A 129,165-nucleotide genomic window follows, 5' to 3' on the forward strand; every position below is an offset into this window, starting at 1 on the left:
TAAATAAATCCTTCATAATTATGTAAGAGAGCTCATTGTCTAGTTATATTTTCTTGAAAATGTTGTAACTGATGGAGTTTTGGAGGTATCGATCACTGATCTTCAGAACTGATCCACGTAAGATATGAGTATTCAAATGCAAGATTGCCGTTATATACATTGATATTAACATTCTACATTGACTGCAACATTGACATTCAATGTAACTTCGGTGGTTACAAGTTTCACAACAAATCTTGGGACAAATGACCTCTGAAATTAGTAAAAAAAATTAGGTTAGAAACGTATACTGCAGATTAATTTTTAGATGTTAGCATTATATAATAATGGAATGAGACTAGCAATCAAAAATATAATATTAGGAACATTCTACTAGTGATATCATATTCAAAGAAAAATTACTCAGAAGTTTTCATATCTCAGACTTTCAAATAATTTATTGCATTATCTGGCATTTTATTAATTGTAATATATGATGCAAATAACCCTGTAATGACAGCTATATAGCCTATAAAGATAGTTATACTAAAAAGAACAACAAGCGTTTTTAAAGTAAAAAATACAAAATACAAAAAAAATTATATAGGTAAATATTTAGTAGATATTAACTCTGAGCGAGATATAAAATTGTGTAAAAAATATTACAGTAGCAAAAAAATACCAATGAAATTAAATTATTTATTTATATCACGATTAACACTTGCTCATTTAAATAATTAATAGAAGTTACAATATGCGAAAATATCTCACATACAGAAAATGTCACATGACAATTTGTTGAAACATTGGAAAGGTAAGACTCTACTAAAATCTTACATGGAAAACTGAAAATGACATTTATACCTTTGATGTTTTTATGTAACAAAAGCCTGTTTATATCTCAAATTATCAATAATTCAAAATTATATAGTACTCAAATCTCTGGAACAAATATTAAACATAGTGAAAGATACAGTATTAAAAAGCCCATTTCAGCTTACATACAACAGCTTATGAATATTCAATTTTCAACATTGGTACATTACAGACTTATCTCTTCTAAAATTGTAATACAATGTGAGCATTATCAGGAAAATTTCTTGTAGGTACATATTTGGCTCTAGGGCATCAAATAAAATATTGTAGGAAATTTTTATCATGAAGGTAAATGTATTTACATAAATCAACAAAAGAATTTGAATAGTTAAACGTTTTAGCAAGTATTTTATAACAGAATACATTAATTCAAAACATGAAAATGCTTAAAAATTCAGGATCTTTTGTCCTCAACTAATCATACAGGATGGAGGGGAGGAATCAAGATAAAATAACACGTTCTTAAGATTTTAGCTTTTGAAGTAACAGGACTCTGTAAAATTTTCTCAAGCTATGAATCATTGGAATTTAATACTATTTGATGCCATCTACATTTCTACTTCGGAACGTAAGTGTGAAACAGCTAACATGGTTTCCAGATAACATGCGATACGATAATACACACTTTACGTATAAATCACTTATATTTTCTGATACCAAACAAGTTTTAACGGGATTTAACATGATTTTGCATGAATGTTTTATTTTCGTCATTTCACATCTAAAAGTCAACTTCATAATAAGAAGTGCACATGCTTTAAAAAAAAAAACATCTTTTATCACTGCTCTGTACCTTTTGAGAAACTTGAAACAAACTTTACATATTGCAGAACTTCATGTAGTAGTAGTAGTGGTGGTAGTAGTAGTAGTAGTAGTGACAAAGTTTGAATGCTGCCAAATGTATGATCTCTCATTAACAAGGTCACACAGTTTCTTCAAATATGAAATTAATTATCTTACTAATGCTTGTTTTGTATAAATCAGATATTCATTTTCAGTCAATCTACAGCCAACAACAAAGAAACATTCGGCAACTAGATGACAATGTACAATCAGAAGAGGATACTTTTGTGCCTATTTCTAACACCGAAACCATCTTATGGAACCAATTTTCACTTGTATTATATAACTGTAATATAAAAGAACAAATCAACTGTTTTAATGAAATATTCTAACTATGCATCACTACTACTTTATTATAATTATAGGAAAGTTTAGAAGTAGAAATCCATGTCCATGTCAAATGTTCTCTACTTCATATCTTAATATTTAAAATTTACAATCATTAAAATGTGGAATGCAACTGAAGACCAAGCGGGAAAAATGCTTTATGTCCACTTTCGATGCAAAAGCAGAGTAACTCAATCGGCCGCCATTGTTATTCCATTTCAACACGCTTGGGTTATGAACATTTAAAGTAAAACTCAATTTAGGCCAGTGTTCATGACTCTTAAAAATAAAAATATTTTATTCTGATATGGGCCACATAAGCTACATTCACTCTCTATACAACTATATACGTCAAATAGCACGCGCTGGAATAACAATGGCTGATTTATTGATATTTCCGGGGCAAAGGATTGCGGTACACTGGATATCCACGGACTCTGTGTAAAAGGAACTAATACTGCCATCTAGTGGCTTAGCATGAACACTAACATGTACCTAATGAAAAAATGATCCGAGTTGTATGAAAAGCTGATTTGAAAGTTGGCTGCCATGGAAGAAGAATGTTTCATGTCGACATCATACTGAGGATTATCTCAATACCACAGTCATGTGACATGTAGCATTCTTTCCGCTTTGTCTTCAACTGGTTAAAAACAAAATCTGAAATATATAAATTCCTAACAGTTACACATGTAACGATGTAATACTTCAGATAGTTTTGATTGGCACATGCACAGTTTTTATTCCATTTATATTTTTAAACTTCAAGTACATAAATTTTCTCCATTAAATAACCGTTTTTCCACAATGTTAGAAGAAATATGCTAAAAATAAACCCAAAGTTTTTGTGAAAAATATGAATTTTCAAAATCCTTTGGCTTTTATTTAATATTTCGAGGTACAATTATTAAAACATTTTTACTCACAAAAATATACTTATGAAAACTGTACAATAACTGTTAATGAAATAGATCCATTCCTTATTGAATATTACCTTATGCAGTCAAGACTGACAACTGGTAAGTACGGACTTTCATTTCTTCTTATACAATGAGTTACCTCCATAACAAGTTGTTTCCTTAACAAGTGTAGTTCTATATTTAACATCAAAAACAAAATGAAATAGCTTAAATTATTTACAAACATAAAAATAGTACAACAGTAATTAAAGTTAAATTTAAAATATGTACTGTAGTATCCTGTACCTGTTCCTTTCAAAAGTGTACTTAAATCTATGCATAAACATGCTTATATAATATAACAAACAACACGAAGGAAATAAGTTTCTTCTATCACAGGAAATGCATGAATTGTTTCTTGAAATGGTATGGCTGCTCGTATGAATGTATCACTATCGAGATGCATACATTTTATTTCCAACAAATGCTTTGTAAAACAATCATTTCAATGGTCTGGTTGCAGAAAAGCCAATCAGATATGATCAACAGTCAAGGTGGGTTTGACTGGCCATCAGTTCTATTTTCGTTGCAGAAAGAATAATCAGTATTTGATTGGAAATCGATCTTCCATCAGATTTGATCAAGAGATTTTTGCTCATTAGTGACTGATAATTGATGAAGTGTATGTTGTTTATAGTGCACTTATAGTAATTTATAATAGAAAATAGTTAAAGTAGATACATTGTTCTAAAATGACCTACTAGATTCTTCTGATAAAGAAATTTTCAAACAACATGAAGTATCTATAAGTGATGTCTGACGTCATGTCATATGGTGAAAGACATGATTTCCGAGACGGGACCGAAAAATTATGTATTTTTTTTTATGCATCATCCAAACACCATCCCTCTTCTTATTTTCTATTACATTCATAAAGCCCTCTACGATATTTTAATAAGAAGGCTCTATTATTATCAGAAAAATGTGGCTCCTAACGTTTTTAGCTATTCATTTCTTTTATTCTGTGAGTCTATATACAGTAAACCCCGATTATCTGTCACCCTATTCACCGATTGTTGGATTATCTGTCTATCTTTCTCTCACTTTCTTTTTTTTTTGCTGCAGAAATATCACTATAAATTGTATTAGCACGTTATTTTTCTAGAGTGTTATTACAAGCCTTTACCTACACACAATATGGTCTACTGTTCGAGTTGTCATACTGTATAACATCTGTATAAAAATTCTTCTACGGGTGTCAAAACAAATCTTGTGCTAAGTATCGAAAAAAAAAGGTGTAGGCCTAAAAAATTGAGTGGTTTGAGGAAAGAGAAACTGTGGCTCATCTCGCATCAGAATACGAGATTGGTGTGTATGAAGTATGTAAATCTACAACACGAGACCTCCATTATTCCTATCTTTCCACAGGCAGACACTTTCCCTTAAAAATCCGTCGTTGACAACCAGACTTACCTAAATTAATAGACTTTTGATCCACTACCTAGCATGTTAAATACAAAACCATGGAGGAACTTACCAAAGTGCATTATTCACTAAATTTACGAAAATTTTTCATGGTACGGATTATCCGATTTTTTCTATTAACAGTTCAGCCCACCCCCTTCATTACGATGGATAATAGAGGTTCTACTGTAGATGGCATCTGCCCGTTTTACTTCTACAAAACAAAACTGCGAAGCATTCATTTGTTTTCTTGATTAGCACCTACTGGTTGAGTGGAAGAGAAGACCTTATGGCCTTAATTCTGCCAGGCAAAATAAAACTACTATTACTACTTTATGCATTCGTTTCTCCACTCTTAAAGAGCATCAAATTGACCGTGATTGCTAAATAGCGCTGATGCCAAATGTATTTCTTTCTTAAATCAGCAATTAGTAAATTGAGACAAGTTGATTGGAGATTCACTTTCGTGCAACGCAATCAACAATCAAATAAATCAGACATTAACTGATTGATGATCAGGGACTGATATGATTTGCATTTCTGCAACTGGGCCTTAATGTGTTTGTTTTTTTTTAATTAACTTACGACTTAAAAAACATAATTTGTGGTCATCCTCACTAGAGGGCTGATGATTTCACAAATATTATTTCTAATTCCATTTACTAATCCCCATTTCAGTTTGGTTGATAGGCTTTCCCCTCTACTCACAATCTTTACCTTCCGTGCAGGGGAAGATGCTACTGGCTATCTTACTAATGTTCGACTAATTGACTTTGAACATAGTGAAAATTCTTATTATTGAAAATGTTTACCGGTAATCTATATTTCGAAAATCTATACTAAGCGTTTGTATTTCATTTTGTTGTTGTTTATATCAACTGGCACATTAAAAAGCTACTGACAGCAGAAGATAAATGTTTTCTTCACCGCTAGTTGCTACTCTAAGCATACACAATGGGACAATCTGCACTGTATCACTCCCCCCTGACTTCATAATACAAACTAGCATCCCTTAACTTAATTAATTATTAGTTAAAAATATTGTAAGAATGACACTAAAATATACTCAAACATATAATATTGTCAAGCATCTGTGTCACTGTATTTTATATCCACTTATGTACTTCATTTAATATTTTATTTTCTTGTGTGGACAACTTGGGGGGTGCAGGTATAAAATGTAACAGCTACCGGTCTGTTACTGACGGACTGAGGGCAAGTAGAAGGGGAAAGAAATGCCTTCGCATCCTCTCAACTTGTATGAAATGTCGTTTAGTAATGCTTTTGGGTTTTTATCATTTGTGCCATCATATCGGTTATCACATGTACAAAATTCTGTACTTAACTTCTGATTTATTGAAGAGTAACTTTTATTACTACAATAAAAGTATTTAAAAAGAAAACTACTGTATCAGAAACATAATTTATCATCATCATCATCATCATCATCATCCTTCACGAATTAGGCCTCTGTAGACCAGTTTCGGCCCCATCTAGCAGTCTTCTTAAAGGTCTTCCTGGTCGACGATGTCCTCTAGGTTTAAACATAATTTATAACATCTCAAATTACAAATGATAAGTCTGCAGGATGCTGTGAAAAATCCATTTAACACTCATGAACTTCGAAGTTTCATTTTCATATGTAATGAAAGCAAAATAATAATCTCTTCAAACTAGTACCACCTACACTTCTGAATTTATGTCGCATATATGAAATTTAAAACACATCAGAACAATAAAATGGGAAGATGGTTTTAGTGACTGTTTCTTTCCAAAGTCCATTGGGTACCATCTGTCAACAGATTCACCAAATACAGTAAACCCTTGGATTACAAGGAACTCGATTTGCGAGTGATTTGCAAAACAAGTGAACAATGAGGAAACATTTTTGTTTGATAAACGAGCGATGTCTTGCAATACGAGCAGCACGATTTGTACATAACTTGCTTCACTTGTGAGCAATAGGAAGACGCAATGGAAGGAATCTCGTCTGAGGAGGAAGAGGAGAAAAGAGCAGACGAATATCTCGCATCAAATGAGATTAAAGACGTATGTAAAAAGTGGGAAGCAGTACAGAATTGTCCAAATTCATCACCTCGATAAGGCTGAAGCAGTGCGTGAGATAAATCTGTTTAACAACAATGCAATGTCACATTTCTGCAAAATCTTCAAAACGAGGCAAAAGCAGGTGTCATTGGATAGGTTCTTAGTCAAAGCAAAAGATCGCAGTCAGTCAAGCAATCAGAAGTGACTCCGTTAGCGATAGTGAAAATATTTTCTTTAGCAGTTCAAGAAGTTTGCTAAGCAGTAAAACAGATGAAAGACACTCAAAAAACAAAATAGAGTAAAGTAATTTGTATTGAATTTTACCTAAATTATACTGTGCTTTATATGAATAAAAGGTTATGAAATGAATTAATCTAAGTTTGCACTATTTTTATAGAGAAAGTCGCTTTGATATGCGAGTGTTTTGGATTAAGAGCACGTTTTCGAAACGAATTATGCTCATAATCCAGGGTTTCACTGTATATTAATGAGAAATGTTCAGTTTTCAAGCAAACTCTTCACACATTTCTTGAATTTCCTGCAAACTCATCAGAGATTTCAAACTAGTCAGCAGTAAAAGCACTGATGAGTTTAAACAATATGTTAATTACTACTGCATTAGAATCTAAGAGAAGAAAATTAATTTCACGATCAATTTGGCACGTAAGGGCTGTTAGCCAGTCTTCGCTTTGCCCCTTTCACAATAATGGCTTAATTTTTTTTTAATATATCACAAAAATCATAAATGCCTATTCTAAAAGGAAATAATTGGCAATCAGTACAAAAATTCTTTGGCACATGTCAACGGTCTGTTGTCAAAAATGTATCGACAGTTGTAATACTACAAGTTCAATCATGAGCAAGGACATGAAGATTCGGATTACAACACAAAGTTTCTTATTCCTGTTTTAGACAAAACACTTTCGTTAGAACAAGTATTTGAATTAACAGTTTTTTCTTCATAAAATTCAACACTTGTAAACAATGTATTGAAGTGATCTGGTAAAAATGTTACAAGCATGTTTTATATCTTAGGACAAAATATGAATATGAAATTGTGTCTTTAAATGGTCAGATTTGGACTCAAAGAACAATTCAAATCTTTGGAATTGTGCCTTAGTGAGACAGTTGCATTGGACATATTATGCAATGTCTCCTATAACAGTGATATGTATTTTCTCACCATTAAGAGATTGACTGTGTATTGTTGACTGGACATTTGTGTATTTTATTCAGATCACAAATTAAATATGGAAGTGTAAAAACACAAGTGATCACTAAAATATATATGTGTTTAATTCTTCTTGAAGGTGATGTGCCAAGTTTAAAACTAAGTAATGAATTAGATTAACAAATAAAATCAGTCAGAATTAAATACAACTTGAAAGTTCAGTCAGTAGCAAATATTGTACTGGAGATATGTGAAATATCTGTAACAAAATCATGGAAAACTCTTCTATTGCAGTCAATGATTATCATAATCTTAACCTGAATTAGACAAATTTGTGTAATTTTAATTAAAATACAGTAACCATGCCTCACTCTCTGACTTGAAACACTTTTACAAGTACAGATATAGTATATAAAAGTTTCTTTTTACACCCAGTGTATAGAGAGTGTATCATTCAGAGGAACCTTCAAATTTTCCACCTTCAGGAACTGCAAACAGAATAAATAATAAAATTAGGATTAAACACGATTTTTTAAACTCACTTTACCTGTGCATAAATGTTCAAACATTTTTGGTTTCCAAATGAAAGAATGATCTGGTTCCATAATTTCTGATGAACTTGTCACATACAATTCCGGTTAAAACATTAAGATAAAAGTAACAGTAATCATATATTCGCAATTTCTCTAATCTATCTGTCGTTTCCAATATATGACCTGATATGTGAACAGATATAAAATATCTCTGCTTCCATTGGTTAAATTAAAAAATTAAAGGTAATTTTTTACGAAACTTGACATTTAGTAATTTTACAATATTTCAACACATGTGGCAAATACTTTCTCATTACACATTTTAAGAGCTTCACAGTAATTCAGTTCCTCTACCACATTGCAAATGACACTGCAGATTATAGTTAATTTTCTTTAATTATTATTCAAAAGCCACAGCTAAATGAAATCACTTATAATGCATAATGTAAATGGATTATACAGCACTATAACCACAAAATTATGACATTTGATTTTGTAATATAACGTAACGTAACGTAACGTAACGTAACGTAACGTAACGTAATGTAACATAACATAACATAACATAACATAACATAACATAACATAACATGCGTAATGTAATATAATACAATATAATAAATATTATATTGGCGGGCCAGGGAAACAACTCAAAATTTAAAGTTTTGATAAACATGCATTTTAAAGCTAATGTTGCTGTGAAAAAGCCAAGGATCATTGAAATTACTCTAAATTCTGTTAATGATGTTTTATATGTACTGTAACTTTCTAATTAGTGTGTGTTAATTGGAGTTTTCACAGCAATATTAAGCTACAAAGTGCAGCTTTCTCGAAACTTTAAATTTTGAGTTATTTCCCTTTTGAACTGGCCCGTCAACACCCCAACTCTGGCTACTAGCAACAGGCATCTATAATGAACACCAATAAAAAATACCCCTCATTTCTCGTGAAAAACAATAACTGAATAGACTACAGTGGACTATAGTGGACTTTATGTTGTCAGCAAACAGCTGGATACATTAAGAAGATTAATTGATTGAACTGATCCGTCAATATTATTGCTGTAGAACTGAAGCCAGATGGTCGATGGCGAGTCCTCAGCCTCACTTCATTTCACCCCATTTGGTCTGATTATCTGGTTGGGTTTTTACCGAGGTTTTCCCCAACGATAAGGCAAATGCCGGGTAATCTTTTGGCGAATCCTCGGGCCTCACATCATCTCACTACATCTCGCCAAAATATTGTAAAAAAATTGTAGAAAATTACAAAATTGTAAAACTGTAAAAATTGAAAATATTGTAAAAATTGTAATAGTAATATTGTAAAATTTTGACTTGTTCCACATCTTAAAGCTTCATTGCTCATGTAAGATCTATGGAATATAATAAATGAAATGAAATTGTCTTTATAAACACAAGTAGCCTAACATGTCATAGAAACGTGGAATATTTATCCTAAATTACATAAAGAATTAATATTTACGTATATGTTATCGATCAAATTCCAGCAGAATTAATACAAGAGGGTGGAAGTGCATTATATAGCGAAATTTATAAATTTGTACTTGCTATTTGGGAAAAGGAAATTGTACCAGAACAATGGAAGGAGTCCATAATTGTACCTATTTTTAAGAAGGGGGACAAAACCAACTGTGGTAACTTTCGAGGAATATCACTTTTGTTGACGTCGTACAAAATTTTGTCCAATATTCTTTTGAGAAGATTAACTCCGTACGTAGATGAAATTATTGGGGATCATCAGTGCGGTTTTCGGCGTAATAGATCGACTATTGATCAGATTTTTTGTATTCGACAGATAATGGAGAAAAAATGGGAGTATAAGGGTACAGTACATCAGTTATTCATAGATTTCAAAAAGGCATATGACTCGGTTAAGAGGGAAGTATTATATGATATTCTTATTGAATTTGGTATTCCCGAGAAACTAGTTCGATTAATTAAAATGTGTCTCAGTGAAACATACAGCAGAGTCCGTATAGGTCAGTTCCTATCTGATGCTTTTCCAATTCACTGCGGGCTAAAGCAGGGAGATGCACTATCACCTTTACTTTTTAACTTCGCTCTAGAATATGCCATTAGGAAAGTTCAGGATAACACAGAGGGTTTGGAATTGAACGGGTTACATCAGCTTCTTGTCTATGCGGATGACGTGAATATGTTAGGAGAAAATACACAAACGATTAGGGAAAACACGGAAATTTTACTTGAAGCAAGTAAAGTGATAGGTTTGGAAGTAAATCCCGAAAAGACAAAGTATATGATTATGTCTCGTGACCACAATATTGTACGAAATGGAAATATAAAAACTGGAGATTTATCCTTCGAAGAGGTGGAAAAATTCAAATATCTTGGAGCAACAGTAACAAATATAAATGACACTCGGGAGGAAATTAAATGCAGAATAAATATGGGAAATGCATGTTATTATTCGGTTGAGAAGCTCTTATCATCCAGTCTGCTGTCCAAAAATCTGAAAGTTGGATTTATAAAACAGTTATATTACCGGTTCTTCTGTATGGTTGTGAAACTTGGACTCTCAATTTGAGAGAGGAACATAGGTTAAGGGTGTTTGAGAATAAGGTGCTTAGGAAAATATTTGGGGCTAAGCGGGATGAAGTTACAGGAGAATGGAGAAAGTTACACAACGCAGAACTGCACGCATTGTATTCTTCACCTGACATAATTAGGAACATTAAATCCAGACGTTTGAGATGGGCAGGGCATGTAGCACGTATGGGCGAATCCAGAAATGCATATAGAGTGTTAGTTGGAAGACTAGAGGGAAAAAGACCTTTAGGGAGGCCGAGACGTAGATGGGAGGATAATATTAAAATGGATTTAAGGGAGATGGGATATGATGATAGGAGTGGATTAATCTTGCTCAGGATAGGGACCGATGGCTTATGTGAGGGCGGCAATGAACCTTCGGGTTCCTTAAAAGCCATTTGTAAGTAATTAAGTTGTTGTTGTTTTCTAATGCCAGGCATTTGACAATAAAGTCATTTGACCTCTTGCACTCCAATATTTTTCAAAGATATTATCATGACCAGCCACTGAAGCACAGATTTTGAGGTGTTCCGAAACCATTTCTTGGTTTGAGTTGCACAATGGACAGTTAGGGGACTGATATATTCCAATTCTATGCAGGTGTTTGGCCAAACAATCATGGCCTGTTGCTAATCTAAATGCAGCTACAGACGATTTTCGTGGTAAATCGGGAATTAACTGTGGATTTTGATGCAGAGAGTTCCATTTTTTCCCTTGGGATTGTGTTATCAAATTTTGTTTGTTGAAGTCTAAGTATGTAGATTTAATAAATCTTTTCACAGAGTAATACATAGATTTAGTAACAGGTCTGTAAGTAGCAGTGCTGCCCTTCTTTGCTAAAGCATCCGCATTCTCGTTTCCCAGGATTCCATAATGGGATGGTATCCATTGGAATACAATTCTTTTATTGAGTGATATTAATTGAGAGAGCATTTTAGTTATTTCTGCTGTTTGAGATGAAGGTGTGTGTTTAGAGACTATTGATAGAATAGCTGCTTTGGAGTCCGACAATATAACTGCATTTTTAAATTTACTGATGTGGCATAGAAGTATGTTTAAACTGTATTATTTATCATCAGTTATTATGACGCAGAATCAAGTACCCGCCATTAAAAAATACGAAACAGTAATACTGGCATTTGTTAGAATCTGTACTAAAAGAAACGTAACTACAGAACTAGCTGCAGTGAAAGTAGAATCAACTGATAACTGTGAAGATGAAGACGACTGTTGTTTTCGAAACTCATTTTAAACATATATGAATGTTAAATCAAACATAACTGTAGATATACAGATAAATGTCTTTCCAGAAACTGGTCATTAATAGGTCTAAAACCTAACATGATGATGAATGATAAATTCGTGATCATGATGAATAAATTAAGTTGTGTACGAAATGAAGCTGTGTTGGGAAGAGTGGGTGAAGAAAGAATGATGCTGAAACTGATGAGGAAGAGGAAAAGGAATTGGTTGGGTCACTGACTGAGAAGAAACTGCCTACTGAAGGATGCACTGGAAGGAATGAATCATATTTGGAGACAAAGAGGAAAGCAGAAAATAGAAAAGATTGGAGAAAGCTGGGTTTGCAGTGAAAGACCTGCCCTTGAATAGAACCGAATGTATGAATAGTGAATAACTAACTCTACAAGACATACTCTTCCTCCTCCTCCTCCTCCTCCTCCTCCACTTCATGGTTTAGGCATCTGCCTGTTCCGATTTCAGAGTTGATCTTGCCAATGCTTTTGGGTCATCCAACTTCTCTCATTCCCATTGGTTTGTATTCCAAATCTAATATGGGGAGTCCTGTATCTGACATTCTACTTACATGTTGTAACCACTTGTCAATGTAATCTTTTATTTTATCTTTTATGGCATAGATGTTTAGTTCGTCCCTTATTTCTTGATTTCTTAGTCTAGTCTTGTGCACCCTTTTGTACTTTTCATAAATCACATTTCTGCACTCTGTATTTTACTTTCGGATTTCTGTGTAAGTACCATGTTTCGGTACCGAAGACCAAAGTGGGTACAGTCATTGTTTTATAAAACTTTAACCTGGTTTCATTTCTTGTTTTATTTTTAAGTGTCTGACGAATGGTACCGCATTTATTTTGAAATTTTGATATTTTTTTGGTTGTATCTTTTTCCACTTCATTATTTACATTTAATTCATATCCTAAGTAGTTAATATTTTTAGTTGTTTACTAGGTTCTCCACCAAGCGTGATTTTTGATCTCACAAGCGATATGCCCCAAAAGACCATTATTTTCGTCTTCTCTATTGATATTTTAAAATTATATAATTTACATACATTATTTACATGGTACAGAGAGACTTGCAGGTCCTCTTCAATTTTTTGCAATATTATATCATCAGTGTATAATAAAATGTTGTTGTTGTTTTCTAATGCCAGCCGTTTGACAATAAAGTCATTTGACCTCTTGCACTCCAATATTTTTCAAAGATATTGTTATCGTCAGCCACTGAAGTACAGATTTTGAGGTGTTCCGAATCCATTACTTGATTTGAATTGCACAATGGGCAGTTAGGAGACTGATATATTCCAATTCTATCCAGGTGCTTGGCCAAACAATCATGGCCTGTTGCCAATCTAAATGCAGCTCCAGACGATTTGCGTGATAAATCGGGAATTAACTGTGGATTATGATGCAGAGAGTTCCATTTTTTCCCTTGAGATTATGTTATCAAATTTTGTTTGTTGAAGTCCAAGTATGTAGATATAATAAATCTTTTCACAGAGTAATACGTAGATTTAGTAACAGGTCTGTAAGTAGTATAATAAAATGTTCATACTTGTATCCCGATTCAATTTTATATCAAAATTAATAACCGTTTCCAATTTTAGATGATGTCATTGATATAAATGTTAAAAATAGTACAGCCTTGTCTAACACCTCTGTTGATTAAAATTTCTTCAGTTATTGCATTTCTCGTATTTATTCTTATTTCTGAGTCGCAATAGATAGCATTGTTCTCTCATAATAGCCCATAATTTATTCTTATTCACTTAGTCAAAAGCCTTTTCTAAATTTATAAAGGTGATACAAGACATACTTTGCAACTATTTTGCACGCCACATGATGAAGGCTGATAGTGCTACTGCAGACTATTAAAGTGCCGCTTAACAGTGTATATCAGTAATACAAAGCTATAATGAGTTACTCATGAACCTATGCACTTTTGTTTAGACATTTCAGAATGTACAGAATGAATGTCTTGGTAGTAGTCCTCTTCTATGTAGGTAACAACTTTCGCAAGACTGTCTACAAGTAGCATACATTTAGGCGCTCTTGTTTACTGCACATGTGCAATGGATTGTATCTGGAACGTAGTAAAATTATGTTGCCCAAATTTTGTTTCTAGGTCTGTACATTTCAGAAAATGCACGTTGATATTATCTAATTTTGGACCACAAAATAAAATGAACGTTGACGCCATTTAGGCACTTCAGCCATATAATGAATACACCATTTCGCGTATTTTGTTATATATCATGTCTCTGATAATCAATGGTGGTAATAATATGATAGAAGATAATTAAAAGATATCCAATAAACCTATGAGGTCGAATAGGAACTAATAGGAGATTATAGGCTTTCATCTCGTTGACATAGTAGGAACTAGGCGGTAAATACTGGGTGTTCATTTCAAAGTGTGTCATGACGTCACTGTTGTTGAGTCGCCGATTTGAAGCGAGTTTCACCTTATATGTCAGAGAAGTTGCCTATTATTCAAAGCGTTCAATCTGAACTTGAGAACGTGTACAATATAACTTGAACGTCGTAGCAACAGATGGTGGTCTGTACGGTCTGTGTGCTACCATAACCTCTTTCGAACTGTGTTTTGCATGAGCAAGTCGTACGCAGAGTATTTGTTATCATTGGTTGCGTATGGCAACATTCGACAACACAAATCAAATGCTCCGTGTCCATGTTGACTGTCGAAGTTAATGTCAACAAATACGTAAGTAATCGTCTTAACCCTATCCCCATATCCCGACTGTACGTGTTTCCAAACAGTTCACATTCCTGCCACTACCGGCGTTACTGTACGTATCGGTACGTACTCTTCAGAATGAACGCCGTACTTACTAGGCAACTTCTCTCTGCGGAAATGTAGGAAGACTGAATTCTCTAGGCTCATCGGCTAGCCACATGACGGCATACAGCAAGCCATGACACACTTTGAACTGAACACCCAGTATATTACTCTAACTAAATCACTTACAGCTAAAAAAAACTGTGTCCAACAGAAAGGAATTTTTGTTATTTTAGTAGATTATTTTATAACGCTTTATCAACATCTTAGGTTATTTAGCGTCTGAATGAGATGAAGGTGATAATGGCAGTGAAATGAGTGAGGGGTCCAGCACCGAAAGTTACCCAGCATTTGCTCATAATGGGTTGAGGGAAAACCCTGGAAAAAACCTCAACCAGGTAAATTTCCCTGACCGGGAATCGAACCCGGGCCGCCTGGTTTCGCGGCCAGACGTGTTAACTGCTACTCCACAGGTGTGGACAACAGAAAGGAACACTAGGACAGTTCTGAAAGTTACAAAGCAGAAATGAAGTCACATCTTCACTGAGAATCAAATTCCGTTTCCTTTCAGTCCAATTGTTTAATCTCTCTCATTAAAAATATTATAAGATTAAACTCACCTTGTTAATAGTGTCATATGAGAAAGGTTTGGAAGCTTGGTTTACAAACACGGACTTCACTGTTGTTTGTATTCCAAGGACAGTGACTTTACCTAAGGGAGGAGCGTCATCATATCCCCACCACATAACAGATCCTGTTACTTTAGACTCAGCCAAGGTGAAGTTCACCAAGTTGTATCGACGATCAGCATATGAATCTGTTACAATGAAAAAGAAAATAATTAGGAACGTTTTAGTTTATAATCCCATTTCGAACATGTAATATGTTTCATAGAATTCAAAGAAAAGACTTTTTAAAGATGGAAACATATTACTATTATTTGTGTATACAGATTTTCATGTAGTTTCTAGATTTCTCAAACACTTTTAACAGATGGCATTGCCAAATTATGTTAGTATTTCATCTTGACCATGATACAGTTAATACTAGGGAACGGATTTTTATGTAAACAACTTTTTTTTTTTTTTTTTGCTTATAGATGAAAAAGAAAAATTCCGAACCAGAACACGGTAATTTGTGTATGAAATTTTATTTCATATAAAAATATATATTTTTGTAATATTTTTATGCAAATCTTCTTCTTCAGTAGGTGCTACAATTTCGTCGAAGTTTTGACCTTCTCAATTAATTTACGCCATTCTTTTCTGTTATGAACAAGATTTGGCCAATTCTTTACATTTTATGTAAACACACATTTTAAATAATTCAGCTATAACTATATTAATATTTAAATTCTTTTCTTTGTTCTAATTTTTTAATTCAATCCAAAAACTTGTACATACTATATATTAATGAAAACACCATGTGAATTTCTTTATTATATATACTGAGTAGTGAACTTAACTACACTTGATTTCTCGCATTTTCGAAGGGGAATCCCTTATCTATGAAATGATAGCTGACGCAATGCATTCGACTCGAATAGTCTCCAGTACATAAGTGAAGAGATTGGGGATATAATGCCAAAAGTGAAGTCAAATGTTCATTCTCACTTGCAGCAATATGTTGCTGAATTTAGTGGAAATTTTACAAGTGGTGTAAAAATTCTGCTCTGTCAAAAATGTGGGAAATCTGTAAATGCGGATCAGCAATCTCAAGTCTTGCAGCATTTAACAGGTAATAAACATAGAATGCCCGCTTCATGTGCAACCTCTAGGCAAGTTCTTTTAGGTGAAGCAGCTTCCTCTTCACATACCCCATTTTCAAAAAATTCTTAATATTACGGAGATTTTTGCAAAGATTGCTTTCATCTGATATTCCTTTATATAATTGAAAATTCCAGAGCTTAATCATTGTTCTCTAGCAGTAAGAAAGTGGGAAATGTTATGGCAGGTGTGATAGAAAATAATGAAATAATTTCCAAGTGGTGTTTTCTATTAGCATGCAGAAAAATCTCTCTCCTTCTCCCTGTATTGTGCATTATTCCAAGACAACTGACATCGATTTGTGATGGATTTTTTTTTTAGTACGTTATTTTATGACGCTTTATCAACAGCTTAGGTTATTTAGCGTCCGAATGAGATGGTGATAATGCCGGTGAAATGAGTCCGGGGTCCAGCACCGAAAGTTACCCAGCATTTGCTCATCTTGGGTTGAGGGAAAACCCCGGAAAAAACCTCAACCAGGTAACTTGCCCCGACCGGGAATCGAACCCCAGCCACCTGGTTTCACGGCCAGACGCGCTGACCGTTTGTGATGGACAGCTTGGAGAAAGTCTTCAATGTTCACTTCAACAGCGAGTTGTTTGAACTCACCACTGTTTCAACATGATTGATGAGTGATTTTTTATAATACATACTTAAAATTTTGTAATATACGTAATACGTAAGAGGAACGACTATAAACAAACACTCATTAAACTGCAGAAAACTAATAAATTATGAATGACAGCAGGTATGAAAGTGCTAAAAATATAAATAAATTTATGTTGAGACAGTTGACACATGCAACTGTGCAGGATGATTCATTATGTTACTTGCACGTATAGTTAGAGAACCAGCATGAAGTGGTGTACAATTTAAAATCTATATAATTAGGTTTAAGACAAACTAATAACTAATTTATACTCACTGAGAGAATCTCCATCATCCCAATACAATGTGCCTTCGGCAAGCCCATCTTTATCAAGAGCAATGAGTAGTTCAAAATAATTTTTCCGGCTGTAAATAGAGCATAACAATTCCACAATTAATATCATAATATGTTCAAGTTTTAATAATAAATGAAATAACAAAGAATAATATATAAATTCCATAATGCAGGACACTTTTTAATGTCAATTTTTATTCATAAAATGTTTTAACTGAACAATTTCAAATATATTTAAATCTTATGGACATATTGATCTATTTAAATGTCACGAAATGCAGTTATATTGTCAGACTCCAAAGCAGCTATTCTATCAATCTTCTCTAAACACACACCTTCATCTCAAACAGCAGAAATAACTAAAATGCTGTCTCAATTAATATCACTCAATAAAAGAATTGTATTCCAATGGATACCATCCCATTGTGGAATCCTGGGAAACGAGAATGCGGATGCTTTAGCAAAGAAGGGCAGCACTGCTACTTACAGACCTGTTACTAAATCTACGTATTACTCTGTGAAAAGATTTATTAAATCTACATACTTAGACTTCAACAAACAAAATTTGATAACACAATCTCAAGGGAAAAAATGGAACTCTCTGCATCAAAATCCACAGTTAATTCCCGATTTACCAGAAAATCGTCTGTAGCTGCATTTAGATTGGCAACAGGCCATGATTATTTGGCTAAACACCTGCATAGAATTGGAATATATCAGTCCCCTAACTGCCCATTGTGTAACTCAGACCAAGAGATGGATTCGGAACACCTCAAAATCTGTGCTTCAGTGGCTGGCCATGATAATATCTTTGAAAAGTATTGGAGTTCAAGAGGTCAAATGACTTTATTTTCAAATGCCTGGCATTAGAAAACAACAACAACAAATGTCACGAAGCCAGTCAAATAATTCCATTCTTGTGAACATAATACACTTTTATTGTTGTATAATTATTGTTAATTGAAGTGTTCCCTGGAATAACATCATCCATTAAGTTATACATACATAAAACTGAATGCAATTACATAATAATCACTGACTCGAACTGTTCTTATATCTGAACCTCTTCACTACCTTTTCTCAAACTGATAAGAGCCACAGTACGTCATATTTGGAAATTCTCCCATGTTAAAAAACTGTATTCTCTTTCCCAAGCTATGAGAAATGTCTCAATCATACCTTTCTGTAGTTGTCATGTTTGGGGCCTGAGTTGGAATGATGCTTCCCCCACGTATCAATAATGGGATGGTATCTAATGGTGCAGGCAATGTGTGCTGTTTACCACTAGCTGGGACTAGAGCCAAAGTGTAGAAATCATACCACAATGCATCTGGAAGGTACGCTGCTACTTCTTTCTTACCCTAGAGAACAGAATGATAACATACAGGTACAAACCTAAAATGAAACAGTGTATCTTTACTTCAAACTAGCAACATTAATTGACGATACGTAAGGTAAACTGCTGAAACTGACAGAGGCCAGAATGAGCAAAATTCATAATAATCAATCAATCAATCAATCAATCAATCAATCAATCAAAGGACATTATGGAGCATCTAGATTCCATATCGATTTCACAAAACGCTTCCACTCTGTTCTGTCTTTTGCTAGTTCCTCCCAGTTAGTAATTCCCATTTCCCTGCATTCCTTCTGAATTTTATCTTTTCATCTATTTCGAGGTCTTCCCAGTCGCCTTCTGTTGTTAAAGGTATTCATATATATTTGTTTCACGCTGCTCCAGTCATCCATACATATAACATGTCCTGCCCAATTTGATCTTCTGGTCCTTATTACATCTAAAACTGTCGGTTGATTATAAAGTATGTGAATATCATTATTATGTCGAATTTTCCACTTGTTTTCAAGTGGGTCAAAAATTGGTACCCAAAAATTTTCCTCAACACTTTGTTTTCAAAAACCATTAATTTGTGTTTTTTTTCTTTTTAGTTAAGCTCCATGTTTCTGATCCATATAATGGTACAGGTTGGATTAGTGTTTTGTACAAAATGATTTTTAAATTTCTGGTTAAAAAACGGGAAGATAATAATTTGTGAACAGCATAAAAAGTTTTGTTTGCATTATGTAGTCTATTAAGTATTTCATGTTTTCTGTCATTAGAATTGTTTATCAAAACACCAAAAGTATAATTTTTTTTATTTTAAGTCTATTGGGAATCCTTTTTATTTTAGTGATTACCATATATTTTGTTTTACTCTCGTTAATATTTAATCCAATGTTTTGTGCTTTTTCCATTAATTCTATAAATCTGTCTTATTTCAACCTCATTTCTTCCTATTAATAATAAATCATCAGCATATGCAAAAATTTTATAATCAACTTAATTAACACATAAAGCTAAACTAGAGAATTAGGTACCACAACTTTCAACCACGCTATTAAGATGATGTCAATATGTGGGCTTGTGTATCTGTGACGTCATTACCAGGAGAAATTTGGCTTTTTCCTCTTTCCCTCCCTTCTTCTCAACATTACTGAGAGGATTGAGTTTGATGAGAAGATTACTATAAATTAGACGCACTAACAGTGATAAGGTTAGGTAAGGTTTGATAATGAGATATATTAGTGTCAATTAGACGCAATGTCAGTGATAAGATTAGGTAGAGTTTGATGAGGAGGCACATGAGTGTCAATAAGACGCATTGTCGATTTCAATAATATTCTCTGCATAACATCATATTTCTCTTTCATTTCACTGCAATAACATGTTATAATAGCTTCGAAAAGGTGCATTCTCTTTTAGGCATTCAGAAAACCCGTAAATCTTGCACTTCACTAATGAAATGATTTGTTAAAGAATATAGACACGAATTTTTACTATCAACATTTCGATTCTCTTTTGTTTCACGTAGCTCAGCACAGACTGGTCACTAGTGGTGAGTATAGTCAGCGCTGCTCCACAGTCCATATGATCCAGTTATTAAAACATTACAATCAGCAAATAAGTGTCATTCAGACCATGTGATAAAATTCTAAACAAAATGTGATATCATTCTCAGTGACCGAGCTTTTGCCCTGTTTGCCATTAGAGCTATGGATCAGGGTTCAAACTTGGCTGTATATGGCTTCTTTCTGAAAAGAAGTAAAATTTAGCTGCCATTTCTTAACTACGTCAAAATTCATCATGAGTATTTCTCATAAATATTTCTGAATAAAAGAAAATGAAACTTTTGGCGAACAAAATCTACGACTAACGAATTTTATTACATCAGATATTTATAAGTAACCACATACACTCTTAAATCTGCGGTGTAGTGATCTCTGATGGAGAGAGGAGGGGGACAAAACACTATACCAGTATCCAAGTTCTTATTTTATGCTGAAAGGAATTATTTTATTTTATTCGAAATGATTTTTTTTTCTTTTTTAAACCTTTATTGTTGTAAATATGTCTGAAAAGCATGACATTTCAAAGGTCAATCTGCTTTCTCCTTATGCAAGAAGGAAACATAATGAGCTGGCTGCTTACAACTGACTATTCCACTTAGCTGACATACTAAACAAATAGCTAGATTTAAAAAAAAAAAAACGAAAGAGGTAGTTGACTAACATACTGAAAAAATAGCCAGATTAAAAAAGAAAAACGAAAGAGATAGATGAGTTTCACTAAATGACAATATAACATTTCCAAAATACAATTAGTATAATCTGTAATTTACATGAAAATTACCCATACATTTAATGCTCATTATTTAAAAACAATGTCATTATCCTTCTTGCTTTTAATAACATAACAACAATATTTAGTTTTTCTTCAAAATTTGACATATGCTAAGGTTTTCCATACCTTTCTTCTCATATTCCGGACGTAACAGAAAATTTGGTGATGACAGCATGATAATTCTAAATGGTGGCTATTAACTTGTCAAAAGTTACTAATCATCTGTTTTATGTCGTAATTCAGAATATTATCTTCTGAATTTTAGGAGAATAATGATATTCTCATATGGATGTTCCTCCCTTAGATTGAATAAAATTAAATTTAAAAAATTGACACTTAGCACAGTTTTTTTTTTTTAATAGACTAGATGACAAAAGCTTTACAACTGAATAACAGCAGGTATTTCCCATATTTATTCTACGTTTAATTTCCTCTTGAGTGTATTTATATTTTTTTACTGTCGCTCCAAGGTATTTGAATTTCTCCATCCTTCTCAAAGGATAAATTTCCAATTTTTATATTTCCATTTCGTATTATATTCTGGTCACGAGACAAAATCATATACTTTGTTTTTTCGGAGTTTACTTCTAAACCTATCTCCTTATTTCTAGAAGTAGTTCTAGGAGCTATAAATATATACTACTTACTCACCTCCTCCAGAACAGGAATAATCATTAATGCTGAACCCCAGAGGAACTGTTCATCAATACTGTATGTTTGTACATCTGATGGAAATCTGTTACAAAGAAATACAATAAATTAAATTATTGTACTTAAGAATTCAAAGTCACTTTTCTTAAAAAAAAAAAAAATTAAAAGTTTACACAAGTCTTGAGAGATTCACAGTTTACCAAGTGTTCCATAATTGAATCAGTCGGAGCTAAAAGGAATTAAGTCACTTTTTACAACTTTTCAGGAGGAGCAAAAAACATTCCACTAATAACACAAATATTATATTTTTATGTTATAGAAGACAAAAGAATATTTAAAAGTCTTAGTTCCTTCTTCCTCTGTTCAATGCGCATGACATCTGTTGTTCAAATTGTTGCATAACCCAAAACTGCATATTTTGACTTACCGTCGAGCGGGGTGACTTTGTGCTATGAGGGTGACTTTGTGCCATTCGCGCATTTAATAAAAAAACGTATGGAAGTAGTCTTTAAAACCGTCACAAGGTTTTAAAGACTACTAAACGTAAGGAAGTAGACTTTAAAACCTTGTCACGGTCTTAAAGAATACTTCCATACGTTTTTCGCGAATGGCACAAAGTCACCCTCATGGCACAAAGTCACCCCTTGCGACGGTACTTCCTTTTAGCTCCGACCGATTCAATTGTATTTTCGTCTTTTCTTTATAACAAGCAATTTGAAAAAAAAAATTATAATAAATCAATTCTATGTTCCATATCTTTCAAAGAATTTTTTTTTCAATGGTAGAGCCCTTGACTTGTTGCTATTTGTTCCCAACTCTACAAGCAAGTTCACAGATGTCACTAGTGTGAAGAAGTGTAAACCACTTAGTTCATCAGAGACTATCCAGAGTGCACCATAGGCAGTGAGTATACATTACACTTGTAATAAATGATCATGGAGAATTGATGGAATGTCACATGGGAACTGGAGTTTATGGAGAAAACCTCTGTGTTGGCTAGACCACAGGCTTGCCCACCACAAGTTATAAATTCAGGGTAGAGCAGGATTTGAACTCAGGCCCCCTTGCTCCAGAGTTCTAGCAGTGAAACACCATGGCAGTTGCTTCAAAGAATACATTCATCTTGAATTTTAATTTTCAGCTTTTAAATCGTGGAGATAGTTGAAACTAATTTTCTCTTCTACAATTCGTTTTATAAACTTGTATGGAAAATTATTTTGTTTTTCTTTTGATTTTGGTTAATTTCTTTGCCGACATATTAGCTGTCATAATCTAAATATATTAATGCTGTGAAGATGTCATGCAACCTTTCTGCAATATGGTCAGTCCCAGGTAGAACATTCAACACAACCCATTGCCACAACCCAGGCTGTGAAGGCTGAAACACCTGGACATGTGTTGGGTTTCTGTTGAAAGACGGAATTACTGCGGAACAACTGCCATCACAGGGTAAGGACAATGCTTGATGACATCCTAAGACAACAAGGATTGGAAGTCCATGAAGAAGTGCATTGTATCTCGGAAGATGATTCAACAAGACGAGCAGATATTGTCACTGATAGAAAAAAGAACACAGGAACAATACTAGACCCGACTATCAGGTTTGAAAGAGATGCACAACAGCCAAAACTTACTGATGATGAAAAGAGAATCATCTATGAATCTTGCATTCCTTATTTTAGCAAGCAGTATAACATCACGGCTAATTGTTCGTCAGTACACGGACTTCTTTTTGGAGTTCGTGATACAATCTTCAAATACACCTATAAACTTTTAAAATCAAAGGAATTCACATTTTAATATGTTGAGAAAATCTTTAGAGAAATTCTAAAGTTTTTAATTCAAATTTTTCAATTTCATCTCTATTTGAAGTAATATGATTTCACCTTCACATTAATTTTCTTTTAAAATGCACTGTATGTATTTTCATTCTTTGATTGTAAACTTTTATATATGCATTTGTTTTCTGGATTCTTGTGGTCACCCTTATTGAAGGGCAGATAGTTTTATTTTATTTTATTTTATACATTCAATATATACATTAATTCATCCCATAGTGGGCTGGGACTGGAATCCATTAAAAAACTTATGTTTTTATTTAATTTTGAATATGTTTTAACATGAAATGGATTTCTTTACTTATTTCAGGGAATGTACTTGAATTTATGGCCTGAATTGGAGCTTTAGAGTCTGATAAGAAAAAAAAAGTTTGTATTTATGTCGAAATTTGTTGTAGATTTTACAAAATTTTTATGGAAAGGAAAGGACAGGCAAGTTGCACCTGCTCCAGTTCCTTCTTCATCATCCAAAAGTGAGCCAACTGTCTGTGTAAATGTTGGTTGGTTGGTATCCAATGCTCTGGATCATGGCAATGAAGACACCAGTCGTCTTGCAGTCCAGTATTTTGTCTGTGTAAATGTACATATAATCATCTTTTTAAATATGTAGATAATGAAAAATAATGCCAGAAAGACTTTGAACTATTTCAATATTTTTTAAAAGTTTGATAAAAAAAAAACAGATATTGATTCTAAAGAAGCTTATAGCGATATTAGACATCCACACACAGATGTTGTACAATTATAATTCTATTATATCCATCTCTGAGAAGAAACGGAGCTAAATAGATATTTAAAGATGCAAAATTTAAAAAATCTATACTATAGTAATTGTACCTATTTTTAAAAAGGGGGACAAAACCAACTCTGGTAACTTTCGAGGAATATCACTTTTGTTGACGTCGTACAAAATTTTGTCCAATATTCTTTTGAGGAGATTAACTCCGTACGTAGATGAAATTATTGGGGATCATCAGTGCGGTTTTCGGCGTAATAGATCGACTATTGATCAGATTTTTTGTATTCGGCAGATAATGGAGAAAAAATGGGAGTATAAGGGTACAGTACATCAGTTATTCATAGATTTCAAAAAGGCATATGACTCGGTTAAGAGGGAAGTATTATATGATATTCTTATTGAATTTGGTATTCCCAAGAAACTAGTTCGATTAATTAAAATGTGTCTCAGTGAAACATACAGCAGAGTCCGTATAGGTCAGTTTCTATCTGATCCTTTTCCAATTCACTGCGGGCTAAAGCAGGGAGATGCACTATCACCTTTACTTTTTAACTAAGCTTTAGAATATGCCATTAGGAAAGTTCAGGATAACAGGCAGGGTTTGGAATTGAACGGGCTACATCAGCTTCTTGTCTATGCAGATGACGTGAATATGTTAGGAGAAAATACACAAACGGTTAGGGAAAACACGGAAATTTTACTTGAAGCAAGTAAAGCGATCGGTTTGGAAGTAAATCCCGAAAAGACAAAGTATATGATTATGTCTCGTGACCAGAATATTGTAGGAAATGGAAATATAAAAATTGGAGATTTATCCTTCGAAGAGGTGGAAAAATTCAAATATCTTGGAGCAACAGTAACAAATATAAATGACACTCGGGAGGAAATTAAATGCAGAATAAATATGGGAAATGCGTGTTATTATTCGGTTGAGAAGCTCTTATCATCCAGTCTGCTGTCCAAAAATCTGAAAGTTAGAATTTATAAAACAGTTATATTACCGGTTCTTCTGTATGGTTGTGAAACTTGGACTCTCACTCTGAGAGAGGAACATAGGTTAAGGGTGTTTGAGAATAAGGTGCTTAGGAAAATATTTGGGGCTAAGCGGGATGAAGTTACAGGAGAATGGAGAAAGTTACACAACACAGAACTGCACACATTGTATTCTTCACCTGACATAATTAGGAACTTGAAATCCAGACGTTTGAGATGGGCAGGGCATGTAGCACGTATGGGCGAATCCAGAAATGCATATAGAGTGTTAGTTGGGAGACCGGAGGGAAAAAGACCTTTCGGGAGGCCGAGACGTAGATGGGAGGATAATATTAAAATGGATTTGAGGGAGGTGGGGTATGATGATAGAGACTGGCTTAATCTTGCACAGGATAGGGACCGATGGCGGGCTTATGTGAGGGCGGCAATGAACCTTCGGGTTCCTTAAAAGCCATTTGTAAGTAAGTATACTATAGTAATCTTTCAAACATTTCAAAATCACAAACATTATTTCCTTAAAAATACAACTTACTCAAAAAATAAAGGTCTTGCAACAGTATCACCATCCATATGAGCTTTCCAGAAGAGTGTATACAGATATGGGAGCAGTGAGTATCGTGTGAGCAGAGATTTGCGGGCTGATTGAACCACAGCAGGTCCTAATGCGACAGGGTCCTGCGGCTGAAAAAATAAAATATATTTAATTATTTATTCCTTACTAATTACCTTGAATACGTTCTAAATTCATTCTTGCATACTTGTATGTATTTTACTTCCTTTTTTGCATTTGATGTTCTACAACGTAAAGTGACAAACTATCATATAATGGGATATATCTGTAAATTATTACTTCAAAAATTTAAAAATCAATGATGTCAAAAAGAAAATATTATACTCCTACTACCAATTCACAGTAGCTGTCATTACATTCAGAAAGTCTGTCATTCATAATTTCCACAATTAATTACCTAAGGCAAATAAAAAATACTTACTATGCCATCATCAGTGTTGTGATTGCGAGAAAACGGATAAAATGCACCCAACTGACTCCAGCGTTGGCACAATGCTGGAGTTGTATTTCCATTGAACCCACATATATCAGCACCCATTAACGGAATTCCAAACATTCCGAAGTTCAGAAGCTCTGTAATAAGTTCATTCTTAATAAATATAAAACATTGACATTCATAATAAATGTAAAACTTAAAACTTTCTCAGTTGAAATGTTGGAAGTATTATAATTAGATCTAGTGATTAGAGGTTGTGCACTGTCATCTCTCCTAGTTCCGAGGTAGAAATTTTACACGAAAATTTCTGACCCCTCCAGGAATCGATCTTATATTATGCATGATGAAGGGTGGGTGCAGCAGAGAAAAATTCTCTCCGGTACCGGGACTCAAACCTGGGTTTTCAGCTCTATGTGCTGACACTTTATCCACTAAGCCACACCAGATTCCAGTTCCGATATCAGATTGAATTCTTTCAGTTTAAGTTCCACCTCTTGGTTTCCCTTTAGTGGCCAACCCTCATGCACTGTGTCACAGATGTGTGACAGTGGCACAATGTCCAACACAGTATGTGCAGAGGTGCACTCATTACGAGTGACTAAGTGGTCAGGATCCATCAGAATGAGTGCCGTCTTAAATCACTAAGTGATTATTTACACATTATTGTGAAGAACCGAAGTACTTCATGATATCATATGATAATGCAGAATTCCTGCGCAGAAATATCATATGTACTTCGGTACTTCACAATAATACTATATTATGCAGTATAATTAATCATAATAAATAACCTAAGAACAGCAAACATTAATATAAAGCAGTACCACTTCAATAATGAGTGCCACTATTATTAAATAATTACTTTTATGCTCGACCATGCCGAAATGTAGTAATTATACACCTGGCAGCAGTCCTTTAATGAAAGTACACCTATTCATTAAAGTTCAGATTTTCGATTATTCTCGGATATGCAATCGAAAGACAACTAGCAAAACGTCATGTCGCAGAAGGTTATGTTCTGTTACTATAATAATTAGCGTTAATTGTAAATAATATTGAAATAAATTCAATTTGTCATCTCGTTTTTCAATGTCGAATTCAATTTCAAGGTTATATCAAGTTTACTCTCTAGGTTATATCAAGGTCGTCGACATTCGTTGCCCGGAAAAAATCAATACTTTCGCGTCTGTGCACATCTCACAATTTACGAGATTGCACAAGGTCAGTTCGCTCCCCAGTCACATAAGAATAAAATGAATACTTATGAATAATTTCAAGTCAGAAATATGGTCGAGCATAAAAAGTCGTATGAAACTTGCCTATATTGGTAATTAAGACACTCGCTTGCGCTCGTTTCATAAACATCCTCGCGTCTTAATTACTATCATTATAGGCTCGTTGCATAATGTACTATTAACTCATAGCTTGAGAGTGACGAAGGGGAGAGAGAGGGATGTGGGGGGAGAAATAGGAAAAGGAAAGTGAACTTATTATATACACACACACACACACACACACAAAGTCACATCAAGCTAATGATGTAACCTGCAAAGATTATGAAACACACATATGCACGCACATACATAAATTCTCACATATATACTGTACATACACACTAATAATAATAATAATAATAATAATAATAATAATAATAATAATAATAATAATCGACATCATCATCATCATCATCACAACACCACCAACATTATTATCTCAAAAATTAGGGAATCTCACATTTTGATCTCACTATGTTATGTTTCATTTGATCTTATTTGTTTTTCTTTGTCCCTTTTCTGCAGACGATTAATATTTGTAAGTTAGTACTGGAATCAGATGCTTTCTATTTCTTGTATAAGATTTTCTAATTCGTTTCTATATATCAAGCAGTATTAAATCACAGTGCCTGAAAGTTGGGCAAACTGCCTTTTGAACTGAAGTTAGGTAAAACGACCACTGTTCAACTTTACTTACATTCATCTTGGAGCACAGTCCCTAGCATACTAACTTTTGCGTGTGTTGTCAACTAGCCACCAATGTACACAGACGCAACATGGTAGTAGCAGTGTACAACAGGTCTTCAAACGTATATATTGAACTAACCACATTTTCGGTTATTCGGGAGATAGATATAACATAGTTGCCATGACTTATGAAATGACCCTCATATAAATTTCAAATTACACCGGGGACAGAACATCTAGAAGCTTGGAGGCCGTTAATTTTAAGTGGTCCGACCACCCCCTCCTTCCGCACTAGCAGGTACGTTACTATTCATCTGCAAAACATTTTCTGAACAGAAGTTATTGTATTGTAGAGCGCAGCTGGATCAGTCAAAGTAAGTGGTCAATGTCTTCAGTTTGTAGTGCAACGAACAATTCTGCTGTGTGTGAATTCTTCTGTAGTGACGTCACTGAAGCCTCTAGTTGTTCTGTCCCCGGTGTAAGGCAAATGGCTAACGTCCAAGTGCCTGGGCATTAGGTACTACTACAAATTTCAAAGTACTGAAAGTAAGTATGTTCACAGTAAATAGTATAAATAATATAACGTACGTGGTATAGTCATCTTCATGTCGTACCAATTTGATACTATGTCTCCACTCCAATGACCAGCATATTGACCATGACCAGCAAATGTTGAACGAGAGATTACAAAAGGTCGCTTCTCTCTGATTTCAGCCATTGCACTGCAAAAATATTTCACATAAATTAAAACAATATTTCATTTAAATTAATTAACTCTAATACATTCCAATTTTCAAGAGAGGCAATTCTCCTCAATATATATGATTGGTTTTCAGCCAATAAATTAATATGAAATTGTAACAAAATTAACACAATCCAATTTAAATCCTGCCAAAATTCAAGCTCGCAAATTTCAAGCTTAATAATTAACAACAGGTCTCTAATAGAAACGACCAAACTTCTTGGCTTACAAATCGATAATACAGTAAAAGCCTGACATAGCGTGGTTGTTGGAGGACATACTTAACAACAGCGTTATAGCTGAACCTCGATATAGTAGAAGAGGGCTGTGTTTGTTTGAGGTAAATAATATTTTGCCAGGGGGAAGATGTGTTATTAAGGATTCAATACATACTGGAAACTGAAAAAAAGAAGTAAAGTATGTTCATTCACTTGTTATTCGAATTAAACTAGTATGGTAAGAAATAATGATGCAAATTCGTGCTGTTTCCATTTCTCTGTAATCTTAAAAACAGAGTTGCAAGAATAATGTGTTCAATGCTAGAGCTCAAGGATAACATTACTGAATATTCATACTGAGAAAATTCACAATATATTTACATACAAACAAACAATAATGTTTGCGTCACTGCAAGCTGCCATTTTGTTCCTTTTTTGGAATTTTAAAATATGTACATGTTTAATGGAAAATCATGAAAGTTTTGTACAGATTATTGACTCACAACTTGTATATTATTTTACAGTTTTCTGCAATTTTTAATGTTACAGTTTGGGTAATTTTATTCTTGTTCCTACGCTAATGGATTATCTTCCTTCAATAGATATTAACACATTCATTTTTTTATAAAATATTAACAGCATTATATGTTTTACAAGTCATCACCTCGCGAGACGTGAAATGCATTGCATTTGAATAATTTTGAGGGAAAAATTGTTCCGGGGCCCGGTACCGAACCCAGGACCTTTGGTTAAACATACCAATGCTCTACCAATGAGCTACCCAGGAACTCTACCAATTTTTCTCTCTATATCCACAGACCTCAAAGTGGGCTGACAACCGTCAAGCAACCAACATTGAGTGCAATTTCCCTCAAAATTATTCAAATCAACTTTACAGGGAGTTATGCCTGAAAGCTTGATTTGCATAATGCATGTCATTGTTCGTTAACAGAAAACCACAATTTAAGTCACACAGAGTTAGTGTGCACTCAATGTTGGTTGCTTGACAGTTGTCAGCCCATTTTGAGGTCTATGGATATAGGGGGAAAAATTGGATCGGTGTCTGGTAGAGTTTCCAGGTAGCTCAGTTGGTAGAGCTTTGGTATGTCTAACCAAAGGACCCAGGTTTGACACCCGGCCCCAGAACAATTTTTCCCTCGAAATTATTCAAATCAACTTTACAGGGAGTTATACCTGAAAGCTTGATTTGTACATTGGACTTACAGACAAATTAAACAAGAAAATAGTACTTACAAGCTTGTTACAATAGCTTCAGTGAAACCATACAGATTGTGTACATCATAATGGTGTCCTGCATACTGTGAGCTTGACATACAGACAGTGTGGTAGTAGAGTTTACCGCCATTAATGCCTGACGGAAAATATGGTGGACGTTCAAGATTGTTATCTGGACAGCCTGTGGCACTGCCTGACCAGAAGTTGGAGGGCTCATTCATATCCTATGAAAAATACGTCATATTATAGCTGGTAAAATGCAGTAACACAATAAAGAAAATAGAAATATTATTACACAATAAGTTTGATAACACTTACAATCCATGCTCCATCAAACTGAAATTCTTTATGCAGTCTCTTTAACTGTTTAAGCCAATAATCAACAGTGCGAGGATGTGTAAAGTCTGGCCACACAGTAGAAACAGGATTCCATACCTAAGAAAATAACAAAGCTGTTATGAGATACTCGTAAGTGTAAGTCTTCATTCTAGCAATTTCTATAAATGTGAACCAGTACTACCAGCAGATTTTCATCTCAATACTGACGAAACACTTGCTCGATACCCATAATATTAATTTTTAAGAGTAACAGTGTCATAAGCCAAATGAGTTTAAAAAAAATACTGAAGAAGTTTTTTTTTTTTAAATATACATCTTGATTACACAACTTTTAACACTATATCAGTTCGGAATATGTATTGTATGTCTTTCTCGTGTTAAATATTACTGTACCTGATTAACATGTTTTGGTCTGTTATTGACCTTCTTCAGAACTGGTTGTTGCTGGTCTTGGCGCCTTTTGTTTTGTTTCCTGTGGGGGTGTGTTTGTGTAGTGTAATGTGGAGTCAAAGAGTGTGTGTGTTCTGAAATTGAGTTATGTGTTGAGAATTTCATTTGGATGTGTTTTTGTGTGTCTGTATATTTCGTATTGTTCTAGTGTGTTTAGTTTCTGGCTTTTTGGTTGGATGTGTAGAATTTCCATGTCTGTGTTCATATCTCTGTAGGTGTGGTTAGCATTTGTGTTGTGTTCTGCATATGTGGAAGTGTTTTGTAATTATGTTATGGCTGTGATGTGTTCTTTGTAACGTGTTTGAAATGATCTGGCTGTCTGTCCTATGTAGAAGTTATTGCAGATGTTACATTTGAGTTTGTATATGCCTGTGTGGTTGTATTTGTTTGTTTGTGTGTTGAGGTGTTTTTGTTGAGTATTATTTGTTCTGTATGCGATGTTGTAATTTAATTTCTTGAATGAGGTTGAATCTTGTGTGTGTTTTTGTTTTCGTATGTTAGTGTGATAAATTTTTATGCCACGCACATTGATGTGTAGTCATTTGCACCTCTCCTTACTTTTTGGCGATTATGGTGAAGAATCCTGTTCTGAGGTTGGGGCACCCATTAGGTTGGATTCTGTTAACTTCATATATTAGGATGATATACGAGTATGAAAGTAGGCAGGATATATGAAGATGGTCATAATGACAACGAAATGAATCCAGGGTCCGGAGCCGAAAGTTAATGGGTTGAGCAAAAACCCTTGGAAAAAACCTCACTCAGGCAACTTGTCCCAACCAGCATTCGATCCAGGTTCATTAGTTTAGCAGTCAGACACATTGACCACCATTCCAAAGTGATGGCCATTAAGCAGAAGTAAAAACAAATAAAGATATTTAATCAATAAACTACACACAGGAAACAAATAAAAAAAAATGAAACTAATTAACAAAAGCAATATGTAAGGATGAGATGAAATAAATGAAATTTCGGGAAGGGGGCACTACGACCCATCACTGCGACCTTTGAAGATCTGATAATGATAAGTTAAAGGGCAAAAGACCTTAAAAGGAAACAAAACTGAAGTCTGTACATGGTTAGATTTAATGCAATGGTGGAGAACTTTTATATTTTAAAGAGCTGTGATATTAATTTCATTCATTGAAAACTATGTACAAAAATTAGACTATGAAAATAAATAAAAGCAAATTCCAAACTGCTCTGCCCTCAACACTACTGTTCATCTGAGTGGTTATGTCGCATCTTGGTTTTCTCCACCCATTTCTGCTGGTCGCTCTCTAAAGGCTAGTGGCTGGAGTGTTAGAGTCTTTCCTGAATATATCTGCTCTACGGAATTGGAAATATGTGTAATATTATAAAATTTTTTTATAATTCAAAGGAAAGATCCCCGTTAATTGTCACATGATTTCCTTCGTTTTGATGAACCTGCAACACAATCACCTGGATGGACAGTACGAAGAAATGACAGATTGGCTAAAAAGAGTAAATTCTAAATATACACATATTCTAGTTTATCTCCTATTTATTTATTTCTCCCTGTAACCACTACAGGTTGCCATTGACAAAGAGTACCATGATACAATAAATATAGAGTAAATGCCTTGAGGCTTGGTGAAACATTGTTTTGGAATATGTATTATATGTCTTTCTCGTGTTAACCAGGTACGATAGAATTTAACATGAGAAAGACATATAATACATATTCCGAAGTGATATAGTGTTAAAAGTTGTGTAATCAAGATGTAGAAACATTTTTGTTAGAGTGAAAAGTAATAATTTTAAATAGATTGAAACACATAATAATATACGAAGTAAAGTCAAGAAGATGCGAATTGAAGTCATGGTCCATATGTATGATGCCTGAAAATAGCTACTGATCCTTTGAGTGTCGCAATTGTTATATCTCTTAAAATATCTTTATCTCTATCTCAGTATAATAATGAATAACAAGAGTTGCAAGGATTAGTGAAGTCTGCTGGCTGGTTGGTTGGTTTGTCTCCAATGTACTGTTTTGACTTTAAGCCATTAACAATCTAGCTCTCCAATATTTAGCAGTAGTGCAGGTTTCAGTCACTACTGCTGGGCGATGCAACCATGGCGACTTTGCTGTAGTGAAGTACATTCCACAACCTCTCCCACTCAAATCCTATCCTCACCTTCCTGTAGTGCATCCTGTTTTTAACAAACAAGCTCTGAGAACCGAGTCACAGCAGCATAATGTTCCATGAAAAATGGAGAAAATGTCATTTCAGCATGTCGAATTGCCATGGCATTCATAAGCATCCCCTAAGTGGTGAAGAGGGGATATGGCTGAAGTTATCTCACAATCCTCCTGGCTAGATCATAGTACAGACCAGCTAACCAATGACAGGCGTGGTCCTCCAAACAGTTTGAGCGTAATGTGTATGTCATATAACCGCCATAACATAAAAATGTGGTGCCTACATTAAAACAATTATACTTTTTGCTACATCACTCTCCTATATTGGAGAGCAAGGGAGTTAATGGCTTTATTGCCAAGAACTCAGATTCAGTTAACAAGATAATGAATAAAAGGAACGATTTTCCTAGTTTAATTGGTTTCCTCAGGAACTTGCCTTTCCGACAAATGGCTGTCCTGTAGAATTTTTTATGAAAATGTCCATCTGAAGTCCGTCATCATAAGGCGGGTACGTTCCTGGCTCCTCACTTGCACTTACACCAGGATCAATGAGCGGAATATAATGCATACCAGCCTGCAATTCAAATATACATAATTATAAAACTTAAGAGACCTCATATGAGGAGCATCGTTTCAAAACGTGTTATGTTCCCGAATTCTAATTTTACAGGAAACAATAAAAACGTTTTTCTCCTAAAGTGTTTTGAATATGTATAAAAATGAACTGGCATCGTGTTAATATAGACATTTATAACTAATACTGATAAAATCTGAAATATGTTTCCTATCACAATGCGGAGCTATTTGACTTTTAATTTGTTACTTAATACGTTTTGAAACAACACAAAAAATTTAATACGTTTTGATCCAACACCTTTTGTTTCTTACACAATGCTGTTTCATTTATTTATGTTTTTTCACGGAGATGTAATTTATTATTTATTATAAAGTAAAAGAAATGGTTATTTGAGATTAAATATTCTGTGTTCCATATTTATTATCAACGAAATAGGCCTATCATAGATTATACTAGGGCACTAATAAAATTGAAGCTACATTGTTTTTTTTAGTATCCTTTAGTCTAAAATGAATACACATATGTAATATAATTATGAAAATACAGTCTTTCAGAGTCTTTCAAAACCTGATTCTTCATGAAGATGTTCACCATGTTCATTATTTTCAGTAGAAGATCCTGTATCATTGTTGAGGCAGAAACATAGAACCCCACGTCCCAACTATCTTCAAATCTCACTTTCAGCAAAGTATCCACATCGTTCTTCTTAGCATCAGTAAGATTTGTGGCACTTATTCTTCTTACTCCTCGTTTTATAATACGAATGCCTACTTTGAAAAGATCATCATATCTAATGTGGGTTCCATTTTCAAAGTAACCTCTGATTTTCCATTTTTATAGATCCTTTTTAACATAACCCTTTTAATATCCTTGATTGCGTCCACCTTTTTGGTACTGTGAAGCTAGAGATTTATAATCTCGAATTGTCCAATTTTCTCCTAGAGTTTTAACAGAACCCACAGTTTCATAAAAAAAACCCTATATTCATTAGGGGTAATTATCTCGGCTTTCTTACTTATTTATTTTACTAGGTTATTTTACGATGCCTTATCAACATCTTAGGTTATTTAGCATCTGAATGAGATGAAGGTGATAATGCCGGTGAAAAGAAAAGAGTCCGGGGTCCAGCACTGAAAATTACCCAGCATTTGCTCATATTAGGTTGAGGGAAAACCCCGGAAAAAACCTCAACCAGGTAACTTGTCCTGACCTGGCCGTCACTCCACAGGTGTGGACTCGACTTTCTTGCGCAACGTTTTCTCTATGACTCCGAATGGCCCCGCACTGGAAAATGCATTACAACTTCGGAAATATGGGGGGGGGGGCCCTTGCTTTGGAGCCAGAAAGGAAGGACGTGTACTATGTGCATGTTTTTGTTCTGCACGCTGCATCTGTCAAAAAAAGCAAGTAACATCCTGCTCAAAGCTGAGAGCTTCGAGAAATGACATTCCTCCTGATGCCACTTCATTTTCCCCTCTTCCAGACTGAGTCTCGTTCCATGTATAGAGTGTAGGGAACTTTGTGGGAATGATGCACAGTGAATTGACAACGATTAGTTGTAGAAAGGTCCAGTTTTCGCCATTGTGTGTATATGGAAATGCATGTAGTTTAGAAGATAATATTATCTCAGAATGAGATATTTAATTCAGTTTATTGTCGTAACACAGCTGATGTATTTATCTTGTTTCCATTTCGCGATTCATTTTTGTTTTTGTTCTCAGCCTTTTCCTGATCCTCTTTGATCTTTCTCCAACTATTGCATGACCATCCATTTTGCACAAAAGTAGTAAGCAACCGTTGTTCATTACATCGTACACATCGCTGACAACTTAGGAAAAAATGCGGAATTTCTTTCAGGTCAACCAACAAAAGGAATACGGTTTGGAATTTAATACGATTTGAACCGATCAGTTTCGCGAACATAACACGGTTTGATCCGACGCATCAGAAAGCGCATACAAAAAACACAGAATATAATACGAAATGATCCAATTTTGTTATGATATATGATAGAAGACATGCTTATAAGTGCGAAATCGCATCAAACTGAATTTCGATGGAGGGGGGACTTAACACGTTTTGAAACGATACTCCTCATATGTGATTATGGAACTGGTACCAAATTATACAATTCATATAAATCTAAAAATATTTTTGATAATATTACATGATAATTTTCCTTAAAAGCTCAGTTTTTTTATTTTAGTTTCTAAGTGACAAATTTTCTATATATTATTTTCAATTATTGTATCACACCTAGTCCATGCTTCTCACTAAACTAGTTTGGTTAGTTCTGTTTCCAGTGCCATCTTTTGATGATAGATGATTATGATCTAGAAGAAAAAAAAAAAAAAGAGCTCTTCCCACCTATCCCAGTCAAGTCATCAACTTTAAATTTATGGACTAATTGATCTATAGCAAACATTTTAAATAAGATCACTAACAAAGAAGAATTATCATTTACTTCAAAATCGTACTATTGCTTATACTTAAATATTCTCTATCTTGACAGATATAGAAGTAATGAACAAAAAATGTGATCTCATTGATCAGTCTTTTTTTTTTAACCCAATGTTTATTTTATTCTTTTTTCTCTCTTCCTAACAAATGAAAAAGACGTTTACATCAGGGAAAAGCCAACAGGTTACATCTGTGAGATTGGCAAAACAGACTTCCTTTTCCATCGCATACTGAATCAAATATATACAACTGCAATCAATAAAATTTACTATTGTTTTCAGCAAATGAAAATTTAGTAACAATACAGTAAATCAAGCAGTAGCAGAAGTAATTTTCTGAAGTCATACAATGTATTATATTTAGTGGTGAGAATTATTTGCACTAAAATGTTAAAAGGCTTATGAACGAACATGTCAATGAACTAATTATTACTACTGGATCATGAAATGAATTGTTTGTGCTCTCTTTTCTCTGAGCAAGATGACAGTATGAAAATTTCGTAAAATCTTACTAGCATTGTGCATACAACTCATACAGCTACCATGATAGCCATTGAATCTTCCAGCAGTTTTGTTCCTTTATTGCTGCTGCGTGATGTCATTGAAGTCCACTAGTCCACGCTGATTATGCGGAAATTGTGGAAGAACATGATGATAATAATAAGGAAGTAAATTTTTCATTATTAAAGAAATAAACTAAAATAAATAACAGCAAGATTACCAAATTTACAGAATATTACAGCACTACAAATCTTTGCTGTATAACCTACCTTAAAATTCATTACAATTAAAAAGACAAACATAATCAAATTCGACAAATGAAATACGAAGATAAACAGCTGTTTACTGTTATGATGTAGTATGTTTATTGATATGAAGTCACTTGTAGTGATTCATTGGTAATATACGAGGCAGTATAATTCTTTTGTGCAACAGAAAGACACAACTTCATTCTTTACAACATCTTTTACCAGTAATTTGTAATATACAACACCATATCTTGGTGGAATAGAGTCCTTGGTTACCTGTCACTTTAACTATTCCCTCACCTAACCTAATCTTTAACTCGCAATGTTTATGGGAATATACTTCAGCGAAGGGTAAAAGACAGTGCAACACTATCCCCATGATCAGATACTACCAATTAATGTGCCAAATATGGTAAACACCTGGTGTCGTTAAAGTAAATAATTACAATAAACTCTGCCAGATGTCAACTATAGTATGTACAGAAACTACATGTTCTCCTCTTCTATCTCCTCACACTAATAAGGTTAATAGTACATACAGTTGCGAAGCTCAATACTTACTAAATATGCAAACAGTTGAAATATGCATCCATAGATAGTTGCTAGCCACCAGGATCGCTACTATCGCCTCATCACAGGCTCTTTCCCTAGCAAACGATAAAATGTATTGTACTTTTGATATCATGTTCTTTTGAAAAATTAACACCTTCCTTCCACTATTGAAATACGAAATACATAAGATTTATTTATTATTTTCATAAAGTATATATTATATTTTATAAACTCACCTTCCTGGATCTTTAGGAAGGATAACTCTGACGTCTTCTTCTTAGAATTTATAGTGCAACAAACGTTTCCTTGTCCCATAGTATTACTCAGATTATTGTATTTTAGCCATTTACAGTTATTACAACTGATAACGAACATTTCACAGTTTAAACAACTTTTCACAACAATGCGAAATACGGCACAGTCAATGCCTTTTCGATCTAGACCAGGCCGTAATATATGTTCGGGTTTTCTATTTCAGTGTATGGAGCTCAGTGAATTATTATAACTTTATTGCGTATCATAGCTAAGTTTTATTTAGTGTAATGTGTCCATAAGTTCCCTTTACTTCTTGTTGCACAATATGTTGCAGAAATAATTACAAAACTGTGTTATTTTAACGTGAAGAGAATTTTACATGTTAACATAATCTTTTTGCATCAACATTTTAGGTTTAGAATGGAAGCTATTTTGAGGTTTAATAAAAAAGAATTTATATTGTGATTTTAATATAGCACATCTACCTTCCTTGATAAAGACAGAAAGTTTATCATACCACTCTCATGAAATTAGTGTACGTACAATTGTTACTTCGTCTCTTAGATAGTAGATAAATACAATAATTCAATACTCAATTGTAAAATACAGACAAATTGAATGTGCGGAGTATCATACATGATATTATGCTTAATTATAATGTATAATTGCGAATTTAGGAATATGTTGTTGTTGTGTTGTTGTTTTCTAATGCCAGGCGTTTGACAATAAAGTCATTTGACCTCTTGCACTCCAATATTTTTCAAAGATATTATCATGACCAACCAATGAAGCACAGATTTTGAGGTGTTCCGAATCCATTTCTTGGTTTGAGTTGCACAATGGGCAGTTAGGGGACTGATATATTCCAATTCTATGCAGGAATTTAGGAATATAAGATATAGTAAACATAACCTATAATATTTCCATATGAATGGCAGGGCATTGGAGACCACTAAAATTAGACAGAAAGGGGCAACTGGGACAGTAAACATAACCTATAATTTGAACATATCTAAATATTCGTGTGGTGCAACTGAAAATTATTGAATCGTGCATAAATGAATGTACAATAATTTCGCAATATTTAATCGAAATAAAGGCAGGTAGGTCTATTACACATACTAACAACGTAATTTTCACACCAAAAATAATATTACACCTTAACTCACAAGGCATTATGTCTGAAGTGTCTCCTAATCATTGTTTTAAATTTTATTAATGCAATTACACAACATTTTAGGGAAATATATGTTACTTTTTATGCATTCCAATTAAATTATATGGTTGAAACACTGCCCTTCATGATAGGATTAAGCGAGTCACATGGTCTGCCTTACGGCCTGTATTAGATCACGATGGCAGTGACATAGTCTATTGTTCCTAGTACACACACGCTCCAAGCGGCTAGCAACTATCATGAGAAATGCAAAAAATCACCCCAAGCTTCGCGACTGTATTGTGGTTACAGTGAAATAACTGTGAATTTCAATTTTATTTAATTGATATGATGTGATATGATTTATTCTCACACTATTCTCTCTGGTCCTGCTGGCTTTTCACATTTCTGTATTCGGGCCAGTAGTCCCATTCTTACACTATTTACAACTTTTACACTACCAGACATTTAAGACTAACGCATATTCATAATTTCATTGTTCATCCACTTTGTCCTCCATGTTCATCCACTACACTTGTCACTTACTATATTTCTACGTTTATTATCTAACCCTTCTTACATTTTAAGCCTATCTTCTACTATTTCCTATTCATAAGAAAACAACAATTTCCTACAGTCCCTGTTTATTTACAATCATGTTACTGTACTATATAACACATAATAATCTTAGTTACACTCCGTTATTTACTTTACAACTGTCTATATTACCTTTTTGTCCTTATTGATATCTATTTAAGCTAATCCTTACTTTTAGATCATCACTCTTACCATCTTTATAGAATGTACTACTCTTTGCCCTCTATTTAAATAAAATCATCATGATCTACTCCTAATTCTTAATCACTATTCTTCCATATTTCACTGCACACTTCTTAACTAATCTTACAATCCACTAACACACCATTTTGTTAGATTCTAAGATGGTTTATCCTTGCTACTGCCTGCTCGATTTTCACTACCTGCTCTATTTACCTCTCTGTACTTCCTATTCTTAAGACTTTCTATACTACAGGCTTATGCATTTCTGGACTCCACTCCACATGCAGATTATAATCTACATCTTACCTGATGCAATTCATTTACAAATTCTGGTAAGCCCTTAAATTTCTCTTTATCATAGGTAAAATCATTCCATCTCTCCATGTAGTCCAAATCATTCCACTGCACATCCTGTAAAAGTTAACACATTTAAATTATTACCACGGTAATGCATTCTACATATAAGATTCTCCACATATGACATTTCCTTTATGTAAGTTCAGCGACATTTTCTGTTATATGCCTCACAATTATCACAAAATTTCTATAGTATCTTAGTTTTTAAAACCTGTTTAGTGGGGAAAGTGTTTAAATCCAATTTAAAAATGAACACATGTGCATTTATCTGCGTCATAAGACATGTTCAAAGTGTTCTTCTTCTGCTTCAATACATTTTTTACTTCTCTAAAGATTGTTGTGAAATACTCCAGAAAGCTTTTCTGTGAAATATTCGAAATTACTTGTCAGATAATTTCTTTCACTTTTTAACTAACTTGAAACTGCGAAAACTAACTGCAATAGGCTATACACCATTCAAAAACAATTAGAAAAAAAAAAACACAACAGCTTCCACTACACTATGTATGAACAAATAATTCCTTCTGTATTTTCAAACAATTACAAAAAAATACAATAGCTTGCACTACATTACATACGAATGAGTAAATCCCTCAGTAATCCACAACAGGCTGAAGTGAACTGCATGCATGCAATGCCTGACAAATACCCTTGAACTTCAGAATGTATGACAGGTGCACTGTGGAAGGAAATGTTCCTGTATAATTTCATGGTGTCATATACGGAGAACTCTGTACTTATAAATGTGATATTAACAACTCTGAAGTTAATTATATCAGAATTTTAAAAATTGAATAATTTCAGTTTAACATATTGAATTGTTACGTTAATGTGATAGTGAGCAATTATTATGAAGCCCAGTTGGTTTCTTTATGAAGATATGGTTTTCGTTTAAAATCGTACCATTTATGCCTCTAAATTGCCAAATTCATCAAGGAATTAAATTTAACTGAAACAAAAATGTAATATTAATGCCTCAACATTTTTGGGGAAACAAGACAAGAGAAAACACGATTCAGTCAGCCTTGGAAACGAAACAAGCATGAAAACGATCCTGAGATTTAATTAATATTCAGCTATCAGGCAGTATATCTCTTTTAACAATATGTGTCAGAGGAAGAACAATTGTTTGTATGCATCTGAAGTCTGACTAGTGTAATATGTAGCTTGTCAGCAATGTATGCACTGGAGAGGGAAAGGAACTGGCCACCCTACCCCATTATCTCCTGGCCTAGTTGCCTCATAAGTGGTGCCTTCTTGGTATCACTTGTGAGATTCAGACCTGTCTTCTGACATTTGACTAAACAACAAACCAAATGATTCATATCAAATTTACACAGGATTTTATATTTCAGCATTAAGATGAAATGAAATCTTTCAAGAGCCTAAGGATTAGAAATATATGTTAGTACTGTGATACAGATAAATGAGTGAAAAATAAACAGTTATAATTTATTTGTTTTTAAGATCATATTAAGGTAGTCCATGTCGTAATATTACAGGCATCTGCATACTTAATATCTTACAGTTATAATTTATGTATTTAAAGCATATTGCTGAATATAGAGTAATTCTCACCAGTGGAATTCCAGCTTTTCTTGTCCTGTTCAAAACATTCTTGGTGTCATTCAAACTCTTGTATCCAAACCTGATGAAAAAAGAAAAGGAAAAGTAAACATTCAGAGCATTTATTTGTGTGAGTATGCACATATGCATGTGCCGGTTTCTGTCTTATGGAGAAAAAAAACTGCGCAGTAATATAGTAAACAAATTATAGTTAGTACTAGCTTGCTGTACATGCTGACATCTCTTAATAGTGTCGTGTTTATTAATGAAGGCCATTACCAATTAAATCGGATTGTTCGATAATAGATTTTACTATCGAATAATTTCTTTATTTAAATGTTTTAATTTGGTTTCTATTGTTTATTTTTATTTTAAGACAAAATGAATTAATTCAACTGCTTCCAAATTATCGAACAATTCGACAGGTTTGCAGAAATGAATTTATTTGATAGTGTTTAGTATATTACTACCTGCAATGCATTAACAGTAAAGTTTATCATGCAAAAATTAACCATTTCTGTTACGTGTAAGGCAAGAGAAAGAGCAGGAAAGAGGAGTGAGAAGAGATGAAGATATGAAGAGAAGGAGAGAGAGTATGTGTGTGAGCATGTGATATTAAAGTTTCTGTTTGTGTGCGCTTATGTGTGCTTGCAAGTATGCATTGAAATATGCACGTCACTGGTTTTTAATGAAGCAAAATATTTATTAGTTACAGTGAGAAAAATTACGTAAGATTTCAAAACTTGAAATTAAAATTAAATACTAAGAACTTTACACTTTAGCAAATGCAATATCTTTTTGATTGAAGCAATAATATACCTGCAAAGATGGAATCCTAGACCCCAGTAAGGAGGCATATAAGGTCTTCCAATTACTTCTGTATACTGTTGAATTACATTCTGAGGTGATGGACCGAGGAAAATGAAGAAGTCTAGAAGTCCACCCAGAGTTCGAAATGTAACAGCTGGTGCTGGCTGAAGGATTACCTCTACAACAACAATTTAATACGAAATAAATTTACAAGTTTCTACTTATAACTTGAATATAATCTGAACTATACTACTTTCTTGAGATACATTAATCTTAATAAGTATATGCTGAACTTAACTCTCAAAGTTTTTCTACTGTGGAGACCAATATATAACTATGGAGCCATCACAGCTTTTCTTTTTCAGTTGGCCATTTAATGATATATGAACTACTAGGTTATTTAGCATCATTGGAATTACCTAATATTCATCTTACAGTGGGGAAGACCTTGGAAAAAGCCCAGCAGGTAATTAGCCCAGGCAGGAATAGAACCCACGCCCAAGTGCATGCAGTCACTTTGTTTGTAATTTATTTTCTTCAACTCTCATTATAAATACAGACAGTTTATATGTAGTAACAGACATTTATTGAAGAAAAGTGCTTTATCTTATAAAGGTTGTGCAATTTTTATCTATTTTTGGTGTGCTAATAAACGTGAAGTTCTACGGAAAACAAGAAAATAATAATGAACTATTACAAGATTGCCAGAATAATGAAAAATACATAGGACATCTTTCAAAGACAAAATACAACGTAGCAAAAATATTTAAGAAAGAAGTATTGCATTTGTATGAACATGAAAATTCCAATTTAATTCAGTGATTAATGAGGGTTTGTTTCCTGTTTTTACAAAGTTTTTTTTTTATGGCTTTATGAAAGAGAGTTGCAGCCTCAGATTTGGTTCTATATGCAACCAATAAGATAATGTGTTCGTAGAGAGCTTCATAAAAGCAAGAACTCACAAATAGGAGAAATACTAAGCAGCTTTCTGAGATACAATGTGGATATTCCTCCATCCTGTACCAAAATTTCTCCAGGGCACTTACTCAAATACTATTTACAGTAAAGAGTATTAAATAATGTCAAAATGTCAATGAATTTTTAATACTCTTGTGCTGTAAAGGAGAAAAAGTTTCTTCTTATAATATGCGATTTTTAATCCATAGTATTTGTAACATTTCTCTCTATTTTAGACAAAATACTGGATGACGGAGTCATATAATTATTCCAAATGCTGAACATTTTCAACATAGAGCTTATCATGTTGTCTATCTTGACCTCGATCTCTTTTAATTCTTTTAGAACTAAGAAGTTTTCAAGCTAATGTTGACAGATGCAAGTGATAAACAAATTTAATTTTCTCTTGAAAGTGCGCGCACACGCGCGCACACACACACACACACACGCGCGCGCGCGCGAGCGCACACGCACACAAACAAATTGGGATCTACCAGAATCCAGTTACAACCAGTATATTATATTTTTAATACTTGTGCCTTTTTTAGCAATTATATTTAGCACTCTACTTTAAGGCAGTGTTTCTCAAAGTGTGTTCCCCGGAACCCCGGGGTTCCGTAAGCAATTCTTAGGGGTTCCGCACAATTCCTTATGTGAAATTATTTACTTTTTAATCTCTAAAATATAATGTTATAAAAATATGAAAACGAATAAGAACAGAACTATAACTGTTTATTCAGCCATTCTATTGACAATAATCAGACAACAATGGGTACCGTTTACGGCAATCTAATCATTAATGCACAATGTTTAAATAATAATAATAATAATAATAATAATAATAATAATAATAATAATAATAGGTGCGCTTGAAATAACTTAAGTGTCTGCAGCTAACACATTTTTCAACAATAATGCACAGGTGTAAATTGTATACGAAATTAATTGAAAGTTCTGTGAAGGATATTTCGCAGAGTTGTTTTGACGTTCCTTCAAGAAAGCACAGGAAATTTCTTTTGGAGAAGAAAGAACATTATTTTGAAGTTCAAGGTGAGTTACATGTTAATTTTGTGTCTCAACGTTTATTTAATAATATTCGAAAAAGGCCAATGTTTTAAAGAAAAATTGTGCGAGTTTTGTCATCCCTTCTTCAGAATTGTGCAAATAGAGGGCAAGACCGATTATTGCGCGCTACGTCATTGTATTTTTAATACAGAGTAACACTGACCCTAACTTTACTTTTTTTAATACAGAGTGACACAATCATGGATCGGTGGATTAAAACAGGATCATTAAAACAATCAACATCCAAATGTGCCACTATAACTTCAACTATCCCTAAACAAGTATGTGGGTCTGAAGAAGGCGAAATGGAAACACCAGGTTAACAAAATAGCTTCTCGTCACCTGAAAATGTGAAGGAGCCAATATCAAAAACATAACATGAACCTGTAATTAAAAAACGTAAACATAATGAGAGTTACTTAGCCTTGGACTTCATGGATGCTAAAAATTGCCCTCAATGTGGCAGAATTTTACCTGATAATTCGATGGCACCTTCAAAATTACGTCGCCATTTTGAAACAAATCATACTCAGTTTCATGACAAGAATATTGATTTCTTTGATAGAAAACGTCGTGAGTTACTAAATTCATAAATTCTTAGCTCAGTCATCTTATAGTACAAATGAAAAAGCAAGAGGCATCTTTCATTGTAAGCTACAGAATGGCTCAGGCAGGTGAGCCCCACAAAATAGCCGAAAAATTAATAAAACCCTGCGCAATTGACATGGTTAAGTGCATGCTCAATGAGAAGGAGGCTGAACAATTATCTTCCTTGCCGCTTTCAAATGACACAGTGGCTCGTCGCATTCAAGATATGGCAGCTTACGTCAAAGAAGAATTAAACCGTCGGCTGAGATCATGTCAATTTGCACTAGAGATAGACGAGTCAAGTGATGTAGCAGATCTGGCAGTTGTACTAGTGTTAGTCTGTTAACATTATGAAGGTGCTATTGAAGAAGATATGCTAATACGTAAACAGCTGCCAGCTAATGCAACAGGATCTGAAATTTTCAAGCTTGTTAGTAAGTACTTTGAAGAAAATCATATATCCTGGGACAATTGTGTTCATGTCTGCACGGATGGTGCAAAGGCAATGGTTGGGAAAACAGTTGGTGAAGTATCGTGCAAAAAGTCAGTTGCAAACAATTGCAAAATCAGTCCTTGTATTTTGCACAGTCAAGCTTTGGCCATATCAAAAATTCCAGTGTCCCTCAAAAATGTTCTTAATGAAGCAGTAAAAATCGTGAATTGTATCAAGTCCAGAAAACTAAATTCAAGACTCTTCAAAATAATTTGTGACGACATGGGAAGCCTTCATAAATCTCTGGTTCTCTATACAGAAGTGAGATAAGTTTCTCGTGGAAAAACTTTAAGTACTCTTCGAACTTAAGGCTGAGGTGATGGCTTTCTTCATTGATCACCATTTCGAGCTGGAGATTGTTTGAGTGACAATCAATGGCTCTTGAGATTTGCCTATTTAGCAGAATTTTTGTGCTAATATATTCAATGCAGAAAATAAAATCAGGGCTTTCAAGAAAAAATTGCAGCTTTGGATGAGAAGTCTAGCCGGCCGTGAATTTGAGAGCTTCCCTGCTTTGAAAGATTTCCGTGAGGAGAACGAAGAAACTCTCCGATAACCTGATGAAATCAATGAAGAGTTTTAAAGCATTTGGAGAATATGCGCCACACTGTAGAGCAATATTTTCCAGAACAGGAAAGTGAAAACAATTCTCAAAACTTGTGAGTCAAAAATCCATTTGATATCTAAGAAAAAACCTTCTTCCCCCGCTTCTGAAGGATATGAAGCATTACTGGAAGTGACGTCTGATTCATCCCTGCAACCTCGGTTTAAGAATCTCCCTGTGGTGGATTTTTGGCACAGCCTGAGAAGAGAGTACCCAGTTTTATCAAAGAAAGCTATCACAATTCTACTTCCTATTGTAAGTACTTACCTATGTGAAACTGGGTTTTCAGTGTATACGTCTACCAAAACTAAATACCGAAACAGAGTGGATGCAGAACCGGACATGGTACTTTAGCTTTCCAACATTAAACCCGGTATTAAAGAAATATGCAGGCATAAACAACAAAAACACTCGTCCCTCTTATCTATTTCAAATAGGTGTTTTTTTTTCTGAAAAGAAATTAAGTACCTGAATTTTAGTGTGAATTTCAAAACAGTGTTAACAATGCAAGTGGACTTAATTTCATTTATACTTGTTATGTATTTACTGACAAAAACATGTTTAATGTTAGTGGTGAAACTAAGCCCGGATTACTAATCTTTGTAATAACAGCAAATATAGTTCAACAATATTATTTATAATTTTTAAATATGTATAATATGTGACATCAATAAAAATGTGTAACGTTAGTGGTAAAAATACATTTGGTAATTTAATATATATATATATATATATATATATATATATATATATATATATATCACTAATATTCCGCTGGGTTCCACAGTTCTATTTTAGCTTTAAAAGGGTTCCGTAGAAAGAAAAGTTTGAGAAACGCTGCTTTAAGGGAATACACTATATAACTCTAATATAGAACCCATAACAGAAAATTAAGCTCCAGCCTTTCAAAATACTATGAAAATGGTCCTTTGAATAGAAATATCTGAATATGTTGGTTTAATGCACCATAATTAAAGCAGAAATACATACAATAAGGTCCTTATATTACATAAATTTGAGGTCTGCATGAGCATAGGCTGAATTATTTAAGGGCTTCTCAGATACAGATAAGACTGGGGGAGTTGGAACAAAATTAAATATTTTTACGGTCGTGATATCAGTTTTCTTTTAATAAACAGCATGTTAAGAATGTTATGGTTTATTTAACGACGCTCGCAACTGCAGAGGTTATATCAGCGTCGCCGGATGTGCCGGAATTTTGTCCCACAGGAGTTCTTTTACATGCCAGTAAATCTACTGACATGAGCCTGTCGCATTTAAGCACACTTAAATGCCATCGATCTGGCCCGGGATCGAACCCGCAACCTTGGGCATAGAAGGCCAGCGCTATACCAACTCGCCAACCGGGTCGACAACAGCATGTTAATTTTTCATCACAAATGTGAAGAAACAGGTTATCTCTGTTGTACGCCTCCAACCAATATTTACAAGTGACCCTGATCTTATGCTTCCATGTGGCAAATATACAAAACAAACCATATTATCTTAATTTTAATTTAACATCCTGAGTAACAGCATATCACATTAAATCGTAAATTGGTTAGTGTAAAAAATGAGTGACAACACGAAGCAACAACAACCAGTGAGTACAGTACTCATTTTCATATTACACAAATTCATTTACTTCTTATTTTGTTGATGTGCTTGTTGATGTCCCATCTTAAGATTATCTCTATTCCAACTTTACTATTATAACATGAATAAGTTGGGTAAACATGATTAATCTTTTAATTTTAGCCTTCACCAGACTCCTTTGGATGCTTTGAAGTTTCAAGTAGGCTCGAGTAATAAATTTAAAAACAATCTCAGGCTCAGATTGGGTTTGGGTTCAGGGCAGAGCTTTCAAATGATGGCCAAAGCAGACCTATAACATTGCTGCAATTACCATACCAATGATGTTTCACTAACTTCCCACAGTGGAAGTTGTCTCTATGTTAAAAGCAAAGCAAACCGAGATAAGTGGTCAATGTGATTACATTTTCTACTTCTATTTGCTATGATTACGCACTGAAAAACTTAAGTTGTTGCATAAATCTCAAAGTCCAGGTCATGGGACGTAATTTAATGTAAATAACTAATAAACAAAGTTTTATTTTACATACGACCAAGTGTATAGTGAGGGTCACATAAGAACAGTTCCTAAACAGCAAATATTGCCGTCCTCTCAGTGTTGCCAACTGTTACCAGATATCACCATATGAAGTAAAATCACAATCCCACATACTGAATGACTTATTTACTTACCGTACTTTACCATTATGTTGGAAGGATATTCTAAGTAATTCAATAATTTGTAGCATATTTTCGTAAGCAAATTATACGAGAAAGAGATCAACATGCTATGTATTTTGTCTGGCAATATGAAATTCATTGGTTTGACTAAACAATTGATTCACGAGACCTAACCTAAAAATGTATTTTGTTTGACCATATGAAATTATTATAACTCCGAAAACCGAATATAACCATGAAATGTATGCTTAAGAATACTTACTCCTAATAATTTTGCTATTCTAGTTATAATTGCTATCTCCGTGAGCACAATTTTATTCCTTCTTCATTATCTTCTTTCAGTTAAATCAGAAAGAACAGATGCCAGTAGGGACAGTTATCCCTAGTCTCGCAGCATGCTTTATGCTTTCTTGGTGGAGTAGCTGCCATGCTTTTCCTCGTTTTGACATTATTGTAACAAAAATCTAAACACGAAAGAAATCGATTACCCACCTGCATTACCACACCTAAGTATGTTATATTTATTTACACTTAGCTGACTATAGTTTTGTATTGTAACCACAATGTAACACACAAAATAACTATTATGTATTAATATTAATACTGATATTAATTAATTATTATTAATATGTTCAAATTTCACTAGCTTCCAGTAACCACCTCAGAAATCTAGTACAATTTTAATTTCATGGAACTCCAGTCTGTTTCAGCTGCCAACATTAACAGTTACAAAATCACTGCCATTTGTTGAATTTGTCAGTATCGAAATTCGAAACGAAGTTGACAAAAGAAAATTCAACCTGCAAACTAGAAAATCACCACAATCCACTAGCATATGTAGAAATGGGGGAAAAATGGTTAGGTTTCACCCTTACAGTATGAAGTAAGCTGACCTGGACTATAGTCTCAGATCATGTGTCAAACTGTGTCTCACAAGAGTTTGAATACCTGGTCAATATTTCGTAAAAAGACTTGAAGAAAGTTGTTAGTTTATTTTAAAAGGTATTTAAGTTCTAGGACTTCACAGACCACACAATGAGAAACAATGCTTTAGGATATACTATATTAAAACAAAGATCTCAACATAATGCTGAAAAGATAAAACAAATTATCCTCATGATATGCACATATATCACTAAATGCTTTGTTGATTCAGTGTGAAAAAGTTATCATTTCCTAGCAATCATTATAATAAAATTTTAGTCCTGGACCGTCAATGTTGTAAGAATTTAAAAATAATAAAGTATATAAAACTGGTAAAAACTTACCCATTGCATTACTGTTAAGAAGAAACACGCCATGGCTCTTTCCACTCTTCTCCATCACTAGATAAAAAGGATGGCTACCATAAAGATTTGTCTGAAGAACAAAAATAAAAGCATATGTAGTACCTTGTAAGATCTCGTCAGATTCAAGACATATTCCTTCTTTCATTTTAAATGTAACAAAATAAGCTTATCTTATGTCTGACATTTATTATTGAGTTTGTATTCCAACATTATGAATAATCAAATCACCTTTCAGTAAAACTGTGCAATGGAATAATTACACACAAATATTAATTTCAAAAGAATACTTTCTCTCAAGAAAAATAAAATTATTTATCTCATAATGGTATATATTTAGTAAAATAATCACGTGTTGGTATAGTTTTAATAATCACAGAATTATAATAATAAAGGTTACTAATATAAATTTTTTATTTCACCATTATCTGTGTAAAAAATAAGTAATATACCGTATAGCAAAACTAAAACCTTAGCATGCCGCTTGGTGAATTAGGGTTCTTTTCCACGGATATTTAATAATAATAATAATAATACTTATATAAATTGTATTAGATTTATAGAATCTTCAAATTAATTTTCATAAAACAAGGTAAATACACAAGTAAGTTTTATGCTATATCGAAAACCATTTTTTAGATCTATGGGAGACTGAAAAAACGTATTAACACTCTAAATAGATTTTTTCAGCATCACATACTTTCTATTTGCATGTACTTCATATAATGAGTAAAAAAAAAGGGAGGAAGAAGAAGAAGAAGAAGAAGAAGAGAAAATGTGGAAAATTAATATAATTAACTTACATTTTCTTTAGGTATCTGGTCATGATTGAACATTGTAAACCTCTGCCAACGTGTAGAGAGTAGAAGTGGGGATCTGTGTTCTCCAAGACCATACACATAACTTGATGGTAACACAGCTGATAATTGTAAGAACTGATCCGCAAATATAAATGCACCTACATCTTGTGCATCAAAACTGAAAGCAAAGAAACAGTGTTCAATCCTTTCAATTAATCTACATTACAATAACATCTTTCCATTCTACTACAGAGAGAGGCAGAGAAAAGTTACCGTACTATGCAGGGTACGTGTTTGTTGAGCGCACGTTATTACGTAGTGTTACATCACTACACTTGTTATTGTACATTATTCGTGTTGTGATTCCACTCATCAACTAAACACTCTGTATGCTTCCCACTGTCCGTGCACTCCATCCCCACCACTCGGGAATTTTAGGCCTACTGTAATGAAACTGAATACCTGCTCGCTTGCCAGTGAGTGGAACAATGGATTGCAAGCAATCTGTTCCCCGACATCCCCTGTTACCTTTTCATTATCTCTCTCTGAATAATGTGTACAATGTAACCAAAATTAATATAATGGCAACAGTTTCCTAATTGAAGGGGAGAGCTGGAGAATTTCCCCTTCTGAATTTTTTCCCCAATTTCTGTGTTCCTGTGTTCATTCCCAACCAGAGAAAGAAAATTCCTCTCTCTAAATATATATATTTTAATATTATTAATACGATAATACCACATTGGTCAGAATAGCAATATTTTTCCTGAAAATGTAATTCCGAAAATTTAATTTTTATTTTCTGTGCAACAGTCAAAACATTTTCTCCTCCACATTGAATTTGACGAACCTACAAACTCCCAGAAATTGACTCCAGCCTTGCACCACAGCAACTGCAACAATTAAAATCTACCATCTACTGGTAAATACGTTCTAAGTTTATAATTTAGAATGATTCAAAACTATCTCTATCACTAATACATTACAAATATTTTATTATATTTCTGCTGGCGAATGATGTTTGCGTTTCAAATGGCTATCTTGATCGTGGGCATCATAGTACATAGCATTTCAATGCTCCGGCCACTGCTTGTCAATGTTTAAACAAACTTTATCTCACAGATTAGTGCAACATTCTGCTATCTCTCTTGGGGCAGAGATATAATACGATACTTGTATAAATTTATAGATTTAGCTTCCATTAAAATGTGCATATGAAAATGGACATTTGGCAGCTTACTAGTTTCAGATATAGACGTGATTTGAGCATGACCCAGTTGATGTAGAACTTTAATACTGTATTTATACATTTTATTGCTTAGGATGTGATCAAACCAAAGGCATAAAAAATATTTCCCAATTTGAATACTCCCTGTTTTTTTTTTTAAGATTATCGCCAAGTGGTCCCTTGTCATATGCACGAACATGTATATAAAAATCATAATTACTACAAATAGTAATATCACAAACTGAATTTTTTAATAATATGTAGAGTAATATATTTTTATTGCCTCTGGAAAGGGTGCAAATACCCATAGTAGCTGATGCGCTCTTTTTAAACCCCACTAACTTAACTTGTTGGACAATTTGACATGAATCAAAGGAGCTATTTTGAGATAATATTTTTTCTTTAACTTTTGCTTGTATAGGCCTACCTATTTTAGTAGGAAATATACATATATTAAGTCTGGATATACACCATGAAAGGCAATTTTCGTCTCTTTCTTATGAGATATAAACAATTTCTTTCAAATACATACTTTACGAATTATTATTGAAAAACTTGCTTAAAGCATTTTTCGTATTTCGTAATAAGTAAATTTAGGACACCCTTATTTACTGAACTATTAGCTAGAATTGAATAACTATATTGAATTGGGTTGTTTCGGCAGTAGAGGAGCAAGTACACAAATTTCACGGAATTCTAAGATACAGTATCACGATTCTGATGGGATGTGAGCTCTCATGAAAAGACCCACTAATGAAACACACTAAACATGAAATATAAATAGTAGTAAGGTTTATTAAAAACAAATTATCTGCATTTATGTCAGGAGTGACAAAAGATCCAGAAAGCCAACATTCTATATATACAATATATAGTGAATATATAAGTGAATTCATAACCATTTTAATTATGATTAGAATATAAATGGTGATTGAAAATTTGAACTGAATCCTTCAGTATTAGAATGACAATTTTATTGAAGGCTGCAAAATTTAAACAAAGGGTTTTCAAGGATTTATATGTAAATTCTGGGAGAGATTCTCTTGCACCAAATAACAGACCAATGACAGCCCAGTTATCAAGAGGAAGATAGTATTTAGCACTCAAATAGGCAAGCCACGGTTCATAAATATCTTTTTACGATCAACTTGTGCGACCTGAGGAAGTACAGTAATTAATACACCTTTCTGTATAGTATTTTTAAACTAGTGAAAAGAGCCTCTTCAAAATATTTTTGTAGATTAAGTATCTCCAGGAAAATGAACATCAAATTCAACAATTTAACCATTTGTATTCGATAAGTAGCTTTAAAGGCACATGAAAAAGTTTACTTAGGTACTATATTTCATGCTAACAACTTTGTTCCATTTCTTGCCCTCCTTAAACATGAAACAGTTCAGAATTATACAAATAAGACGCAAGTTTCTATAAATAGCTTCTTTCGATGCTCTTGAGGTACTAATTAAGAACAGAGTTAACTTACATAGGAAGAATCTTAATTCCCTGGTCCACCCCAAGAATCTTAAATAAACTTTTTGTTAAAAATGAAGATTTCCTTGAAACAATGGCAACCACACCAAACTGATTCTTACAGTACTGGTACTCCTTTTGGCTAGAGTAACATAGGCTATGTAAGAACAAATATGCAACAAAGTGGAGTTATTTTTTAACATTGCTATAAATAATTAGGGCCTAGTTACATTTTTAGATAAATTTATTTATTTAAAATGTAAAAAAATAATATCATTTGACAGTTCTATTATACTTCGTTCCATAATGTTTGACAGAAGACGTAAAAATTGAAGGCAGGGAGAGGGAGAGAGAGAGAGAGAGAGAGAGAGAAGGATAATTAATGTTATATTTTATTTAACAACACTTGCAACTGAGGTTATATCAGCGTTGCTGGTGTGCCAGAATTTTTTCCCGCCAGTAAATCTACTGACATGAGCCTTTTGCATTTAAGCACACTTAAATGCCATCGACCTGGCCCGGGATCGAACCTGCAACCTCAGGCATAGAAGGTCAGCACTATACCAACTATGCCAACCAGGCCGACGAAGGATAATTACTACTGAACCAAAGCAGAGGTCTCATTCCATGCTTATCTTGAAATTAGACGGTCTGAAGCATTTTAACCCCGCCAACTTCAAGACAAGTGTAGAATGAGACCTCTGCCATTGGTTGAATAGCGTTATACTTCTCTCCTCCTATGCTGGCAATGTTTACATCGATTGTAAGACATTATGAAACAAAGTATAATAGCATGAGGTATTTCTAAACATAAATTCACAATGAGAAGTTTGAGAAGTCATTCACATGATCATCTGAAAATAGTTTGTTGAGCAGTTTGTAACTAGTCACTGTACTGCAAGACAGCCATTTAATGTCAACTATCCAAACATTACTTTTCACAATGCAGCACGATATTCATAATAGATTTATCACATTTCTTTAGGAATCAATGTGTCTATAAAAAAATGTCTGAACAGAAGGAAAAAAATCAATAAAACTTCAATAAGGTATGGAGGAATATTCCTCAAGGTATTGTTTCAATTTATAATTTAAGAATATGAATATCATGCTGAGTGCTACAGAATAGATGAAGGTGTAAGAAAACTACACCAAAAAAATACTTCTTCTAAACCCACCACTAGATCTGCCCTTGTATGGGCAAATCTACCTGAAGTTTAATAACAGTAATTAATAAATAAATCGGCTTTTATTTTTTTTATTTAAAAATAATTTTCTTTAAATGATATAACTTTGTTATCCTATTACCCTACTATTTTTCTTAAATTACTTTCAAATAATGTACCGTAATTATTTTAATAGTGAGGCGACAAATATAATTCTGGAGGAAAAAGATAAAACTTGATGAACAATAGAGAATTTAAGGAAAATGAATGTTGGAAAACATAAAGTTAAGAAGTTCGTACAAGAAGAACAGAGCATTTAACAATAAACTTGTGTATTTTAAAAATAGCCTACCAGGTTACTCATTGTAGTGAAGAAGGAAGGAGAAAAAAGTTGTATTATAAGATAACACCGCCTACTGTGATAGAAAGTTAACTTACAGTGTCTGGTTATCACTTTTCCTTACAACCTTGAAGCCTGTTTTGTTCTTGTCTAGTAGCACTTCATAGTCTGTGTTGTGTATATTATGTTCGACCACAGGGACCTCAGGGTATGGAGGTTCAAATCGACTGTGCAGTGGATCAACAATCTAAAAAGAAAATTTGCATAGTAAGTACAAGTTAATTTAAATTTATACAAGCATTTCGGGATGAAATTTACAAACTACACTAAATGCATAATACGTGTAATACACACGTCAAAATTGTCTAAGGAATAGATGAAATTTTATAGAAAATTCTTTATATAACCAAATAAATCATAAACAATGGGGATACATAAGTGAGTTATTCATTTATCTATCCACTAGAGACCATGGTGACTGGTGTTTTAGTTTATTGACATTACTACATATCCGAAGTGATATAGTGTTAAAAGTTGTGTAATCAAGATGTATAGATTTCAAAAAGGCATATGACTCGGTTAAGAGGGAAGTATTATATGATATTCTTATTGAATTTGGTATTCCCAAGAAACTAGTTCGATTAATTAAAATGTGTCTCAGTGAAACATACAGCAGAGTCCATATAGGTCAGTTTCTATCTGATGCTTTTACAATTCACTGCGGGCTAAAGCAGGGAGATGCACTATCACCTTTACTTTTTAACTTCGCTCTAGAATATGCCATTAGGAAAGTCCAGGATAACAGGCAGGGTTTGGAATTGAACGGGTTACATCAGCTTCTTGTCTATGCAGATGACGTGAATATGTTAGGAGAAAATACACAAACAATTAGGGAAAACACGGAAATTTTACTTGAAGCAAGTAAAGCGATCGGTTTGGAAGTAAATCCCGAAAAGACAAAGTATATGATTATGTCTCGTGACCAGAATATTGTAGGAAATGGAAATATAAAAATTGGAGATTTATCCTTCGAAGAGGTGGAAAAATTCAAATATCTTGGAGCAACAGTAACAAATATAAATGACACTCGGAAGGAAATTAAACACAGAATAAATATGGGAAGTGCGTGTTATTATTCGGTTGAGAAGCTCTTATCATCCAGTCTGCTGTCCAAAAATCTGAAAGTTAGAATTTATAAAACAGTTATATTACCGGTTCTTCTGTATGGTTGTGAAACTTGGACTCTCACTCTGAGAGAGGAACATAGGTTAAGGGTGTTTGAGAATAAGGTGCTTAGGAAAATATTTGGGGCTAAGCGGGATGAAGTTACAGGAGAATGGAGAAAGTTACACAACACAGAACTGCACGCATTGTATTCTTCACCTGACATAATTAGGAACTTAAAATCCAGATGTTTGAGATGGGCAGGGCATGTAGCACGTATGGGCGAATCCAGAAATGCATATAAAGTGTTAGTTGGGAGACCGGATAGAAAAAGACCTTTAGGGAGGCCGAGACGTAGATGGGAGGATAATATTAAAATGGATTTGGGGGAGATGGGATATGATGATAGAGACTGAATTAATCTTGCACAGGATAGGGACCGCTGGCGGGCTTATGTGAGGGCGGAAATGAACCTTCGGGTTCCTTAAAAGCCATTTGTAAGTAAGTAAGTAATCAAGATGTATATATGGAATTTCTTATTTTAATGGCTCAGATATTGTAATCATTTTATTGGTAATGGAGGAGTTTGATAATTTTAACAGTGTAAAACATTAAATAACTGTTAAAACAGTGGAAATGGATGATCAACGTCGTCATTTAAGTCGTGGTGGCATGTTTAGGGTGATTAGTATAACTGAAAATGGTGGAACACAAGTTGATGCAGCAAGGGCTCTGAATACTGGAAAAGGCATAATATCAAGAATGTGGAGTCCTTATTGCGAATTTGGCAGTATGGAAGGACACCAAGATAAATGGAGAATTATAATTCCTGTACCCGATAAATTTCTGTGCCTAAGAGCCTTGAGCCGAAAGACTTCAACTGATAACATGTTAAGAAATGTGCTGCAGAACATTGGGAATGTGGTTGTATCAACCCAGACTGTTAGGAACAGATTGCACTTTCATGCACCTCAATGGGTGACGGATATCAAGGCCTCTTTCATGTAACCTGTTCCTAACAGTCTGGGTTGATACAACCACATTCCCTATGTTCTGCAGCACATTCCTTAACATGTTAGCAGTTGAAGTCCAGTCTCTCAAGACTTTTAGGCACAGAAATTTATCTGGTCCAGCAGTTGTAATTCTTCGTTTATCTTGGTGTAGTTCTTCTTATACTGCCAAATTCACAATACCGACTCCACATTCTTGATACAGTATTACCGGTATGTCTTTTCCAATATTCAGAGCCTTCACTGCATCAGCTTGTGTTCCACAATTTTCAATTATATCAATTGATCTAAATCTGTCATCTTGGCTTAAATGACGATGTTGAGCAGCCATTTCCATTGCCGCAATTTCAAGAAAAAAATTAATGTGTGTTAATGAAAACTTTCTTAGAAGGTGTGAGAGATGTGTGGCGGCACAAGGACATCATTTCCAACATCTTCTATGACAAGGTATGTGGTTATTGTACAGTTATAATTTGCATCTATACACTTGAATTTTAGGGGCTATGAATATCCGACTCTGCTGGCAAACAGCTTGAATTTTAGGGGCTATGAATATCCGACTCTCCTGGCAAACAGCTTGAATTTTAGGGGCTATGAATATCCGACTCTGCCGGCAAACTACTTGAATTTTAGGGCTATGAATATCAGACTCTGCCAGCAAACAGATTGAATTTTAGGGGCTATGAATATCTGACTCTGTCAGCAAACAGCTTGAATTTTAGGCCTATGAATATAAGACTCCGCCAGCAAATGGCTTGAATTTTAGGGGCTATGAATATCTGACTCTGCCGGCAAACAGCTTAAATTTTAGGAGGTATGAATATCTGACTCTGCCGGCAAACAGCTTAAATTTTAAGACGTATGAATATCTGACTCTGCCAGCAAACAGCTTAAATTTTAGGAGGTATGAATATCTGACTCTGCCAGCAAACAGCTTGAATTTTAGGGACTATGAATATCTGACTCTGCCAGCAAACAGCTTGAAGTTTAGGGACTATGAATATCTGACTCTACCGGCAAACAGCTTGAATTTTAGAGCTATGCATATCCGACTCTACCAGCAAACAGCTTGAATTTTAGGGACTATGAATATCAGACTCTGCCAGCAAACAGCTTGAATTTTAGGGATTATGAATATCCGACTCTGCCAGCAAACAGCTTGAATTTTAGGGACTATGAATATCCGACTCTGCCAGCAAACAGCTTCAAATTTAGGGGCTATGAATATCTGACTCTGCCAGCAAACAGCTTGAATTTTAGGGACTATGAATATCTGACTCCGCCAGCAAACAGCTTGAATTTCAGGGGCTATGAATATCTGACTCCGCCAGCAAACAGCTTGAATTTTAGGGACTATGAATATCGGACTCTGCCAGCCAAAAACTTGAATTTTAGGGGCTATGAATATCTGACTCTGCCGGCAAACAGCTTGAATTTTAGGGCTATGAATATCAGACTCCGCCAGCAAATGGCTTGAATTTTAGGGCTATGAATATCTGACTCTGCCAGCAAACAGCTTAAATTTTAGGAGGTATGAATATCTGACTCTGCCAGCAAACAGCTTGAATTTTAGGGACTATGAATATCTGACTCCGCCAGCAAACAGCTTGAATTTTAGGGACTATGAATATCCAACTCTACCGGCATACAGCTTGAATTTTAGAGCTATGCATATCCGACTCTACCAGCAAAAAGCTTGAATTTTAGGGACTATGAATATCTGACTCTGCCGGCAAACAGCTTAAATTTTAAGACGTATGAATATCTGACTCTGCCAGCAAACAGCTTAAATTTTAGGAGGTATGAATATCTGACTCTGCCAGCAAACAGCTTGAATTTTAGGGACTATGAATATCTGACTCTGCCAGCAAACAGCTTGAAGTTTAGGGACTATGAATATCTGACTCTACCGGCAAACAGCTTGAATTTTAGAGCTATGTATATCCGACTCTACCAGCAAACAGCTTGAATTTTAGGGACTATGAATATCAGACTCTGCCAGCAAACAGCTTGAATTTTAGGGACTATGAATATCCGACTCTGCTGGCAAACAGCTTGAAGTTTAGGGACTATGAATATCTGACTCTACCGGCAAACAGCTTGAATTTTAGAGCTATGCATATCCGACTCTACCAGCAAACAGCTTGAATTTTAGGGACTATGAATATCAGACTCTGCCAGCAAACAGCTTGAATTTTAGGGATTATGAATATCCGACTCTGCCAGCAAACAGCTTGAATTTTAGGGATTATGAATATCCGACTCTGCCAGCAAACAGCTTCAAATTTAGGGGCTATGAATATCTGACTCTGCCAGCAAACAGCTTGAATTTTAGGGACTATGAATATCTGACTCCGCCAGCAAACAGCTTGAATTTTAGGGGCTATGAATATCTGACTCCGCCAGCAAACAGCTTGAATTTTAGGGACTATGAATATCCGACTCTGCCAGCAAAAAACTTGAATTTCAGGGGCTATGAATATCTGACTCTGCCGGCAAACAGCTTGAATTTTAGGGCTATGAATATCAGACTCCGCCAGCAAATGGCTTGAATTTTAGGGCTATGAATATCTGACTCTGCCAGCAAACAGCTTAAATTTTAGGAGGTATGAATATCTGACTCTGCCAGCAAACAGCTTGAATTTTAGGGACTATGAATATCTGACTCCGCCAGCAAACAGCTTGAATTTTAGGGACTATGAATATCCAACTCTACCGGCATACAGCTTGAATTTTAGAGCTATGCATATCCGACTCTACCAGCAAAAAGCTTGAATTTTAGGGACTATGAATATCTGACTCTGCCGGCAAACAGCTTAAATTTTAAGACGTATGAATATCTGACTCTGCCAGCAAACAGCTTAAATTTTAGGAGGTATGAATATCTGACTCTGCCAGCAAACAGCTTGAATTTTAGGGATTATGAATATCTGAGTCTGCCAGCAAACAGCTTGAAGTTTAGGGACTATGAATATCTGACTCTACCGGCAAACAGCTTGAATTTTAGAGCTATGCATATCCGACTCTACCAGCAAACAGCTTGAATTTTAGGGACTATGAATATCAGACTCTGCCAGCAAACAGCTTGAATTTTAGGGATTATGAATATCCGACTCTACCAGCAAACAGCTTGAATTTTAGGGATTATGAATATCCGACTCTGCCAGCAAACAGCTTCAAATTTAGGGGCTATGAATATCTGACTCTGCCAGCAAACAGCTTGAATTTTAGGGACTATAAATATCTGACTCCGCCAGCAAACAGCTTGAATTTTAGGGGCTATGAATATCTGACTCCGCCAGCAAACAGCTTGAATTTTAGGGACTATGAATATCCGACTCTGCCAGCAAAAAACTTGAATTTTAGGGGCTATGAATATCTGACTCTGCCGGCAAACAGCTTGAATTTTAGGGCTATGAATATCAGACTCCGCCAGCAAATGGCTTGAATTTTAGGGCTATGAATATCTGACTCTGCCAGCAAACAGCTTAAATTTTAGGAGGTATGAATATCTGACTCTGCCAGCAAACAGCTTGAATTTTAGGGACTATGAATATCTGACTCCGCCAGCAAACAGCTTGAATTTTAGGGACTATGAATATCCAACTCTACCGGCATACAGCTTGAATTTTAGAGCTATGCATATCCGACTCTACCAGCAAAAAGCTTGAATTTTAGGGACTATGAATATCTGACTCTGCCAGCAAACAGCTTGAATTTTAGGGACTAAGAATATCCGACTCTGCCAGCAAACAACTTCAAATTTAGGGGCTATGAATATCTGACTCCGCTGGCAAAAGGCTTGAATTTTAGAGGCTATGAATATCCGACTACACCAGCAAACAGCTTGAATTTTAGGGCTATGAATATCAGACTCTGCCTGCAAACAACTTGAATTTTAAGGGCTATGAATATCAGACTTTACCGGTAAACGTGCCAAGCAAATCCCCATTGGCCCAGCACACTGAAACATGTGGTCTCACAGAAATTGATTTAGCCAGCACATTGAGAGATGGTAGAGTGAAAGGGAACATAACCGGTTACAAGCAGCGCTGCGCAAGGCCAAGCAAATCTCCATTAACCAGCGACATATCCAAAAGAAGTCATTGTAGTTAATGATAGAGGAAAGCAAGTGCTTAGTTTCCAACAAGATAAGAATCACAAAGAGCAATACCATTTAAATTGTAGAGCCTACATTTACTATACTAAGTCCCTCTGTCATTTTGTCAAATGCAACTGCACCTTTTGATTAGCCTACATTCTGAAACACGTGCTATAGAGTTGGGTTAGCATGGACTACAGCTAAAGCTGGTGGTATTGTATAACATTCTTCGTACGGTAACAATTTTTTTCATTGCAATTTCAATGTTTCAGCAGCTAAGGACAGACAATGGGCATCAGTTGTGAAGGAAGCATTGACCAAATTCTGAAGGCTGTATGCTAAAGAAATGTTAAATGTTATGTTTTATTTAACGACGTTCGCAACTGCCGAGGTTACCTATTCAGTGTCGCCTGTGTGCCAGAATTTTGTCCCACAGGAGTTCTTTTACATGACAGTAAATCTACTGACATGAGCCTATCGCATTTAAGCACACTTAAATGCCATCGACCTGGCCCGGGATCGAACCCACAACCTCGGGCATAGAAGGCCAGCGCTATACCAACTTCCCAACCAGACCAACTGCATGCTAAAGAAGACTTCAATGTTTACATATGTATGACTTGTAACATTACCATACTTCCATTTCAGTGTCGCATGTCACTCATTTTGCGCATAGCAAGCATGCATAAATGATTATGTGGAAAAGGGCACAAGAAACAAGATCAAACAACCAAAAGAATAGGTGGTTGAAATTTGGAAAACTACAGGCTATTTCATATTTGCCGACTTTGGGACATCAATGAATATGTCACGTAGGCCTATTATATGAAAACTGAAAATTAAGACTAAGTACACCCTACAGTATAACAACTTTCCTAAGCTCAGAATTAGACTTTTGAGTTTTCCACCTATCCAGGACATAGTGGAAAACCCAAAGTCTAATTCTGATCACATTCACCGAAAGCCTAAAAATGCATGAACTTAAGCCTATAACTTTGATAACCTACTGTTATTTTCACTTTTCTCTACTCTGTAATTACATTGTTGAGTGGATTAAATAAATAAATAAATAAAACCTATTTACCATTATGAACTTGACTCATTCAACAATTTATAGAGATAATAATAATTAAATAAATACCTTAATATGAAGTCGCTGTTCTGATTCATATCTTATGTCCATCCGAATCAGTGATACATCATCAGGATAAGGTGACTTGAATGTTCTCTGAAGAAATGAAACTGAGCCAGACAAGGTTTTGGTTATGTTGATAAATTTATAACCTCCATAGGCAGGTGGATAATAACAATATGGAACATTTAGATCATTTTTTTGCAATAGTCTTTTCTTTTTTGGAACCCAGCAACATCCTCGCGCTTTGCAACGTGTCTCACTCGCATCACCCTCTGGATAACAGTCAAACTTGAAATCGTCCAATATTTTTGCACATTGCTTAAACGAAGCACTTGATGGTGGACGTATATGACTAGAAAATACACTGTTGTTGTGAGCTACTTTCTCAACAATTTGTCTCATTATATTGTGAAAAACAACAGTATTTTCTCTTTCTTGTAAAACTTCTTTCCTTGGGTTAGAATGGCTATGGTCTGTCATCACACGATTGAATTCGTCTGCTGGCCACTGTGAATTCAGTAGATGAAAGAAGTGCAAGAGATTTATAATTGGGATAACCATGAAAAGTATGATTACCAGCAACAATATTAAAAAAGTTGATATATTAGGGCGAGGACATTTTGATTCATCTGCAGGAGTAAGTTTCGTTGTAGAAGAATATCGTACATTTAGTCTGTTAAATTCTGGTCCGGAGGTTTCTTTCAGTACGGAACTTGTATCTTCACTCATTTTCAAATCATTAAAACTAGATTCAATTGGTTGAGTTTCATCCGTCTTGGCACTCCGTCCGATCGTAATCCTTTTAAGAATATTCTTTATTGGTCCCTGCATGCTGAATATATTAATTTTCAGACGTTGACAAAGACACGTAAACCAAAATTCTTGTTTACCATTACAGCAACAACATTGCCCGGTAAAGATGCAGCCTACGCCGACAAACTACGAAAATAGCCTACAACTGTCTCTTCTCAACTGTCATTTATGGACTTTAGATACAAGTATTATCTGCCATTATTTACCAAACACACTCGTTTATCTCAAGTCCACAGCGATAATACCATGACAAAGAAACTCCTGTATCTAACAAATTGTGATAAGAATACGGACTATACGAACACGCCCCACAATTGTTCCGCTGATTTCAATGTTGTGGTATTGAACATCAGCTGGGTAGTTGGTGGCACTGAAAAATGTCCTCCGTCGAAAGCGCTGCAAGTGGCAGCAGCGGGAAACATTCTTCAGTATTTTGTACTGTCGTATACAGATATTGTGGGTGCGTTGACTGTTTTGGCAATGTATCAAGTAATTTTGTAGTCTTTTAGCCATGATACAGTGTGAAAGGTGATTGTTTTATAAATATTCAACCCTATAAGGACTAAAGTTGTCATAAAAAGTGCTTTCAAATGGATGCAAACGGCAACGGTAAGCGCGGTATGCCAAAATTGATGGACATATTTAGTCGTCAACGGCAAGATTCAGACAGTGGTCCAGAATGTCCTGATTTGGATTTTGTGTATGATGATGCCGATTCCCTAGTCAATGAGGTCGCAGAACTATATAGTTATACAGAACAACCAGAATTTCAGCTAAATGCTAAAGCATTTGAGGATCAAATGAAAGAATGGAAATTGAGTCCTTTTTGGTTAAAATTTTCAGAAAGTAAACAAAGATCAATAGTTATGAAACTTCTGGACCAACTGGAAGTGTCTAATAAAGTCATAAGGATGAAAGCAGCTAGATGTATGTTGTACTTGGCCCAAGGGTGTTGGGCAGAATTACAGTCTGATGCGGAGCAACAGATGTGGACTCGCAAAAATGTCATGCTACTTTATGAAAGTGGGGTTTTCAGTGCCTTTGTCGAACTGTTAAATATTGAGATAGAGAATAGTACAGCAGCAACAACGGCTTTAAGAAAACTTGCAGTGAGCCTGGCAGATTCAACAGATTTAAGAATAATCCTAAGTGTTTTATATATTATGATGGAAGTAATTCGTACAGTGAGAGAAGACGATACGGATGAAATAAAGAATTATCGTGAGGCCTTTAAAAGTGATTTAGGAAACGTGGTTGGGGACGAACTATTAGTAGTTAAACTTTTGGGAATGGTGACGCGGTTTTGTAGCGGATCAGCACCACACTTTCCTATGAAAAAAGTTCTTCTCTTACTTTGGAAGACTATATTAACATCCTTAGGCGGGATGGATACTTTGCGGCAACTAAAACGTACATATCGAGAGCAGGCAGGTTTGAGCATGACCCAGGACACGATGGAAGTGGCCCGGACAATGCGGGCCTCGTCGCCCCCCGCAAGTGCAGCAGATTTACTTGAAGCTCAAAATCAGAAAAGGAATAATAGACCATTTAGGCGAAGTCTAATGAAGCAAAGTTCATTGGATGAATCACTGGGAATGGAATTCGAACCGACAGATCAAGCTGATGAAGAAGTACGGGAATTTGAAGAACGGCAAGCCATGGAAGAAGCAGGAGAAGTGCCACAACCTCCAAGTCCTCGTCCAAGCACACCTGTACCGAATAAAGGTAAAGGTCTTCCTTGGGCCCCGAAAGCTCGTCAAAAAGATCTCGATCAGTTCCTAGAAAGCACAAGAGTCAAGTTCGTTGGTTTCCCTCTTCAAGGAGATAGAATTTCTTTGGCTGGTCTACCTCAGCCAATTCATGAAGGTGTAGAAGTACTCAAACACAATATGTACACATCATTGGCTGAAGTTCAAATTCAGAAAGAAGAAGATATAGCAAGGAATCCCATCTCAACACCAGAGCTGAATGTGCCTCAGACACCAACAGAAATGCTGTACCAGGCCATGTTGCCTAACTTGCCACAGTACATGATTGCTTTATTGAAAATTTTACTCGCGGCTGCTCCAACTTCAAAGACTAAGACTGATTCAATTAACATTATGGCAGATGTTTTACCAGAAGAAATGCCAATGACAGTTTTGCAGTCTATGAAGTTGGGCATAGATGTCAACAGACATAAAGAAATCATTGTAAAGGCGGTCTCAGCAATACTCCTCCTCCTCTTGAAACATTTCAAGCTAAACCACATCTATCAGTTTGAATTTATGTCACAACATTTGGTATTCGCAAATTGTATCCCTCTGGTTCTCAAATTTTTTAATCAGAATATAATGGCGTATGTTGGAGCAAAGAACACCATCCCAATTTTAGATTTTCCATCTTGTATTATCGGGGACCAACCAGAATTGACTGCGGAAAGTCTAGAGATCGGTGACAATCAGCAATATTCGTGGCGAAATATTTTCTCATGTATAAATCTACTGCGGATTTTGAATAAGCTTACCAAGTGGAAACATTCGCGGATCATGATGTTAGTAGTATTTAAATCAGCGCCGATTCTGAAACGTACTCTAAAAGTGCGACACGCAATGATGCAGCTCTATGTACTGAAACTTCTCAAAATGCAGACCAAATACCTCGGACGACAGTGGAGGAAGTCGAACATGAAGACAATGAGTGCCATCTACCAGAAAGTCCGTCATCGCCTTAATGACGATTGGGCATATGGAAATGATCTAGATGCACGGCCATGGGATTTTCAGGTGAGATCTTATTTACTATTTGCACCTCTTTTTAAATTCACATTCGCGCATCTAGGCCGAGGCAACTAGAATAAGAATAGAAAAGGAAGAACTTGAATTTGTGCCTCGTACCAACTATTCCCACTCGTTGTTTCCTTCTGTCTGTCATGTTGAATGTGATAACGTGTTCATATTGGACACTTGTTGCAATAATTTACTCATATCTTAAACAGGTGTAGAAAATAAATTTTATGCATGCTAAGTTATATATAGGCTAATTCATAATGTCATTGAATAAAGTACAATTTGGACCTGTAAACATTTGCATGGACCAAAGCAACATATATTCTATCTGTTCTTAAAGAATGTAGCCTACCTATTTTTATAATGCTGTAAAAAAATATTTCTCACTGTTAATAAGCCTAGATGTTAGATCTTCAGAGAAATATAAGCAATCAAACTGAGGGAAATTTGAAAATATTCTTTTTTATGAAACTCACCATTAATTTTCATAAATTGTATTTATTTTTTTTTCACTTAGTAGGGCATTAATTTTATGAATAATGTTATTTAGTTTAACAAACAGTGCAATAAATTTAAAATGTCTAAACTGCCAGTTCCCGAATTTTTCTTAAAAAATAAGGAATTTCGCTAATTTTTACAATAACCATCTGGCAACCCTATGTATAAAACATGTTTTATATTAAAAAAACATGTCAACTTTATCATTTTCAACAGTTAAAAGATTAATCAACCCAAAATATCAAGGTGTACCATTTCCACAAAATTTCAAATAAAAGATGGGAGAGTCTCAATTACAAAATATAATTCCTTAGTATCCAAGGAAGAGTGCAGTCCCATCCATTCGACTACTCACAGGGTATGACTGACTGTTTGTAGAAACACTTGAACAAAATTGGAATTTTTTGTTCACCACTTTGTCCATTGTGCAGTCTTAGAAAGAAATGGATCAGAATCATTATGTCCAGCCCTTTCCTCTAAACCCACTGTGTGTGAGAAATATTGGAGAGCAATAGAGTTAATGGCTTTATTGCCAAGAACTTGGCATTAACGATGACAACAACAATGACAATGACATAACTCTTCACAGATACACATCATGTAGGAATGGTTATTGGAATGGTTATTTAATCACACTGTATCATATGAAAGTTCGGTGCAGATACCTCTTCGCAAATGTTTTACTGGGCTAGTTTGTAAACACCAGGGTTGGGGAAAAAAAAAACAGTTTTATTTAAAAAAGAAAAGAAAATGTATGTTTTAAACTGTTTTTTATATTGTTTTAAACAGTGCCATGAAATAGTGCCTTTTTAAAATTAGTACAGTTGGGACGGTTGTTCTGTGCCGGTGTGCTTGGTTACTTGAGCAACAGAGTGAGTTTATAGAAACACGTGACTTACCGCCTCGGCTGGGATCTGCAGCATGTAGTGACATCATCATGCGCAGTTGGTTCCAGGATGTGCGATGAATGGTGCATTCCACTCACAGTTGTCCAGTATCACTTATCATATCACACGTGTTATCATAATAAATACAAACTGATTATAAACATAACATGATATCCATGGTTCAATTATATAGCAATGAAGAGAAACAGACGCAATCAATATATCTAATCATCAGACAAACTTTCGATACCAGATATATCACCACCATTGTCGTCGTGATTTTCGTTATGATCATCATCTTCATCGTCGTCGCTTTCACTACTGCTGTCTCCGCCCGTAATTATGAAGCTTTCAATTACATTTTCCATAATTCCTTCCTGTTCAATATATTCATCTTCGATTTTTTCAACATGTTCACATACTTTTTTCCATTTTTCTACACTGATGTCATCAACCCGTTGTTGGCGCAATTTCATCACTTGCTCTAATTTAAAAGTTGTGTTTTGACCGGCTACCCACTGCTTGATATCTGCCCAAATCAATTCCAATGGATTTAGCTCAGGTGAATACGGCGGCAATCTGAGTACACAATGTCCATTCATAGCTAAGAGATTGTCAATCACGTAAGTTTTATGAAGTGGCTTATGTGTTTTAATGAGCCCGTAAAGCTCCACTTTCAGCATATTTTCCTGAAACTGCACATTGTTTCTTCTAAGCCAGTCCTGCATATCACTTTTCTTTGAATTACTTGAGGGAGCTTTATGCAACTGCACGTTATGGTAAGGTGCGTTATCTATTATAAAAACAGATCTAGGGGGCAAATTCGGAATCAACTTTTCCGTTATCCACTTCTGGTAATTGTTGGCATTCATTTCATGATGGTAGTCTCCAGTTTTCCTGTTCCATTTAAACATCAGAAATGCGCCAGGTACAAAACCCGCTCGACCCCCTGCATGAACAATAATAAGCCTAGGTCCTTTCGAAATAGGCGCCAGTAAACCTGAGGTTTTGTCATCACTCCAATTTTTTGGTCTTGTATGCGTGCTATGAATATACGTTTCATCCTCGTATATTAGAGGCCTACATTCTTCTCTGTATTTCTTTATTGCGCGTAAATATGATACACGCTGTTCTCGAATATCATGCCTTTCCTGTAATACCGCTTTATTATTTCTTGTCTTCTTCCATTTAAACCCCATATCACGTAAAATGATCTTTAAACTTGTACTACCGCCGTTAAAGTTTATGGCATCTTTTAGTTTAGGTAGCAGTTTACTGACAGTGGGCACTGTTTTCTCATTTATATAAAAATTATAAATTGTCTGTCGTATAACTCTTTTATCAAAATCATCAACATCTGTGATGCGTTTCGGTACACGATGAACTTTACCGGGCGTTCCAAAAGAGGTCCCTTCTTCCTCACACTGTTTCCCTTCTTTAATTATCTTTCTTATTGTTCTTTCGGGCACTTTAGTTGCTGCACTCACTCATTCTTGCACCTTTTTCAGTGGTATTAAAAAGTCTCCAGAAGCTGCTTCACTCTTCATGAAAGAATGTATATTGTTCACAACTTCCCGAGTTTGGCTATGCAGTGTTTTTGCGCCAAGTTTAGACTGAATAGGAGGCATTTTAGTCTACACAAACACACACAACTGCAATTTGCCACGATAATAAATAAACAATATGAATATGAACTAACTAACAAACAGCAATTATCACGCACGTGGAAGGACGATGTTACACAGCCAAGGCTTTCTGCGAGACTGGCCACTTGCCATATTCTGCGCATGCGCGAGTGTAGGCTCACTGGCTAGCTACCACATGATTCTCACCGGCACAGAACGAATGTCCCAACTGTATGTATCTAATGCCTACCCACTTCACTATCGTAAAAAGGAGAATTGCGTTCTGCATATTTTCACAAAATTGTACATAAATAGTTAGGAAATGTGAATTTTCAATAAAATAAAATAATTATATAATTATCTTCTACATGAATGCCAACGTAAAAATAAAATACCATATTTTCTAAAATGTAAAGTAATTCTTAATTCAAATATAATATACAGTGTGAAAAAATTTCGTTCCTTCATATTATCGTCAGCTGTATGGCTCAGTTACAAAATTTTTATGCCAATAGCTAAGACATTTTTTAGGTTCCTCAGCTGGAGATGCCTTAAGGAATAGCAGAAGAATCTTTTCAGACATAATGAAGCAATTTAAATCAATAACAATTCAAATATAGAATGTAAATCTCTGAATTCAGTTTTTTAGTCAGGACCCATAAAACAAAGCTGCAGAATTGTCACAATTCTGTTGTGAATTAGATGGAAGTGACGATGTTTGTGACAGTTACTGGGTGAATAATCCTTCGCACACTTGCACTCTCACAGCTTACAGCTAAGTTAGTCGGCAGAACCAAGAGTTAAGCCACTCCCCTCCACAGCACTGAAAATCGCGTCAGGTGTCAGTGTGAGTTGTACTCACTCTTACAATAGCTATAAGCACACGTTCTTTAGGTGACATAATACAGTGTGTTAATTAAATTAATATAACTCAAGGCCACCAGCGTGGCTCAGTCGGTTAAGGCGCTTGCCTGCCGGTCTGAAGTTGCGCTCGGGCACAGGTCCGATCCCCGCTTGGGCTGATTACCTGGTTGTGTTTTTTCCGAGGTTTTCCCCAACCGTAAGGTGAATACCAGGTAAACTATGGCGTATCTTCGGCCTCCTCTCGCCAAATACCATCTCGCTATCACCAATCTCATCGACGCTAAATAACCTCGTAGTTGATACAGCGTCGTTAAATAACAAACTAAAAAAAAATGTGACTCAATTCAAGTATACTATTCTCCAAAGAATATTCATGCATGATTCGTACAGAATCAGCTCATGTTGTAAGGAGATTTTTAAGTGTTTATTAGTAATAACTTTACGACAAACTGTAGTTAATTTTTTAAATGTTTATTTTTTTAACTGTTTATTAGTAGGTTATCACCTTGACTCGCCTAAGACCTGCAAACAGTGGAAGCAGACACATGGAGAATTGTTCATCTAATATTATTCAGTACAAATATACAGGGAAATGAATAATGAAATGAACATCAAACATATAATTTTTCTTGTGACTATCTTATCATTAAAAAGTGAGATCATTTGAACACAGATACAAGTCATCATCCCAGTGAAACAGTTTGATGAAAAGAGTTATTGTTGCTTTAATGCATATTGCTTATAACAGTTTAGAATTCAGAGTTAATTCTTATCATGTAATTATATATATATATATATATATATATATATATATATAATTTAATGCAAAGTTTCCAAACATTATAGATAAATCTTGAATCTACTGAAAATATTTCCTGATACATGATAGGATTCTCATCTTGAAATTCTGTACAACTGTAAGATTTGGGGCTCATCGTCATCAAAAGGGGCTCTATATATTGTCACCTGAATGCAAGAACTAGGTACTGGTAATTCAATTTTTCCTATTTTGAGATATTGCCTATTTACTTATTTATTGCACTAAGGAATATGTCTCGTTTTCTTTTACCTATTTGTTATATTGGAAAATAGATGTCGCTGGTATCATTTGATCAGTTACCTAGTTCTTGCATTACATTCTGTGCGGTTTTTGCTATTTTATAGCAGAGATAATTAAAAAACGCAAATTTCGAGTTACCTAGTTCTTGCATTCAGGTGACGATATTATGTGTAACTTCAACTACTTGTTTGCTATACTTAAAGATATGACATCCGACTTTCAATAAATATTACAAGCAGAAGTACCCAACGATCTCTGCTTTAATCACGTGCTGTGAGTTCTGTCATGTTTACTGGCAGCACTCTGACTGCCTGCCACAAGTAGGACTGCATCTGCACATCTTTGCATTAAACCATATTGTTATGTTAATGTTGTTCATTAAGGATGCAATTTAGCTTGGAAATAGTTTATTAGTTTGTTGTTGGTGTCCATTAATTCTCCTTTTTACATTTTACAGGCAGAGGAATGTGCTCTCAGAGCATGTGTCGACCGTTTCAACAATCGCCGTTATAATGCAAGCAGCAAGGATCCGGACTTTGAGCCATCAGATCATTGCATAACTAGTGTTTTAGGACAGCCGTTTGAGTTGACAGACTACTTCAAACAACACTACGAAGTGTGGCTTCAACGTGAAGTCTTTCAAACCTCATTCGGGGATTTCTATTGACAATTGCCACTTGCAGAACGAAGCTCCGGGTCTTACTGAAATGCCTACTCATAGAAATTCATACTCATTCAATCTCAACAATATTATGAGTTACTGAGATGTTGTACACCACCAAAACTGCTCAATTGAAAAAAAGTTGGTGGGTCAGCTTTTATATGCTGTAGTAAGAATGCAGTGATATTTACTGGACACACTATTCAATCAATGGGATGAAGTTTCAAATTACTCTGTCCATATAACATAACTTGGAAAGTGTCACGACCAGAATTAACACAAATGTGCCATAAACCTGATTAACATCGCCTTGATCTAATGTCAGCTTTTGTTTGTTGTCCTGTATGAGGAACTAACAATTCAAATACAGAGTCCGCCAAAAAAATGTATACACTCTTTAAGGAACGAAAACTATTTATTATATGTTTATTTTACATTTAAATACTGATCATATATCGATGGCCCAGAACCAGACTGTTCCAAGTCCATTTTACTTTTTTTTTCCAGAAGAGCTAGCCTATATTAAGCTTCTGACATTCAAAGCTTCATGAAACAATTTGGAATAGCTTCATAGCAACCTTATGGAGAGGAATATTTATAATTTTGTTCGATTCATATATGCAGAGAAGAACTGGAACACAATGAAACACAGATTTCTTTCTTATAAAAAGTTGAACAGTCTGGTTCTCAGCCATCGATATGTAGTACTGTCTTCAGTTAAGCACATGGTTACTTTAGATATTCAAAATGTTTGCCATTGGCAGCCAGATATACAACGCAATGACGAGCAGTCACCGCAGCTACATCAGTCAATGTTTCAATGGAGATCGCTGCACATGCCGCTGTAATCTCCTGGCAAAGGTCCTCTAGCATGTATGGCTTACGTCGATAGACTTGATCTTTCACAGTTCCCCATAAGTAAAAATCCATAGGGGTTAGATCTGGCGACCGTGGGGGGAAGTCAGTGGGCCCTCTTCATCCAATCCACTCTCCCTGCAGATTGTCATCCAGGAAAGCTCGTACGGCTAGGTGGTAGTGTGGTGGCAGCACATCCTGTTGGTAGAAGATTTCATCATCAGCTCCATAAAGCGCACGTACACCTGGTAAAATTGATGTGCATAACATTTCGAGGTACACTTCTCCAGTGACAGTACCGTCAAAGAAAAAGTGTCCTACTAAGCCTCTAGATCAGTAGTGTCAGAGTTGTAAGCTCCAAAACCGGTTGTGTAGCTAGAGTCGGAGCATGAACTTGCTTATGTTTGTGGAAACACCGGAGCACGCAATGAGTCTAGTGGAGCGTTCCACTCCGTTTAGTCTCTGTCTGACAACGCTGCTCTAGATGATAGTCCACACCACACATGAATCCCTGGTAGATTGACTGCCTCATCCACATGAACATGTGGGTTTTCCAGTGCCCAGTAGACGCAGTTATGCTGATTCACTGTTCCGTTAAGTTTAAACTGGGCCTCATCTGACCACACTACCTTCATCACAAATTGTTCATCTTCAGTTACCATTTGCTGATACTATTCACAAAAATGCATTTGACAATCAGGATCGTCATCATTAATTGTGTGCAGTAATTGTGGGATGTAAACTTTCCACTTAGCAGCTTTCAAATTAGTTGTACTCTTGTACTGCTAATCCCCACTTCACCTGCACATTGTGGAATAGACTTCTGTGGAGAAGTAACAAACCTTTCCAACATGAGAGCTGATGGAAGCAGGAATTCTAGCTGTACGCAATCTTCCCAATCTTCCTTTGTGAATATCATAAATCATTCCATGCGCCTCAAACTTGTCAATAATGTGTTTAATTGTTAGGTGGGTTGGGGGTTCTGTTTTGTACTCCCACCTCCACTGACGCTGCACTTCAACGGCATTACCAAACCTCATAAACTACTTCAGAATGCATTTTCGCTGCTCGAATGTCAAATGTGCTCCAGCCATTTTGTTTTTTCTCTATCATGATGAAAGTACCGACATCTGCTGAGCAAAAGACCATACTACAGCATACTCGTAATTCAAATCAATTGACAGTATCAATATCCCGATATAGTCTGACAAAGAGTGTGTACATTTTTTTGGCGGACTCCGTATATTATACTTTCTTTTTATGTCCACTGTCATGGTTTTATTTAATTGCACTAGCATATAGCAAAAGTATTTTGGAAAAAATTTTGTCAGCTAGAGATTGTTCAACCTTTTGTTATTACTCAGGGAAAGAGTAGACTTGCTTGAATGACTACAGTCATATACACTGCATTTATCTTGGATCCAGAACAGTACGAGTATTTGTTCTTTTTATGCAGTTGTATGATGAATTGCTTTATTATCAAGTCATAAATAAGGAGTGATGTTAGGCTTGTATTTTATATCTCTTCTTTGGAGGCTCTTAAGTAAAACTATAATTATTATATGTGAAATGATGTATGAATCAGCAACTTCTTTCAACTATGTACCTTTTTCCATCATTGCTCATCCTACATGTGAATAGCAGGCAACTTTATCCATTTACGAGTATGAAATCTTGCACAGATTTTCGATACTTTCCTCATATACATTATATTATTTGCATCTGGTTTGAGTACAAGGGCTATTCATAAAGTAACTTCTGTTTATTTTTTACAAACCTGTGAATGACATTACAGACTTGGGTTACAATAAGTTTGAAAGTATACACTCTAGTTTATTTTTTCACATAGTTTCCAGTCACATTGAGACACTTGTAGTGTTTGATGAGCTTTGAAATTCCGCAATCGTAAAATTCTGCCGCCTGCGACTGAAACCAACCTGTGATGCTGGTTTTCAACTCTTCGTCATTGTCAAAGCACTTCGAGCCAAGCCACTCTTCATGTGCATGAAGAGATGGTAATCACTAGGCGCCAAATCTGAGCTATAGGGAGAGTGATCCAATACTTCCCAGTTGAACTCTTGGAGTTTGGTCGCAGTACAATGCACTGTATGCAGCCGGGCATTGTCATATAGGAAAATTACCCCAGGGCTCAACATGCCACGACGTTTTGTTTTAAATGGCCCTTTTCAAGTTTGTTAGTGTGTTACAGTAACACTCAGCATTAATTGTGGCATTCCTCTCCAAGAACTCCACTAGCAAATTTCCTTTCTGTCCCAGAAGGCAGTTGCCATGAGTTTCCTTGTGGAAAGTGTTTGACGACACTTTGTGGGTTTTTTTCAGGGAGTGAGAATGGCCCCTCTGCATTGATTGAAGCTTTGTTTCTGCATTCACATACCGCATCCAAGACTCATCTCCTGTCACAATCTGATCGAGAAAAGCATCACCTTCTCTTTCGTAATGCTCAAGAAAGGCCAGTGCTGCTCCCATCCACTAAGCCTTTTGTTCCTCAGAAAAGAGTTTAGGCACCCATCTGGCAGAAAGTTTCCGGTAGCCCAAATCTTCGGTAATCACTTTGTACAGAAGAGTACAACTGTGGAAAATCCTCACTAAGCTCCGACATGGTGAACCTGTGATTTGCTCATACCCTTTCGTCAACCAAACGAATCAGATCTGCATTCACAATACTCGGTTGACTACCTCTCTCTTCATCATGAACATTGGTTCGCCCATTTTTGAACATACAGCACCATTGTCTTACACCACCTTCACTCATTACGTCTGGCCTATAAACCTCACAAAGTTGGCAATGGATTTCACTAGCTTTACAGTTTTTGGCCACAAGAAATCTTATTACAGAACGTACCTCACACCTGGCAGAACTTCCGATTGCAGCACACATTTTGACAGCATGTGGCTCAGAGAGGAACAAAGACACGACTTTGACTCTACTGCTGCTCGACACGTACTGCTTCAAGGTACACTCCACTGCAAGAGTGGCGCCACTGTCTCTGTTACGAATGCTATTTGAAAACGGAAGAGTTACTTTATGAATAGCCCTTGTATTTCGTAAATCTAAAAATTCATGAATGAGAAGGACACCTTCAAGCTTCCTGTCTTCTTAGAGTATGAAAATTCTTTAGTATAAAAGTCGCTGATTTGGTTTTGATTTTATTGTTTCATCTTTCATAAAATTTTTTTATGCTAACGTGCTTGTCTATTTTCTTAAAAAAAATAGTCAATTTATCGTTATATATTTATACTAGGAACATAAAAAGTCAGATGTGACCCAAATTGTGTACTAGGACACATCATAATCAGATTAGTTATTTTGGATTTCGTCTCTCCAGCAAAAGTAACGTACACATGTAAAAAACAATGCACATATGAGGTGTCTAGTATCAAAACCGGCCAAGTCACTGAAGGCAAATTTTTCAGCATTGAGCAAAAGCCTCCAGAGGCAAACCTACGATAATTGAGAAAGTTGTTGTTTCATTGATATTGATACATAATTAATTGTTATACATTTAGTTTCGCTTGATATTTAAAATCTATTTCGTAATTAATATACATGTTTACTTGTTTTTAGTTTTGACTTGGTTGGTTTTGTTGCAACTTTATACAATTTTCTGGAAAAGGCTAAATCAGCCGCCAGTGTAGCTCAGTTGACAGAGGCGCACACCTACTGATCCAGAGCTGTGCTTGGACGTGGTTTGATTCCTTGCTTGGACTGATTACCCATTTAAGTTTCTTCCGAGGTTTTCCCCAACCATAAGGTGAATGTCAGATAATCTATGACTAATCTTAGGCCTCATTTTGCCATCACCAATTTCATTGAGCTAAATAACCTAGCAGTTGATACAGGGTCGTTAAATACCTACGAAAAAAAAAAAACAAGTTTTTTTAAGTAGATTATTTTACGGCGTTGTATTAACATCCCAGGTTATTTAGCGTCTGAATGAGATGAAGGTGATAATGCCGGTGAAATGAGTCCGGGGCCAGCACCGATAGTTACCCAACATTTGCTTACATTGGGTTGAGGGAAAACCCCAGATAAAACCTCAACGAGGTAACTTGCCCCAATCGGGATTCGAACCTGGGCCACCTGGTTTCGTGGCCAGATGTGCTAACGTTACTCCACACGTGTGGACCTAATATTTTCTTAAATTACCGAATTTCACATTACCATATACTTGTTTTAATAATAATAATAATAATAATAAAACTGCTTTATGGCATTAAAATGACTATTGAAATATTACTAAAAACTTAGAAGAATACTGTTGTATACAGTAGATTTCTCTTTCATTAAAATAACAAAACTTAAACACAACAACATTAGAAACTTGCATACAAATAATGAATAGTCTGTTATAGTAGCAGTGTTATGATAGACACTGTTTACACATGCTAACTAATGTTTTTTTTTAGAGTTCTCAACTAGCCTCGCTTAGATATTAACAATATCTGGCATTTTGCGTGAACCACTGGCAGAGACTGTATTTAAACTCTTATAATCAGCGGAAGATCTTACACTAGATAATATTATGGCCTTGTAGAATCGCAGTGACTGAAGATCTTTCCATGTTGGACCAAAGTGTTTCTGCAAGGGATATTTTTGTCTTTAGAATGGACAGATGAGCACATGTTCTTTATAAATCTGCAAATTGGTGAGTTTAATGTTGAATTTACGCTATTATGTAGGTGGTAGTTTTAATTGTATTATTTTAAGTAGAAACAACTAAAATGAAATAAAAAAATCTTGGTGTATTATTTAACGCATACCGCAAAATTTGTGAAATATCTGGCCCCACCAACAAAAATGATCACGAGCTGCCACTGGTAAGACATAATGTCGCAAAGATTAGGTGAGAAAGAATTTTTTCTGTTATATGGAGATTTATGCCAAGTAATGCTCAGGTAAATGAATTTGACATGCAGTCCATATGCCATCATAGTGCTATTGAAAGAGCAAGTGATACATTAGAATTTAACATAACTCATCCCATTCACATGATTATTCTGGAAACAAAGTATTGTTCCATATTGCGGAATTCTTGGATGATATAATACTGTCAAAGTCGGGGCAGAAGAAGATATTAGATGATAGACAAAATTAAGATAAATGGATCATATACAGAGACTAAGGGGAAGGAGGAAAATAGGAAAGGTAGGAGAATGCTGGGTTTGCAGTGGGGGCAGGACACTATGAATGAATGAATAATAATAATAATAATAATAATGGTTTATTTAACCTGGCAGAGTTACCCTCTGGAAGTGAAAAAATGAAAAGGGGATTTAAGGAAACATCTATACTCGAATTAAAGACAAAAGTTTAGCCCAATTCATGACTATCTTGTTCTCTATAATGATAAATTGATATACTGAAGCAATTGTCTTTGTTATGTACACACATTGGGATCAAATTTGAAGCAATTCTCACAAAGTAGTAGTACTGTATATGAATTTAAAAATATATATGTATGATTTTGTACGTTTTGGGGCCTGAAGAATCCAAAAACGGAAAAATAAGTACATGATGCCATTGTTTAAAAAAATAAGAGTCCTTCTCTTTCATCATCATCAGTAGACGTTTTCACTGAGTTGTGGGTCGTTTCAGCCTCCTCCATAAAGTTCTGTCTTGCCACAATTCCTCCTCTTTGAATTCTTTCCCAATCATGACCTCTCTCTTTTAAATCTATGCGTATTTGATCTAACCATCTAGTCCAAAATCTTCCTAATGTTCTTACACCTTCGACTTTCATTTCCAACGCCCTTCTTAGTATTCTTCATTTTAATATTTTCACTACTGTATGTTTTAATTTTTTAACTTCTGTCCGACTAATAATTTCATTATGATTTTGTCTCTTCTTGTTTTCTTTTCTATGCTTCTTAAAAATTTCATTTCTCCTGCTTGGATTCTACTTTTCTTTATAAATGAAAAAAACATTGTTTTTTAATGGGACATTCCACTAAAAATTACAGCTTTTTTCTAATCATTTTTCTTTTTCAAACAAATTTTGAGACTATGTTTTCTAGGTAAAGGACTAAAAAAAAAAAAAATCCAAATTTTGAACTTACAAATGTTTTTGGCTTTTTTTTTTTTTTTTTTTTTTTTTTTTTTTTTTTTTTTTTTTTTTTTTTTAGAAATATTTTCAAAACCAAGTCTTTAGTAGATCATCTCAATTTTTTAAATTCTTAAACTTCCTTTTCTTTATTTGGTTACATTCACAAGACATAAAGAAACATTTCATTTTATGAAATGTCTCATTTATTTGCTTTCAACAATTCTTTTGAAAATGTTATTTATTCTATAATTCATTAAAAAAATATTAATAAAATGTTGTTGTTGTTGTTGTCTAGTGCCTTGCATTTGGCAATGAAGCCATTAGCAGTCGTGCTTTCCAATACTTTTGAACTGTAGTTTCTTCTGATCTTAATGCTTCACAGGTCTTCAAGTGGTCTTCATTCATTTCTGCTGGATCGCTACACAGGACACATATGGGTGAAGCTGAGATACCTATTCTGTAGAGATGACTTGCTAGACAGTCATGATTTGTCAATAGTCTGAAGGCTGCAACTGCTGTTTTCCTTGGTCTCTGGGGGATTATATCTGGGTTGGAAAGTAGTGTAATCCATTTTTTGTCTTTAGCATTTGATTCTATTTCTTGTAGGTATGAATGAGAAAATTTTGTAGTGATCAAGCGTTTTATTGAGGAATATTAGAAATTAAATTTAGATTTTTGTTTTATTGTTGTGCCTTTCTTGGCAAGTGTGTCTGCGTTTCATTCCCCATGACTCCACAGTGTGCTGGAATCCATTGGAGACGGACAATCTTATTAACTTTTTGGAGTTGTGTTAACATTTTGTAGCATTCTCTTATTTTTGTTGACTTCTTTGAAGCATTTGAACATATTCCCTGAATTGCAGCTTTAGAATCTGAAAGAATTACTGTCTTGTTATATTTATTTAAGGGAAGATTTAATAATTGTCGGAGAGCAATGTGTATAGCCTCTATTTCACCATCATAATTTGTTGTGTCTCTGCCAACAGAATGATAAAAGGAAAAATGTGTACATGTAACTCCAGCTCCAGTAAGGTTTTCTGTGGTTGATCCATCAGTATATATGTGTAGCCATTCTTCTGTAGGGTATCTAGTATTGATCGTTTCCAGTGCTAGAAGTTTTTGTATTTCTTTTGGTGTGTCTGATTTACTTATTTCCTCTGTTAATTCCAAACTGAAGGTAGGTTGCAATAATTCCAATGGATTTTCTCTTATAAGTAAATTTTCTCTTGTGTTAGGAATGCTCAGTTTGGATTTAATCTGTGTTACCTTTTCTAGGAAACTACTATGAGTTTTAAGGATTGAAGAAGAGAGGTTCTTTCCTGTCCATTTAGAGTTTGGCAGTCATAACATTTTCTCATGTTGGAGCAGTGCTTGTTCTTCTATTTTTGTTGTTATTGATGGGATCCGTGTTAAGGCAAGCATGGCATCAACAGGCGTGGATTTAACTGCTCCAGTGATTAGGCGAAGAGCCTGATTTTGTATTTGTTCAAGTTTATTGATGTTAGCATGTGATGTAACTGCCACATTGTAAAACCTGGTGCCCGTTAAGAAAACAGTTACATGAAAGCCACAACATACATGAGTATGAGTCCTAAAGATAAATATTAATAAAATAAACTAGCAGCATTTCTTACAAAATAAATGCATAAAAACATTACATCATAAATACTTGCAGTAAAAATTTCATCCGGATTGATTATTTTTTTACATAAAAAAGATGGTGTTGAATTAAGAAAAATAAACTTACGGAAAAATGGATTTCAAAGTAAAATTAGTATTTATGTAACACATACCTATTAAAATTCTCCCCTGCTACATTCATCTAGTAACTTCAGGAAGCCAACTTTAGAACAAGAAGTTACTAGATATGTAATCAGAAATTTGTAAAAAAAAAATTCGTTATTGAAAAAATAATTTTGACAGCTCTTCTTCCTTAATTAAAAATATTTGTAATCAGAATTGAACTAAATCTATTTCGGGTATGAAAATATACATTCTAAAGAAGTGAAATAATCAATAAAAATATTTTGGAAAATGTTAATGATTTTTATCACCTTTACTTTTTAACTTTGCTCTAGAGTATGCCATTAGGAAAGTCAGGATAACAGAGAGGGTTTGGAATTGAACGGGTTACATCAGCTGCTTGTCTATGCGGATGACGTGTATATGTTAGGAGAAAATCCACAAACGATTAGGGAAAACACGGGAATTTTACTGGAAGCCAGTAAAGAGATAGGTTTGGAAGTAAATCCCGAAAAGACAAAGTATATGATTATGTCTTGTGACGACAGTATTGTACGAAATGGAAATATAAAAATTGGAAATTTATCTTTTGAAGAGGTGGGAAGTTCAAATATCTTGGAGCAACAGTAACAAATATAAATGATACTCGGGAGGAAATTAAACACAGAATAAATATGGGAAATGCCTGTTATTATTCGGTTGAGAAGCTTTTATCATCCAGTCTGCTGTCAAAAAATCTGAAAGTTAGAATTTATAAAACAGTTATATTACCGGTTGTTCTTTATGGTTGTGAAACTTGGACTCTCACTTTGAGAGAGGAACATAGGTTAAGGATGTTTGAGAATAAGGTGCTTAGGAAAATATTTGGGGCTAAAAGGAATGAAGTTACAGGAGAATGGAGAAAGTTACACAACACAGAACTACATGCATTGTATTCTTCACCTGACATAATTAGGAACATTAAATCCAGACATTTGAAATGGGCAGGGCATGTAACATGTATGGGCGAATTCAGAAACGCATTTAGTGTGTTAGTTGGGAGGCCGGAGGGAAAAAGACCTTTAGGGAGGCCGAGATGTAGATGGGAAGATAATATTAAAATGGATTTGAGGGAGGTGGGATATGATGATAGAGAATGGATTAATCTTGTTCAGGATAGGGACCAATGCCGGGCTTATGTGAGGGTGGCAATGAACCTCCGGATTCCTTAAAAGCCAGTAAGTAAGTAAGTTAATGATTTTTAGTGGAGTCTCCCCTTAAAACATGTTCAAAATATTCCCTTCTTTACTCCTTATAACTTTTGTTTATATATAGTTTCTTTATACAATTAAAAATAGGAAGGCTGCAGTGTTCCATATTATTCCTTCACCTGGTATACAGTACTTAACCCATACACAAAGCATTTTCACGACTAGTGTACGGCATATTAAATATAGAATGAGATGAGGTAAACCATGTGGAAAATCGCTTACACTTCTGTTTCTGTGATACCAGAAATGACATTAGAATAAACTTTTCATGTCAAAACGTTACAGTTTTTCTTTGTTACCTTCAACATAGATGCTTCTTGTCAGAAATAAATTCCAGAATGTATTAAATACTAACTAAACAATAAGCATGAACTTCTATTCTCTAGGATGTGAAAACAGTGCATTTGTGAATATTCTTATTGTGAAAGATACGTGTTTCCACATTCTGTCTTGACATTGCAAGATGATATAGGATGAAATGATGTTTATGTGATAAAATCTTTTGTTTTTCTTGGCTTTATTGTAGTCCATGTTCTGTAATACTGTGTTTTCACGAAACCTCGACTTTTAGTTACTTCTTGATATGTCACTCAACTGAAATCCATATATGCGTGAATTATACTAATTAAAGTTCTCCCATAAATTGATTTACTGATGAAAGATTGCAAAACACACTGTACTTCACGTAATGTTCTCTACATCCTGGGTCTCATTTGCAGAAGCTTTGTTGAGATTGGAGAGGAGAAGTTCGTGTGCCTTTTTTGTAAGTCGATAACTTGTTATAGTAAATATTAATTCCCTATGCACATTATGTGTGTAGTCTCCTTAATCCTTCCATTCTTTACTTGCAAGAATGTGTAGTTATCATCACTTTCACATACCAGATTCGTTAGGCCATAGGTTTGTTTTGTCGTCATCATTCACCTGTAATTTATGAATGCTGTTATCTGAATTTCAACATTGTTATTTGTTATATGTATGCATTTGAATATTTGATCTTTTGTCAATTTGGCTGTTTTAAATTGCTGGTGTGTATTTCAATACTGTGTTTTTTTTTATTATTTTTTTTAGACAATGAATTGTCATTTGAGCCACTGGAGCAGTAGTTTAGAAAGAGATTAAGTAAAGAAAAGCAATACTATATAAAAGAACTCCGAAATATAGAATAGTTTAAAATCATAAAATTCTTATGACCGTTTCCAATTTGTATGACATTCTTTTCTTATTACATTCCTAGTTTTTTTTCTTTTTAATACCTTGATATTCATTTGAAACATCATGCACATAAATGAAGCACCAGGTCCCGATATCTGTCTTAACCACTTTTGAACGAAACTGTGTTAGCAGTAGTTTCTGAATCTACTCCATTTTTCATCATTCTATTCATACACGATGTTCAAATCCATGTTTTAACCCCTTTATTTTAAACTTTAAAAATCTATTTTGTATATGTAATTAAATTGTAATCCTGTGTTCTGACTGGCCAGAAGCTCAAGTGATTTTCTTCTTCATAGTCAAATTAAGATTTGAATTTTTACTTGTGTAAGTTTGTTTGTTCATTTAAACTGTGATAGATGTGTACATGTTCTTGATTGTTATTGCTCAAGTTAATGTGCACAATGTTATGCATTATTATAGGACAAGAACAAGGTGCTGGTTACTTACAAACAATTCCATCACTACAAAAGAGTTTATATTTATCACGTAAATCGTGTTGTATAAGTAAAACATCAGGTTCAACTCATCTGAAAAGTTTCATAATGTAGGCAGAAAACAGTATGGAGTCATCGTTCTGCATTGGTTACTTGTAAACTCAGAGACGTGTGAAATTGACTGTTTTAGAAGAAGAGCAGTAGTCATTCTGAAAATGAACTGGTGTTATGTAGTACTGATACTTTTCTGTGAAGCATACTTATACAGGAGCTGGTTTATACATATACATAAAGAATATACGGTTTATGGATAATAGCTGATCAGGTGGATATAATCAATCCTAGCTGTGTTGCCATCAAGTATGTTTATTTTTTTCATTATAAAATCTGGCAAAAATTGTTCTTGATTACAGGGAATGAATTTACAAAATTAAGTGTGTATAGTGTTGTAGTGGGATTAATAAGTTGATAGAAAGCTAAAGTAAAAGATAAATAATAAGAAATAAAAAACAACAACACTAGTTTGGGGAAATAAAAATGGTTCAGCATAATTTATGATCTACTTTATGATAGAAATGATTTTGATTTGGCAACACTGATGCCTAGTAGTTACGTGTGAAGCTTTCTAGAATAAAATTACAGGAAGCCGTATACATTAATAGCAAGAAAAAAAATTAATATGTAGCCAAAATTTAAGCTAGCTGGTGATAAGTTCGATGTATCAGTAAGTGAACATAAGCAGTACAAGAGTGAATTTGAAGGCAACATATTAACCTTCATTCATTGTTTTAAATGTAAGCTGTACAGATAATTATTGTAAATGAATTTTAATTTGTATCCTAGTTTGTACATTTATAACCATGATTCTTTTTCACAGATTTATAATAAAACCATCGCAAGTGTTCATGATCGTGGTTATAAATGTAAAAATGTAGGATAAATTGCGCAGAAACCATAAACCAATATTTATATTTATACAAGATCATGTGATGGAGAAAATGATAATTAATCTATATTCTGATTTTTGTGTCACTGTTTATTTATTTTTAATTCGTTGTGATAAACTTTTTCATAATTAAGCTCTCGAGTGTGTTGTTGTTAATTATATTTAACTTTTGCAATTTATAAATTGTAAATCACAAATATCTGAAATCATAATGATTTTTAATGTTTATTAAAATTAATTGTAATTATTTTAGAATGTTTTAGTTGCCTGGAAAAGTAATCAGACATGCCTATTTTATTTAAATATTCATATGTCGTATTAAAATCATTCAGACGCTTCTGTCACATTGGTTCCCTAACTACTTAGAGAACCCTTGTGTATATGTTATTTCTTTACATATTAACACAAGATTTAATGAAGTATTGATTATTTTTTTAAAAAGGCTGCTTTTAATTATCATAGATGTTGACACTAGAGTTTGAGAACAATCATCTAACATGTTTATTGTATACCAAGGACTGCAGATTTTTTGTCTTCTGAATGATGTTCTGTAAAATTAATATACTTATCATTTATTCTATTTTTAATAAGCATATGCACTTGAATGACATAATCATGACAATATACTGATCTTTGTACCTTAAGGTATTTTTGTTGTGAGGATGTTTATTAATTGTGAATTACAAGCTATTTAAGCACAATTTTAAAGGCAGTTACTCCTTATATAAAGGAAACCCAGTAACGCATGCTGAAATATTTTTGCCTTTAATATGTGAGTCATGATTTATACCCTTGTTATTTAAATTCAAATTTTAATATATGTTTTTTCTTACAAGGACATGAATATATCATCATGTATGAAGTACAACAGTGATAGACATGCTTATAGCAATCTTTCAGTTAGTTTTATTTTATACATAATTTCACTGGTTCATAGTGACCAGGAGAAAAAAACTTTGTTTATTTTATGGTATTATACTGTATTCCAATTTGCTTTATGAGTTGATGAAAGCATGGCTTGCACCTGATTACCACTTTGTCCTCATATTTTTAATATTGTATTATACAGTAATTTTGCATAATAACATTGTGCTGCATATACATCAACACAAAATGTAGATTTCCACCATTCTTAATCTTGCACTTATGACGGTTCATCAAATCTATAAAAGCGTTTACTTTTAAAAAGAATGTTAGTAATGATATTTCACATTCAACTCAGATACAACTGCAATATTAATTCAACAGAATTAGTTTAATCAAGATTTTACCCTAGTTTAATCAAGATTTTGAAAAAAAATAAATTGTACATATTTTTAAGCACCATAATGGTGAAAACATTAAAAATGTAACCTTATCAGTCCTGAGAAGAGATTTTAATACTGATCATGGGATTTTTGCATGCCTTAAGTTATTTAGAGAGAAAGTATGACTTAGGTTTTAAAAAAATTGGTGTGACTTGTCAAAATTGTAAGGCATAAGCTATATTGGGACTAAAGACGGATTTTTATTAATATTGCTATAAGGTTTCTAGTGTGAAAAAAAATCATTTTGAATGCCTATTAATAATTTGAAAAAATTAACGAAGAAAATTTCAGTTTTCCACTATATAAAAATTATAATTTCTTTTGAAAAACCAAAAAACAATTTCTTTTTCAGTAAAATATAGGATGAACGTGAAGCACATACTGTAAGGAATATGCTACAACTTGTCACTGCGTTAAATTCATTCTTGAAGCCAGGAAAAAACAAGGACAGAGGAGGTTTATCATTTTTAATTTCAACGAAGTATTTAAAAAAGGTTAATATAGAAATTTCGTCATTGTCAGCACAGCTAGTATATCGAGATTTTCGTGCCAAAATTCCAAGTTGGGATATGTGGTGGAGATAATGGAACATTTCCTCAAGGTACAGATGTTGAATTATGACGACTTAGCCTCCTCAATTACAGAATATAATGTACAATAAAATGTAAATAAAATTAAAACAAGAACATAAGGAACAAGTTTAAACCAGTAAGAGCCTTGGGAAAACTATTTAGGATGGAAAACATTCAAATTGCAGAAGACTATAATTTCTTTCTTAAGTTGTCTACGATTTTATTTATGATACATGACATTACTGTCAACCTCCTGTTCATTACTAGTAACGATAATTAATTTATATTGACACATAATGCGATTTTTGAATATGTTTAATATAACGTAAAAAGGAAAAATATGACTGTATGGTTTTTCTGATTTATTTTTTTTTTTTTTTGCATTCAGTTAGTATTAAATGTGCTAGTCTATAAAAACAGAATTGCAGTGTTGTTAATTTGAAAACTGATATAACGTAAACAAAATATTTATATATAAAACGCTATGAAAAATGTATAAAATATTGCCACAATTTGTTTTGTTAGTATAGATCTGTACCTATAGTCTAACCACATGAAAGTATTATACATTTATTTTTATACACGGTGTTACTTTGTTTTATAGTATAGTCACAAAATGAAAATTCACGATTAATTACTGATTCATTCTCTTACTCAGTAAAGCTATGGAGTTCCATAAATGTAGGTAAAAGCAATGTATCAGAACAGTAGTACCGTCAGGGGGAAAATTATCGAAGAGCCTCCAATAATTACCAAGAGTAAGAATGCCAGAATGCTTTTTACTTCTAAAATAAATGTAACATTTAGTGGTTAATTTTTTTTCCCCAAATCTTACAATCATTCCTTTCTCTTTCCATTACTTGTAAGGCAAGAAATTGGACCCATTGGTTTCTTTCATCCCCAGTACTATAATGCTTTTCAAGTGACTTATTTCATACGTCTCATCTTCATTGTGGCTACAATATTTTGTCTGAGCGCATGTAATATTTAACAGCAACTGAGTCTTAATGTTACAACTAGACAACGTTGCTTAAGTGCAAATGGCTCATATTGTTCTGGATGGCTAAAAAAAAACCATGATCTCTATAAACTAAGTCGCATGAAACGTGGTATAGTACAAAAAATTCCTAACATGGGATCAACATGTGCAAGGCCACCTACTACCTGAGATGAAACAAGACATAAACCAGTTACTATTGAAACGAGGTAAGCCTTTATCTTACTTTATCTTATTCACTTGGAGCTAAATCCAGCTCCACTAGATTTTTTTTTTAATTAAAAGTCGTATGAAAAGAGGAAGTATAGTATTATGTTTGTAAAATCACAGTACTTTGAAATCCGACAAAGTTACATTTAACAGTGCTATTTGAATATGGTACACTAGTAAATAACTATGCTTAGGATATAGCTAAGAAGTGATACCTTGTATATACAAATAATGGTTATTTAGTTTACATTATAACTTTCACAAAATTGGATAGTTAACTATATTTTGTCATCGAGCAGATCTTGCAAAGCAGAAACGTGTATAAAAAGTTAGTCTCTCTTGAGAAAAAATTAATTTTAAAACTATTTTATTCACCTGCAAATTACAGGTATGAGGTATCACTTCTTAGCCATTGATAGGTATGGTGTATGGAAATCAAGGAGCAAACTTTCGACTTCTAACTTGAATGTTCTTTTGATGTAGGCCCAGGTTTTATTTTGGTTAATCTGTAGGGGTGCTATTCATAGACATATCGCAGCACGCGCTATGAGTGTACTAAGCTAGCCCCGGCTATCCACTGGTTACTTGTACAGAATTCAAATCATATCCTATCACTAACACTGGTTTATGAATATGAAAACTGCTGATCATTCACCAGAAGCCTGCGCTAAAAATGTCTATGAATACGGCCCTACGATATTAACCAGATTAAAACTGGAGAGGACTCTGACAAATGAAGCAGGAAACAGATGACAGGGTTTTATGAACTCTGATTGTGTGATACTTCGTGCCTGTCTTTTTCTTTTCCCTTCAGGATTAAATATACTACCTCCATAGACAAGACGAATATACCGTAGCCAATAATTAGATAATATAGCAAGACAGGCAAAGCACATTAAATAACCTAGTAGTTGATACAGTGTCATTAAATATTTTTTTATTATAATAATAATAGTTTTATTTTCCCTGGCAGAGTTAAGGCCATGAGGCCTTCTCTTCCACTCAACCAGGATAAAATCACATACAAAAAAATACATACCAGTATACAAATATTAACTTAAAAGTAATAATAAACATAATTAAGTAAAAAAGAGAGATTGAATACATATACACAATCAGTATTAACTTTAAAATAACAATAATAAAAAAAGAGACTGAATACATAATCTCAAACAGGAAAATACATCTAGTATACAGTATTATCTAAAAAAAAAAAAAAAATAATAATTAATACATATGAATATAATCTCACAACTAAAGGAGTAGTAGAATTAGTATGATCAGCACAGCACATGTTACATTGAGACAATGACAATTACCTAGATATAAGTGTTAATGGAAAAATAAAGTAATGACTGTAAAATAATAATAAATAAAAATTATACCTAAAAAACTAATTCTTTGCATTTAAAATATATCTAAACAACCTAATTTTAAGCAACTGAGGACTAAGACTACCCCTGATTTCGAGCGGCAGCAAATTCCATGAGCGGGCCATGGCTATTGAGAAAGAACTTGAGTACAGGGATGTCTGATGACGTGGTATTGATAGCAACAGATGGTGCTGTGAACGTGTATTTCGATTATGATGTGAAGCTAAGAGAGTAAACTGAGAGGCAAGGTAGTTAGGTGTGAAATCATGTGTAATTCGATATAGCAGGCAAAGAGAATGTACTAAACGTCTATCTTGCAAGCGGAGCCAGGAGAGTTGTAGAAAATATTCCGATATATGATCATGTCGGCAGATATTGAAAATATATCAGGCGCAGACATTATGTACACGTTGAAGTTTTTGAGAAAGTTCAGCACTTAGGTCGCTACATAAAACATCACAATAGTCAAAGTGAGGCATTACAAGAGTCTGTACTAGAATTTGTTTGAGTTTAGTAGGAAGGAAATTTTTCAGGCGTTTCAAAGAATGCATGATAGTGAAAACTTTTCTACAGATATATCTGATTTGCGTATTCCAGTTCACATTAGAGTCGAAATAGATTCCGAGGTTTTTTACAGTTGCACTGAAAGGAATTATTTTGTTGTTGAGAGAGACAGGCTGAAGGGTGTTCATATTAATGGAGGATAAAAGCCTTTGCTGCCCCGAGAGAATGGCTTGAGTTTTATCTGGATTGATATTTAGCCCAAATTTAACTTTCCCAATTATTAATTGATAAAAGATCGTCATTGAGGTTCGACAAACGTTCATTAACAGTATCAGGCCGAGAAGTTTCATGTCAAAAATGTTAAGACTGGCACTATAGCTTTGTGCTATGCTTTATCCTGTGCTCACTAGGGTGAGGAGAAGAAGGTGGTGTGGTTAACAGATTCCACGAATATGGTGGATCAGAAGCACATGCAACTTTTCATCTCAATAGGAGCAAAATACTTCCTTGATACCCGTGGTATTAATTTGTAAGAGTAGGCCTACCATTCTGTGCTGATTATCTCTTTTCTACTATAAGTATTAACGAAACCAGTACATAATCGCGAACATATTACAAAAAGAAACACATTTTAAGAATATTTCCTCGAGACTGGAACGAGCCCTAAGAGTTTAATCTATGCAGATGATAGGTAAAAAAGAGTGTGACTTCTCACTAAGAACGACTGCCTTTACTTCCTCCCACTCTTGTGGGTGGAGAACCTATAGCAAATTTGGTGGTTGTGGCAGCATTTTGTATCTAGGGCCAATATCTGAACTTATTTTACTATTGTAGAGACAAATCCACTGCTGTGGAGTAACAAGATGTATGACCATGAAATGAGCAGGCCCATGTTAAAATTCTGGTTGGGAGGTTTTCCTCAACCAATTGTAGAATTGTCGGCATTAGACCTCAGGACTCACATTTATCATCATCATATGGGTTAAGTTCACAGTGGATGTATGCTGTATGTATGAGTGTAACCGTACAGCTACAAATATTCATAACAGGAATGGTAAGCACAATAAGCCTCAGGCTACAATGTAAACCTTTGGGTCCCTCCTCTGTAAAAGAGAGAAAAAAAATGTAGACGTAACAATGGGTCACAGGGAAATTGTTGGAGAAGATTAAGAAAGTGGAAAAACATAAGAAGGTAGAAGAAACTAAACAATGAACTAAGAAGAGAAACTGATAAGGCGAAGGAAGATTGGATGAAAGAGAAATGCAAAGAAATAGAGGATGTAGAGAAAAAAGGAAGATATGATTTAATGTACTGCAAAGTGAAATGTTGGGATTTCACAAATAAGAACAGGCAATCAATGTGTTTGATAGAAGATGAAATCATAAATGAAATAACAGGCAAACAAGGAAAACTCAGAGGCAGCCCTAGGAGAAATTAATATTGAGGCTCCTTAAAACGGGATTGATGAGAGAGACTGAGTATAGCTCAACAACTGTAATATCAACATTTATATTGATCAAGTTTAGCAAGAGACAGTAAAATACAATGTTGCTATTCCTTGCACCAATTAAATTTTGAGTCACCGCGCAATGGGTACGGGAATACAATGTAGCCATCAGTCCTTGCACCAATTAAATTTTAAGCTACCGCGCAAAGACTATTGCGAATAAAATATTGCCGTCATTACGTGCACCAATAAATTAAAATATTGAGCTGCCGGGCAAAGGTTACTGGGAAAAAAATGTCGCCAACATTCTTTGCACAACTTAATTTTGAGCTATCCCTAGATCATATATATATATATATATATATATATATATATATATATATATATATATATATATATATATATATATATAGGCTATCACTCAAGTGTTATTGGGAATACAATGTCGCCAACATTCTTTGCACCAATTTAATTTTGAGCTGCCGCGCGAAAGACAAGGCAGTTAGTCCTCAAGCTCCCTGTCTGTAAGATAAGAATAATTTATCTAGTCTTTAAACAAAATTTACCAAATTCGCGAGATCCCTTCAAGCACGAAGCTCTCGAGTCTCGCGCCAGGATCATGGAGGCTGTGAGATGATTGAATACGCATGCGCGTACATCTCATGCATTGTTACCGCGATTCTTAGCTGGATTTCCACTCCTGTGACGTATGACCAGTCACTCGTAATGTGTTCAATGTTGCCAACTGGACGGAAATTCCGTCAGAACTGACGGAACGTAGCGGACGGGAAAAGAATGGCTTTGACGGATGACGGATTTTCTGGCGGAAATTACGATTTGCATCACCTTTTGACTTTTTTAGCTGCTGTCATTTTTAGTTCTTTAATTTTTTGGGGGATTTTACTTTTTCTTTGAACAGCCCTCCCCCGTGCCGTACCATGTTATTTTTATTTTAATCAAGATTAATAAGTAAGATATAGTGAATGGGTCTCATTATTTTTATTTAATTTTGACGGATATTTATTTTATAGGTGTTAGACTGACGGGGATACACATTAAGTTTTGGCAACACTGAATGTGATTTGAATCAGCTGTGGCCATGTAACATGTTGCCTGTAGGCCTATTTTATCTGGCAACCCTGACCTTCACTGGTAACACAAATAAATGTGGTTATATGTTGCTACCTGTTTATCTGTTTTCTCCCTAATGTCACAATTTATAAAATGAATCAGTTACTCCAGTATCTGTGCCTAATCTGTAATATAAATAGCCTTGCAATCTACTATTTTGTTTGTACATAATCTCGTGTTATTAATTTCCCTGATCATGGCAGACAACACATATGATGATTATTATTTAGAGCTTTCTGCTACTCCCATTCGCTTTGAATCTGTTAGCAAAGTTACAAATGTGTTTTTTGATGATTCAAATAAACAGGTGAGTGTTTGAGAACAAATATTTTCCTTCATTTTTGTTTCGAATAGTTGAGGTTACGGTTGGCTGGTAAGCTTGTCAATGTTCAGCTAATCTTATATCTTCAGGTATTTGCTGTGCGATCAGGAGGTGTTACAGGGGTTATTGTCAAAGGACCGACAGACCAAACATCAACAAGTTTTCGTATGGAAGATAAGGGTCCTGTTATCTCGATCAAATTTTCCCCTGATCAACAAGTTCTGGCAATTCAGAGGACCAAGACATCTGTGGTAATTATTTACTTTAAATCGAATAAATAAGTTTCGAAGGGTAGTATCAGTCGTCTTTTATATTTTAATCCAAACGTCTTGACACAGTCTATATATCTTTTAGAAGATTAAATACCGGTAATAATAGTTTTAGAAAAAGAAAAGGCATGAAAAAAAGTATCTTCAAGTCATTAAACAAAATAATATACCTGGCTTCAAACATCTTGCTACGGCAACTGATATACATTGCATTAAATATTTGCAACATGTCAGGTCTGGCAATTCGTCATAAAAAGAAATTAAAGTTCGGCAGCCCTTGACTTCAGGCGGCAGAGAATTCCAGTGACGAGAAGTACCAACAGTGAAAGATGAAGAATAAAGAGATGATGTGTGGAGTCGTATTTCTAGCGTGTTATCATATTGTGACCGAAGCATCACTTCAAGTTTTACGAGTTGTAATGCATCATTTTTAGCAATAAAAAATTGTAAATTTTGCAAAATTTTCCACTTGGCAACTAGTTAAAAATTCATTTCCTCTAGCACTTCGTCATAACTTCAAAATCATTATGGTAGAAATAAATTTATATAATGTAGAGAAAAATTGTTAAACTCTCTCTCTCTCTCTCTCTCTCTCTCTCTCTCGACATTACCACTTGACATTTGCCTTCTGTTAGCTGTCATTGGATGCATTACACTCCACTCAGTGCCATTCAAATAAAAGTAAAATAATTGGCATTTTTATAATTAGTTTCACTTTCATTAAAATAACATTTGTTTAAATCTTACTAAAAACAATTTATTTTAGTGTCATGAAAAATATTTTTTCTTCAGAAACATAAGTAGAAATTTCTAGTGCACATGTGCATCCATCAGCAAACATAAAAACAATAGAACTGCCTGCAATAAAAATATGAGTTTGAGGCCATTGAACTTTACCATTGTTTTGTAACCTAATAGAGATAGGACATACATCATTACAAGCTAATTTTAAAGACTATGTGTTTAATGAAATTTCTATTGTAACTGTTTACCTATTTTATAGGAATTTGTGAATTTTATCGGTGGAGATGGAATGGATTCAACAGAGTATTCACAAAGCTGCAAAGGGAAGAATACTGTAATTCTTGGCTTTGTATGGACATACAATAATGAAATATTATTTGTGACAGATCATGGTGTGGAACTCTTTCAGGTAGATTTTTTTTAACATGATTACTTTTTACTAACATTATAATTTAAATATTATAGATGCTTCCTGACATTTGTCAGTTTTTTAGGTAACAAATTGGTTAATTTATTTAGTCTGTTTCTATCATTTTTGGTTCTATACATGTTTCTGGATTATTATATTATTAGTACACCAATGATCCTACCTAGGCACCAAAAAAGAAGCAGGAGCAGGATCACTCTGTAAACTCTTTGCACAATATGCCTCATTACACCATAATGTTAACAACTTTGATGGAGAACTAAAGGCAATAGAGCTAGCACTTACTTACTTACAAATGGCTTTTAAGGAACCCGCAGGTTCATTGCCGCCCTGACATAATTCTGCCATCAGTCCCTATCCTGAGTAAAATTAATCCAGTCTCTATCATCATATCCCACCTCCCTCAAATCCATTTTAATATTATCCTCCCATCTACGTCTCGGCCTCCCCAACTAACACTCTATATGCATTTCTGGATTCGCCCATATGTGCTACATTCCCTGCCCATCTCAAACGTCTGGATTTAATGTGATCATGTGATTGAAATGGATGTTTACTATACAGCAGTGTGTTTCTCATGTGTTCAGATAAATGTAAAGAAGGTTTGCAATGAATTTTCCGAGTATAGAAGTTCTTAGTTGCCCTACACTGCATAATCTTGTTGTAAAATTGAGAGACTGGAAGTATAAAACGTTTTAGGAGGAGTGAAATGTTTTAACCCAGGAAACCCTAAACAATGTAACACTTCAAAACGTTTTAAATAATGCTGTGTATTTCATTTTTATTTTTAATGTTATAAGTAGGGGGCGAATGTTGATGAGAAGTCACTTCTTATTTTTCACATTAGGCTGCAAAAGGGTATCTGTCGGATACAGGGGGGAGAGCCATTAATCCTTCCCATTGAAGGCTTTAAGGAACCAACCTGGACAAATACCCAATGTCCCATTCCTACCTTCCCGTGGTGCAGCTGTTAGTAAGCATAATTTTACAAGCTGAACTAAAGGGAGAGGCTACTCATCAATTAGCACTGGTCAGCTTTATGAGGTAATGACCGAATTTGGTATAATTTTCCTCTATTCAATACCTAATTCCCTCTTTACCCTTTCCTATCCAGTCCTCTGATTGAACTCTTACTTTCTTCGACCCCGAAGGCATTAGAGCGTTCGAGGCCTAGGGGTTCATTTCCGTTTCCTTCCTCCTCTTTTTATTTTTCTGTTCCTAGTGCTGACCTGCTATGGCACTAAAGTCGTCCTCCAGTGGCTTAAGGAGGGAAAGCTGGTGATCAACAAGATCTCCCAGCTAGGTCCAATGGACCCGTCGACCAACAGCAGGTGTGGTCCTCCTGACATTCTGGGGGTTGTGTATGAATGAAGTAGCCACCAAAACGTTAAAACGTTGAAATATGGTGTTCACTTAAATTGGCTACAACTTGCCATTTTCACTCCTTTTCGATTGGCAACAGACCATGATTGTTTGGCCAAACACCTGCATAGAATTGGAATATATCAGTCCCATTGCCCATTGTGCAACTCAAACCAAGAAATGGATTCGGAACACCTCAAAATCTGTGCTTCAGTGGCTGGCCATGATAATAATATTGGAGTGCAAGAGGTCAAATGACTTTATTGTCAAACGCCTGGCATTAGAAAACAACAACATTAGGACGAATATAGAAATCCTTCCTATGCTCATATCAAAGTAAAAAAGTAATTTCTTATATTGCATTTGATTTTTTTCGGCATTTTTGGTCATTTTTAATATTTTGAAGAACTTTTAGATCATTTGGAATGCATTTTACTTTCTTCTTTACCGATGGGTATGTGAAATCATTTTCTAATCAAATAGGTCAGTAGTAATTACCTACTGAATAAGTGAATAACAGTGAAGTTTGAATTATATAGTTTGAAACAGTCCAGACCTCATTCCACTGAAGGTTTCACTTCACACAATGGAAGTAATATAAAATGCTTGACGTCAGCTTAGTTTAAATGAGGACTTTGACCACTACTGTTCTTTTTTCGGTACGAGGATGTCTTTAGAATTTATGTTTGGAAGGGGAGAAACTTTCACCATCCCTTTCGAAACATGTTGAGGACACAATGTTTCGAAAGGGATGGCTACTGTAGTAGACAGTATTTTTATCACAAATATTGCAAGAATGCATGCTGCACCCACAATTTGTTTTGTCATTCACACTCCCTCTTCTGGAAGATCTGGTAACAAAAGTGAAGTGCAGAAGGAGGAGGAGACGGAGAATGAAGGACCTGACATGAACCACCCCTGATTGAAACACATTGTAAACTCTCATTAAAATCTATAATTTTCCCTTAAAACCTTCATTTTGTTGCATATTCTTTTCCTTTATCTTAGCCAAATTCCAGGAAGTTGCCGCCTCTCTCCGAGATTTGTAGGGCAGTCATTGAAACAAGGTGACTAATTTTGAAGAAGTTGTGGTGCAAGTACGGTGAATAATATTTAAATGTCATTTTCTTTTAATTTTATGTCATTTTTCCATTAGTTTGAGGGCATTTTAATGATCATTTTAAGTAGATTTTTAGGTCATCAACATCCGCCTCCTAGTTATAAGACATAATGGTAATAAATGACTGTCCAGAGGTTATTTTGTGACAAACTTGTACCCTGTATGATGAAAGCTGTTAGTGCAATAGGAATTCTTAAAATAACATCTTTTTCAGTATTGAACATTTGGTGTCAAGAGACAAAATGATTTGCTCGTGTTATTGAATTACAAGTTTTTTTATGACTGGTGTTTCTGGCTACTGGTGCAACGAATCTGGGTTCGATTCTTGGTGGAAAGTGAAGACTTAACTCCTTCCTAGAAGGACATGTGTGCTCTCTGCCTTGTGTTTGTGCTATGTCGACTCAAATAGTGACTTTACAACTTGCGGACCACATGAACAGAGAGTTCTGCTGCTTGTAAATATCAGTTTAAAATCTTTAAGTTTAAGGACGGGATAAGTCAAAATGTTTAAAATGTTTAATTTTTGAGGGAAATTGTGATTAAATTGAGATTCATGTACATGTACCCATCATTGCCTAGTTATTGCCTGTTTGGCTGTTTGCTCATAAATGGTATTATTTGCAGGTAGTTCCTGAGAAGCACTGTTTGAAAGCTCTCAAATCACATAGCTTGGGAGTGAATTGGTTTGTGTTCTGTCCTCAAAGTTGTCTTGTTTTGCTGTCTTCCGGCACACTTGGCAACCAAATGCAACCCTTACATTTTAAACCAGGAAATATAATTAAGCTTACCAAATTTGAAAGTAAGTATTGTTAAATGCCGAATTTTGGTATCAGTGAGAGAAATAATTAATTTTATTCATAATTGCATTTTTATAGGTATAATTTTGTATGTTTTGAATTCTATCACAATAATTACTAGTAAGTCTTAATGAAACTCAGAACTTACTACTACTACTTCTTCTACTACTGCTGCTGCTTTAATCTTGCACACAGTTAAACTTGAAAAAGTAACCAATAACGAATATAGTCTAAGGTGAAATTCATACAGAGACGATGTAGACAGGACGTGGCTCGGACGTCAGGCGGAGACATGACACGGATATGACGTGAGCAAAACATACTGAAGAGTCGAAAGCCCTTGCGATGCTTGCGATAAGATTTTGTGTGCTCCCTTAGTGGTTTAAAAAAGGAAGAATGTATGTCATATCTTATTTAGTTATGTTATTTATTTATGTATTTATTTATTTATTCATTTATTTGCTTATTTATTTATGTCTGTCTGTCTACTTATTTATTTATTTGTTTGTTTGTTTATTTTATTTATTCATTCATTCACTCATTTATTCTGGTAGAGTTAAGGCCATGAGGCCTTCTCTTCTACACAACCAGAAGTGAAATATACATTGAAACAATAAAACGTAGTAATATTTAAATATAAAATCGTTACCATGCACATGAAGGAGCTTACATACTGTATAATGAAATATTGACTCGACATGATACATAATTAAGTAAGTACAATTTATATCCTACTTCCACTTTATAATAGGCCTAAGTGACAATTTGTACGAACACATAGAATAGCCTATTCAATTCGGCTAACACTCACAAATGAATTACATGTAAAAGTATGTAATTTTAATTCTTCATTTAAATTGATTAACTGTTCGGCAATCCCTGACTTGACGAGGTAAGGAGTTCCATAGGGGACAAACTGATACAGTGAAAGGGATGAATAGGAAGAAGTACGATGGCGAGGAATAGATAATAAAGTCTGATGTTGAGTCCGCAAAGTTGAAGGATATTCAAAGCAAGTTCTCAGATATTTTGGAATAGAAGATGTGATGAAAGAATTGAACCGACCGTTTCCAGAATTTTATATATAATGTCCCACCAATGTTTTTATACCATATTATATCATCTCTTCACAAAATTGAATATTATATTCAAAATCGTCGCGAATTTTATTTTACAGTCAGATGTCACATGTCGCTTTGAAGGGTCACTTGTGACTCTAAAGAGGTGGAGCACTGACTTCGAAGTGGCGTGCCCCCATCCCATCCTCTCTGTAAGCATTGATACATTTGTTTACATGGGAGAGACTCGAAAAACCATCATGTCTCCACCCGATGTCCAAGCCACATCTTCTCTGTGTAAATTGTGCCTTAGAGTTACAATTAGGAAGTTTGTGATGCATCTGATGTGAGATGTGGATAAAAAATTGTTTTCTGCAATGTATTGAAATCAAGTTCTGGTATAATGATGAGACGTTCAGTTAGCCTTTCGCAAAATTTCCTGGAATACCTGAGTGTAAGCTACTTTCAGAACAAACTGGAACTATGTACCTGCATGGGCAAGAAGACGAAAGAGGTACAAGGAGCACTGGCCTTGTTACTTTATTATGTACACTGCCCAACAAAAGGCACTGTAAAAACTGAGTATGGTTTCATTTTCATTTACTCGTTAAAAAAATAATTTTTGGTGGCCTTGGACCTACTCAGCTTCCCTACTAAAACAATAACATGTGATATAACTAAATAAGTATATAATATGTTGTTTTTTTTATACAGTTGAATTGGGTGTTGTTCCAAAACCTGCAAAGTTGTGTTTGCTGGAAAGAGATGTAACCTTGGCAACATTGTATGGAACACCAAGTATTGTGGTGTTACGTCATCAGCCCCGTGGAGTAACAGGTCAGGGAGCAGAAGTCGTCATCTATACTATACAAAAGTAATTGTGATTAAGTAAATATTAGATTCAATTGACAGTAAAGAAATTTCTGAATTAGATATTGCTTGGGGGGGGGGGGGAGAAGAGAATAAGGAAAGAGTAGTTTTTGATTAGAAGAGTCAGTTCAAATTCTTAATTTATGATGGGAAAGAGTTAATATCTGGAAATACGAGAGATGAATGAAAGATTATGGCAATATTTGTTCTACAAACATTAATCTTCATTTTGGCATGAAATTAGTATTACTGTCACACATTATATTCACTAGCCATATGAATAACTTTAAACCAAATGTGTAAGAGGTGACAGATTGCATCAGTAAACCCATTGATTGCATTGTGTGATGACAGTATTATTGTTACAGGAAATATGGCATTACTGTTGGAAAGGCAATTCTTTAAATAACAATACTGAGCTTGTGTCATTAGTCAAGATGACGCTGAACATGCAATGGCAAATTACAGTTGCAGCGTGTGCAGTAACATACAGCAATGACCGTGAGGCCGCAAGACTGGCGAGACTTGATTTTAACATAGTATTGTAGCCATCGATTGTGGGTAAGTGGAGAAAACGGCAATGGAAAGCATCCAGAAAGGAAAACCTCCTGGAAGGCCTTGCAGTAGCATGGATGCCATAACAAAAGAAAGAATTCTGGAAGCATTTGACATTAGCCCACAAAAATCTACCCACCAAACTGCACGTGAGCTTGGTATCAGTTATACCAGTATGTTTCGTGCTTTTAAACGTGAGAAGTACCATCCCTTCAAACCTATTCGTGTCCACGAACTTAATGAGGACGACCCTGATAGGCAGATGGAATTGTGTGGATTTGTTGTAAGGGAATGTGCAGACGACGAACATTGGTTAAGAAAGTGACACTTTTCTGATGAAGCTGTTTTCCATATGAACGGACATGTTAATTGGCACAACTGTCATTATTATGCTAGAGAGAATCATCAAGCTATTGAAGAGACACTTTTAAATGTGGAAAAGTCACAGTTTGGGCTAGGATTGGATGGGAAGGATTGTTAGGAATGCGAATCTTGGATGCTGATCGATATTGTGATATCCTTAATGAAACTGTGGTGTCAGTGATGCAAAGAGCTGAACACGAACATTGCTTATTCCAGTAGGACGGTGCGCCCACTCACTATGCTACTGCAGTGAGGGAAATTTTGAATCGTGATTTACAAAACAAGTGGGTGGGAAGAAGAGGACTGACAGAATGGCCAGCCTGTTCCCCTGATTTCACAGCCTGTGACTATTGGTTGGTTGAAAGAGAAGGTTTATGCTGGAAACTGTAAGACGTCAACATGCTGAAAATAGCAATTGAGGAAGAAATTCATTCTGTTCCAATGAACATGTATCATAAATCAATGAATGACTTCCCAAAGTGTTGCCAATAAATGCTTGGATGTAAATGGTGAACATTTTAAGGCAATAAAGTGATTTGGTTAGTATTGTTGTTAAGTGACTTGTTTAATTTGAAGAATTGCCTTTCCAACAGTAATGTCATATTTACTGTAACAATAATACTGTCACCACACGATGCAATCTGATACACTCTGTACACAGTTAAATTAATTTTAAAGATCGATAACGCTTTCTTTTCTCTGGCTAAACTTTTTTTTTTTTAACTAATGGCGGGTTCGTCGTTCAACTGTATAAAGCTAGTTGTGTAGACCCATTTACTGACAGAGTCATTGCCCAAGGTGTGGCACAGGAGACTGAGACTGGTCTACGTTACATCTGCAATCAGATGATGTTGGAGATTTGTTGAGATGCCACGGGGGACATAGAGCTCCCAAAGAAAACCTCTGTCTCTGACTAAACTTAATCCAGACATTAAGGTGCAGGTTTATCTTCGTTTTTCAGTTCAAAAATAAGTCATTCACATAAAATAATGGGATTTAAAACAGTATCGACAGTGTTTGTCAACACAATTACTGACTGACTGACTACTTGGCACTACAGCCCTATGTGAGCCTTGGCCTCCTTTACAATCAGTCCCCATTCTCTTCTATTTCCAGACTTTTCTCTCTATCTCCTCAGGTTCATAATTTTCAGATCTTCCATCACATTATCCATCCATCGTGTTCTAGGTATTCTATTCTCATCCATTCATTCTAGGTGACCTAGCCATTGCAGCCTTAGTGATTTTATAAATCTTATTATATCTTCTCCTTTAATAAGTTGGTTAATTTCCTCATCATATCGAATTCTCCACATGCTGTTATCCAAAACAGGTACATAAATTCTTCTCATTATTTTACGTTCAAATTTCCTTAAAGAATATTGGTCTGATTTTATCAGTGTCCAAGTTTCTGCGCCATATGTAACAATTGGCCTTATTAATATTTTATATTACTAGTACAAAACCTGAAATATTTCATCAAAATTTTACTTCCAAAGAATTAACTCTAGCTTTACAAAATTTAAAAACCAAGAAATCTCCTGGCCCCGATAACATTCATTCCGAATTTTTTAAACATCTCGAGGAAAAAGCCAAGTCTGTACTTTTATACATTTTCAATTTATCATGGAACACCTCAGTTCCTGCAGCTTGGAAAAAAGTAATCATTGTACCAATTCACAAAAAAGGGAAACCTGCTCATGATGTTAATAGTTATCGACCAATAGCACTATTAAGCATGATAGCAAAAACCATGGAGTCCATGATCTCCAACAGATTAACTTGGTATTTAGAATCCCAAAATCTTTTATCACCAAGAAAAGCCGGCTTTCGACAACTACACTCTACCAATAAACAAGTCATACGCCTCGGCCAAGAAATAAAAGATAGTTTTAACAAGAAAGAAGATACCTTGGCAATATTTATTGACTTTCAGCTAGCATATGACTCTGTTTGGAGAAATAAATTATTACTAAAACTCCAGAAATTAGGTATCTCCAGCAATATGTTCAGATGGATATCAGAATTTCTTAGTCAATGATTCATTGCCACTAAATTCAATAACTCACTTTCTAGTTACAGACAAACATATTGAGGTCTACCTCAGGACGCTGTCCTCAGCACAACTTTATTCAATATTTATATAAATGACTTACCCTCCCTATTAGAGAAATCAAACATGAAAACAGCACTATTTGCAGATGATATAGTTTTGTGGACTTCCGGATCTTACAGACATAGAGACAAAATTCAAAATTCTGCTCTTAAAGCTCTAAATCAACTACATGAATGGAATACATCAAATTTGATGACACTCAATTTAAGCAAAAGTAACTACCAAATATGTTCACTTGGTAAAAAAGAAAGAGAATTCAATATCCAATACAATGGCCAACACCTTCCTAGGACTTATGAATCCAAATATCTTGGAGTTATTTTCGATAGTAAGTTAACATGGAGCAACCATTTGAAATACATTTCTGAAAAAGCTCGTAAAAGATTCTCCCTTCTAAAAAGACTAGCAGGAAAGAAATGGGGATGCTCTAGGAATACTTTGAACACTACATACAAAATGTTTATACAGCCAGTGCTGACATACTGCGGAGAAATTTTAATTACTTCACCTTTCATAAACGACATAGAATATGTTCAAAACCAAGCTCTCAGACTCATTACTGGTGGAATCAAAACAACTCCAATAGATTCTATGAGATTCCTCACTAATATTAACAGCATCAAAATGACAATAGAAGAAAAAGCACTGATTCAATATGAAAAACTTATTAGATTACCAGGAAACAATTGGCATTCATACAGTCCTCTCTGTAGATTGAAAACTCAAAAAAGTTTCATATCCATTGTTCAAGAATTAAAACAGAAAATCAATATCCCGAATTTAAAAGAAAACCTACAATTTAAACCAAACCCTTTAACTCTATTAAATATGGAATATAATCTAAATTTAACAGAAGAAATACTGAAATCAGAAGTAAACACTGAAATACTAAAACAATTGTCTTTAGAGACAATTAATATTAGATACCCTCCACAAAACTGGCTTCATTTATACACTGACGGATCCTTGATCTCCAGAGAACAAGGTGCCGGTGCAGGTGTTACGTGCTGTCTCTTCTCACTTTATAGATCTCTTGGGTATGGAACAACAAGTTTTGATGGAGAAATCATTGCAATAAGTGAAAGTCTCAGGAATATGCTATGCCACATCAGTAAATTTAAAAATGCAGTTATATTGTCAGACTCCAAAGCAGCTATTCTATCAATAGTCTCTAAACACACACCTTCATCTCAAACAGCAGAAATAACTAAAATGCTCTCTCAATTAATATCACTCAATAAAAGAATTGTATTCCAATGGATACCATCCCATTGTGGAATCCTGGGAAACGAGAATGCGGATGCTTTAGCAAAGAAGGGCAGCACTGCTACTTACAGACCTGTTACTAAATCTATGTATTACTCTGTGAAAAGATTTATTAAATCTACATACTTAGACTTCAACAAACAAAATTTGATAACACAATCCCAAGGGAAAAAATAGAACTCTCTGCATCAAAATCCACAGTTAATTCCCGATTTACCACGAAAATCGTCTGTAGCTGCATTTAGATTGGCAACAGGCCATGATTGTTTGGCCAAACACCTGCATAGAATTGGAATATATCAGTCCCCTAACTGTCCATTGTGCAACTCAAACCAAGAAATGGATTCGGAACACCTCAAAATCTGTGCTTCAGTGGCTGGTCATGATAATATCTTTGAAAAATATTGGAGTGCAAGAGGTCAAATGACTTTATTGTCAAACGCCTGGCATTAGAAAACAACAACAACATATTTTATATATCTGTAATTTATCTGTCCTGGTTAATATTTTATTTTTTAGCAATTTCGGATTTGCAGAATATGCTTTATTCCCTGCTTGAATCCTGCCTTTTATTGTGGCACTCATTTTGATTTCATTATCCATTATATTCTCCAGATAACGGAATTTTGCTACTCCCTTAAATACTTTCTGTTCAATCTGCAAATCACATGATGTCCTTTTTTCCTCTGAGGCTGATATATTAAATCTTAGTTCCATCAACACAATTACTATTAGATTAAAATATTTTCTTATGGTGTGGTGCTTTAAGTACAAGTTGAGTTTCAAGTATTTCTAGCAACAGGTATCATATATGTTGGAAACAAGGAAGTGCAGTGATATGGTATTGTTTTACGAGAAAAGTGATATAGTATTTGTATTAATTTTTCAGAATGCTGACTGCCAAAAAGAGTCATATACTAAGGTTGGATATGAGTGGTCGATTTGCAATCAATGTAGTTGACAACCTCATTGTTGTACATCATCAGGCTTCCAAGGTATGCCATTGCTTGTATTTTATTTTATACTGATTATATAGGCCTATGTAAGTTTCTTTAAATAACTTCATTACTAAAGAACTAATGGTGTTATCTGTTTTAGACTTCAATGCTCTTTGACATCAACATGGCAGGAGAGTCGGATGGATTTGTAACATACCATCAACCAGTAGCAAGCCCACGACCTATCAAACCATTCAGCTTACGTCTGCCTGTGGCAACAGGAAATCAAATGCTAGGAGAGCCAGCCCACATCAATTGCGAACTTTGTATCCTTCATGACAGTGTAACATTAGTCAATTCTAATGTTTCCGAATATGACCAACCAAGACCTTCCTTGTTTACTTACTTACTTACAAATGGCTATTAAGGAACCCGAAGGTTCATTGCTGCCCTCACATAAGCCCGCCAGCGGTCCCTATCCTGTGCAAGATTAATCCAGTCTCTATCATCATACCCCACCTCCCTCAAATCCATTTTAATATTATCCTCCCATCTACGTCTCGGCCTCCCTAAAGGTCTTTTTCCCTCCGGTCTCCCAACTAACACTCTATATGCATTTCTGGATTCGCCCATACGTGCTACATGCCCTGCCCATCTCAAACGTCTGGATTTAATGTTCCTAATTATGTCAGGTGAAGAATACAATGCGTGCAGTTCTGTGTTGTGTAATTTTCTCCATTCTCCTGTAACTTCATCCCGCTTAGCCCCAAATATTTTCCTAAGCACCTTATTCTCAAACACCCTGAACCTATGTTCCTCTCTCAGAGTGAGAGTCCAAGTTTCACAACCATACAGAAGAACCGGTAATATAACTGTTTTATAAATTCTAACTTTCAGATTTTTTGACAGCAGACTGGATGATAAGAGCTTCTCAACCGAATAATAGCACGCATTTCCCATATTTATTCTGCGTTTAATTTCCTCCCGAGTTTGGTGGGATAAATAATTCTACTTCTAAAATTAAGCTAATTTTAAGCCTGAAGTTATTATATCCAGTGATAAAGATATAGCAAGGATGATTGCCAATGTAAGTGAATTTTCATTTGAGCATAGATTGATCAGTAAATTTTGCTTGCTTTCATTGCATGCTGGGACGTGATTCATGGGATTCTTGATATTACTTCCCCTTCTATGAAGATAATGCTAGAAATTTTTATTACCTTTAAAAATCGATTGTGAATCCTGGCTGCAGGAAGAAACAAAAGGGAAACAGAGAAAAATCGGAAGTACCAAAACAAAGTGTAGAAAAATGGAGAAGGAAGAAAAAATGCTGAGGAGTAAGTGAGGTAAGAGGATGGGGAGAGGAGAAGAAAAAGTAGTATTTATTTTTATTTTATTGGATTATTTTATGATGCTGTATCAACATCTCAGGTTATTTAGCATCTGAGTGAAATGAAGGTGATAATGCCAGTGAAATGAATCCGGGGTCCAGCACCGAAAGTTACCTAGCATTTGCTCATATTGGGTTGAGGTAAATCTCAGAAAAAACCTCAACCAGGTAACTTGCTCTGACCGGGATTCGAAGTCGGGCCACCAGGTTTCATGGCCAGACGTGCTGACTGTTACTCTACAGGTGTGAACAAAAAAAAAAGTAGTAGAAGTAGTAATATTGAACTCAAGAATCTTGGATTTAATGAAAAGCATAAAACACAGTATAACATTACACAAAACTAACTTCACATAGATCTGTGTAATTGATAGTTGCAATAAAACAATGACATTGGAATATTTATCACATCATGAGCGTAAATGAAGGTGACCAGACATCCTATTTTTAATGGGATTGTCCCTTTTTTCAGCCTCTTGTCCCCTGTCCCGAGAAATATATGCTCAGGATGCCACATGTCCTGATCTTTAAAAATGGCATCCCATTTCCCTAAATTATTGTTAAAATATTTATTTTTCTTTTATTTAATAATGACGTAAAACATTGATTAATTCTATACTGTTTCCATCAGATGTCACCGTAATGAATTAAATTTGATAATCGATACCTCAGAGCTTAGATCGATAATCAAAAGGTTTTGATAATTCTACCACCAGGTGGTAGTGAGATTATCTTCCGCTTTCAGTTTGCTGGTTCCTTCCTATTTGTAAGTTGTTGATTGTAAAAGTTTTTTTGGTAAGTGTAAGTGTTGTGTTTGTGATATTTGTATGAGGTTACTGAGTTTCATTTCATTTCCATATAGCCTATTTTACAGTAATGTTATTCACTAAAAGTCAACTTTGAACACGTCAAATAACATAATTACGGTAATACAGCATACATAAAACTAAATACGAGTTTAATGTGTTAAGATCACATTTTGGTAACCATGTGTTGGTTAAGATGCTTAAGTGTAAGTGTAGTTTTACAGATGCATATAAGAAATATTGTCAACAATGACTTAAGCCAAATATCCATGCTACTCTATTATGTACTTGCATAAATTATTATAACCTAAATAGCCACCGGCATAGCTCAGTCGGTTAAGGCGCTTGCCTGCTGATTCGGAGTTGCATTCTGGCGCGAGTTCGATGCTGATTACCTGGTTGGGTTTTTTCCGAGGTTTTCCCCAACCATAAGACAAATGTCAGGTAATCTATAGCGAATCCTCGGCCTCATCTCGCTATCACCAATTCCATCGACGCTAAATAACCTCGTAGTTGATACAGCGTCGTTAAATAATCAAGTAAAAAAAATTGTAATCTAGTCATTGTAAACAGTGTAGTATTTATTACTTTGAAAGAAATAAAACTGGACCTTATTGCTCCCTGACATTATATAAACACAAGTAATAATAAGTGTTTCAATAGAATGTTGATTCATGTTAACTTTAATAAGTGTCCAGTTTTTTTATTTTGAAAATCTGGTCACCCTAGCCTAAATATATGTAGTTTTGTCTACAAGTGAAATGAATTTGCTCAGATCTCTGAACATAATGTGGATGTCCGAGTTTTAAAATCCTGTATATGTTCTAGAATACCCTTGTCTTGTAGAGCATAAATACCTGTAGTTTATTGTGACTTTGAAAATGGAAATACTCATATTTAAAGAATAGTATATGCAGTATTGGCACTGTTTGATTAATTTAAAAAAAATGCTCAGAATAGTTTCATTTATATTAATTATTTTGGAAATTTAGTTATTGAAGATACTTTTCTCCTCATGAACCTCATAGTAGTTTAATTAATATAAATGTTACTTCATTTGTAACTGTTCCTTAACAGAATACAGATTCTCCCAATTGGGTTGTCTTTCAGCCAAATATTGTGATTGATGCCAAACTTGGTTGCCTTTGGTAAGTAATAGAAAATTAACATTTATGTGCAACTTATTTCTACAGTATATATATATTGTTCTGATTTTCTCAAGTATTTCATATTTTGTGCATTCTTACTGAAAATAGTAATTGGTGTGTCAGTCTTAAGCTTTATAGTTTGGATACCCATACAGTGTGAACCTGTATTGGCTTAAATGTTTTCTTGTGTATTAAGCAATATTTCATAATAAAGAGATCCTGGGAACACATGCGCAAACAAATACAGTGCTGAAATATGCATTAAATTATTTTAAGAAGTTACTGAAATGTACATTAAATATGCATGTAATATAATGATAATAGGATCGATATCATGGGCATGACTACCTTATTCTGTGTTCATGCAGTATGTAATGAAAGTAATTCCAAGGTTTTCCATGATAACATTTCACTTGGTATTACATCACCATTTATCAATATCTGTACATATTAGGAACTTGGAAGAGTAAAGTTGCCAAATTTATGCAAACACCAAATACTATGATGATTACAAGTTTTACTATAAAATAAAATGTTACTTTCTTAATCTGAATCACGAAGTAAGTATGCAATATGGTCTTGCATAGAAATCATCATTTACATATGCAGTCAAATACATATAAATTTTCGCTGAATGCATAATTTTTCAAGTATGTCATGTTTACATATTATATCGTTGGCTTACTGCAAAATGTCTGGAAGTCTCATTGCTTCCCTATGAAGTTACGAAATTTTTTGGAGTAAGGCGATGATATGTTCTGTAATGTTATTTACAGCACATATTTTGTATATATATCATGGCTCTAGTAATAAATTAAAGGTACCAGTCTTTTACTACTTTCAGGTATGTTGGTCTGCGCTTGCATCCTTTGGTTAATCTCATCCAAGACAAATGCATGTTGGTAGATTTCCTACTTCAGAGAAAAGACTCTAAACCTGTTGTTATTCAGGTATGCTGCCATAATTAAATTGTTAATTTTTCTTCATCTGACTATGTGCAGACCTCATCTTTCTTGGGCAACATCATTCTGTAAATTAATTTTAATGTTCTCATATTTCGTGATTTTCCCATTGAACTGCATCTTAATTTTTTTTTATACATCTCACATGACGATATGTGTCAGAAGAAGCACAAATTTGTATACATCTGAAGTCTGATTAGTGTAATATCTATGTAACTAGTCAGCGATGTATGCAATATAGGTGGAAAGGAACTGACTTCACTAACTCGTTATCTCCTGGCGTAGTTGCCTCATGAACTATGCCTTACTGATGTCAGTTATGACGCTCAAACCTGTCTTCGGACAGTTGACGAAACAACAGCCATTTAATATGCAATACCTTTCGAAATTTTCATTTTCATTACCTAACAACAATAAATAAAACATGACAATTTAATTTTCTATAAATTTATAGACACGAAAACACTAATTAAAAATTAATAATAATAAATTTAATTAAATGTATGCATACCGGTATTTATATTCTGTGATTTCATCCCTGTCTTGAGTCTTTTTTTCTGCAGGACACTCATGTTAGTACTTTTTCGTAATTTTTTGCATAGTTGCTTTTCTATCGTCTGTATAATATTATGTTGAATGTTTTACACATTACACTAATCAGACTTGAGATGTATACAAATAATTGTTCGTCCTCTGATACATATCGTCAATGAGATGTATTGTCTGACAATTGATGCACATATCATCCAGAACCTCAATATACAATATAATTAAAAATTAATTCATTGAATAGAAAGGTATGAAAAATTACGTAGTTCTTAAACATCTTCGTACACTTTTTTAAAATTATATTTTGTTATATTTAATTATAAAGTTATAACAACAAAGATATCATTACAGGTTCTACAAAACATTCTTGAACCAAACGAACAGAACCGAAGCCATTTAGTGGTTATTGCTGAGCTTTTTGACCATCTTAACGATGTATATAGAAGTTTCTTAGAAGTGGAAATGCAAAGTCAGGTAAGTTTCATTAATTGGCGCTTTTGTCTCGTGAAATTAAGAACATATGTCTCTACTGATTTTGAATCTTATCAAGAGTTGCATGTTTATTGTTGAGAGAAGGAATGCATTTCTTCCTTTCTTTTTCTTCTTCTTTCTTATTTTCTTATTTCTGTGTGTTTCAAATCAACAAGCTGATGATACAGTTTGACAACTGTTGGAAACAGAGGTTGTGAGCTGTGTTATTAGCCTGAAACTGTAAATTGAATGTTGCAAAATTTTCTTTATTTAATGATGATGGATATTAATTAAACAGTTATTTATCTGGAAAATTGCTTCATGAACTCTTACTCATAATGTAGTGTCTTGAAAACAATATAAGTATGAAATATCAGTATGTACCTTCGATTTGTTCTTAATATCATTTCACTTTCGGATTTTAATTTAATATATATACAGTTGAACTCTGTTATAGCATTATTGAAAGGACTAAAGAATTATGTCACAATGAATGAATGCCACTATAAAAAATAAATAAATACAGTAGGTAAATGAAATCAAAAAAAGGAATTCATTCACAGTATTACACACTACTTTAATTTGTAATTTTATATAGGCCTACAGTACTCTTTCCTTCAGTATTAAAAATGCTGTATAGAAAACAGTGAAGTATGTAGTAAATTCTGTAATGTAAAGTAATGAAGATACATATATTATTCACAATTAAGAACGTAGATTGAAGAGTTCCTCCCCCCTCCCAGTGTTGCAAAAATAGTATGGTACACAACTTGGTCTGTTATTGTTTTTAAAGGATTGTTTCCACGATAAAAGAAAAAGTTTGACCTACTCCACACTCCACCCTCTTTCCTTAGAATTCCAGTTCTTAGCCTGTAAAATGCTTACAATTCACAGTAACTATTATTTTGTATTATTGAAGAATTCCAGGCAAAATTTACCAGCTGTTTCCGTCCACTTCAAAATTGAACTATTTTGATCATCTTGTAATCCCCCTCCCTCCCAACCTCAGAAAAGAAATTGTCATATTATCAGACTAGTATAATTCAGAGTGATCTTAGTTCAACTTATTTGATGGAATTGGAAACCGAAAATTTGTAATTACTGTACTACCTTCATAATATAGCTTGTAAGCAAAAGTGAATAATGTAATGCGGGTGGTAAAATTGCATACTTAAGAATACAAACTTTCTTTTAGATGGGTACACCTGCATCTAGTGGTCTGACTGTTTCTCCTGCACGGCCAGCAGCTCCTGTATTACCAAAGGCTCCAGTTGTGATAGATCAGTCTGACATGTACACAAATGTGTTCTCCCGGTTTTCAGATAGACGAACAAACGATGGAAACACAGATGGTATGCTAACCTAAGTTTATCAAATTTAGATTATAATTTATTTTCGTACAGTAATCTGAAGCAATATTTTATTAGCAATAGCAATAAAATATAACAAATGTACTGTCAAATTTCTGATTCCTTCAAATGATGAAACCCAGAGGTTTCTTGTCTTGCCCACAGAAAATCACCACTGAATTCCATCTTGAGTGAAATCAATCCATTACACAGTCTCACGGCCCATCTCACATTGATTTTTTTTTTCCCCTTCAGGTTTTCCAGCCAACAATTTTATACAATCTTGTTTCCCTTTGTTGATGTCACTTCTTCTTACCATCAAAATTGCTTGGCATAAAAATAACAGGTATACTAGAGGAAGAACATTCAGCATGAAGCTTGTAATTATATAACTTTCTCCATTTGCTCATCTTGTCATCCATAAATACAAAATACCATGAATAATTTCAAGAGAAAAATTGTTCTGGGGCCGGGTATCGATCCCGGGACCTCTGGTTGAATGTACCAGTGCTCTACCAACTGAGCTACCCAGGAACTCCACCCAACACCGTCTCAATTTTTTCCTTTATATCCACACAACTTGCGTGGGCTGACGAGATGCCAGAGACCCACATAATCTCTGTGTGATGGTGTTGGGTGGAGTTCCTGGGTAGCTCAGTTGGTAGAGCGCTGGTGCATTCAACCAGAGGTCCCAGGATCGATATCCGGCCCCTGAACAATTTTTCTCTTGAAATTATTCAAATCTGCTCTACAGGGAGCTTTACCTGAAAAACTAGATTTGCACAAAATATCATACTTTCTATATTGTCAACTCCTGTTTTCTCAGAAGAAGCTCATATAGCGCATCTATGAGATGAGATCCTTGTTATGTCACAACTTTCATTGTTCATGAAAATAATGTATTTTCTGTAGGCTAATTGTTTGCATAATACATCAATATACAGGACTTTTCAGAATTCAACCGAAGAAATTTATCTGGTTATAGAGGGGTTGTATACATTTGATACTCATATTCCAGTATTAAAATGAATGGAGGTGTGGAATGGTATGCAATGGTTTAGGATCTTATTATGAATTGCATGAAGTCCAACTGTTAAGAACTAATCAACCGCATTTTCAAAATTTTGCCTTCACAGTATCTGTAAAATTGAAGGCAAATAGTGAGACAACACTCCACTGCACTGCTTGTTTCACTCCCATTCGTTTTCGTTATTGTACCTATTTTAGAATGGAATTATTGACATGAGGCTGTGGTGTAACGGACAACACATCAAACCTCAGGCTAAAAGGTATTATGTTCGAGTCTTATACATTTTAATGATATTTGCTATACGAGGAATCTGTGAATTGTGACTTTCTTTTTAAATCTGATTAGGAATTTCATGTGTACATAATTTATTTTCAACTTTCAACTTTTGAACATTTCAAGAAAGGAGTTTTGTTATAATAATTGCAGAAAACTTTATACTTTTGTAGTTTGCACTTCCTTTTCAACTTTGTGTCCAGACAAGAGTACTTATCATATATCTTTCTTTTAAGGTGGAGGGAAGTTCGTAGTTTGGGTGCTGTTGGAATATATACGCTCTCTAACAGATTTTCACATTCCTGTCCAACATTATCTGCACGAACTGGTCATCAACTCACTAGTTCAACATAAAGCTTATTACCAACTACATCAACTTCTTCAGTATCACGTAGTGTCTGACTCCAAACCACTGGTAAGTATGTTAACAAGGTGTGATTTCTGATTGGAAATGAGAATTTTTACTGAACTATATTATGTAACTTAAATATCACCTTTTCGATATCTGTAGAAAAAATATAGAGTCGACTCCTAATAATTTGCTTTGTGGGTAATTCGCAGTTTTTTTTTTGGGGGGGGGGGATAATGTAATTTCTATTTTTACTTGATTCGCTTTCTCTCCCTTCCTCTTAGGGAAATTTGCAATCTAAAATCAGAAAAAATGAACAGTCTTCAAAATAACTAAACTAATGTCTTATGATATTTTGTAAAACTTGTGTTTCTTGTTTTAAGATTCTATGCCTCTGTATACTATTATAATGTTTCAAAATAGTTTGCACTGTTTAACATTTTGCATTTTATTTTGAACTGTATATTAGTAATTGAATCTGTTAGAGTAAATTTTACTGGACTTTAAATAATAATAACAAAATGCGAATAATTCGCAATTTTCGGTATTTCGAGGAAGTTCGTGCATTAATTACCGCGAAGTTGACTGTAGTTATATTTATAATAATTATAAGGATTTCGGTCACCAGCCGCCACTTGGTAACTACTATCAATAATATTGCAAATAGGCTATATGGTAAAATCATATTGCTTCTGTGATATGTCCATGGATCTGATAATAGATGGCAGAACAACTATCTACCCATGAAAGATACTAGTCTATTTGCCCATCTGTTCTAGAATAAAAGACATGCACTTCATGAGTTACAATGTTTATAGAGCAACATATTTGACATCATTAGTGTTTAACTATGTAAATCTATGTCATGAGCCTCCCAGCTTTATTTCTTTTTTGGAGAAAGCCATGCTAAGGATTTTAACTCTCTTAGCCAGATGTCAATTTGTGGACCTCTATGTTAATACATTATTTAATTAAATTTATAACATAGATAGTGCATTCAGTAAATCAAAAATGGAATAAAAATGTTCAATCTGTTGTACTGAAACAATCTCCATACCATTATGTTTTACTGTCTTTATGTAATTTTTTTTTTTTTTCGTTTTGTGAATGTTGCAATTTATATTATATCATCCTATGTAATAATTATGTTATTTAATTTTAAACAATTGTACCATTTTCACTGAGATCACAGTTATTTATGAGATCAACATGTTGAATTTAGATGCTGAATATCTTCTGCAATATTCAAAGCCTCGCTAAATTAAAAATTATAACAACAGTACTATATTAACATAATAATGTATAACGTTGTTTCAGGCATGCTTGCTTTTGTCACTGGAAAATCTGTATCCAGCTGCACATCAATTGGCACTTGACATGTTAAAACGGTTATCCACTGCCACTGAAGAAATCATAGAGGTGTTATTGTCCAAACAACAAATTTTACCTGCTCTTAGGTATCGCACTCAGTGCTTACTAATGTTTATACATATACACTACCGGTCGCAAGTTTTCGATCACCTGTCACAACTATGGATTTGTGATTAAAACAGGGATTTCGTTTTGAATATTCTATCATATCATAATGCTAAAGAGAGAAAATATTTATTTTGTTGGTCTGTTGAGTTTTTCCGATGTGTTTGTACATTGAAATAAAGTATATAGTTGTTTTCATAGCTGATCAAAAACTTTTGACCGGTAGTGTAGATTGCGAAATATGTTCTATCTCTATTATAATTGTCCAGTATAACTTAAAAATAAGCAGTGTACTATAATTTTAAGGAGTAAATTTAACCTTCTCGATTGAAAATGCATGTAGAAGTTGTTCTATTGATTATAAAATTCCTCTTACACAGTTGCATGTTCATTTATACTATAAAAAACTGTCCCATTACAGGTCCCAAAAGGGGATTTAAGGCTCCCACCTCATGAAGCAATCAACACTGAGTATTAGTACTATATGCTGGGTGCTTAGCCCTCATAGAAAATGTCCTGATTCTCATTTCAATTAGAGGCTGAATGAACCCTAGACCATAGTACAATAGAAGGATCCACGACCCCATTGGGAATCGAACCCGCGATTGGTAAAAACGTAATACGGCGAACGCTAAGCTCCGCTCACGACCCTTTTCCACATTTCCCCTACAAGCTCAACACACACTCTACGTGATAGGCTAGTGTTGTGTCGAATGCACATTTCATGTGGGTGGGGATAACTTCACCTACTGGCATTTACCGTATTACATTTTCACCCTGCGATCTGGTTTATAGTGTAATGTCTTAACTGTGACTCTATTGCACGCCCCTATTGGTATTAAGATGATTTCAAAAATCTGCACCTATAATGCTATTAAATATGCCTTGAAATGTGAGATTTTCAACTTTCAAGTTTTTCTACAATAATTCATTGACAATGGTTCCATTGGCACGAAGATTACATTTATTATATAGGGTATTTCAAAAGTCAATTCAAACATTAAACCACTATAATTAATATTATAATATTTGAGATAGGGAAAAAACAAAAACATCACAGTGTTGGGCAAACAACAGGGTTTACAGAACACTGGGAAGATGTCCGCTGTTTTCTTGTTCAATGTACAGCATTCAGTCTGTGACACTATGCACAGCATTTTGCAGATATTGTCTTGGAATATTGGCGACTTCTTGCGAGATGGCATCTTTCAGTTGCAGTAAGGTTGTTGGATGTGTCAGAAAAACTTGTTCTTTAAGGTAACTCCATAACCAAAAATCGGCCGGATTGAAATCTGGAGATTGCGGTGGCCACATTGTTGGAAAGAGCCTACTGATGAATTTGGTCGGCAAACGAACCTCAATTACATGTGTCAACTCCACCATTTTTAGTAGGTTATTTTACGATGCTTTATCAACATCTTAGGTTATTTAGCGTCTGAATGAGATGAAAGTGATAATGCCAGTGAAATGAGTCTGGGATCCAGCACCGAAAGTTACCCAACATTTGCTCATATTGGATTGAGGGAAAACCCCGGCAAAAACCACAACCTGACTGAGAATCGCCCTGACTTGAGAATCGAACTCGGACCACTTGGTTTCCCGGCCAGACACGCTACTGTTACTCCACAGGTGTGGACAATAGTGGAATAAGACAGACTGTTACAGTAAACAGGGAGCGCTACTATAGCATGTTACAGAACTTCGTCATCCCTAGACTGAGGAATCACAATATGGAAAACATAATATTCATGCAAGATGGCGCTCCACCTCACATTTTTATTCCTTCAAAGCAATTAATTACGCAGATGTTTGGCGATCGTGTCATCAGTAGGCACTTTCCAACAATGTGGCCTCCGCAATTTCCAAATTTCAATCCGGCCTACTTTTCGTTGTGAGGTTACCTTAAAGAACGATTTTCCTGACACATCCAACAACCCTACTGCAATTGAAAGATGCCATCTCGCAAGAAATTGCCAATATTCCAAAACATTATCTGCAAAATGCTGTAAATAGTGTCGCATACAGAATGCTGTACGTTGAACAAGAGAACAGCAGATATCTACTGAATGTTTTGTAAACCCTGTTGTTTGCCCAACACTGTGATGTTTTTTTTTTTTCCCCCTATCTCAAATATTATAATATTTATAGCAGTTTAATGTTTGAACTGACTTCTAAATACCCTATACATTTAGCATCAATTGACGAATTTACTACTAGGCTATCCTTTGCTACAAACTATGGACCGCAAGACCAGGGGAACCACACAAAAATGAGACACTAAAGGGATAGAAGTGAGAAAGCTTAATAATAATAATAATAATAATAATAATAATTATTATTATTATTATTATTATTATTATTATTATTATTATTATTATTATTATAAATAACAGCAGGGCCTAAAACAGAGGCTAGCTTAGAGGCCCAAATTTTATAAATCCTTCGTGTAAATTATTATTATAACTTCTGAATTTGAATCCTGAATTATTAAGATGGTATTAACTCTATGTTTAATTGATTTAGAAGAACTCTTGAATTAACCCATAACATATTTATTTATGACTGTATTATAACAATTTTAATGTGATCTCAGACTTCATGGAATGATAATTAATTGTTAGTGTTCACTAATGCATCCAGAAGTGATCAAGTAAGATCGTACTGGAATTCTGCCGCCTGGCAGAGTTGAGTACCACATCTTCTAACATAGAATACAGAATTGTTTGCTATCAGTGATAAGGATAATGATTAGCACAATGAAATGGTGACACTGGTGAGAAAACTGCTAATAAATTATGCCTGCAGTCCTCTCATTCAGGGACAGGATTTCTTTACTGCCATAAATATGTGATATGAGACTCTCAACTGTACTTTCTGTTCAACAACTGTCATACGCAGAATTAATGCCCTTTTAAATTTATCATCCTTGACAAGGTTTGAACATACGAATTTCGGGTTTTAAGGCAAACATGAGAACCACTTGACCATGAACTACGAGTGAAGTATTGTAATTATGTAATCAGATAAACCTTTTATTAAAATCCAACTAACAGTATTGTTCATAAAGGTTCTGTAGTGGAATATGTAACAATAGTTTATTACACATTAAGGGAGAGAAACTCATGATTTTTTCCGAGGTATATGAATTGTAGCCCAAGGGATTTATCCTAAAGGATACAAATGTACTGAGGAAAAAAAAATCGTGTTTCTGTCCCATGCTGTATATATTATTTTTTCCATGATGGGAGTAAATTATCGCATTTTATTTCTGAAATTCTTAGTATTGAAATTTGCTGGAGCTATTTTATTGAGCTCATATACACACATGCAAAGGAAATATCATAGCAATGATGATTGATGTTTCATTGTTACGCTATATTTCTTTCTCTTAGGGGGTAATACTATTTTCTCTTCCTATGGAGGAAATGTTATATTTCTCTCCTGATTTTGGTAACCTAGAAACCGACAAATATAATTATTTTACTGATAACATGATTTTCAACAGTTTTATTTGCAGTTTTATAATTATTTTTAATGGCAGGTTTGTGCGCAGTGTTGGTGTAGTTGACCAAGTTTCGGCTAGAAAATTCTTAGAAGCAGCAAAATCTACTGGAGATTCAACAATATTTTATGCAGTATTCAAGTTTTTTGAACAAAGAAACCAAAGGCTTAAAGGTAGCACTACGTTTGGAAAGGGTGAGTTACTGTAAATCTATGTTTATTCGCTCATTAAAATTCCTTCAAAGCACGTTTAATTTCTCATAATCAAAAAGACACAAAGTGTCATTTTTCAGATTTTTATTTAACAGTGTTTGATAGTTTATGAGATTATAATGAAACACTGAAGTATTTATCACAAATACCACATGATCTTCTGGTGTTCAAAATCTGGTATGTTTTGAAAGGTAAAATCAGTTGACTGGCTAAAGAATACATTTGAGTCTTACAAGATGTAATACTGGCAGTAATATTGTATAATATTTTGGCATAATAGACTATAAGTTCCAGAACTTGTTCAGAGTTGGTAAATAAAGAATGTTAATGACTTGGCATAAAATGGTATTTGAATCTACTGTATTTTAAGTTGATGTATAAGTATTTCCTTTGCGACTGAAAACCTATAATCAGCTTCGAAAGTTGTACACCAGATCTCCAGAAACCTAAGCTAGCATATAAACAAATACCTTACTATAATAATACCGGACAGCTGTACACTAGCAGCATTGATGTGAGTGCGAAATATCGTGGACCTGACATCTAGTGGAGCGATGTGAAATTACATCCACAAATACAAATATTAACATAGCGGGAATCAACCTGGACAAATACCCAATGTCCCATCCCTACCTTCCCGTGGTGCAGCTATTAGTGAGCATTAATTTTACGAGCTGAAACTAAAGGGAGGGGCTACTCATCAATTAGCACTGGTCAGCTTGATGAGTTAATGACTGAATTTGGTATAATTTTCCTCTATTCAATACCTAACTCCCTCTTTACCCTTTCCTATCCAGTCCTCTGACTGAACTCTTACTTTTTTCGACCCTGATGGCATTAGAGCATTCGAGGCCTAGGGTTTCATTTCCCTTTCCTTCCTCCTCTTTCTACTTTTCTGTTCCTAGTGTTGACCTGCTATGGCACTAAAATCGTCCTTCAGTGGCTTAAGGAGGGAAAGCTGGTGATCAACAAGATCTCCCAGCTAGGTCCAATGGACCTGTCAACCAACAGCAGATGTGGTCCTCCAGACATTCTGGGGGTTGTGTGTGAATGAAGTAGCCACCAAAACGTTAAAATATGGTGTTCACTTAAATCGGCTACAACTTGCCATTTTCACCTGCATAGAATTGGAATCAGTCCCCTAACTGCCTATTGTGCATCTCAAACCAAGAAATGGATTCGGAACACCTCAAAATCTGTACTTCAGTGGCTGGCCATGATAATATCTTTGAAAAATATTTGAGTGCAAGAGGTCAAATGACTTTATTGTCAAACGCCTGGCATTAGAAAACAACAACAACATAGCGGGAATCAGACTACTGTTTAAAACGTGAGGTACTAATGTGGAATAATATACAAGACACTTAAGAAATGTTGAATAGTATTTAATGTAACATTTTTATATCAAAGCTGCATATTATGAGAAATATTGCATACTTCGTATTATTTTCTGTAATTGTTACTGGTACATATTTTTTCTTTGCTTTAGTGAGACAAAATTAACTGTGACATTAATAAGAAAGAATTTACAATAACCCTTTTATATACCCATTGCTGACAACTACAAAGATAAAATTGATAGTACACTGTAGTAAGTATAGTATAGTATAGTATTTATTAGCTGTCGTTATAGCAAAAGCTAATGACATTTTATAATCAGATGCTTGTAATAATTAGTAAAGGCATGGGGACAACAATAAAACTTAATTTGCTAAAAATTACAATTTCCAATACATTTTAACTTCTATTCATTTTTTAGGCCTAAATAAGAAAACCTAATTTTTATTGTAATATCAACACAGAGACGAAGGCTTTAGGCCTACTAAAGAATTTTCTTGACTTGCGTTTTATGATCCCTCGGAAATCGAAAGTATGATTTGGAGCAATTTGTAATGCTGTAATTGTAGCAATAATAAACAGCACATATACACCCTGACATTTTAACACAGCACTAATTAATAAAACTATTAACTAGCCCAGCAACAATATACATTGCAGTTGATTACAGCTTGTTTTGCCACACCGGTCACCTAGGTAGCAGCACCAGCATCATTTGCACGCAGGACTGCTAGCTGTCCGGTATTATTATAGTAAGATATTTGATATAAACACTTAGCTAGGACATTCAATAGACAGAATATTGGATATAACTACACAAAAAACTAACCAGTTGTTTGCAATAATTTATGCTTTCAACTTACTTCTCACATCATAAAATATAGAAATCAGACCAGAAACTATGGATTATAATATTGATTAATTAATGAAATGGTCACTCTTTTACTACAACAAGATGGACTGCAATCCTATAAATTTATTTTATTTTTGTTGTTTCAGGTGAACATTGTGAAACATACGTGAAGCACTATCAGACACTATTCAACAACAATGACAACAATACAACATTGTAGTGTAATGAAAACTGCTATAATTGTCATATATCTAAAAAGAATACTGGACTGGCACGAACTTACGTGCTGCATATATACTGGTATTTGCACTACCTGGCAGGTTGTGATAAAGAAATATTTTCTTCCCTATTCTAAAAACTTAAAATTCCTTATCCAAAATTTAAGACATGTCTCCCCTTCTTTACCACTGAATATGATTTATTATAAGATTTTGGTCGCTGAGTTAGGTGCAGATGTGGAACAATTCCAATATAAATTTTTAGTATCAACTTTGTCGGGAAAACCCTCTTTTGATAGAATTGTCATTAAATATTTTGTTGTGAGTGATATATCACAAGTATATTGGTACATACAAATATATCAAATGATTACAACTCCGCATTGATGAGTGAAGGAGAAGGTACCTTACCAGTCTACATATTTACACTTGTATACTATTATACAAGGTCGGAAATTTGAAATGAACTACTTTTAAAATGAAATAAATGTTATGAAATGAATCAGATCTGTATTTCAACGACTTAACAGCTTATGTAAACTTCAGAATTTGCTTTTTATACGTAATTGAAATTACTTTTCAAAAATGTATCCTTCAGCTGAGCTTTTCCAGTTGTGAAGCACTGCTGCAGTTGCTCACAAAAACACACCATGACATGACCCTGTAACTCTGGACCAGTGTTGCCACATTCATATCGAATTTTGTCAACTCTTTATTATTATTATTCTGTATAGGAAAAAAAATCCTTTCTTTCAAATATTCTCATAAGAAAAAATCTGGAGTTGTCAAATTTTATAAATGTGAAGGTCACACAGTGTCACCAAATCAGGAAGTGATGTTCCCAGAAAACAATTAGTGCAAGGTGTGCATACTTGATGAGTTGTATGGGTAATGTGAACTCTCGTGTTGAACCCTCACAGATTTTCCAGCTGATATACTGCAAAGGCCTGCTCCCACTTACTGGAATCAAACCAGATCAAAATGAAAAGTCTGCTGCAGCTTACATCTAGTGGAATCGAACCGAACAATACTTTTGTGTTTTATGTTTTGTCATACAAAAGGTGATAATTCTACACAATATTCGTTAATTTTTTTTCTTCACATTAATTTGTGATTTTTGTATCAGCAATAACTTTCAATAGTAAATCAATTAAGCCACCAAGAGTGGATATGATTCATTTGTCTTTTTCACGAAGGTTTGACGAGAACTTACAATCATACCCGAAACAAAAAATTCTGTTCCGGCAGTGGAATAAATATTCTAGCTCTTGAATTCTTTTCTGCTCGATTTGCTTTGATTCGATTTGACATGCCACTTTCTGCTATCTTCCATTTAAATACATTGTGAAGAGAAATTCTGTTCGATTCGATTCCGGTAAGTGGGAGCAGGCCTTAACTCTTCTAATATGAGAATGAAGAAATTGTTCACTCTTTTGCTTTACCATCAGGAAAGGAAAGCCCATCTATAATGAAAGCTTCTATTCCACAACTTTTTCGCTATGTAAAGGTCTTTCATGGTTCTCTAGAGGATTTTCAGCTAACCACTATCTGTGATTCTGTTTATTAACGGAACCTGTTAAAAAAATGATTTCCTTATTTCTTACAAAATCATTAACAAAGTTTGGCCAGAAAACATACCGTTGGTGAAAAATGGCATACCGTCACTGAAAAATGTGATCCGTAAAAAATTGCTTATACATTCTTTCACAGCAAAGAGTGCTATCTGTTTGCTTCTTAGATCTAAACAGTAGCCTTCTGGAACTGTATTCAACGCGTATTTAGACACATTTATTTCATAAGTCAGCCCCTGTAACGCTTAACAATTGTAGCATTTCAAGTATAGAAGGCTGTGATCTATACCTTGTGATGGCCATTGTTGCCAATTTAGTGACTGTCATCATATCTTATTCTTTTAAAATATTTGTCAGTAACAAATATCGTTACTTATCTTTATTTAAACAGGGTTACATAAGTACTATTTAAAGTATTCGCACTTTGATGATTTAAAATTATTTTAAATGATAAGTCTCAATGGATATTGCAAAATAATGTGCTTAGTAAATAACTGAAGTAAATTAAAATAATTGTATTAAGAAAATTAAAGTGTTGCGAAAGCTATAAAGACTTGCATTACTGACTAAATGAAACAATTTGTTTTATATCATGTACGTGAATGTTGTTAAGGTGGCGGGGGGGGGGGGCTACGCCTTTCTAAATCGAGGTATGTCAAGGTAAAATCTTAGGGTAGCATACCGCCTCTTGTTTTTTCCCCACTTCCCTCACTGGTTCTATGAATAAGTGCTAAGGTCAGAAACCTCTTATGAATATAGGCTAGGTTTACCAGGAAAGAGAGTAATAATATTTGAGCAGACCTTCAACCCATAGTTCTATATCCTGTATTTTCAGTCACGCAGTTGTAAAGAAAATGTGATTGAATTAACAAGTGCGAGTTTTGTCTAATGAAATATTTTATTGTGGCGCTACGTATTTGAATTAATTTTTAACGAATTTAAATACAGATAAAAACAAATGGCAGTGGTAGAGGTTCGCAGTAAGTAAACATGCGACATAAAGTTCTAAAGTTCGCAAGTGTGTAAACTCTCTGGATAATATCTGTTACATATTTTGTGGAAAATTCACTCCGAAATCACAAAAGAAAAACATTACACCCATTATTACAAAAGCTTACAAACTCTTCTTTGCCTGTCTTCAGGTGACTAAGATAGGCTTTTCACCCCCAAGATATGTTGTTCTTGCTTTGTCATTTTATCCGAGTGGCAGAAAGGAAAGAAGAGAGCTATGCCTTTTGTATTTCTGATGACTTGGCCAGAACCTAAAGATTGAATGCTACTCTTGCTTAACGAAAATTTCAGGATTTACTTATGATCATCCTGCAAATGTTAAATCGCCGTTTACGTCCTGGTGTTCCATGTGTCGGTCTGATTTTAAAGACGTATTCACTAGATCTTTCGTTTGGTGCCAAAATTAGCTCTCTAGCATATCAGAGTCACGAGATATAGGTTACTGCCCGAAAATTTTTGCTCGCCCACATCCACGTCCCATGCATGAGTGGTGCCAACTCAAGATCATGCTCACATTGTAGTCATATACCTGATCGAATAAGACTATATTTATTTCATTCGTTGAAGGAATGGACATGAAACATCTGAAGCATTGTGCAGCACTCCAGAATTTTAAAGATATCACCTCCAAATATTGGAAAGCAAGAAAGAGAATAACTTCACTGTTAACTCTTCAGCAATAAATACATACATACATATATTATTTCATCTGTTTTACTAATCAGGAAGTTATAGTACTGGCACCCTGCAGACTTTACATCGCCTTTTCTGTCCTGGAAACCCATATATCTCAGTCTGATTTTAAAGACATATTCACGTCAAAATGGTGCCAATGACGTTAGCACTCAGCTATTATGAGGAACCAGTGAAACCATTGCTGGTTTCTCGACAGGAAAACATCTGATTCGACCAACAAAAGGCCAACAAAAATATACTTCTGATTCAAAGTACGAACTCTTATAGTTATTTGAAAATCTTTACATGCCTTATAAGTTAAAATTGTATTTAATTTGCTGATTTTTTATTAATATATATGATAAAAGTTAATTTTTCAATATAATAACTGCATATCGGCATGGGTGTTCTTAAATATACGTAAATTAATTTATATTAGAGGGACATATCAATAATTCAGAAATTGCAACCCGATAGAGCAATTTGAACGCATTTTCCTAATTTAGGATCTCTAATTACCCCTTAATCACATATTATGATCAAGGTTATTGAAAAAAAAAAGTTAAAATTTGTTGACTAGTGTAATTTGTTAGTCTTGTTCCATTTACTAAGAAATGGGAGAAATTAAATTTTGTTCATTATCATAAAAATGCAGTTCTACAAAGAAATTAAACATCGTTTTCAGATAAAATCCTGTTTTAAAATTTGGGTCATTCTTGTATGTCTCATATCTGTAGTTCCAAGGCAAAATGTGATATTTTTCAATTTGGCAATTTTTGGCAAAAATGAGATAGTGTGGTATGTGGTGCATCCTCATGATATCTTTATTATAGCGAAAGATGACATGCATATCTCTGTTATTTTCTCTCTAACCTATCATTATGAAACATGATTATTACGATTTTATACAGTCGTTCAAACTTTAAATGCTCGCTCCTGAAAAACTGCAAGAAATTACACATCATGTTTTGCTTTGGAGCCACAGAATGTATTAACAGCAAGTATTATACAACAAAATATATGTTTATCTCAAGAGGTATTCTTTTCCTCTCTCTCACTTCTCCTCACTTATGTGCAAAAAAAATTTGAAATAGATATGCCTACAGAATGGAACACAAGGACCATTTACATATACTGTACTTTATTCTACACTGCCAGAAAAATAATTTTGCTCTCCTCTAATATTGCTAGATTAGTATTTTTAATCATGAATTCTTTGTTTATTCATACTTTCTTTTGGTTTCTACTTCATTGACAATATTTATATTATACCATATTATATGTTCGTATACCGGTCGGTAGTTACATTGTACAAACAGACCAGTTTTATTTTGTTTATTTTATTCTTTTTGTTGCATTTGAGAATATTTATTCTATCTCTGGATACTGTCAATGTGAGCATTGTATTGTGAGAAGAAAACAATAAATGACGATCTCTTAAAATTGTTATTTTCTGTAATTAATTACATTAATTTAGGGTTGCAAAGAGTAGTGAATGCTTTCCATAACCTCTCCTACTCAAATACCATCCTCAACTTCCCATGGTGTTCCATAAAAAATGGAGGAAATGCCATTTAAGCATGCTGATCTGCCATGGCATGAACCAGCATCCCCTAAGTGGTGAAGAAGAGAATATGATAGGTGTCCGAGAAAAAACATGGAAAAGATTTGTACAACCTTTGCAAAAGTCTGAGAAAGTCAATTCTAGCTGAACCACTTGCTTTGCCGCCCAGATCTTACACCTGTGGACTCTTTTCCTATGGAGTTTTGTGAAGGACCAAAAGTATCGGATGCCTGTGGAAAACTTAAGAGTATACTCATTGTTGCGTGTAACATTTTCAAATAAAAGGAATATAAATGAAATCTAATTGGCAAGACGTGAATGCAGTATTCATAATTATAATTTGGACATTTCAAAGGCACATTTTAGGATATGTACACGTTTTTAAGTTTATTTCATAGTAGACTATTGTTGTACAGCTGAAATAACAAAGACAAGGATTCAGAACACAAAGTAACCTATGAGGTGAGAGGGCTTCATCGCTCGTTATCAGATCATGGACGATGTTCTCATCATTCATGAGCTATCAGAATCGCTGGGAAAAGTCCATATGATGTACTGTGTTGCCTTCCTGTAATGCTTGAACAATTTGGGTTTTATATGGATGAAACTTGCTTTATGCAATATTCGGCATAGACTAGAATGCGATATCCCAAGAGAAACAGTGACGTCGAGCAGAATGTTTAGGGCTTTACTGAAATGAAGTTCTTACAGTACCGGTAGTGTTGTTCTCTGGTGTTCGGACACATCTTGCTCTCTCTGTAGGCTTCTTTAGAGCAGAACTCGTCTCTTCGAAATGTTTCAGCCACGCTTTGATTGCATGTGCAGATAGTATTAGGTCATTACAACTGATATTGTAATACTGCCGAAAAAAGTGCTGTGCAACGATGAAATCATCACCATTTTTGTAATAAGCTTTTTGGCAAACTCACATTGCACACCACTCCAATTTTCCATCCTGTCTTTACTCTGATTAAAAATAACGTTGATAACACACTTAAGTTTGTTTATGTTACATTGTTGCTATGCCAACATTAAATCAGACCACAGTCTTTGTTAAGGAAATGGTATTATATTCCGAAACACAACTTATTTTCGCTGTATAACCAAACTCAGCTTACAAGCAAACATTCTGATGGGGGCAGATAAAAATGTTAATTTTTTTTCTTCCACCATGTTAATAATGTCAAAATAAGTGCTTATACAAATTTTTGCCACTCGACCGCAATTACGAGGTCGTCCAGAAAGTGATTTTCCCTGGGGCTTTTTACAGAAAAAGAAGCACAATTGCATGGAAAGATTTATTGAAACATATATAGCAATTGTTGCGCTATTTATCAACATATCCCTTACTGGAATTGAGACATTTGTCATATGGTACCATGGGATCAATTTTTTGTATCTTTGTGACGTAGAAGTCAGCCGCTTGGGATCACAACCAGCGTTTGACAGCCATCTGTACCTCCCTGTCGATCCTATATGACAAATATCTCAATTCCGGTGGGGAATATGTTGAAAAATAGCTCAACAATCACTCTGTCTGTACCAACAAATGTTTCCAATCAAATTGTGTTTTATTTCTGTTAACGGCCCCTGGCAAGCTTATTTTTACAGCCCTCGTAATTGTGGTCGAGTGGCCAAAATTTGTATAAGCACTTCTTTTGACATTATTAACAAGGTGAAAGAAAAATAATTAACTTTCTTATCTGCCCCCATCAGAATGTTTGCTTGTTAGCCGAAATAAGGAGAGGTTCAAAATCGACTGTTCATTTTTGGTCCACCTTATTACATCTGTTATCAGACAGTACATCTCACTTGACGATATGTGTCAAGAAAGAACAATTTTATTGTTTGTATACATCTTAATCTGATTAGCGTAATATGTTACTATACTTGTTTTTTTGAAAGATGGGACATTACAGTTAAGCGGCCGAACTTGGAACTACAGTGCCATGTTGCCAATATGGACTACCATGCTGCCAGCTGATGGAAGCTAGCAATTGACGTTAAGATGGCTAACGTTAAAACATTAATTGACAATTGACGCGAAAGCAAGAAAACAATGCAAAAGTCGACAGAGAATCAAACACGAAACGTACCAATGCTAACATTATGTGCACAATAAATGTCGCCAAGAGAGCTATTAAGCACTTACCATGTGGGAATGGTAAGTTTGGTAACTCAACCGTTGTTACTATAGCAACAGGCCTACCACGCTATATTACATTCAGTTGTTTTTCCGATCGCAACGCTCCTGTCATGTCCCATCTTTCAAAAAAACAAATATAGTCAGTGATGAATACAATGGAGGGGGAAAGGAACTGGTCATCCTACTCCGTTATTTCCTGGTTTAGTTTCCTCATAAGTGATGCCTTATTGATGTCACTTGTGAGGTTCAAACCTGTCTTCGGACAGTTGACTAAACAAACAAACAAAAATTATGAATATTAGGCCTATATGGCAGATGACAGAGTCCTTTATTAATTTATTACATATAAGAGTATTGTTATACATTTATATTCAATGAACTTTTATTTTAAAATTATCACAACAATGAAATTTCACCATCAAATGCTTATCGTCGCTTGAGGTGCAAATACTCGTAACCCCTCAAAATGTTCGAAATTGAGTTTGTGGTATGCTACCATGAATTCGTCTAAGTGATGCGCATCTACCTGCAAAATCTCGTAAACCTCAGTTTAATATTAATCGCCATCGCGGAAGAGTAAAACTTTCAGTATCACATAAGCTAGCAATAAATGGCGACAAAGAACAGTTTTTTCGTTCTCCTGTAAAATAATGATACGAGCTTTTCCACCTAGCGACGTTATGCTACCCAACATCCGACAGTAATCATTCGACTTATGAATATAAGTGGTCGTGTCATGAGTCTACTGAGTCAGGGGTTCCCAACCGGTGTGTCGCGCAGCCCCATGGAGTGCGTCACGGAATTTTGGAACTAAAAAATAAATTTTATGCCATCTAGAAAGTCTCTTTACAATGAATTTTTTATTTACAACGAACTCTTTGGTATGGTACATTTTATTTTGAGACAGACTTTACCAATGAAATGTGAACACCTGCAATAATGCTGTTTTAATTTTTCTACCTGGCGATAATTATTTGAAAGAAAATGAACATCAGCAACAATGCTTTGTAATTCGTTTACTCTTCCCACTTAGTAAAAAACAGAGTTTAGAATCGTCAGAACATATTGGTCAGTTTCAGTATATACGTGTGAGCAGGTAATAGTGCGACTATTTTATCAAAAGTGCTTTATTTTGATTTTATCATGGACAAATTTTTAATTCGAAAAATACAATCTGAATCAAGTTTTGGGTTAGATGACAGCAGTGCTAATTCAAATAATGTGAGCGAAAATTCCCTTCAGGTTCACAAAAACGTACTGCGTTTCGTAAAGATAGTGATGTATATTTGTAATATGGTTTTACGTGGCGTGGAGATGAATATAAACAAATCCCGAATGCCATATGCGGAAATATTTTGTCAAATAAGTCGTTGGTGACGAATAAACTAAACATTTATTTAGAACTGCCGTTTTCAAAATAATACTTGTGTGAAGCAGCATTTTTCTACCATGAAAAAAAAAATAGACTGCTGCATCTTGAAGATGATTTAAGTGCTGGCTTGTCAATCATAAGGCCACGTATAGAGAAACTTTGTGCAACTCACTAAGGCAGACTTCACATTAATTTAAATACATGAGTTTTCAAAAATGATAATAAGAGTCTTTTATCGAACATCCAGTATAGATAGGTTGGGATTTTTGACGCACAGGTAATGTACCTTTGTTTTTTATTTCTAATGCCGCTCAAGTTGCTGCCTGTTTTAGAATTTTCGATTGCGTGTTAACATCGACCTATTTGTCTATGTCTACAACACTGGACGTCCGACACTATACAAGTTTTATACATAGAACTTGTTATCAGTGCTTTTTTTTTCTGGCGGAAAACGCTGGAACGGCTTAGGCTTAGATAGTCTTAGTTGGATGAAAAGGAGGTTAAAAACGATAACATTCCCGTGCAATGAACAGTGATTATCTCCCCGTCCGCTATTAATAATAATAATAATAATAATAATAATAATAATAATAATAATAATAATATATTATTATTATCATTATTATTATTATTTATACTTTACTTTGGTTCGATCTAAACTTGAATATGCATCTGTAGCCTGGAATTCCATTACTTCAACAGATTCGGTTAAATTGGAAAATATTCACAGAAAATTTATTTCCTTATGTGCTTTTCGACTTATACCCAATTCCTCTGACTTTAACTATGAGATAACCTGTAAATATTTTAACTGTTGTAGCCTTTATCCTAGACGTCAAAATCTTGATTATCAATTTCTTTGCAAAGTTATCAATGGTGATATTGATTGTGAGTCTATCACAAACAACATCAGCCTTCGTATTCCTACAAAAGGTTTAAGATTTCATAAATTTTTTTATAACAGAAATTCTAAATCACTTTCTCCAGTCTGTAGATGCATAAAATATGCCAATTTGCATGGGCACAATTTAGATCCTTTTAAGGTATAGTTTCGTTTTGATTA

At 34.6% G+C, this 129,165-nt stretch overlaps 3 protein-coding genes across 3 annotated transcripts; 2 read left to right on the top strand and 1 right to left on the bottom strand.

Annotated features, from left to right (window-relative positions):
• Positions 1-6,584: 6,584 nt before the first annotated feature.
• Positions 6,585-63,541, bottom strand: LOC138713290 (lysosomal alpha-glucosidase-like). The gene is made up of 18 exons (XM_069845270.1): positions 62,413-63,541; positions 55,094-55,242; positions 50,798-50,972; positions 49,977-50,067; positions 42,758-42,926; positions 41,951-42,020; positions 40,322-40,426; positions 33,924-34,061; positions 30,853-30,969; positions 30,553-30,758; positions 28,927-29,060; positions 26,363-26,514; positions 25,903-26,051; positions 21,801-21,885; positions 18,650-18,831; positions 17,453-17,541; positions 15,382-15,578; positions 6,585-8,093 (listed from the first exon to the last, which is right to left on the bottom strand). Exons 1-18 carry the CDS (start codon positions 63,235-63,237, stop codon positions 8,031-8,033), a joined length of 3,096 nt encoding a protein of 1,031 aa, XP_069701371.1. The 5' UTR covers positions 63,238-63,541; the 3' UTR covers positions 6,585-8,030.
• On the top strand, positions 63,511-71,981 carry Strip (striatin interacting protein). Its single transcript, XM_069845269.1, has 2 exons — positions 63,511-65,984; positions 71,379-71,981. The coding sequence occupies exons 1-2, from the start codon at positions 63,810-63,812 to the stop codon at positions 71,586-71,588; spliced, it is 2,385 nt and encodes a 794-aa protein (XP_069701370.1). The 5' UTR covers positions 63,511-63,809; the 3' UTR covers positions 71,589-71,981.
• A 19,566-nt stretch (positions 71,982-91,547) lies between these two features.
• On the top strand, positions 91,548-120,652 carry Bulli (regulator of MON1-CCZ1 complex protein bulli). Its single transcript, XM_069845271.1, has 15 exons — positions 91,548-91,941; positions 92,046-92,207; positions 93,229-93,378; positions 96,503-96,677; positions 98,448-98,607; positions 103,792-103,897; positions 104,001-104,166; positions 107,118-107,181; positions 108,026-108,131; positions 109,044-109,166; positions 110,359-110,515; positions 112,052-112,230; positions 113,482-113,621; positions 117,182-117,336; positions 119,692-120,652. Exons 1-15 carry the CDS (start codon positions 91,831-91,833, stop codon positions 119,763-119,765), a joined length of 2,028 nt encoding a protein of 675 aa, XP_069701372.1. The 5' UTR covers positions 91,548-91,830; the 3' UTR covers positions 119,766-120,652.
• The last annotated feature ends 8,513 nt before the right edge of the window (positions 120,653-129,165 follow it).

Source organism: Periplaneta americana, chromosome 14, assembly GCF_040183065.1.
Source record: "Periplaneta americana isolate PAMFEO1 chromosome 14, P.americana_PAMFEO1_priV1, whole genome shotgun sequence".
In the NCBI taxonomy this organism is placed as follows: Eukaryota; Metazoa; Arthropoda; class Insecta; order Blattodea; family Blattidae; genus Periplaneta; species Periplaneta americana.

Coding starts and splice junctions, on each gene's coding strand:
- LOC138713290 (XM_069845270.1), bottom strand. CDS start 63,237: ATGCAGGGACCAATAAAGAATATTCTTAAAAGGATTACGATCGGACGG. Junction 50,973..55,093: donor AAAAGTGATAACCAGACACT/GTAAGTTAACTT, acceptor CTTTGCTTTCAG/TTTTGATGCACAAGATGTAG. Junction 17,542..18,649: donor AACATGACAACTACAGAAAG/GTATGATTGAGA, acceptor CTCTATTTACAG/CCGGAAAAATTATTTTGAAC.
- Strip (XM_069845269.1), top strand. CDS start 63,810: ATGGATGCAAACGGCAACGGTAAGCGCGGTATGCCAAAATTGATGGAC. Junction 65,985..71,378: donor CACGGCCATGGGATTTTCAG/GTGAGATCTTAT, acceptor TACATTTTACAG/GCAGAGGAATGTGCTCTCAG.
- Bulli (XM_069845271.1), top strand. CDS start 91,831: ATGGCAGACAACACATATGATGATTATTATTTAGAGCTTTCTGCTACT. Junction 107,182..108,025: donor GCCAAACTTGGTTGCCTTTG/GTAAGTAATAGA, acceptor TACTACTTTCAG/GTATGTTGGTCTGCGCTTGC. Junction 112,231..113,481: donor TGTCTGACTCCAAACCACTG/GTAAGTATGTTA, acceptor ACGTTGTTTCAG/GCATGCTTGCTTTTGTCACT.